The sequence below is a fragment of the Chlorocebus sabaeus genome, chromosome 8 (genome assembly GCF_047675955.1).
Source record: "Chlorocebus sabaeus isolate Y175 chromosome 8, mChlSab1.0.hap1, whole genome shotgun sequence".
Lineage (NCBI taxonomy): Eukaryota > Metazoa > Chordata > Mammalia > Primates > Cercopithecidae > Chlorocebus > Chlorocebus sabaeus.
In genome coordinates this window covers 115,114,842-115,259,020 of record NC_132911.1, presented here as the reverse complement: position 1 = coordinate 115,259,020, position 144,179 = coordinate 115,114,842, and positions in this window count along the sequence as shown.

Sequence of the window (144,179 nt, the reverse complement as noted above, 5' to 3'; positions counted from 1 at the left end):
CAGAAAATCCCAAGGAATGTGCTCAACTAAAGTTGTAGGACACATGTCAGCATAAAAAAATTATGTAAATTCATGCCACCAGTAATCATTTAGAAAATAATTTTTCAGTTAATTTATAACAATATCAACATTATTAATAAATAATTTTAATATAAATGTATTAATACATACATTTAAGAAAATTGTGTCACACTTTTTTGTAGGTTTCATAAGTAAAACCTATATAAATATATAAGTATACTACTCTTATGAATTTGAGGATTTATATTTGTTTGCACAGACTTATATGTAGTATTAACACAACACCCACGAAACCCAGAAACTGACAAACTAACTTTAAAGTGTTAAATTAAAAAAAAAAAAAATAGAACAAAGAACGAAGAAAACAATTTCCCAAAAGAAGAGTAATGTTGGAAGGCTTTCATAAGCCTGATTAAAGATTTATTCTGAAGACATATAATCCAGACACTGTAATATTGACCAAAATGTAGATATATAAATTACTCAACAATAGAGAGTCCAGGAATTAAATCTTCACACTTCAAGTTAAATGATTTTTGACAAAGATGCAAAATAAAGTCAACTAAGGAAAGGAAACACTTTTCCACAAATAGTCCTGAAACAACTGAATACCCATACTGTGTGGGAAGGGGAACTCACCAGTACATCAAATTATGCTCAAAAATTAAGTTTCAATAGTTTATAGCCTAAGTGTAAAAAGGAAATCTATAAAATTGTGAGAAATCCTGGGAAAAATTACTTAAGAACTTGATTAAGAGAAGATGCTAGAAAGCAAGTCAAAACCATGAGTTATAAAAGAAAAGCTTGATTAATTGGTATTTAACATTACCAAAAATTATTCTCCTCATACAACCCACTGCTCAAAGGCATAAGAGAGGACACGAACAAATGGGAAAACATTCCACTCTTGTGGATAGGAAGAATCAGTATTTTAAAAATGGCCATACTGCCCAAAGTAATTTATAGATTCAATGCTATTCCCATCAAACTACTATTGACTTTCTTCATAGAACCAGAAAAAAACTACTTTAAAATTCTTATAGAACCATAAAAGAGCCCATATAACCAAGACAATCATAAGCAAAAAGAACAAAGATGGAAGCATTGTACCACCTGACTTCAAAGTATACTACAATTCTACAGTAACTAAAACAGCATGGTACTGGTACCAAAACAGACACATAGACCAAGGGAACAGAATAGAGAAATCAGAAATAAGACCACGTGTCTACAGCCATGTGATCTTCAACAAATCTAACAAAAACAAGCAACGGGGAAAGGATTCCCTATTTAATAAGTGGTGCTGGGAAAACTGGCTAGTCATATGCAGAAAACTGAAACTGCACCCCTTCCTTACACCCTATATAAAAATTAACTCAAGATGGATTAAAGACTTAAATGTAAAACCCAAAACTATAAAAACCCTAAAAGAAAATCTGGGCAACACCACTCAAGACATAGGCATTGGTAAAGACTTTATGATGAAATCACCAAAAACAATGGCAGCAAATGCCACCATTGACAAATGGTATCTAATTAAACTAAAGAGCTTCTGCACAGCAAAAGAAACTATCATGAAAGTGAACTGGTAACCTACAGAATGAGAGAAAAAAATTGCAATTTACCCATCTGACAAAGGTCTAATATCCAGAATTTACAAGGAACTTAAACACATTTACAAGAGAAAAACAAAAAATGGGCAAAGGACATGAACAGACACTTCTCAAAAGAAGAAATATATGTAGCTAACAAACGTGAAAAAAAACTCAACATCACTGATTAGTAGAGAAATGCAAATCAAAACCACAATGAGATATCAACTGATGCCAGTCAGAATGGTGATTATTAAAAAGTCAGGAAAGAATAGATGCTGGTGGGGCTGTGGAGAAAAAGGAACACTTTTACACCATTGGAGGGAATTTAAAGTAGTTAAACCCATTGTGGAAGACAGTGTAGGGATTCCTCAAATATTCAGAATCAGAAATATCATTTGACCCAGTAATCCCATTATGGTGTATATACCCAAGGAAATATAAATCATTCTATTATAAAGATATATGCATGCATATGTTTATTTCAGTACTATTCACAATAGCAAAGACATGGAATCAACCCAAATGTCCATCGGCAATAGACTGGATAAAGAAAATGTAGTACATATGCACTATGGAATATTGTGCAGCCAAAAAAAAGAGCGAAATAATGTCCTTTGCAGGGACATGGATGAAGTTGGAAGCCATCATTTTCAGCAAACTAACACAGGAACAGAAAACCAAACACCAACATGTTCTCACTCATAATTGGGAGCTGAACAATAAGAACACATGGACAGAGGGAGGGGAACAACACACACCAGGGCCTGTCAGAGAGGCAATGGGAGGGAGAGCAGTTGGATAAATCACTAATGCATGCTGGGCTTAATACCTAGGTGATGGGTTGATAGGTGTAGCAAACCACCATGCTCCACATTTGCCTATGTAACAAACAGTTAATTTGGGGAAAAAAATGTATGTGTATATATATATGTGTATACATACACATATATATATATTTTACAATTGTGTGAGTTAATTCCTTATAACAAATAATATATTTGTGCAGAAATAAAGCAAATGAAAGACTTTACACCCCCTCCACATACATCACATTTATATGTGTGTGTGCATATATAGACACACACTTCCCCATATTTGTAAATTATACATACAATAAATTACTCTTGTTCAATTTATGTAAAGAAATCTTACAGCTTACAGCTGATGTGGTGTGTGTGTGTGTGTGTGTGTGTGTGTGTAGTCTCCCATTTGCTCTATTTCTCTGGAGAACCTAGACTGATGCATTGGCAGAGAAGAGCTCAGTGGACCACAAGAGGAATAAACTGCATAGAGATAGGAAGAATTTTCTGGGGCGTATAAATACATCTTTAACTTGAGTATGCTGTTAGGTTCACAGATTTATTCAATATCAAATGTCATTTGTATACTTTCAGTAGATAAAGTGTACTTATGCAAATTACTCACAATAAAGAAAATAAAAGTGACAACCAATGAATGATGTTCTGAACAGTGTTTCTATCATGCCAGCACTAAGGGATGGGCCAAGTCCCAGTCCTACACTAATCTATGCTATTAATTTATGTCAACCTCAGAAGAAGTAGAAGATAGCTGAGAGAAAAAAAAATAACCTCTTCCCTACTTAAGACAACATTACTGAAATTTAAAAATAAATAACTATTCTAGAATTTAAATGTATCCCTCTCTACCACAGTGGCACCGATACTGACAAATACAGAACAATATGCTTTGTTTGTTTGTTTGTTTGAGAAGGAATCTTGCTGTGTCACCCAATCTGGAGTGCAGTGGTACGATCTCAGCTCACTGCAACCTCAGCCTCCCAGGTTCAAGTGATTCTCCTACCACAGCCTCCCGACTAGCTGGGACTACAGTTGTGCGCCACTGTACTCAGATAATTATTGTATTTATAGTAGAGAAGGGGTTTCACCACGTTAGCCTGACAGGTCTTGAACTCGTTACCTCAGGTGATCCACCCACCTTGGCCTCCCAAAGTGCACAGATTACAGGTGTGAGCCACCGCGCCTGACCAAAACAATATGCTTTGATAATTACTGAATACTATAAGAAACCTACAGGAATTAGGGACTTAGCAAAGAATTCTCAGTTTTCTATTATCTACACAAATTGCTACTTTTTGTTTGATCCATTTTTTTTTGAGATTTCTTTCTCACAAAAAGGAGATCTAATCATTTCCCATTCCTTGAGTTCTTGGAGTCAGTGTGTCATAGAGCATACAGCATACATTTAATATTAAATAGTGGCATCCTTTTCATTGTACTAATTTTTCATAATCAATTCCAAAAAAGGAAAAATTGTAGCTTAAATTTTAATTTTGTTTTTTGTAGTTTTTAAAATTGTATAATTTTTATTTTTAATGACAATTGTATATATTTATAGGGTACAATGTGATGGTTTATTTATAGGGTATAATGTGATGGTTTGATGCATGTGTACATTGTGGAATGATACATCAGGATAATTAACATTTTCATCACCTTGCACCCTTAGTAGTTTTTGTGCTGAGAACACTTAAATTTTATTCTCTTGGCAATTTTAAAATATACAATACATTACTATGAGCTATAATCACTATGAGCACAATGGATCTCAAGATCTCTTTCCTCTTGCTAACAACCATCTCTTACAAGAAGGACAACCCCTCTTTACTTTGAGGAAGTAAGAAAATAGCACTCTTGGAACAGAAAATAGGACATGAGCCATTAGCAAGCACTAATGATCCTCAAGAAACATTGGATGTCCATTATTTAAAAACTATAATGTTGAATCCAAACTACTGATAACTCTCTTAGCATATGTGAATACTGGCTGGGCAGAATTTGACACAGAAACTCTATTTGAGGCTGTTGAACATTATTTTGTTGAACTTATCTCATATACCTGACATCAGTTGCTCAAAATCTTATGCCACTTTGATATCTGATATTCAGGTTAAATCTTGAATTTTTATATTTCATTCTCTTAAATCCTAAGATTTCACAGAATAAATTAAGGATAATGTTAATACTTTACAATAATGTTTTGTAAATAGTTCGAGAACACAAGTAAAATGAATGTATTTAAAAAGCATAGCTCAGGCTGGGCGTGGTGACTCACACCTATAATCCCAGCATTTTGGAAGGCCAAGGTGGGCAGACTGCTAGAACCCAGAAGTTCAACACCAACCTGGGCAATATGGCGAGAGCCTGTCTGTACTAAAAATACAAAAAAAAAAAAAAAAAAAAAAAAAAAAAAAAGCCAGGCATAGTGGTGCATGCCTGTGATCCCAGTTACTCGGGAGGCTGAAGTGGGAGTATTGCTGGAGCCTAGGGGGTGGCAGAGGCTATAGTGAGCAGAGATCATGCCACTGCACTCCAGACTGGGCAAAGCAAGGCCCTTTCAAAAAAAAAAAAAAAAAAAGAAAAAGATAAAAAAAGCATAGCTCAGCTATGAAAAGTCGAGGTGTAAGATTATCTTGCACGTTGATTATCTTATAAATCAATTTAGAGAAAATTTTTAAAAAGAAGGGGACTACTTTTGTGAATGTATAATTAAAATTCCATATATAAAAGCAATGAAAATAATAACACCTAGAAATTCTTTACTTTGCATGCCTACTTTACATATTAGCTTCTCTGAAACTACAGGAACTCATTTTATTCCTAGTATCTCTCGTAAAGCCTGATTCATAGTTCTGTAAGCATTTGTTGAAATAAGAGCAAAAAACAATCTTAGCAATTTTATGGACTGCCAGTTTTGAAAGAGGCATGAAGATTCTCATAATTTTTCACTCTCAAGGGAGAATATTCCAAGAAATCTCAATATATCTCTAGGACACTTGAATTATGTTGCTGGAATCTATCCATAATTACTAGAGTTGTTAGTGAATAAAGTAACAAACAGACCAAAAATATATATGACTCGGAGATAACTTAGTTGTCTGAATAATACCAAGAGAAATTTTGGCTTCTATTAACATATATGAGTTCATAAATATGTTTACTATTACAGTTACTGAAAATAAAATAAAATTTACAGTAAATGAATTATTATGCAAAATTGTTACAGTGTATTTCACAACACGTACTTGCAATGGATGGGCACAAATTCATTTATTGGATATCAGGTTTCTCAAGTGAACTGAATATGTAATAGCAATCAAGATAATTAGGGTTTGTAACATCTATAAATATACCAAGACATTCGTTTCATGTGATTTGAATTTCATGAATTAGACCATTGGTTTTAAGAAGTTCTTGCTTATTGCATTATCCATCTACTAAAATTTTCTGATATCTTAATGGATTCCTAATCACAACATTCATTAATCGACATTTTCTTCTTCTCACATATCAGTGTAGGTCCTCTATAGTCTAGCCCTTCTACTGATAACTAATACATACTCAAGAAGAAATATAGAGAAGAACTAGTGGAAAATTCAGAGTAGTAAACAAATGCAAGCATATTGTTGGAGGAATTAAAATTTGAAACTTTCCATTGTTTTTTGGCTTTTTCTTGATGGTGGACCAGGGCTTCAAGTCAGTAAAGTGTAGATGAATAAATCTGATTAAAACCTGCCATATTTCTGACCAGAGGAACGAGGAAAAGGAGTCTGTGCAGGTGAGTAAAGAGGAATCCCAGAGAGGAGAGAAGAGAGAAGGGGATTTCTTAGTTTTGTGTATGAGCCTTACTTAAATCTCTGGCAGACTGATGAATTATGAATACATAGAACAGACTCACAGTAGAACAATAAAGACTTAAGAAATTACACTGATATTTAAGCCTGTATCTACTGAAGATGAGAGAGCTTATAGTATAACCAAGTTAACTACTTGTTCAAAATGAAAATATTAACTTTATTTTTTCTGAGAAATGTAACTGAACCCAGAGTCCATACATTATAATATTCCAGTATCTGGGAAGCAATGCCATTTTACTCAGCATTTTATATTATCACTTACATCATGGAGGATAGTTTTAAATATACCCCTGCCATCTGACACAGTGTTTCCACCGTGTTCTGTCCAAGGGAAATGATAATATACATATACCTAAAGATCTTTTCTAAAAATATTCCAAAAACTGGACAAAAAACTATCAATTGATGAAGAGACAAAGATATTTTGGTATATCCATGTACAAGAATACTGTTTATCAATTAAAAAGCTACTGACGAACATAGCAGCATGATAAATCTGAGTGGCACCAAAGGCAGTAAAAAAAGATATACAAAAAGTCACACTGTACCAATTCCTTAATATAAAATGATGGAAAATGCTAATATATTGGTAGTGACAGAAAGTAGACTATCATCGGTTGCCTGGCAGTGTGAAGGGAATGATGGATTAAAAAGGAATAACAGGAAATTTCTGGCTGAAGGAAATATTCTGTGTATTGATTGCATATTCTCTTCCTAGGTGTATCCATCTGTCACATTTTGGAAATTTTACTCTTTCAATATGTTCAGCATTTTGCACATAAAGTATAACTACCAACAAAATGCTTAAAAAGACATTGCATGATTATTTTTAAATGTTATGTTGTCAATTTTCTGAATGTTCATCCTGAATGCTTTTAGCTATTACTTTCCATCATGTTGCATTTATTTTTTTTTCTATAATCCTTTTTTCCCCCAGCCAGATCATCTACAGATTTTTCATCTTAAGAAAACAGGTTCCCAAAGAGTCTGTTCCCTGAACTCTTCCCTTCTTTCTGTGGTGTTAACTATAATTTTCATGAAAATATTCTGCATGACTTGGTCTTTGCTGTCTTTTCTTCTAAAGCCATATTGCATTTCCAACTGGCTGATTAGGTGGTCTAGGTGAATTACCAATTGAATTTTAAATTTCAGTTTTCTGAAACAAACCAAGAAAACATTTTGTTTTTGCTGTCTTTTGAATGCTTTGTTTTCATCAATAGCAACAACCCACTCCCTATTTGCCAGTTTTAACTTTTTAGTTTCTTCCAAGACTTCTTTATTCAATGTCTGTTTTAATTGGTTTAAAATCAAATAACTTTTCTATACCATATTATGTTCTTAGAATATGATCTTTGCCATCAATTGTCACCACAACCACCATGAATTTTAATGATTTCTTGTTTTAATTAAAAATGATCTGCTCTAGGCAAGGCGAGGTGGCTCACGCCTATAATCCCAGCACTTTGGGATCCCAAGGCAGGCAGATCACCTGAGGTCGGGAGTTCGAGACCAGCCTGACCACATGGAGAAACCCTGTCTCTACTAAAAATACAAAAATTAGCCAGGTGTGGTAGTGCATGCCTGTAATCCCAGCTACTTGAGAGGCTGAGGCAGGAGAATCGCTTGAACCTGGGAGGCAGAGGTTGTGGTGAGCCAAGATTGGGTCATTGCACTCCAGCCTGGGCAACAAGAGCAAAACTCCATCTCAAATAATAGTAATAATAATAAAAGATCTTCTCTATTATAATTGCTATTCATTTAAATGCTTTTTAGTGATGGTTAATAATTCTCTATTCACTGTATGTAGGCCCACGTATATGCTCTTAAATATTAAAGTAATTTCAAAAAATATATTTATTCTTTATAAAAATAAAGAATAATTTGTAATTTGTCTGAGGTCACACAGAGAGAAAATGCAGGAGCCTATACCTGACCCCAGGCATTCTATTTTATTTTAATTGAGATTAAATTTAGATAACATAAAATTAATTATTCTAAAGTGTGCTTTAAAATAGATTTTAATGTATTCACAACATTGAGCTATCATCTCTTCTAATTTGAAAACTTTTTCATCATCCTTTAAGAGAATCTCGTATGTTTTAACTACTCCTCATTCTTCCCTTCTCTATGTAAAGTGGTAACCATGAATCTTCTTTCTGTCTGTAAGGATCTTCCTAATCTCGACATCCTGCACACAAGGAATCACAATATATGATATTTGTGTCTGGTTTCTTTCACTTAGCCTAATGTTTTCAGGTTTATCCCAGTTCTGGTAAGTGGCAACATTTAACTCCTTTTTATTACTATATAGTATTCTTCTGTGTGTATGTACCACAATTTGTTTATCCATTTAATTGTTGATAATTGTTTGGACTGTTTTCAACATTTGGCTATTGTTAATGTTGTTGCCATAAATATTTATTTACGTGTTTCTGTTTGGGCATATATTTTCATTTTAGAAAGTCTTTCCATTTTAATAGCTAATGATGGAACAAATTAGTTGAAAATGTATTAAACAGTCATTAAACAACCCACTATGGTTAGATCTTGGAAAAAATTACAGTTACCATGGTTTGTAACTAAGCAGAATTATTTTGACCTCTGATGTCAGTAAAGCTGAATATGAAATCAGAAGACTCTTAATTTAGAATAGAATCCTTGCTCTTTTCATTATATCCATTACTTAGGAAATTGTAACTTGGTTTCTTTAAGTATCTACAGTCTATTTCTTTTAAAAAGTATATGCACGCTGGGCATGGTGATTTGCACCTGTAATCCCAGCACTTTGGGAGGCCAAGGCAGGTGGAACATAAGGTCAGAATATTGAGACCAGCCTGACCAACATGGTGAAACCCCGTCTCTACTAAAAATACAAAAATTAGCTGGGTGTGGTGGCGTGTGCCTGTAATCTCAGCTTCTCAGGAGGCTGAGGCAGGATAATTGCTTGAACCCAGGAGGCAGGGGTTGCAGTGAGCCGAGATCACGCCACTGCACTCTGGCCTGGGTGACAGAGCAAGACTTCGTCTCAAAAAAAAAAGTATATGCAGAGTGCCTCCTATAACCAGGTGCTATGGTAGAAGTTACAGATTCTTCTCATAGAATTTGCCTTCCTAAGAAAATTTTAAAATATCAAATACGTAAAAGAATTGTTTAATGGATGTTTCTAAAAACTGCCATGGAAGCATAAGAGAAAATATGACTGAGTTTGCCTAGAGGAGTCAGGAAATTGTTCATGGAGACATTTTGCTGAGACATAAACAATAAATATGAATTTACTAAGTAGGTAATGAAATGAAGACTTTTTCTGGTAGAATGAATAACATAAAGGCCATCGGGCAAAAAACCAAAAAGTCTGCATGATGTTGCAGAACCTTCACAATTTAGACCCTTAGTTATACTTCAGCATTTAGAAACTGCTGATAGTTTCCAAAACAGTGTATTTTTGGTGTTTTTCTTGTTTTGCTTTGGGTTTCTTTTTCTTTTTCTTTTTCTTTTGCCTTATTGCCCTTATGTTATTCATTCTACCACAAATAGTCTTCATTTCATTGCTGACTTCGTAAATTCAAATTTATTGCTTATGTCTCAGCAAAATGTTATTTCCCCATGATTCTACATTATGGTGAGTTGCATAATTATTTCATTATATATTACAATGTAATAATAATAGAAATAAAGTGCATAATAAATGTAATGGGGACTGCTAGCATAGGTGACTATTTTAGGGGCCTTCTTAATAACACGAACAAAATAATTATTTATAAAACAAAATATTATTTATTTTTATGTGTAAAGAAGTCAAAAAGCTTCCTATATCAAAACCACAACTTAAAGTGTAGATCTAGTTAAAATGTCTGCAATAATAATTAATAGAATTTAGTAACCAATAAGGGAAATAATGAAAAGACTGACATTTAGAAATGAAATTTATATATAAAAATACCTCATAAAGAAGAAAAACAAATGAATGCCACAGATGTGAAAAGCAATTTGATTTCACCAATAATTTAAATAAATATCAGAATAGAAATCAGAAGCTTATAAATCTTTATATACAATGGCACCATTCATTATAACCATATAATAAACTTTGGAAAACATAAGCAACCAATGTTAAGAGAGTACTCACAGTATTTTCGTAAGGGAATATTATTCAGTAATACAGGAAATGCATAACAAGTTTTACTGACAGCAAAATATTTTCAAAATAGTTTTGAAAGGAAAAAATGAAACTATGGACAGCTTGGTTTCAAGTTCTGTATAGGTGGTGGGACTGTCAACTTTCTTTTGCGTGCTTAAATTTATTTCTAATTTATTTGTACAAGAATATGCATAGCTTTTACTATCAAAATATGTTGATATACTTTAAAGAGCAGATTAAAAACATGGGACATTTTATCTATATAGTAGAAAAGCATCAGGAGAAAAGAAGACACTAAAATAATTGAAGAAAACAAAACTCAGCAATAATTTCAAATATCATTATATCTTATAGGATGATGAGTTTTATGTGACCATTTTATTTGTCAAATGTAATGGACCTAGAATTCTATAGGGCTGATTGGGTCAAAAAGCAGGCTGCAATAGATTGAAGTGTTTAAAGAGTAAAGATATTAAATCTAGCGGCAGCAACTTTTTCTTATTCACTGATGAAGCCTCAGAGGTTAAAACAGGTCTAGAATAAAATAGGCCTAAAACAAACATTTGTCCAATTAATGAAATAATTGAACAAATAAATTAGCACATATTTAGAAATTTGCTTGGAAAAAAATTGCAAATGAGAGTAGCGTGAAGTTACTATAAAGTAAATTAAATATATTGTCTTAATTTGAATTCTCTGAAAAGCAGACTTTGACAAAAAGATTTATATATAGTTAGATTATTTGGGAGATATTCCCAGAAGACACGAAAAAAAAAAAAAAAAAAAAAGATGTGTGGAAAATGAAACAAAGAAAAATAAGTAGAGATATTTGATGGCCCCTCGATCTCCAATCTCTGTACTTTAGAGTTACATTTTATGTGATCATTTTCCTCGTATGTGTGAATGGTACTTTCAACTTGCTTCTGACCAACGGAATATGGCAAAGGCAGTGAGATGTTACACCATCATTATGTTATATGGTAATGGTGATGGGATATCCATCTGGGGATTATGTTATATTTTTAAAGGCTTCATCATGCTAGCAGACTCAAGCAAAAGAGTTTCTCTTTGTTGGTTTTGAAGAAGTGATCTGCCATGTTGACAGAGCCAAAAATAAACTTATGTAAGTAGCAAGAGAGAAGTAACAAATTCTGTACAAGGGATCCATGGTAAAATTAAAAGCAGATTTCTCATCAGAAACTATGTAATCCAGAAGGCAGAAGGGTTGTGTAAAGTGCTGAAATAAAAAATTGTATATAAATAAATACACAAAAACAAAAGAACCTGTCAAGAATTCTATATCTAGTAAGACTAATTTTAGGAAAGGAAGGCAAAATTTAGACAGTCCTAGATGAAAAAAGACTGAGAAAGTTTGTCCCTAATAGATTTGTTCTACAAGAAACACTAAAAAGAATCCTTAAGTTTGACATGGGAGGATTTTAGACAACAACTTAAATCTACATAAAGAAATAAAGCACTTTGGGAGGCCGAGGCAGGCAGATCACGAGGTCGGGAGATGGAGACCACGGTGAAACCTCGACTCTACTAAAAAAATACAAAAAAAAAAAAAAAAAAAAAAAAATTAGCCGAGCATGGTGCATGGTAGCAGGCACATGTAGTCTCAGCTACTCAGGAGGCTGAGGCAGGAGAATGGCATGAACCCGGGAGGCAGAGCTTGCAGTGAGTGGAGATCGCGCCACTGTACTCCAGCCTGGGCGACAGAGAGAGACTCTGGCTCAAAAACAGAAAAAAAAAAAAAAAAAAGAAAAAGAAAAAGAAAAAGAAATAAGATGGGCAAAAGTAACAGCATAGGCAAATAATAAAAGGCAGTGTTATTGTATTTTTGGTTTTTGTCTCCTGTTCTTTTCTTTCCCCTTGTGTTTGAAAACACACATCTATAAAACAATAGTTGTAAATCTATGATAGTGGGTACATAGTGTATAATGTAACTTGTGACAATAACAACACTCAACAAGTGATACACAAAATTAGAAAAAAAAACTATTTTAAAATGTATATTGAACCAAAAAGACTCTAAATAGCCAAGGCAATCCTAAGCAAAAGAAACAAAGCTGGAGGCATATTACCCAATTTCAAACTATACTACAAGGCCATGATAATCAAAACAGCATAGTACTGGTGAAAAACTGACCCACAGACCAATGGAACAGAATAGTGAGCCCAGAAATAATGCTGTACACCTACAATCATCTGATTGCTGATAAAGTTGAAAAAATAAACAAGCAATGGGGAAAGGACTCCCTATTCAATAAATGGTGCTGGAATAATTGGCTAGCAATATGCAGAAGATTGAAACTGGACCCCTTTCTTACACCATATACAAAAAAAACTCAAGATGAATTAAATAATTAAATGTAAAATCTAAAACTATAAAAACTCTGGAAGATAACCTAGGAAATACCATTCTGTACATAGGACTTGGCAAACATTTCGTGATGAAAATGCCAAAAGCAATTGCAATGAAATCAAGAATTGACAAATGAGACCTAATTAAATTACAGAGTTTTTGCACATCAAAAGAAACTCTCAAAAGAGTAAACAGATAACTTATAGATTGGGAGAAAATATTTGCAAACTATGCATTCAACAGAAATCTAACATCCAGCATCTATAAGAAACTTAAGCAAATTTATAAGCAAAAAACAAACAAATGCATTAAAAAGTGGGCAAAGCACAGTAACAGTCACTTTCCAAAGAAGACATACATGCAGCCAACATACGTATGGAAAAATGCTCAACGTCACTAATCATTAGAGAAATGCAAATCAAAACCCCAATGAGATACCATCTCACCAGTCAGCATGGCCATTATTTAAAAAGTCAAAAAACAAAAGGTACTGGTGAGGTTGTGGAGAAAAGGGAATGTTTATACTTTGCTTATGGGAATGTAAATTTGTTAAGTCATTGTGAAAAGCAATTTGGCAGTTTCTCAGAGAACTTAAAACAGAATTACTATTTTACTCAGCAATCCCATAATTAAGTATATACCCTAAGAAATATAAATTATTCTACCATAAAGTCATGTGCATGTGTATGTTCTTCCCAATACTGTCCCCAATAGTAAAGACATTGAATGAACCTAAATGCACATCAGTGGTAGACTAGATAAAGAAAATATGGTACATACACACCATGGAATATTATGCAGCCGTAAAGAAGAATGAGATCATATCCTTTGCAGCAACATGGATGGAACTGGAGGTCATTATCCTAAGTGAGTTAAAACAGGAACGGAAAACCAAATATTCCATATTCTTACTTATAAGTGGGAGCTAAACACTGGGTACATATGGACACAAAGAAGGGAACAAAAGACACCTGGGCCTATCTGAGGAGAGTGAGGTTCATAAAACTACCTATCAGAGACTATGCTTATTACCTGGGTGGTGAAATAATCTGTACACCAAACCCCTATGACATGCAATTTACCTATAAAACAAAATTGCACTCCAGAACCTAAACTAAAAGTTTTTTTGTTTTTTTTTTTTTAACATGATATATAACTGTATAGGGCACGATTTTGGTATTCTGTTAAAACAAATTTGTTATTAATTCAAGCTAGACTGTAATAAGTTTTGCATAGTAATTGTAATCTCCATGGTAACCACTAAAAAATTAACTAAAATACAAAGAAAATAGAAAATGAAATCAAAGTGGTATAAAAGGAAAAAAACTCAAAAGAAGGCAGTAATAATGTTATTAAGGAGTAAAAATTTATTATATATATAGGAAATAGTTAAAAAGCAAAGGTAAGACTTTTCCTATAAGAATATATTTTGAATTTAAACAGATTAATCTCTCCAAATTACAGACAAATACTAACAGAATGGATTTAATAAAATATGACAAAACTAAATGGTGTTTGGAAAATACTCACTTTAAAATAAAAAACACAAATAAGATGAAGCTGAAGGATGGAAAGAGATATTCTGTACAAATTGTAATCTGAAGAAAACTGAGGTAACTATACTAATAACAGAAAAAAAAAGCAAAAACAGACTTTAATTAAAAACCAACCACAAAAGAGAAAAAGGGAAATCATATATTGATAAATGGGTTAATTCATCAAGAATATACAACAATTTTAAACATATACACACTTGATAACAGAATTTTACAATATGCGAAGCAAACATTGGCAGAATTGAAGAGGAAAATAGTGCTACAAGAATAATTGCAGTCTTTAATACCTCATTTTTTAAATAATTGATAGAATATCAAGTCATAATATCAATATGAAAATTGAATGTTTTATAACCCTATAAACCAAGTAACCTAGAAGACATATGTTAAACATTCCACCCAAAAATAGCAGAATACACATTTTTGTAAAGTCCGCATCTAACATTCTCCAGGATAGAACACATGTTAAGACACAAAACAAGTCTCAGTACATTCACAAAATCTGAAATTATACAAAGTATTTTTTTAACCACAATATAATGAAATTAGCAATTGATAAAGAAGGAAAATGTAAAAAGTAACACACATGTGGAAATTAAGCAACATTCTTAAAACCTCGTGTGTGAAAGAGGAAACCACAAAGGCAACAAAAATATTTTGAGATGAGTGGCAACAAAACCAAAACACAGGCAGCCAAAACAGTGCTTATATGCAAATGCATAGCTCTAAAATGCCTTCATTACTCTCAAGTCAGTAACCTAACCTTGCATTTCAGGGAACTAGAAAAAGGAACAGCAAACTAAAACCAAGACTAGCAAAAAAGTTTAAAAATTAAAGATTAGAATAAAATAAACAAAATAGTGTTTGTGAAAATACAGCAATGAGTAAAAACATAAGCTAGTTCTTTGAGAAGATAAAGACTGACAAATTTTTAGCTAGACTAACACAAAAATGAGAAAAAATCTCAAATTACTAACATCAGAAAGCAAAGTGGGGACATTACTTCCAATATTATAGAAATATAAGAATTATAACAGATTACTCTGAACTATTGCACACCAATAAATTACAGAAACTATATATAATGTACAAATTTTTCAAAACACAGAAAATACTTAAACTGACTTAGGAAAATACAAAATCTAAACAGACTTATAACAAGCCAATACATCAAATCAGTAATCAAAACTTCACAATAAAGGAAAGTTTAGGACTGAAATTTGGCAATGGTACCAACATACCAACACCATTGCCCTGTGGGACAGACACAGTAGTCTCTTTAACAAACGGTGATGGAAAAATTTGATATCTTCATGAAAAAAAATTAAGTTAGACTTTTACCTCACACCAAATATAGAACAATTCAAAATCAATCAAAAACCTAAATATAAAAGCTAAAAGTATAAAACGGATAGAATAAAACATAGGGATACATCTTCATGACTTTAGATTTGGCAATTATTTCTTAACTATGACACACAAAGCACATTCAACAAAAACAAAGTACACCAGTTTGACATTTTTAAAATTTAATATGTTTGTGCATTAAAAAATACCATCAACAGAGTGATAAGACAAACTACCAGAGACAAAATATTTGTAAGTTATGTATCTGATAGGAATCTAGTCTCTGCATTATAAATCTTAATAGAAATTTGCCCAGAACTTTATCAAATACCAATGCTTACAAAGGTATTTGATCATATAATATCCACTTTCTTTTGCAGTTATACTTGGTAAAAGAAGGAAATAGATTATAGACATATATTTAAACCATTTCTTTAAACAACCAGTTAATTCTTTTTAATTCTTTGCACCATACGTTTATCTCATATGTGAAAATTGGTTCTATTATCTGAAACAACATCATCCTCTCTTCCTTCACTCACATTTGATATGCATGTGTGTTTTAGATATTCTCAGTCAATATTGTAAGCTCCCATAACATGGGCTATGCATTATTTGACACAGCCCTGGATTAGCCTGCCACATTGCCTGGCATGTAGCAATCAATTTATAGATGTTTGTGAAATGGCAGAGGAAAAAGGGAGTTTCATGAGAAATATTGCATAATCATGATTTATTATAAGTTTATAAAATTAAAACAGTGCTATATAGTGACCGGATGACAACACCTGAGCAATAGAAAATTAAACATAGCTTTTCTCTATAACTTATTTTACTTCAATGTAAATTAAAGGACATTTTTGGGCAGTAAGCAGCAGTTTCTTTTTAATTGAAAATTACGTAGAGATGATTATAGATCCACATGTAGTCAAAAGAAATAATATAGAAATACTCACTGTATCCTATACCTAATATTTCCTAAAGGTAACTTCTCACAAAACTATATTACAAGATCACACCAGGGTTAGACATTTCTACCATATACTTATCCTTTTCAGATTTCTCTAGTCTTATCTTTACTGGTTTGTATCTGGCTGTCTGTATTTAGTTCTATACAATTTTATCACATATGTAGGTTTGTGTCATCTACCATCAGTCAAATACAGAACAGTTTTATCACTTCAAGGATCTCTCCTGAAAAGTAACTACTTTTTTTTTTTTCTTTTTCTTTTCTTTCTTTTTTTTTTTTTTTTTTGAGACAGAGTCTAGCTCTGTTGCCCAGGCTGGATGGAGTGCAGTGGTGCGATCTCGGCTCACTGCAACTTCTGCCTCCCAGGTTCAAGCAATTCTCCTGCCTCAGCCTCCTGAGCAACTAGGACTACAGACGCCTGCCACTAAGCCTGGCTAATTTTTTGTATTTTTAGTAGAGATGGGGTTTCACTGTGTTAGACAGGATGGTCTCGATCTCCTGATGTCGTGATCTGTCACCCTCAGTCTCCCAATGTGCTGGGATTACAGGAGTGAGCCACCGCCCAGCCACTAACTACTTTTTAATTAGTGATTGCATGCTACTTTTTCAAACATATTAACTAAAGATGGATTCATCACAATAAGATGTATGAATAAGCCATTTTTACTTCTAATCACTTATTATATATTGAATTTTTTGCTGACATCAGGTATGTTAAAAAGAGATCACATTACTTAAGAAATTGTATTTTCATGCATGCGTGTGCACACACACACATTTACATAATCCTAAAGAGATCATCCTGCAAATTACTTTTTATTTTTTATAATAACTCCAGGATAAGGAATGCCATCAATATCTTGGGGAAAATGTTTGGATAACAAATACAATTGTGACACAAATTATGTACTACTTTCACTTTGATTCCCTAAGAAAATCCACTTAAAATGTGACAAAATAAAATTACCTCCTTTGCTCAGAAGCTGGGCTCATGTAATTTCAACATCAGTATCTTTCAGGCCCAGTGTTCCCAGCAATACCTTTCCATAGAATATAACACAATAAAAGCTAGGGGGAGGGCTGAGCTGCCATTCAATTTAAAACATACTGTAAGAGCAGGCTTCCATAATTATTACTCACATTCGACGTGAGACAAGATGCCAGTTCATAAAGTGATTAGGGAAATGAGATTAAAAAGAGCAGAAAGAGTAAATCTGTCAAATACATTCTTTTGTGGTTTGTTGCTCAATTTACCCTCCTAAAAAAAGACAACGTAGAATTGATTTTTTAACCATACACAGACAATTTTAAAGATAAAAAAAAGAAAACTAACAGCTGGAGGTTTCTAATAGAGCTGGCTAAAATTCTTAACCAATGTTATTTCAATAAATAAAGTTGCAAAGAGATGCCAGAATGCCATATGTTATGCTTTTTATTGTCAATTAATGATTTCCCAGCTATACTAATACAGAAGATAGATTTATTTGCTCACAATTAAAATAATATCTCAGATATTTGGATTTACATTAATTTCTATTATTAAAAAATTTCCTTTCTATACATTAGCTCAGAGGTAGCTAAATCATAGCCATGGTCATAGTTAAAGGAAGTTGAGAAATAAATGAAGAAGATTATGAAAAATTATCCACTTAGTAACAGCAGTAGACAGGTTTAGAAGTTCTCATAACAAAAATATAAAATTACTATTTTTTTTATAGATTCAGGTAGTAAATTTTTAGGTTTGTTCACATGGATATATTGCATAGTGGTGGAGTTTGGGTTTTTGGTGTATCCATCATCCAAATAGTGGACATTGTACCCATACGTAATTATTCAAACCTCTACCTCCTCTCACTTTTCTCCCTTTGGGAGTCACCAGTGTCTATTAATTCCCTCTGTGCGTCTATGTGTACCCATCATTTAGCTCCCACTTGTAAGTGAGAACATGCAGTGTTTAATTAAAAAGTCTGTCTACCACATAGTAAGTGCTTGAAAGAAGTATCCACATTTTTATTATAATGAATTATTTTATTATGCACTAACCAATCATTTTGGAATTTTCCATTAAAAAGTAGTTTATATAAATAATTTTCAGCAAACAGCTTCAATATCACCAATCTATTGATCTTCACAATTATCTAATACATAATAAAATCTATTGCTGGTATTGGTATGGGACCATCCTGATGTATGTTCTTAGTGATTGTTTTGGTTATACATCATTACTTAATAAACTAGTTCTCAAATGTAGTGGGCTCTGGTGGTTAATTGAGCTCAGTTGTGTGGTTTTTTCCTTTGGATTTTCATGAGGTTGTAATTACATGTCAGCTAGAGACACACTCATTTGAAGGCTTAAAAGGGCTAGCTATCCAGATGATTCACCAACATAGCTGATAATTGATGTTAGCTGAAGGCTGTGAGCTCAGCCACAGATGAAAACCGTTTTGCTTGGACTTTTTCAAGTACAATGGATGTAACAAGGAATGTCTTAGAGAGATTTGTATGAGAATGAACATATATGGACTGAACGGGGAAGAAAGGTTAGAATGGAGTTTTGATGAATATCAATATTTTTCAAATGGGCACAGAAAATTAGTCCAAGAAAAACATAGACGTAAGCTAGAGGCACAGAAAGAAAATAAGAACTTCATTCTGTCATGGAAGAAGAATTTGATCAAACAGCAATAAGAGGTCGGGGATATAAGAATTAAATTCTGTGTTTATCGTTTAACAACAGGCAGATTATTGCAGAATTTGGTGAAAGCAGAGGAATCATATTCACAAGAGTGAGGAATAATGGGAAAGTGTGGAAAAGTATTGATGACCTTAAAACAAAAGAAAAAGACAAGGTAGCAGTGGAAGTTGACATACACTAAATAATTCCATTCTTTTTGCTGCATTATAGTTTTTTTTCTTTAAGAAAGGAGTGGCATATCTGTAATAGTGATAAGAGGAAATCAATAAACATGTTGAAGACGCAAGAGACAAAAAGGAAAACCTATGATTTGAAGTATCTTAAAATCTTCATATTTTTCATATCATGCTGTGAAAACATTGCTATGATTAGTGACTTGTAATGTAAGGATGCTTTGTTTAGAAAGCACACATTATTGTTGAACTCTATACTTATTCTTGTTACAAAAATACATTTCCACTTTAATTTTATATAACTTGCTTATTTTAGGCTCAATTACAATTTTTCTTATTTTCATTTATAATTTCCTGACACACACATATATATATGTCCTAATCTAACTTACATTCACATTATCACATACTTTTTTCAGAAAAATTTTGTTAGATATAAAGATAACATTTGAGAAAAAGCCGAGGTCTTATGTTACACATTAAATTATATCAAGACAATGCACAGAACTAAATTATCTGAATGTTACTGTGTGTTACGAAATACCATTTAGGTTAACAAAGAAAGTGTGAAGAGTATAAGTAAATGTATTTTATGTCAAAGATAGAAACAAATTATAAATAATTTATAATAGTAAATAGCAGTAATTAGTTTATATGACCTCTCATTTTTAGAATACATATGAACATTAATCAAAGTGACAGTTTATTTTTTGTTTTTATTGTTGAAGTAGATGATGACTTTGGATACTTTCTGTTTATTAGTCTATGTATACTCATTAATATTTATACAAAACTTGGCTGTCTTTTATTAAATTTGGGCAATAGGTGCATTTCCATGAATAAAAAAGTAAATTATTTTGTGGATTGGGATATTTACTGCCAAACGAGAACATCAGAATCAATAAAATCCTAGTTGGATGTTTTACATAAACCTTTGTTTTATTTTTGAAGCTACTGTCATATTATACATACTTTGCCTATATTATTTGCCTAGATTGAAGGATTATGATCTCAGTGACCTTTATTTCAGGATGAGTTAACAAGATTGATTTAAAGATCTGTCACATGGGAGCTATAAAGTGTTTGTCAAAATGCAATCATGACTATGAATAATTTATTGATATAAACTTTTCACAGCAAAGCAGAGAGTTCACATTTTCTCATTTTAATAATACTTTGCTACAAGATAAGTAATTAGCTAACTATTAGGTAATCTTTCATAACATAGATAATTTACATTATTTTAATTGTCCCTAGAAAAATTGATACATTTTAAAAAGTAAAACAGCACTAAACTAAAACTAAAAATATCAGCTATAGTAATGGAATAAATGTAGTAATACATTTTAATTTGTTTAATTATATATATTCATGGGGTTCAAGTGCAATTTTGCTACATTGACACATCGCAGAGTGGTGAAGTGACATTTTTCAGGGCATCCATCACTGAAATAATGCACATTGTACCTGACAAGCAACTGCCATCATTCCACATTTCAGTACCTAAATTCTAATGCTACTACAAAATTACAAGACAAAAGACTGTACAAAGATAATTTTTTCAGATTTATATTTTTTATAAACATAATTTATTGATGTAAAAATTGGATCATGATATCTGATAGATAAATATACATGCAATCTACAAAATCTTATCTCAAAATAAATATACACACATGAATATATATGATGTACTCACAGATTTCTACGAAATCTTATTAATATGGGAAAAACTCTTGAGTGAAAGTATTTTATTTTTTTCTAAATGTCTTTCTTTCCTTATAATTTATTGTCATACCTTTTTAATCTTCGAATAATTTATGTTCATTTTGTTACTTTTTTCATTTTTTTCTTTCTCAAATAGTCACAAAGTTGTATTTTTTACCCCAAAAGCTTATAAATACTATCGCTCTCCTGAATTCTCTGATGGAATCACTTTGATGATATATTATGGCAATACATCATCTAGTTGCTATTGTACTACTATTGTGTTACTGTAATACATCAAAAAACACCATCATTCTGATGTTACAGTAATATAATGAATCATAAGAATAATTACAGTAGATCCATTGTAATAGCTCTTTTGAAGTAGTAGAGTTAAGTTAAAATATGGACAAAATTAAAATGGACTACATATGCTACCGGTTAAGTAATAATTTATACATTTATCTTCATATCACAATGAAATAGAATTTTCAGTGTGTTTAGTCATGTGTGTTGGGGTGACTGAGCTCTCATAAATTAACTACTGTAACTCTTCATTGACTTCATTCCTAATTTCTTAAAAAATGCCACACAACCAAAGGAAACATTGAAGCAAGATCCTGAAAGCTACCATTGTGCGAATTAAGTTACTCTAGACATTGCAAGATCTCTTCAAGCTTTGTATGCAGTTTTCCTGATAAATTGTCATTAACGTCAAATATTGTATCTGTTTGCAGATGACATGACTGTTTATTTAGAAAATCCCATCATCTCAGCCCCAAAACTCCTTAAGCTGATAAAGATCTCAGCAAAGTCTCAGGATACAAAATCAATGTGCAAAAATCACAAACATCCTATACACCAATAATAGACAAGCAGAGAGGCAAATCATGAATGAACTCCCATTCACAATTGCTACAAAGAAAATACAATACCTAGGAATACAACTTACAAGGGATGTGAAGGATCTCTTCAAGGAGAATTACAAACCACTACTCAAGGAAATAAGAAAGAACACAAACAAATGGAAAAACATTCCATGCTCATGGATAGGAAGAATCAATATCCTGAAAATGGCCATACTGCCCAAAGTAATTTATAGATTCAATGCTATGCCCATCAAGCTACCATTGGCTTTCTTCACTGAACTAGAAAAAAAACGACTTTAAATTTCATATGAAACCAAAAAAGAGCCTATATAGTCAAGACAATTATAAGCAAAAAGAATAAAGCTGGAGGCATCATGCTACCTGACTTCAAACTATACTACAAGGCTACAGTAACCAAAACAGCACGATGATTGTGGTACCAAAACAGATGTATAGACCGATGGAACAGAACAGAGGCCTGAAAAATAACACCACGTATCTAGAGCCATCTGATCTCCAACAAACCTGATAAAAAGAAGCAATGGGGAAAGGCTTCCCTATTTAATAAATGGTGCTGGGAAAACTGGCTAGCCATATGCAGAAAACTGAAACTGGACCCCTTCCTTACACCTTATAAAAAATTAACTCAAAATGGATTGAAGACTTAAACATAAAACTTAAAACTATAAAAATCCTAGAACAAAACCTAGGCAATATCATTCCAAACATAGGCATCTGCAAACTATTGTGGAAGACAGTGTGGTAATTTCTCAAGAGCAATCCCATTACTGGGTGTATACCCAAATGATTATAAATCATGTTGTTATAAAATACATGCACAGGTATGTTTATTGCAGCACTATTTAAAATAGCAAAGACTTGGAACCAACCCAAATGCCCATCAATGATAGACTAGATAAAGAAAATGTGACACATTTATACCATAGAATACTATGCAACCATAAAAAGAATGAGTTTATGTCCTTTGCAGGGACATGGATGAAGTTGGAAACTATCATCCTCAGTAAACTAACACAGGAACAGAAAATCAAACACCATATGTTTTCACTCACAAGTGAGAACTGAACAATGAGAACACATGGACACAGGGAGGGGAACATCACACACCAGGGCCAGTCAGGGGGTGCAGGGAAAGGGGAAGGAGAACATTAGGACAAATACCTAATGCATGCAGAACTTAAAACCTAGATGAAGGGCCAGGTGCAGTGGCCCACGCCTATAAATCCAGCACTTGGGGAGGCCAAGGTGGGAGGATTGCCTGAGGTCAGGAGGTTGAGACCAGCCTGGCCAATATGGTGAAACCCTGTCTCTACTAAAAATACAAAAATTAGCCAGGCATGTTGGCAGGTGCCTGTAATCTCAGCTACTGGGGAGGCTGAGGCAGGAGAATTGCTTGAACCTAGGAGGCGGAGTTACAGTGAGCTGAGATTGTGCCATTGCACTCCAGCCTGAGCAACAAGAGCTAGACTTCATCCCAAAACAAAAACAAAAGCAAAAACAAAACAACAAAACCTAGATGACGGGTTGACAGGTGCAGCAAACCACCGCAGCACATGCATGCATACCTATGTTACAAACCTGCACATTCTGCACATGTATCCCAGAACTTAAAAAAAAAAAAAAAATTCCTGAAGGGTCCATTTGCTGGCAGAGCATCCTCCATTCCCACATGTCCCATGTGGTCTCAGCTACTTTAATTGCCACTAAGTGCAATTTTGGCAATATGTTGAATTAACCTGGATGAGGAGAAGCTTAATAAAATGTGAGGGGTTTCTTTAAAAAAAAAATCAAGTATTTGTAGTTGTATATATAACTTCAGATTAAATATTCATTTACTTAGCTCTTTATTTGGATATTACCTAACAGAATATTATGAAGGATTAAGAGAAATTAAAAGCTAATACAGAGTGCCAAAATGTAAAATTTAAATGTAAAATGAATATTTTAATCCAGGCAGACAAATTGGACACATGCAACCGTGCTGTAATGGAGCAGAACAAAAAATGTCCAGTGATTGCATGCTATATTCATTTCTTTTATGTAACTGTTGGAAAACATTATGGCATTTTTCTAAGAATAACCTGAAAGTTTATGATAAGGAGAAGTAGAAGTAGGAATTTCATTGATATCAATGAATTATTTTCAAAGATTTCCCTTTGATAAAGTACATTTACATTCTTTTATTCTCTCACAGTAACTACATAAGTAAAAACAAATATCTAACCCTAGGAAAGAGACAAAAAAAGAATTGTACCAAAAGCTTTGGTAGTCATTGTACAGAGTTAAGCAAAGCAATTTTATGTAATTTAGCATCAGTATAATGAGAATGAAAAATATAGAGGGAAATAGTAAAAGAAACAGCAACATGGGTAAGCTGATTAACATTAACAGCCTTTCTCTCTGTTTCTGTGTGTGTGTGTGCATACACATACACATATGAGATATAAATATGTCAGTAAATATGCAGAAGGAGTAAAATATGTGTGTATATATAACTAATATTACATATATTATACTATTTAATGTAAACATTCTTATAAAACTGAGATGCCTAGAAATAATGGAATACATCTTCTTTGAAATTTGTATAATATATTCAACATGCTCAATGACATTTTCTTCTAAATGATGAATTATAGGAGTAGGTACTTGAATAAAACTAGAGTAGCAGATATTGTGAATGTTGAGAATGACCTTGAAATTAAATAGTAAAGCAGAGGTACTGTAAGTTTCAATGGCAATAGTAAAGGAGAGGTACTGTAAGTTGCAATAGCAAAGAAACTTCAGGCATGGAAAAATTAATGTACATTCAGATGTTAACTTTTATAAAATACACAATATTGAACATGGAAAATATTAATTTGTAGATCATATATAATAGAACTGAATTTATAATTTAAATGTAGACAATTATATCAGAAGAATAATGTGAGAGGAAATAATTTTTGTATGGTTGCACATATTTGCTGGAAAATATAAAAAAGTAATAATCAAATCATACCAGAAAAGATTTGGTAATGGAAAAAGAAAAGAAACAAAATACATGTATATTGTAGTGCCAAACTACATTCTATCCAACATATTGGCTAAGTATACTTCCTTATCTAACTGCAGATTATAAGATTTGAATGTCAAAAAAAAGCAAAATATTGACTGAGAAATTATAGTATTTCAATATACCTTGAGTATGTTGTGTAATACAATAAATTATCTGGTAATTCCCTAAATTATTTTAAAATAAATTTCTCTTTCATTTTGCACAGGAGCCTGTAAAAATCAATTGCTAATAAATTGTTTCAATTGATAGCTAATTATTAGCAATTGATATCTAATTATATGCTATATGTGCCTTACAACAATTATGTACAAAGCATTAGGTCAACATTATCTCAATTTTACACAAAAGCACTAAGGCTAACAAAAGCCAAATAATTAGGACAACGTCAAAATGGTGATGTTCAGAATTGAACAAGCAAATCCTGTGACCAGATGCAGTAATTTTCCAACATACAATGAATTAATGGAAATATTTTTCTAGATATAATTCTAAATTTGTAGACTATTTAATGATGCAAAGTCATAAGATCTTTAGGGAAAAAAATTACCATTTATCCCTCTTGTTTAGTAGTAAGAGAATAGCAAACAGGGCATAGTCAGATTCTATGGTTGGAGAGATAAAGTTAGACAGAAAAGTTAATTATTATATTAGATTAATGAATATGTAGAATATGCATTTTGATTTTTAGGTTGATAAGAAATCACCTATAAAAGTAAATAATCCTTTGCTGTCTGTTTAATGAGATCAGAAAATCCTCCCACAGCTGAAAATACATGATCCTGGAGACACAGGATACAAGACACACATTGTTTCTTTTTGATTTTTAACAATAGGGAAAATTAGATTCTAAAAGAATGCTTCCCTTGAGTCATTCCAACAGCATATTATAGGAACGTAATGCATAATATGGCTTTGCATGACTCAAATATTCAGTGTATCATGATACCAGGAGAAGCAGAGATGCTGGAACTTGCACCTTAAATAACAACCTAGAACTATGTTTCATTTTGTTATTACTCTGTTGGTGACAGCATCGAGAGAGACACTGAGAAGGAGCTGTAGTAATTGAATATGCCATTATACTGGGGCATTTACGTTTAGATTTATCGATGTAAGCTTACGTTGCGAACTTAGCCATATTGTTTTGGAGATAGCTAAAAAACAAGTGCAACTATACTATATCATATAACACAGTAGTTTGGAAGTTAAAAAAAAAAAAATCTATAAGACCCAGCATACTTTTGTACTTCTCTGGTAATGTTTGTAGGAATGGGAAATCTGAGTGAAGCAAAAATTATTCATATTCTCTGCAATTGAAGACATAATATACTGGATTGCTCTGCCAAAAAGAGGGACGGGAATATTAGTGTGAGTAATAATATACATTTGTGTATAGTGTGTTATTTGATGTGTTGACTTAAGTATGTAGCAAGACAACACAACACTGTAGCAAGAGAGGATTGGCAGTTGTGGATGGGAACTCCTCTGAAAGACAGGCAGAAGGAAGAAACCAACTGGGAAAAGGAAGGATAAGTCATTATTTGAATGGAACATGTTAGATACGAAGTTTTGTTTTAGTCCTAAATGTCATTCTTATTATTATATGTGGATCTAGGCACTAGATTAATGATATTGACAAAGTATGCTTTCAAATACCTCTTAGACATGAACACATACTACATAGAAACCTTACCTATGTAATTTGAATTGATGCCAATTTGTGCATTTCTGTCATAACCAGAGATGAGGCCAATTTTAGTTATTTTTACATTCAATATTAGTCATGTCTGTGCTGCGCCTCAGTTCAATACTGTGTTTAATGTGCTATTAAATGTTCTTTAATTTCCCGGAATTGTATGATTATATTGAAACCTCTACATAAATAGACTAATTTATATAGATAATAAAAATACCTAATCCTTTGAATAGGTAATGCCACCACAGCTGAACCATTTCTCAACTAAGAAAACTAATGTAAAAAAATAGGAGGGAAATTGGTTATTTATCATTTACAAGCATATTCCAAAAACTTAAAATAAGTAGAATTCAGTTAACACACTTTAAAAGATTAAAGGCAGGCTATTTCCATGAAAGATTATCTGCTTTACTAGGCTGAGCATTCAATAACAAATTAAGGGTTACAACTGAATTATAACTGAGAAATAAAATGAAAAGAGTACTATCTCCAGGTGGATAGTGAAAACTAAATTAAATTAATTATAACTGATATTTTTGGGAAAATACATTTCCTTGAGTAGAGTAAAAAGTAGTATATGAAAGCAAGAAGGGAATAAGAAAGAAATCCAATCAGATCACATTAGCAATTTTACATTAGGTTGCTACTTTTTCTTGGAAGTTCTATTGATGTCAGAGGCTACTATTATTAGTCTGTTATTGCTTGCCTGTTATTATGATGGATATGTTTAGTCATACTAAAAGAGTTTCTATCACATTAAGAAAGACAAATATTGCCAGGCGCAGCGGCTCATGCCTGTAATCCCAGCACTTTGGGAGGCCAAGGCAGGCAAATCACGAGGTTAGGAGATTGAGACTATCCTGGTCAATATGGTGAAAGCTCATCTCTACTAAAATACAAACAAAAATAATAATAATTAGCCTGGCATGGTGGCACGTGCCTGTAGTCCCTGCAACTCGGGAGGCTGAGGCAGGGGAATCGCTTGAACCTGGGAGGTGGAGGATGCAGTGAGCCAAGATCATGCCACTGCACTCCAGCCTGGCGTCCAACCAAGACTCCATCTTAAAAAAAATAAAAATAAAAAAATAAAAAAGACAAATATTAATGCTATATCAACTAGATTTTAAATATTAAATTATTTTCATAATGGTTAATAAGGTTATTTTTAAACTAATTCTTCTGAGCTAGAGTCAGATACTTCAAACTTTTTTTTCCCTCTATACACAGTCTGCTACTTTGAGGGTAATTTGAGGACTTTACTTATATTTTATTTCTTAGCAAAAGTACATGTGTTTATGATCATGAAAATAACTCCATCATGCACAATCAAGTATTTCCACCCCTCTCTAGGGTCAATAAATCACATTGGATCAAATAGTTTAACTAAACTCATGAATCAAGACCATGTGAAATATTAACGTGCTCTATTTTGACGTACTGAGTGATATATCTGTAACATACATGTGTGGAAATGTCTTATTTATTACAGAGAAATGTTAAGACAATGTTAAGATGTCTCAAATATTGTATAGAGATGTTGAAATATAAATAAATATATATTCTGTCTTTATAATAAAATATTTCAGCAATGAAAAGAAAATCAGCAGTATGGTTTCCTTGAGTCAACAGAACAGAGCCTTGAATTTACAATATTTGAAAGGCAAGTATTAGAAACCTTAATAATCAAATACTTACCTATTATCTTTTTCCTTATTTTTACATTCATTATATTGTACATGGAGTCGGTTTATTTCTATATTTAATTTTTACCTCTTCAGCTTTCCTATGCAATAAGCCAGTGTCATCACATATTTATCATTAAATATTTTAACTAATCCAGAATGCCATCAAAATTTCATAGCATATAATAAGTTCAATATTTGCTGAGGCACAGAATTCAGTTTTACATACTTAAAAATTGTCAAGGCAGTTTGTCATGTAATGATTGGATCTAGCGAACAACCCAACATGTGCACTGCAATCAGGCTCTGTTAGTCTGCTGCACTTCCAGAATCTCCAACAAGTCATAAAAATGTTTGCTTTAGAAATAACATTTTCCCGAAAGGAAATCAACTACTTGTTTGACTGAAGAAACCAATGATAAGATGAAGCACAGTGCAAATAACCTTCAGCTTATAAACTAAGAGTATAATATAAAAGGGTGAATATTATATTAGTAACTGCATGAATATATGATGTGAATAAATGACTGTGTACTTTCACAGAAAAAAAAAAGTGAAGAATTAGATAACTGTAACACTCAGTGCTCCTGCCAATGCATAGGTGCTTCACGATACAAAAATAGCATTTGAATGAGAATTAAGTTATCAAAAAGTAAACACAAGTGTGCTCAACTTGTGGAGAAACAATATTATCAGGAGATATATTTTTCTTAACAGAATCTTTCCATTGACTAACAAATCCTAGAAAAACTGAAATGGTCAATAATGTAAACTTCACAAGAAGCAAATATTGGTTTTAACAGTTTAAAAATATTATTCCCTGTGTAATTCTGCATGAATTGGAGAGAAAGTTGTCTATTTCATTGTAAAGTAGTTGTTCTCCAACTTAAGAAATATGTAGAAAAGATAGATTTTAGTCTAATCTTGAAATTGCCCTTATAAAACTACAAGCCCTGAGGGGAAAAGAAAAAAAAACAGAAATGTTTCAAGTTTAGGAAGAAAAGTGATTACCTCATTCACTGAGAGATATATTAGTTTTTTTTTATTGAAGTATGTTTATTCTATTCTTACAAATCATAAATTTAAAAGTCAAACATAACAAATTCTTTTTACATCTCAGCCCAATTAAATTCTACTTCTCAATGCAAGACTTGTATGACTGATTTTATATGTACTGGAAGTAGATAAATATGCTTCATAATAGGTGCTATGGGTTGAATGGTTATGTCAACTCAGAATTCATATGTTGAAACTTAACCACTAATGTGATGGTGTCAGGAGGTGGGGCTTTTGGCAGGTCAGTCCTCTCCTCCCAAAGAGTCTCATGAATGGGATTAGTGCCCTTGTAAAAGAGGTCCCAGAGACCTGTCTTGTTCATTCCACCATGTGAGGACACAGCAAATAGGTGCCAACTATGAGCTAACAAGAGGGCCTTCATCAGATACCAAATCTTCCATCGTCTTGATCTTGAACTTCCCAGCTTCCAGAACTGTGAGAAGTTAATTTCTGTTTATAAGCCACTCAACACATGGTATTTTGTTGTAGCTCCCCAAACAGACTAAGACAGTACATAACTTATTCAACCATTCACAAAAGCTGCCACTGTTAAAATGATTATTAAGTATGTATCACTTATTTTCATTAGTCCCATAGAGTTCCGTTCCACTGACTAAAAATATTAAGCTATTTTTGAATTTAAACAGAAAGTGCTTTAAAAATATAATGGCTGAAAATAATGTGAAGAAGCAGACTAAAAGGTTAGTATACAATCATCAAAAAATTAGTTTAGGCTGGGCGCGGTGGCTCACACTTGTAATCCCAGCACTTTGGTAGGCCAAGGTGGGCGGATCACAAGGTCAAGAGATGGAGACCGTCCTGACCAACACGGTGAAACCCCGTCTCTACTAAAAATACAAAAATTAGCTGAGCATGGTGGAGGGTGCCTGTAATCCCAGCTACTCAGGAGGCTGAGGCAGGAGAATCACTTGAACCTGGGAGGCGGAGGTTGCAGTGGGCTGAAATTGCACCACTGAACTCTAGCCTGGGCGACAATGCGAGACTCAGTCTCTCACACACACACACACACACACACACAAAGTTTACTTCCATGGAAACCTTGGTGAAATTCAGGTAAGCAGAATTTTTATGAATGTAGTGACAAGTAATAAAACCAATGATAAACATTGTATTAGCTGATATTGATTAGGTGTGTACTATATGCTATACACTGTAGACATTTAACATAAAGTAGTTCAATGAGTCTCACATCTATATGCATAAAATTTGTCATAAGTTGTCAAAACTTTTCAAAACTTTGGTGAATGGTGTATTTTCAATGAATTTTAATTAATTGTTTTATATTTATTCTAAGTTTGAATTAAATAAACAAACACTGGTCAAGTAGTACTTATGTATATAACGTTTATAACTTAAAAATTTTTGAATATGTTAAAGTTTATGTAAAAAAAATTATTTGCCTGAAAATTATATCCTTAATATTTTTCTATTTCTTTAGCTTTTTCTTTTTCTGTAAGTATCTAAAATCTCAAAAGATCCTGAGAATATTTTCTCGTTAATCTCTGAAACTTTATGATGACCTTATGACAAACATTTTAGCCCCCATTTCACAGATGGAGAAGCATACCTAGAGAAAGCTTCATTCATCTGTGTAAGTTGACGCATTATGTCAATTGCTAAGTACTTAGAAGAGTTTAGGGTGCTTGCCTTGTTGGTTACTGTATTACCTACTATATCATTTTCACAACATTGAGAGACAAGGTAACAAAATAAAATACCTTGTAATTACATGGCTTCAACCACACTGTGATCCTGTGGCTACTTCTCTCCAACATATTCTATGGCTCTTTCTAATATTGTTTTACTCCACACACTCTTAGAAGCAACAACAGGACAACAAAAACAACAGCAATAACAACAGAAGAAATGAAGGAAAGGAGGAAGGCATAAGAAAGAAATATTGCCTTAGTTATAGCCTTAGTTGGTATAATCTTTTTCTTGGGAGGAAAGAGTCTAAAACAGGAGATCAGGGACTTACAACATTATTATCTGCCTTAAGAAAGAGTAAAAAAAAATATTGAATAGGAATAATTCTATTCTGTTTGGTAATAAGACTGAGTGGATCATAGTGAATAAAATAAAGTACTTCTGCTTCTGTGCATCTTAAATGACCACAGAGAGATCCACATAAACAAACAAAAATATTATTTTTATAAATCTATACTACTTGAAAATGTAGCAAAGACAAATAAAATTATCTTCCAAGTTCCTAAAGCATTTCGTCCATCTCTGACAACAAAAGTAAAATTGAAACTTCCATTTCAATGTTGTCAAATAGGATCATTGCAAACATATTTTCTTATATATCTTTTCTTCTGAAAAATCCAAGACCAGTTTATAAAACTTGTCATAAAATCAAATACCGATCCATAATCTAACTGAAATCTCAAATAAAAGTCAATAATTTCATTATAAAATAACCTAAATTTATTCTACTTTGTAAAAACATTTATTCATGTCCTATTAAAAAGACTCATATTGCATAAAATTCTTCTGGGAATCAGGGTTACATGTTGGGTAACATATTTACATGTAAATTACTTGTTTGTGTTTAAGTCTTGTTTTCCACATCTTCTACATGAAATGGAAATAAGCATAACATGGATAGGGGACTATCAGATACCCTTCACTCGCTTTAGCACAGCTTCAGTGTTGGAGTGGAAAACAGTGAGCAAAGGGGATCAAGTAGTGTATTTATTCATTACTCTAGGGCCAGGGGAACACGAAAAAGGTGGAAATCAGCTTATATTACATAGTGGTCACCGTCAGTCTAAGCTCCAATTTCTTCACTACAGTCCAAGGCCCTGTAAATCTTTCGCACATTTTCACTTGTGTGTTTACCCTCACTATAAAGAAGAGGTGCGTGACATGGTCCTCATGTCCCATAAGTAAGATGAGAAATAGAAAACAGCTCTTAGATGTTAGTTACATGGATGCATGAACCAAAATCACCCAAGCCCAACTTACATAAGCTGACACCCAATCAACTCATAATTATCTAAGCTGTAAGGATAAATTTGGTACATTATTTAGAAAAATTAATTGAATCCTAGTCTTCCCTGTTCCACATCCCTTTGTAATGAGTTTGCAACTCCTTTTATCAAAAAGAATGTATTTTCTTATTCCTTAAATGTTTGCTTTGATCAATAGTGTGTGACGGAAGTAAATTGTGCCTGCTGACAGCTCAGAACACATTTGCTTATCCTCTGAAGTCCCTCCCACATTATGTGACAAAGGGTAGCCTGCTAAAGAACAAAAAATCACTGTTGTCCATAGACACTAAGGATGGCTAAATAGTAGAAAACCAACTGTATTGGCAATATCAGTTTGCCGGGAAGAAATAGTCTCTGGCATGGACAGAAGATGCTCTCTCTTCAAAGAGTGGAAGGACAAGTTGGGTTTTATGCCTCACAGGGCCAGTATAGCTCCAGAGAGTCTTACATATTCAGCAGGTTTGGGGGAAAAGCTACACATGTTAATGAAGGAAACTGACAGCATGCACAATAGGTAAATATATATGCAGCATACATTGCATGTTCACTTTGGGGTGAGGATTTAACATTAAAATTAGGTGAAATTTGGCTGTTTATATCAAAAGATGAACTATTGGAAACAAAGACAGTTTATGTACAGCCTCTATAAGCTCGCTGAAACTGGCTAAGGTCTGCAGTTACTTATTAGAAAATAATATTTGTAAGGCCATCTTCTGTCCAATTAGTGTCACAGTGGTCTGGGTTCAAAACAGAGTTAGAAGGGGTCTGATACTTTGCCTGACAGCTCCTGTTTTGAGGGAGTTAAAAAAGGGTGTGGTTTTTCTAGTAGGCATAGGAATTTAGAAATCTGCCTTGTCAGCTGGATCCTGGACTCACAAACTGTAGACAGCTTTTGTTTCCTTAACCTTGGGGGTTCCTCCTTACTTGATAAAAAGGTATCTGTTTTGGTCTCTCAAATTACATCATGTGGTTCTGAATATACTTCATTCTAACTGAAGCCTTGAAAAGTAGGAGAGCCCAACCAAGATCATGACATTCATGTATGAATTTAAATGTAGACACATGGGAAAGCCCAGATGATGCCAGAAGAAATACCAAGTAAAAAATATCCTAGATCTCTGACTTTCAAACTCATGACTTACGGTTATAAGACACCAAGTTTAGAAATGTTGGTTATGCTGTAATAGCTGTTTCATATAATAAATAATTACTTAAGTTGCCTAAGTTTTATGGAAGTTCATTTAGATCCAATGATAGCTAGTATCACATGTTTGTTAACAATCTGTTCATGAACTGTTGTTTTCTGTTGGGTATCTTATAGTATCACTGAGCATATGTGTGAACAAGTGAGGAGACAACTAATGACTCCAGAAGAATCTGAAGACTGTTTTGTACTTGCTTCTCTGTGGTTTCTTCCTCTATTAGTTTGCTCAAATTTAATTCACTGTGATTATCTGAAATTCTAACCTGTGTTTCTCCATCAAATTAGTAAGCTATGTGTAACGTAATACTAAATGTTGGTAAATATGCTGTGTGACTCCTTCATAATTGACTAGTGAGATTATAATTTGGCATTCTCTTTCTGGGAGTAAAATTGAAAATGTGAATAAAAAGGTAACTTTTATTCATATCTTATAAGCCGAAAATTTAATTTCTAGAACTTCACCCTCTGAAAATCATCAGAAGTATGGGTCAAGATTTATATAATAAGACTTCATAAAGGTGATATTTATGATGTTAAAAAGTGAGGGCAAATTAAATATCTAAATGAGAGGGAAATAGGAAAATTATGATACATCCCCCAATTGCAACAGTTTGCAAAGTAATGTGCATCTATTGCTTTAATTTAATCAATAAAACTTCCTTGATTTCCTTCTTGTGGACATACCATTATCTGTTTCTGGGATCTCCCTTTTTCCAGGAGAAGTTCTCATCTACTTAAATGGCTTTCCCTGTCCTTTTGTAGAGCAATGGAAATGGACTCATTGTGAACCAATAGATTCTCGATACATGTCGAACTGACATTAGTGGCAGGCAAAAGAGGAATAAGAAAACTCCTTTTTTTCTTTTTCTTTCTTTTTTTTTTTTTGGCAGAGGGTAGGTAAATTGTGTAAATAAAGATTTCAAAGCTTACTGAAACATGTCCTCTACTCAGGACCAGCGACAGGGTGCTGAGTGCCTAGGACAAAAGAGGGCTCACTGTTTAAATTTCCAGAGGGCAACAGGAGACTATCAAGCCGAATGCAGGATCCTTCTGAGCACAGAGGCCTGTACAACTAACTGCAAAGTACTCATGCATATGACACTAGCCCTGCTTCTGTCATTTTGAGATAAACTGTCAATGGAAAAATTTATAGTCAATTTACAGAAAGATGTAAATATTATTAGTGGTTTAGACAGTCTGGCTATAGATAGCCAAACTTCAGTTCTGCCTTTCCAAGAAAATTGAGCAAATTCATTTATTTTTACCTAGAGTAGTTACATTTCTGCAAATTGCAACCAAAAGAATCTGAGTATTACACATTATGTTTAGAAAGAGATTAAAACAACCTGGGGAATTGCTAATAATTTAATCTTCAGTAAAAAGAATAAGCAAACATATTCATTCAACAAATATTATTGAGTGTCTCTTATGTCTCTGACTCCGTTTTAGGCATTGAGGGTATAAAAACAAATGAATAAAATTCTAGCCCTTCATATTCTAATAGGGGAGCTTAGACAATGTGCAAAATGAATACATAAGTATGCAGTATGTTAGTTGATAATACATTTTCTGGAGAAGTATTAAATAAGAATAAGATATAAAAGGGGAGGTTGAGAATTGTTAGAATTTTGTATACCTTTTATATTTTATCCTTTTAGTTCATTCAAAAAGCATTTAATAAGTGTTTAAGTGGTGAGTTAATTATATATAGATACCGAAGCATAAAACAACAAGTATATTAAGTAAATTGAGAGTTTATTTTGACTCTCATAGTTACAATATTCAATATTTGAGGTAGACACTAGTGTATGTAAGTGTTTGTCTTACACAAAGAAATGCAGATTTTAATTGAAGAAAATGTCAAAAGCAAAAAGGGAAGACAATTTAGAAGTCAAGAGCTCAAATACTGAAAACTGTGGAACAAGAGCATTAGTTAAAAGTATGAACAAAATGAATTGAATAATTCAATAGTCAACCTAGCATTTAACATTTAAAATGACTTGGATAAAGATCCCAACTCTGCCACTTTTCACTATGTGGCTTTTGGAATATATTTATGTCTAAATATTGGTTAGTGGAATGGATGTTCTATCTAAAATTAAAATGTATGATTTAGAAAGATGGAGGATAGAAATAATGTATTTTATAGATACAGCAACCTGTCAATTTGATTAAGTCTCAGATTGATTCAGGCATGATTTTGTATCCCGGCTTCACTTTTTTTGAGTCAGTATAACTTTAAACTGACTACACGATTTCTTTAAAGATCCATCTCCTCATCGGTACAATAAAAACTAAAATAATACTTTCCACATAAAGTTGTTTGAAATAATTTTAACCTAAAAACTGTGTAAGACAATTTTTGTGTTACTGACACATAATAAACAGAATAAATATTATCAACTGCACCATTAATATTATTATCAGTCATTTATATTCCAGATTCTATGATCTCTATTTTATAAATGTCACTATGAAGTTTCCAAATAACCATGTAGGACATGTAATATATTTTTATTTTACAAATGAATACCCTGTAATAAAAAAAAAATTGGCTAAGGCCTAATTAGGAAGCAGTGGAACCAAAAATTTAATTTACTTATACAGCCACCCTTTTTCAAAATATTTTCTGCTGTACTATAAATATATCCAACGATTAGCTGAGATAGTCCTAATTTCAAAATGATTTCTAGTTTCCTCAAGGTTGCCTTAAAATTTCAGATTTTGCTTAGCCAGTGTTACTTTAAGAATACATTCATCATGTCCATAGTTCATGTACAAAATTGAGTTAAATACTGTGTATATGGGATTACTAATGTCCACGTTAGAGTAAATCTTGCATAGATGTACTATAATAAATATACTTTTCTATGAATTGTTGAGTTTATCTTTTTATAACATATATATGCAAATTATAATTATTTTCACATTCAAGCTGTGCACTCTAGATCACAATTAACCAATTTAACAGTTAGCTCTGTGACTCAGACTAATGCAATTTCTATTTATAATGCAGCAGCAGGAATAATAATTTTGAAACCCCCATAAAATAAATGCTTTCAGTGGCTATAAAACAAAAGTAAAAAAAAACAAAAAACAAAAAAACAAAAAACCAGCTCATTACAAAGTTCTGTTTGAACAACGCAATACCACATTTTTCTCAGCAAAATGTCCTTTAGGACTGAGTAATGCATGATAAACCTGAATTTTTATTTGGAGAAGTATCATCTAACAGACTGCTAAATGGCATCAATAATAATGTACTTCACAAAAACCACCTAATGTTTTAGCAAATCTTACTGCAACTTTTATTTCTAATAAAATGTTTCTCAAGTTTTTTAAAAATTTAAGCAAAGTTTAAAGGTCAATTAAAAATCTAATTTAATCTCTTTTGAATATACATGTAAATATCCCATTATTGTTAAACAACTATATTCCAAAAGACTTTTAAAATTATAAAACCTTGTAGCTTCAGAGCTTTCACTGTTTTATGTCTATATGCATTATTCTCACTGTGTACCATCAGTTCTTCAGAATGTTTTTCTACTGCTTTCTCTTTCATTCCCACTGCAACCACTTAATTTACTTCATTTACAGGTTACATAATAATCCCCACCCTGTCGCTAGTCTCTTCCTTTTTCAATCCATTATCTGTATTACTGCCAGTTTAAACTTCCTGATGTATTTATCTTTGTCACATCACTTCTCAATTTAAAACTTACACAGGCCAGGCACAGTGGCTTACGCCAGTAATCCCAGCAATTTGGGAGGCTGAGGTGGTTGGATTGCTTGAGATCAAGAGCTGGAGACCAGCCTGAAAAAACTTCCTCTACAAAAATTAACGTAGATTAGCCAGGTACAGTTGGCGTGCGCTAGTAGTCTCAGCTACTTGGGAGGCTGAGGTGGGAGAATTGGTTGAACCCAGGAGGTGGAGGTTGCAGTGAGCTGTGATCACGCCGCTGCTCTCCAGCCTGGGCCACAGAGGGCGAGCTGTCTAAAAAAAGAAAGAAAGAAAAAAAATAAAGAAAAACAACTTGCACACTACCTAAAAGACGAAGCTGGACATTTTGAACCTAGCATTTAAGCCCCAAATATCCTTTACCTACTTTGAATTACGTTAAAAAAAAAAAAGAAAGAAAAACCTAATGTGAGGAAAACTAACTCAGTAATGGTTTTCTTAAAGGCTTTGTTATTCCTAATCTTCACATTATTTTTATTGCTTTTACTACTTATCCAGGAAAATACCAAAACTGTTTTTTTTACCAGTCTCTACCAAGCACCTAACATCATGTGAGACACAATATGTCTTCAAAAATATTTTAGAATAGTAGAAAGTGTAGGAATAGTACTCTCAAGAAGAAACTCATCTTTCTATTAGTGAGAATCAAGTTGAAATCCATAATCCTGTGTGTTCCCAGTAAGACTCTTCTATCTTCTCCTATGTCAGTCCTCAGACTTTCTAACAATATCTGCCTTGAGGAGTGATATGGTTTCGCTATGTCCCCACCCAAATCTCACCTTGAATTGTAATTCCCATAATCCCCACATGTCATGGGAGGGACCTGGTGGAAGGTAATTTAATCATAGGAGTGGTTGCCCTCCTGCTGTTCTCGTGGTAGTGAGTTTTCCTGACATCTGATGGTTTTATAAAGGACTTTTTCCCTTTTTCCTTGGCACATCTTGTTGCTGTCATGTGAAAGATTTGTTTGCTTCCCTTTCCATTATGATGTAAGTTTCCAGAGGCCTCCCCAGCCATGTTGAACTGTGAGTCTATTAAACCTCTTTCTTTTATAAATTACACAGTCTTGGGTATGTCTTTATTAACGTAGTGACAACAGATTAATACAGTAAACTGATACTGGGAGTGGGGCACTGCTATTATAACACCTGAAAATGTGGAGGAACTTTGGTACTGTGTAACAAGTAGAGATTGGAACAGTTTAGAGGGCTCAGAAGAAGATAGAAACATGTGGGAAAGTTTGGAACTTCCTAGAGACTTGTTGAATGGCCTTGACCAAAATGCTTATAATGATATGGTCAATAAAGTCCAGGCTGAGGTGGTCATAGATGGAAATGAAGAACTTGTTGGGAATGTGAGCAAAGGTGAATATTGGTTATGCTTTAGCAAAGAGACTGGCAACATTTTTCTCCTGCCCTAGAGATCTGTGGAACTTTGAACTTGATAAATATGATTTAAGGTACCTGGTGGAAGAAATTTCTAAGCAGTAAAGGCTTCAAGAGGTAGCAGAGCATAAAATTTGAAAAATTTACACCTCAACCAAGCAATGGAAAAGTAAAACCCATTTTTTTCTGGGGAGAAATTCAAGCTGGCTGCAGACATTTGTATATGTAACAAGGAGCTGAATGTTAATCACCAAGACAATGGGGAAAATGTCTCCAGGGCATATCAGAGAACTTTGTGGCAGTCCCGCCCATTACAGGCCCAGAGGCCTAGGAGGGAAATGGTTTCATGGGCTGAGTCCCTTCTCATGTTGCTAATAAAGACATACATGAGAGACTGGGTAATTTAAAAAGAAAGAGGTTTAATTGCCTCTCAGTTCAGCATGGCTGAGGAGGCCTCAGTAAACATGCAATTATGACAGAAGGTGAAGTAACACATCCTTCCTCACATGGTGGCAATAAGGCAAAGTACTGAGCAAAACGGCGGAAAGACCCTTTTAAAACCATTAGATCTTGTGATATCTCACTCACTATCATGAGAACAGCATGAGGGTGACTGCTCCCATGATTAAATTACCTCCTACTAGGTCACTCCCAGGACACATGGGGATTATGGGAATTACAACTCAAAATGAGATTTGGGTGGGGACACAGCCAAACCATATCAAGGATCATCAGTTTTAATGTATGTTCTCCATTTATGTTCAATTATAAGAATCTCCCAGAACTTCCAAGCATATTCCACCCAACTCTAATCTTCATACTTTTTTTTTTTTTTTAACATTTACGTTTGTCACGGTGAGCCTTAAACTTTGCTACTTTGTGTTCAGAATTAAGATTTTAGTCCTCAATAAAGTCCTTATATCTCAAATCCTTCTACGAGTGTTGTTTACTTTCTTCCTCCAACCTAACAGTATCTACGCTAATGACATTAAGTGCTCCTTGTAGACTATTAACGTTGATTTTTTTCTGCCACAATATCCTTTCCACTAGTATAGAGCAGGCAATATGTTCTACCTGTCTTCATTGCTGCATCTATTCCAGGTTCCATTTCTCCTCCCTTAAATAACTCAGCTTATATCGTATATTACCAAATTGTATCATCTCATATGAATTTTATAGTCATGGGTCTCTCCTTAGAACACCCCTCCACATTTCACCACTCTAGTTATTAGAACACTGCCACTCTCTTCCATGTTATTTCTGTCATCATATGTTGTGATTCAATACCCATAAAAGAGAATCCTTTCAGAATCCAGCCTCTCAATTCCAGACCTCCTTTTCTCCAATGATTGTGTTTTCCACTTTACCTGAGGCCCCCTGCTTGTGGTCAGATACCCAAATTTGCTATTATCATATAGGTTAATGTTTCCGCAATCTTAGTTTCAAGCATCCTATTCTCTGATTGCTTTCAACTCTATCCAATTTTCTCTAATACCTCACCTTTAGAAAATATCAAACCTTAATATTTTTACCCACCATATTGTCCCTGACCCTAACCTCCACATTTTCTTACATTCCTCCATTTGAGTATGCAGCATGTATACATGGCAGTGATTAATGTGATAATTAATAATGTTTTAAAAGCAAAAAAGTAAAATTCAGATGCCAGAATGCAGTCAGCATTTTTATTAACTCTATCTCTGTTTCCCTCTCTCTTTTCTCTCTCTCTAACTGTATCTGTATAATACAAATATGAAAATGTGTATAACATACACATATGCATACATATGTATATAATTCCTAGCACAAAAATATATGCCCACATATCATACAAATAGTGAAAAAAGAATCTCAACAATATAACTGACAAAAGGTTGTCATTCTGAGTATAAAATTTATTCAAAATAATAAGAGAAAGCACAATATTTTATCTTGCAAGTACTACATCAAAATGATCAGAAGCATAGGTCTAGGGGTTAGATTTCATATTCTAGTCAAAATCTGACATTTGCTATACAATGTTACTTTAGAAAGCTGTTTAAAGTTTCTTACCCTCAATTACTTTTAAACTTTCTTAACTCAGTTTCTTTTTTTTTTTTTTTTTTTTTTTGAGACGGAGTCTCGCTCTGTCGCCCAGGCTGGAGTGCAGTGGCGCAATCTGGGCTCACTGCAAGCTCCGCCTCCTGGGTTCACGCCATTCTCCTGCCTCAGCCTCCCGAGTAGGTGGGACTACAGGCGCCCACCACTGCGCCCGGCTAATTTTTTCTATTTTTTAGTAGAGACGGGGTTTCACCGTGTTAGCCAGGATGGTCTCGATCTCCTGACCTTGTGATCCGCCCGCCTCGGCCTCCCAAAGTGCTGGGATTACAGGCGTGAGCCACCGCGCCCGGCCTCTTAACTCAGTTTCTAATGATAATTGTACTTACTTAATGGAAACTTTTAAGGCACTATGCCAAATGGATAGTGCATGGTAATGGTTAACCACTCATTAAATATTTCTTCTACCACTGCTAAAATAAAAAAGGGTTAGTATATTTTAGCAGACACTGGAAGCATTTTGCCCCTGCCCTAGAGGTTTGTGAAACTCTGAATTTGCTAAAGGTGATTTAGGCTACCTGGCAGAAGAAATCTCTAAGCGGCAAAACATTCTAGAGGTAACTTTGGTGCCCTTAAAGGCATTCAGTTTTATAAGGGAATCAGAGGATAAATGTTCAGAAAATTTGCAACCCTACAATATGATAGAAATGAAAATCCCATTTTTGGAGGAGAAATTCAAGCTGGTTGCAGAAATTTGAATAAGGGATAAGGAGCCAAATGTTACTCCCCAAGACAATGGGGAAAATGTCTCCAGGGCATGTTAGAGGTCTTTGCCCAGTGTCCCCATCACAGGCCTGGCGGCCTAGGAGGAAAAAATGCTTTTGTGGGCCAGGACCCGGGTTCCCATGCTGTGTGCAGCCTAGGGACTTGGTTCCCTGTGTCCCAGCTGCTCCAGACATGACTGAAAGGGGCCAAGTTAAAGCTCGGGCTGTGACTTCAGAGGGTGCAAGTTCCAAGTCTTGGCAACTTCCATATAGTGTTGAACCTGCAGGTGCACAGAGGTCAATAATTTAGATTTGGAAACCTCCAGTTAGATTTCAGAATATGTATGGAAATGCCTGGATATCTAGGCAGAAGTTTGCTGCCAGGATGGGGCTCCCATGGAGAACCTCTGCTAGGGCAGTGTGGAAGGGAAATGTGAGATTGGAGCCCCCACACAGAGTCCCTACTAGGGCACTGCCTAGTGGAGCTGTGAGAAGAGGACCACCATCCTCTAGACCCAGGAATGGTGGATCCACCAATAGCTTGCACTTGTGCCTGAAAAAGCTGTAGACACTTAACACCAGCCTGTGAAAGCAGTTGGGAGGGAGGCTCTACCCTGCAAAGCCAGAGGGGCAGAGCTGTCCAAGACCATGGGAACCCACCTCTTCCATCAGCATGACCTGGATGTGATACATGGAATCAAAAGACATCATTATGGAACTTTAAGATTTTACTGCCCTGCTGGGTTTTGGACTTGCATGGGGCCTGTAGCCCCTTCATTTTGGCCAATTTCTTCCATTTGGAATGGCTATATTTATCCAATGCCTGTACCCTCATTGTATCAAGGAAATAATTAACCTGCTTTTGGTTTTACAGACTCACAGGTAGAAGGGACTTGCCTTGTCGCAAACGAGATTTTGAACTGAGTTATTTGAGTTAATGTTGAAATGAGTTAAGACTTTGGTGAACTGTTGGGAAGGCCTGGTTGGTTTTGAAATTTGAGGACATGAGATTTGGGAGGGGTCAGGAGCCGAATGACATAGTTTGGCTGTGTCCCTACCCAAATATGATCTTGAATTTCCACGTGTCATGGGAGGGACCAATTGGGAGGTAATTGAATCATGGGGGAAAGTTCTTCCCCTGCTGTTCTCCTGGTAGTGAGTAAGTCTCATGAGATCTGATGATTTTAAAAAGGGGAATTTACCTGCACAAGCTCTCTTCTCTGTCTGCTGTCATGTGAGCCATGCCTTTCACATTTCACCATGATTGTGGGGCCCTCCCAGTCATGTAGGACTGTAAGTCTATTAAACCTCTTGCTTTTGTAAATTGCCCAGTCTCAGGTATGTCTTTATCAGCAACATGAAAACAAACTAATACAGGTGGAATAAGATTAGAGAAGAAGAAATATGTGACTATTGTTTGCAGATAATGATTGTGTGGCTAGAAATACTAAGGTCATCAATTATTAGAATAAGTGACTTTAGCAAGGTTGTTTAAATCAAAGTCAATATACAAAAGTCAATTGTACATTGTATACACTAGCAACAGCAAAATACACTTTAGAGAAATATAAATTAAAATTAAATGAGAAAGAATTAAATACCAGGATATTTAAAATTAAGAAGAATTTTAAAACCAATTGTTAGTGATGATTTAGAGCAAGTGGAATTCTCTCACAATTCTACTGAAAGTGCAAAATAGTATAATTGCTTTGAAATATTGGTGGACTTTACTTACTAAAGTTGAGTGTATGTATAACTCAGCAATTTCTTACCTGGAGCAGAAATGAATGCTTATATTCACTCCCAAAATTCAAAAATAATAATGGCCTTATTTGTGATACAGACAATTCAGAAACAACTGTTCATAATAGAACAGGTAAAAATATTGTGATACATTTGTACATAGAATTATTACAGAGCCATGGAATAGAAATAATTATTATATGCAACATGGATAAATATCACATAAAATTTTTATGGAAACAATTTATACATGAATTTTTAATTTGTAATTTCCATTATACTAAGCACAAATACAGGCTAATGTAACCTATAAGAAACATGATTCTTGTGGGATTTACTGTTTGGCAACCTTTTGATGCTAGAAATGTTCTATATCTTCATTGAAGTAGCAGCTGCATGTAGATATATACAAACGTAAAAACTTTCAACTGTGCACTTAATGTTTGTAAACTTTATTGTTCGTAAGTTATAACATAATAAAAATAATTAGTATTCCAGTAAAGCATTTGTGATATTTTCTTTATTTTATCCTTACACAGAAATATGTATTGGTCTGCACTCTCATTCTGGGCTAACATCCAGGGCAACAGAATGCTGTTACTATTTCACTATAGTATCATATTTCTTTTATCAGGGATATGAAGAAAAGTAGTTTTTTATCTAAACTAACAAATGAATATGACACATTTACCGGAAAAATCTCATTGGAATCATTGAACTTCAGCCAACTCCTAGGTACTTGAAGGTTTTCAATATAGAAGTGACTCTCTGGACTCCTCAGCTTTAGACCTCAAGGAAATGTCATTTTGACCCTCTCTGTTTCCAAAGATTTGATCATCCTGAAGCTTCTCCCAAGATCCTCCTAAAAGGAGACAAGAGAGTTATTTTGTAAATATCAAATTATGAATACAAACAGCTCATTTTGCTTCTATTTTTTTTTCAAAAAGTAGTGAAGGAATATATCTACATAATTTTTCTCTAACTCTGAAAAGGTCATTGTAGTTTTATTGCTCCCCAAAGATTTTAACTGAAATATATGACTGTTTAACTATATAAAATATATGCATACTATAAAAGAAAGAATATATATGATTTGTGTTACATGACTTTATTTTAGAAAGCATGAATACAATGTTAGTGAAAGATGAACACAGGTGATTAAAAAAACGCATGAAACTATTAATGTTCTTATTTGTCGGCTCAAAATGTGCCCTATATATCTTTACATTTTTTTCATTTGTATTTAAATTTTCTTAGTAATTTATCTCCTCTCCCATAGTTTTTGTTTGTTTGTTTGTTTGTTTTGCTTTTGTTTTTGCTTTATCAGACAGGGTCCCACTCTGTCACCCAGGCTGGAGTGCAGTGGTATAAACATGGTTCACTGTAGCCTCAACCTTGTTGGCTCAAAAGATCCTCCTGGCTTAGCCTCCCAAAGTGCTAGGATTATAGACGTGAGCCATTGTTCCCAGTGCCACATTTCTTAATAAACAAAATATTTATTTTTGTCATGATTTATCCTCAGTTGATGGTGTAGTCTATGTCTATGGCAAAGAACAATTGACTAGGACTCAAACGATTTATAACTTAACCTAATTATCACTGCACTATCACTCGCCAAAGAACTCACAGCCAACAATATGATATGGAATTCTACTAAAAGATATTCATAATATAATCTCTTACTATTGGGGAAGTAGAACTCTCAATGGTTAGAGATAGAAGATACCATAAGGAGAAAATATTCATTTGATTGAGAAAGAAATTGAGAATCCTATAGATTAAGTAGGTAAAAGAGAAAATAAACTAAAAATACTGGTGAGATTGTAGAATAAATATCGGCCTAAATTAAGATTAGTCTAAAATGTTTTCTTGGGGAAAAAGAGACTTAAGTGGAATCCTAAAAGCCACCAATAATAGATTTGTTTGTAATATTCAAGGAGAACATTTCAAGCAGCAGCAAAGTCATATACTATAATTGATGATTAAGGAGAAAATAAATTCACATTTATTTACTACTTCCTATAGGAGAAGTGTGATATGGGTTGGATATTTTATCTTCTCCAAATCCTACATTGAAATGTTACCTCCAGTGTTAGAGATGGACGTAATAAGAGGTGTTTGGGTCATGGAAGTAGATCTCTCATGAATGACTTCATGCTGTCCTCATGGTAATAAGTGAGTTCTTAATCTGTTGGTTTATGTGAGAGCTGGTTGTTTAAAGAAGCCTGACACCACCTTCTCTCTCTCTTGCTTCCTTTATTGTCATGTGATATGCCAGCTCTTCCTTTGACTTCACCATGCTTGTAAGCTAAAGCCAAGCAGATACTGGTACCATGCTTGTACAACCTCCAGAACCATAGAAAAAGTAAACCTCTTTTCTTCATAAATTACCCAGACTTCTTTAAAGAAATACAAATAAAAAGTCTAATAAAGACATTAAGTAAAGGGAGAAGAGTATTTTATATGAAAATTGGCAAAATTCTTTACTCATTGGAACAAAATATATAAGCCTCTAATATCAAGAGGTTTATATTGAATATATAGTATTACCTTCCTTGATGGAACGATTTATTTACTAATGAATTGACAGTATTTGTATCACTCACAGCACACGTGAATTACTTTTTTTTTTTTTGAAAGAATAACTCTTACCATATTATTTCCTTATTTTTATTTTTTAAAAATGCATTTAACTGAAAATTTGAATCCAAAATAGTAAAGCATCTAAATCAAATAAGTAATGCTTCAAGATGCAGTCAAAGCTTTCAGCACTTAAAAATTAACATAGTCCATAACTGAAAGCTGAGTTACATTTCAAGTAATAAGAATTCAATAGTAATTGTGATAAGTAATGATTGAGAGCCGTTTATGAACTCAGCTAGTCTATGTACTTAGCATCCATTACTTATTCTTCACAAGAATTATTTGAGGGAAGTACTTGTCACAGAAGTGTTTCCCAGGATATTAGCATGTAGGAAGTATCGTAGAAAGTGCTCTTGGGAAAACAACTTGCAAGAGGACAGAAAGGAAGCGGGATTGAAGAAGGAGAGATATTGAACTGGAGTGCTCAATATTTTCTGTAGGGAGCTTAATGATGTGATACCATTTCATAATTGTCTCCCTGGGGTGAGTAGTGGGACATACATAAGCCCACAGCACAGTGAAAAGTAATTGAAAGTCTCTGAAGGAGGCATGACCTTGAGTAAGAAAATTCTCTTTACACTCCCTACCCCAAAACAATTCAATAGCAGAAGGAAATTAAGGAGACAAGGCAGACACTGAGGTAATACAGGCTCTCTAACTTTTGAATATTTCCTGAGACTGTCACAAGATGTAGAGCCCAAACTGAGCACTGAATGAAAAAGGCAGCAAAACGGGTCTACTGAAATAACTGAAATTTGCAGAGCAGCATTCTGGAGAGGAGGGAGCTGTTCACAAGAGGGTCCCAGAAGTCCATGTGTGTATGGTGGGGTTCCCAGGGCTTATTTGGCTCAGAATTGAACAACACATGTGCAGGTAAGGTTCCTATTGACTTCTAAAAAAAAAAAGTGGGAAGAACTACTGAATTTCTCTGAGTGCTGAAATTCTGGCCTAACCAAAGTGGATAGACTTCATTAATTCCCAAGACACTCAGAGGAGACACCAGAGATACATCACCTTAGGAATTGGGATAATGTAAGAATATAGGAATGGTGATACTATAAACTATGCAGGCTCTATGCCTGCATAACAGATTTCATCTCTGGACCTACCCACCCAGGGTGACCCAAGTAGTCCCAGGCTTCTGACCAGATCCCTGTGCGAGGCCAGTCCTCACAGAATAAGGCTTCAGGCCATCCTGAAGGCCAGGATATTCCCAATAGCCCTGGGGTAAGTAGTGTGGCCTTTATAAAACCACAGGGATAAGTATATTTCTATATCACCTCCAGCACCTGGCTGGCCTCCACAGCCCCAGACTTCAAGATCACCCCAGCACTAGCCGAGCCCATGCAGACCTAGTCATCAAGCCAGAATCTGTGACACATCCTTTAGGCTAGCCGGCAAGTGGAGGTGACACCTGCAGCTAGCTGACACATACAAATACAAGTTCCAGGCCTGCACTATGCCAGGCTAGTTCCTACGGCCTTATAATCCATCAGTCCCAGAGTCCAGAACTATTCCAGTAAATCCCATTGCTGGACTGGTCCCATAGACCCAGGTTCCAGATGAGCAACCATGACCCCCAGACACAGGGCAGTCCTTGCAGACCCAGTCTCCAGGCCAGCAACTGCAAATTCAAGTGTTAGCTTGTACCCACAGCCCTGTGCTCCAGGTAATCCTCTGTGACTCTGAGTACCAGGCCAGTACCTGCAATCTCAGGCTCTAGACCAGCTCCTGTGAATACAAGTTTTATGTCTGCCTCAGCACTAAGCTTGCACCAGGCTGCAATCAATCCTTGTGGTTGCAGTCTCCAGAGGACACAGAGTCTAAGTATGCTCTAACGGAGACAAGGTCTGCGTTCACTAAGTAGACTCTGGTCCCAGGCTGGCCCTAATGGCTGAGTTGCTAGGATAAATCCTGCAAATTCAGGCTCCAGGCCTGCTCCCATGAATTCAGGCTCTGGGCCCACCCCAGTGCCAGCTCATCCTCTGTGGACTCAAGTTCATGCCCTACTCCAGCACCAGTTCAGACACTGTAGGCCCAGACATCAGTCTGTTCCTCCTCTCCCTGCAGAACACAGGTTTCAGTCCTGTAGTTGAAAACTCAGACTCCAACTGATATCAATCAATAGGCCCATGCAGGTGGATCCAGGTTCCAGCACAAGCCCTGAGGATCCAGGAGTCACCTGCTGTCTGTGGCACCAGGCCAACATGACAAACAGCTTCAGCAGCAAATCTTCCCTCAGACTACAACTGAGAGCCTGCCCAAAATCTGTGGATGAATTGAATGCTGAAAGGCTTTCTCAGACCACCCAGTTCACAGTATTGGAATAAGTCTCAAATTCAAATGCACAAACATCAACATAAAGCAATAAATAAATAAATAAAACAAAGACATAATTCAACTAAAATAACTCAATAATCTTTCAGTAGCTGATCTCCATAAAATGAAAATATATGAAATGATTGAGAAAAGTTCAAAATAATTGTTTTAAGGAAACTCAGCAAACTTCAAGAAACCGCTCTCCCCCCAAAAAAATAAAGTTAGGAAAATAATAAGTGACAAAATAAGAAATTTAACAGAGAATTCTCTAAATTTAAAGACACAAAGGTAATCTTAAAAGCAGCAAGGAGAATAGAAGCAAATAACATATAAGAGTGCTTCAGTAAGACTGGCAACAGATTTCTCAGCAGAAGTCATAAAAGCTGAGAGAGAGGATGATATCTGCAAAATACTGAAAGTAAAAATCCTAACAACCAAGAATATTGCACCCAGCAAATCTACCCTTCAAAAATGACAAACACAATACTTTAAAACATACAAACAAATCTAAGGGAGTTCATCACCAGGAGTCCTGTCTTATAAGAAATGCTAAAGGAAATTAAGTTGAGAGGAAAAGATGCTAATTAGTAACACAAAAACGTATGAAAGTACAACTCACTGGTAGAAATAAGTACATAGTCAAATTCATAATACTCTAGTACTGTAATGGTGGTATATAATGTACTTATATTATTAGTATATTAGTTAAATGGTAAAATTCTTCAAAATTACAATAGTTATAATTTGTAAAAGGATGAACAATATAAAAAATATGTAAATTGTGACATCAAAAATTTAAAATGAGAATGTGTAGAAAAGTGTAAAGTTGTTTTATGTGATTATAGTTAAGTTATCAGCTTAAAATAGTCTGTTATAAGATATTTTATAATAACCATAAGCACAAAACCTATAGTAGATATGCAAAATATAAGAAGGAATCAAGATGTACTGCTAGAGAGAAACACCTAATCACAAAGGAAAACAACAAGAAAAGGAAGAAAGAAACAAAGAACCTCCAAAACAACTAGAAAACAACAAAATGGCAGTAGTAAGTCCTTATCTATCAAGAATTACTTGGAATGTAAATGCATGAAATTATTCAACTAAAAGGCATAGAGTGGTAGAATGGATTAAAAAAATAAAACTCAACTATATGCTGCCTGTAAGAGATTTACTTCACCTTTAAGAATACATGTAGACTGAGAGTGAAGGAATAGAAAATGGTATTTCATGCAAATGAAAACCAAAAGAGAGCAGGATTACCTACATTGAAAGTAGGCTTCAAGCCAAAAACTATAAAACAAGAAGGACATTATACAGATACTCCTCAACTTATAGTGGGATTATGTTCTGATTATATCCATTGTAAGTCCATTTTCAATTTATGATATTTTCATCTTATGATGAGTTTATCCAGGTGTAATCTCATCATAAGTCAAGGGATTGTACTTAACGTCTATCACTTTCACAACATGATAAAATCAATAAACTGTAAGTCAAGTCTTTGTAAGTCGGGGACAATCCGAATGAAGATAAAGCTGTTGTATCCCAGAACTTAAAGCATGGAAAAAAAAAAGCCGTCAATTTAACAAGAAGGTATAACAATTTTCATATATATGCACCCAACATTAGAGCATCTAAATATATACAGCAAATATTAATAAATCAGAAGGGAGAAATAGACTGTAATGTAATAATAGTGAATTTTAGTACCTCACATTCAGCAATGTAATAGGAAAGTAATAGACAAGTAATAGGAAAACACTGAGCATAAATTACGCTTTAAACCAAGTGGACCTGAGAGGTATGTGCAGACCATACAATATCATCAGAAAATTCAGCTTCTCCAGTGTACAGGGAACATTTTCAAGGGTAGATCATCTGTTGGCTGACAAAATAAGTTGATAACTTTTAAAAGATTGAAATTATATCAAATATCTTTTCTGACTACAATTGTGTAAAATTAGAAATCAATAACAGGAAGAACTTTAAAAATTTTAAAGCATGTAGAAATTAAATAACATGCTCCTGAAAATACAATGAGTCAATTCGTAAATTAAAAGAAAAATTTAGAAATATCTAGATACAAATGAAAATGGAAACACATCATACAAAAATGTATAGAATACTGCAAAAGCAGTTCTGAAACAAAATATATAGCGAGTGACTGAGAAATTCCTAGAGGTATGCAACTGACCAAGACTAAATAAGGAAGGAATAGAAAATATGAGCAGACCAGAGATGATTAAGGAATTGAATCAGTAGTAAAAAGTAATAAAACGCTCAGGTTCTTATGGCTTCACCACTGAATTTGAACAAACATTTAAAGAATAACTATCAATCCTTCTCAAACTTTTAAAAAATTGAAGAGGAAGGAACAATTTCAAACTCATGTTGTAAGGCCAGCATTACTTTGATATCAAAGCCAGACTAGAACATTATGAGAAAAGAAAATCACAGACCAATATCGAGATGAACATATAGGCACAAATCCTCAACAAAATTCTAACAAACCGAATTCAACAGTTCATCAAAATGGTTATTCACCATGATAAAGCAGGATTTATCCCCAGAATAAGAGAGTAGTTTATCATACACAAATCTCTAAATGTGATACACCACATTAAAAAAAAAGGACAAAAACTATATTATCATCTCAATAAATGCAGAAAATTCAACATCCTTTTGTCGTAAAAACTCACAACAAATTCAGTATAGAAGGAATGTGCCTCAACACAATAAAGGCCTTATATGAAAAAAAAAAAAAAAAAAAAAAAAAAAGAAAGCCCACAGCTAACATGATAGTCCATGGCACAAATGGGAAGTTTTTCCTCCAGAATCAAGATGCCCATTCTTGCTGTTTCTATTCAATATAGTACTGGAAGTCCTAGCCACAACTATTAGAAAAGAGAAACAAAATAAAAAGCATTGAAATCAGAAAAAAGTTAAATTGTTTCTGTTTGCAGATGGCATAATATTATATGTAAAAAACCCTAAAACCATCATCAAAAAATAATAGAATTTATAAACCAATTCTGTAAATTTTAAAGAAACAAAATCCACATACAAAAATCACTAGTATATCTATACAATAACAACACACTATCTGAAGAAGTTATCAATAAAGCAATTCCATTTGCAATAGCAACAAAAATAGATGAAGAAATAAGTTTGACTAAGGAGATAAACAAATGTCCACTCTGAAAACTATAAAAATAATGAAAGAAATTGAAGAAGACAGAAATAAATAGATACCCTGTGATCATGGACTGAAATAATTAATATTATTAAAATGTCCACATTACCCAAATTGATCTACAAATTCAGTGCAATTTCTGTCAAAATTCAAATGACACATTTTACAAAAATAGAAACAAAAATTCTAAACTTCATGGGGAACCACAAAAGACAACAAATAATCAAAACAATCTTCAGCAAAAATAAGAGAGCTGAAATCATCAAATTATTTGACTTCAAAATACACTATAGTAACTAGAACAGCATATTATGGGTATAGAAACAGATACATAGACCAGTGCAACAGAATAGGGAACCTGAAAATAAATCCATGCATTTATGGTCAATTGATTTTCTACAAATGTGCCAAGAACATACAATGGAATAAGGACAGTCTCTTCAAAAATAGTTGGGAAAACTAAATATGCACATGCAGAAAATTAAATTAGACCCTTATCTCACACCAAATACAAAAGTCAACTATGCATGGTTTAAAGACTTAAATATAAGAGTTAAAACTATAATACTATGGAGAGAAACATATGGAAAACTCCATAATATTTGTCTGGACAATGATTTTTTTGGACATGACCTCAAAAGCATAGGCAATGAAAGAAAGAATAGACAAATGGGATTTCCTCAAACAAAAACCTTCTGCACAGCAAAGGAAATAATCAACAGAGTGAAGAAACAATTTACATATATTGCAAACTGGCATATCTAATAACGTATTAATAGCAAAGGAAGTAATTAACAGAGTGAACAGACAATCTACATGTATTTGCAAACCAAACATCTAATAAGTTGTTAATATCTAAAATATAAAAAGAACTCAACTCAATTAGAAAAAAAAAAAAGATTAAAAGTGGGGTAAAGGATCTGAAGAGACATTTCTCAAAGAATGACATAAAAGTGGCCAATTGGTATGTGAAAACATGCTGAAAATCACTAAATCACCAGATAAATGCTCATTAAAACCACAATGAAATACCACCTCACACTTGTTAGAATGGCTATTATGAAAAAGATGAATAACAACAAGTGTTGAAGAGGATGTGGAGACAAGGGAATTCTCCATAGTGATGGTGGGTATGTAAACTAATACAGCCATTATGGAAAACAGTATGACAGGTTCCCAAAATATTACAAATAGAACTACTATACAATGCAGAAATCCCAATAGTGGGTATATGTCCAAAGGAAACGAAATGAGTATGTCAAAGAGACATCTGCCTTCCCATGTTCATTGCAGCATTATTCACAATAGCCAACATATGGAATCAACCTAAATGTCTATCAATGGATGAATGATGGTATATATGCACAATAAAATACTATTCAGCTTTAAAAGTGAAGGAAATCCTGTTATGTGCAATGACACAGATGAACCTGGAGGACATTATATTAAGAGAAAGAAATAAAGCACAGAAAGACAAATAATATATGATATCATTTGTATGTGGAATCTAAAAAAATTGAATTCATAGAAGAGAGTGTAAAATGAGGGTTACAAGGGCTGGGGAGGGTGAGTTGGGGACAAGCTGGTTGAAGGACATACAATTTCAGTTAGATAGGAGTAAGTTCAATAGGCCTATTGAACATGGTGACTATAGCTAATAACTTTATTATATTCTTAAAAATTGCTAAGAGAGTAGATTTTCAGTGCTCTTACCACAAAAAGATAAATGTGTGAGGTAATGCATATATGTAAATGAACTCAACTTACCCATTTCATAATGTATACATATTTCAAAACATCATCTTGTATGTGAGAAATATATATTTTTGTCAACTAAAAATATGTAAATAAAAATGCCATAAAATAACTCAACATAAAATGCAGTACAACTATTTCATAAACCTTTAGGCAGTTTCTTATAACTTCTAACACAGAACTACTTCAAGACCTACAGTTCTACTCCTATGCATATGTCCAAGGTAATCGAATACATATATCAACACAATCTTACAAACAAGAATATTCAGAGCACATTTATTTATAAGAGCCTTAGAATCAAAACATCTGAATGTTAATAAACCAATTGTGATATCATTATATAATGGCTAGTACAAAGCAATAAATTAAAAGAATGAACTAAAAATATACACATCAACATAGGCGGGTTTTAGAGAAATATATTGAACAAAAGAAGTGAGGAACCAAAGAATGCTTAACTGTGTGATTTCATTTATATGAACTTGAGTGATGAACAGATGTAAAAAAAAATTATTTTTTCTAGGCTGGGAGGAAATTAGAAAGTAGCATGAGGAACATTCTGGTGTTACAGGAGTGGTGGCATATATATAACATTTTTAGGATAAATTTTCTTATCAAATTGTAGACGTTTTATTCTAATCGTTATTATTCAGTTTTGTTAAACTTTTCTCTGCCATAGGAGCTGTTTACACTTATTTTCCAACCTGAAATTTGTTTTCCTACTGCTTCACTGTTTCCTGCAGATAGAAATAATACATTTTTATTAAACCAAACCTGCTGATATTTCCTGTTACTTATAAACTATATAATATTTTATGTACACATTTGTTGTATAATACATTCTAAGTCTTCTCAAATTTTCTATTTAGATTTTTAATCTCTATAAATTTAAAAATGTTATTAAGTCACAATATGATGTTCATGATTTTTCTATTTACTAGTTTAGTGGCTTACTTTCTGGATTGCCATTCTGTAATGAGACTACCGTCCTTGTGTGCCATGATCAATATTGTATTGCCAGTACTATAGGTAGTCAATATTATTCTAAATGAAAAAAATAAAATGATAATTCATTCTGAGCTCATGTTGAATATCTTCATTAAATCTTAGAGAAAAATTACACATTTCCAAGTAACTATGAATCAAAACATTCAATAATGATGTCTTTATTTAGACAATGAATACATGTATAACTGCATACATTTTTCTCTACATCTAAGAACTAAGTTGAACATGACAGGCACAAGGAATTGTTTTTAGATGAGATATTTACCACGAGAAAATATTAACAGTCCCTTGTAATTTTCTAGTCCTAGATTTGTTGTTTTTCAATGGTGGAAACTTCCCGCTGTGGTTATTTGACTCCCTGCAGAGTTCCTGTGATAGTTATATTGTTGTATTCACTATGAAGAACAGGGAGACGCAGTTATGGAGAAACCATTTCCAAGTTAATCACTTTTTTTCAATAAAACAACAGTTGGGCTCTAAAGTACTGTAATGCAGTTTTAGAAAATTGAATTGTCAGAAATAAATTTTTAAGAATGATGCAGCATGTTTTTCCTTTAATATTACTCCAAAACTGCATTTTTAAAGATTCATGGTACTGAAGTTTAGAACCCAACATGAGGTAACCATCATTACCATGGTGTGATCCCAATGGCTGTGTGCTGTGAGCATTTGTTGATTAAACTCCATTAACATGCACTTAACCCAGCAGCACTGATGTTGGTTTATAAACATAAGAATCTTATATTACTAGAACTTAATTCTATTACATATTTATGTAAAACTTTACAAATAGGAGTCATCAAATGGAGATTTCTTTTCTTAATTATCTAAAACAAAATATGGGGAACCACTCCCATAATAAAGCAAGATTAAGAAAATATGCATGACAAAACTAGAAAATCTCTGTAGGTAATATGTGAATATAAATCATTTTTTTCTCTATCTTTATATTTTCTGTGAAATATTTTGGAAAAATGACAGAGCTCTGAAGGGTAGAATTAAAAGTTTGAGGAATCAGAAAGGACTAAAGTTAAGTATTTCATTAAATTAACTTTAGGCAAGATAAACCTGCACAGTATACCATCAACACTCATGTTTATAGCACAAGATAAAATGTTAAGACATAAACTTACTAAGAAATATGAAAAATATAATTGGAGCAAAAAACTTATTAGAATAAAATGTTGAATTCATACTTAAAGATATCAAACTATATTGAAAATATCCTTTATATTTGAAATAAATTATCAATTTCAAAAAAATCAATTATACTTGTTAATTTTGTTATCCCAATTAAATACTATTTTCAATATTGAAGTTACACAATTTGACTCTAAGTTTCATATGACAAATTTAATGTTACCAAAGAACCAGACAATACACAAAATAACAATCGAGATGATCCATACCACATTAAATAATTACAATTATAGTTATGACATACACATATTTATAAGATAACTTTAATAATAATACAATAGCAATAAAAATAACATCAAAAAATAATAATTTTAACAATAATAAAATAACACAATACGGTTTTTTTCTAACTAAAAACCGATATTTTCCAACAAAAATTTATGCATAGATGGAATTATGATACTTACTTCTGAGATCTAAATTATTTGACCAGAAAACCCAATAAAAGAAATACCTCAAAACACAAAACAAAATCTTTAAGTTAAACCAAGGGTATTCTAAACAGCAAATAAAAAATATATTAAGAAATGAATAAATATAATTACTAGACTAAGAGCTTTTATAATATTTAACAAAAAATTGCAAATTTTACATTGCCTGTGGTCTTGTGAATATTTTACCCATGCTCTAAAGTGGTACTTAATTTCTAATTAAACGCATCTAGATTCTAAATAGATAAAATTAATTTTAAAAGTATATATAAATAGTACTTGCAATGTATGCTGATCCCAAAGTAGCAGTGCATAGATAGATTTTACCTCTTTATATAGCACATAAATACAAAAGTTTCACTAAATACTCTCACCACTTGGGTATATTATCTTTTATTTCCTTTTTTTCTCTTCTATTTCATTTTCTTAACTTGATTATGATGCATTACATTCATTTCTAAATTCATTGGTAGATCACTGCTAATAACATGAAAAAACACTATAATACATCAAACAATAAATACTTTAAACATGTGCTGTGTGCAAAAATTTTGTTTAGTCTTCCATTTCAATTTCTTTAAATTATAAAGCAGAGATAAGCTGGAAAAAATGTTGAATGTAGAATAACTCTAAACTTCAATGAGGTTTGGGAAAAATATATATATAGAGAGAGAGAAAACTATATATAGAGAGAGAGAATTTTTTTTTTTTTTTTTTTTTTTTTTTTTTGAGGCAGAGTCTCACTCTGTTGCCCAGGCTGGAGTGCAGTGGCACTATCTGGGCTTACTGCAAGCTCCGCCTCCCAGGTTCACGCCATTCTCCTGCCTCAGCCTCCAGAGTAGCTGGGACTACAGGCGCCCGCCGCCACGCCCGGCTAATTTTTTGTATTTTTAGTAGAGACGGGTTTTCACCGTGGTAGCCAGGATGATGGATCTCCTGACCTCGTGATCCACCCGCCTCGGCCTCCCAAAGTGCTGGGATTACAGACCTGAGCCACCGCGCCCGGCCGAAAAACATATTCTTTAAAATCCACCAAACAGGAAAATTTTCAACAATCAGAAATAGCTGGGTGAAGAAAATGCTGCAACATCATAGAGGCAAAAACAAGCCTAATGTCTAGTCATCACTATGACTTTTTCCAAGCAACTGCATTGAGTACCCTGAAAAGATAATGTCAATGTCAGAAACGAAGAAAAACTGTGCAAATTACAGCCATAGCTTTGAACCAAATACTTCACCTGAAAATACTCTTGATCTCTTCATTATATCGTCATTTTCTCCCTACTTACACCACTCCTCTCCTTAACTTTCATAAAAATAAACTACATAGAAAAGAGTAAGTATCACAAATGAATTCTCAACATCCCAAGGGGAGGGGAGGAGTCTTGGGATGAGAAGGGGAGACCTTGGTTGATCTCAGAAAAGCAGGCATAGAGGTTGAAAATGGAGTAAAAATTCCAAGATATAAAAAAGTGTGATTACACTCAATAATATAATGCAGGTGAATGAGGAACAGTGTCAAAGAGGGCAGCAAATCTAATAACGTGTACTGAGGAGGTCTTTATGTTGCTCTAGCTTGTAACGAAAGGAAAAATGTATGTTTTGGAAATTTCTTTCACAGTAAAGTAACAGACCTAACGTTTAATATAGCTTGTGAAAAATGAACTACTTTTATTGCATAACAAGAGGTATGTTTAAAAAGAGAGGAGCTTTATTTAAAACTGAGAAGTTAACAAATTATTCATGAAAGAGATGCACACATAAAGCAGACTAATGATGGTGGTTGTTAGGAAGTTCCAGATGATAGAACACCACAGGTTGAGAGGCAGGGTGTGTCTGAGAGCATCATCACAGAGGAAGCAAGGGAAATTGTATGGAAAGCAGAATTCAACCGAACATATAACCAGAGGCATATGCATTTTGAGAAAATATATTGAAAAAAATAATGATAGGGAAGGTGATTTTATTCTAACCATCACTTGGAGAATAGCGTGAACTTGATGCTTCATAATACAATGTGTGATCTGGAAGAAAGTAGTCTAGTTTGAGATAATGCCCCTTTTACTACTTTTTCTTAAGGGATTGGAAGGTTGTGGTGAAGGTGAAAACTATAAGAATATGAGTCTAATGGTCCAGCAGGTGTGGTGGTGGCTTGAGGTAGAGAGGAAACAAGAATGGTAAACTTCATAACAACAAACATGGCCGGGGGGGGTGAATGAGGAAGAGGTCCTATTATTAGACTGGAGAAAGCCCAGGACATTAGATACCGTGGGAGGAATATTATATTAGAAGTGTAAGAAATCTTTAGAAAAGTCTTAGGAAAGCTTTAGTGAAAGCTTTGGTATCCAACTAGTCTAGGAAATAATTGAAAGTCTTTCAGAATATCTCAAACAATGAAAACCTCAACCAATCACATGCATAATTCCTTAGATTGTTACTTTTAAAATTATTGACAGAGTGAAACCAGAAACACATGGAGATAATTAAGTAATTCAGGAAAATAAAATTTATTTGGGCTGTTGATATTTTGACATATTTGATTAATTTTTTACAATTATAAATCTGTATACAGTCAGAAACACATTTTCTTTACATATTTACCTATTTTTCTCCCAGTTAATCTTCACTAGCATTTCATCCTGCATTTTTCTATTTGGAGCACCTGTCTCTGAAAATTCTAAGAACCAGTGCTTATATCATCCAAATAAGGTTAGTCCAGCATCAAAGATCAAGCTAATGATAGAGTCTAATTATTGGAATATTATGAAGACACTTCCTTGCTAATTGGTCCATGTTGATGCTAATTTATGTACCCTACTCGGATGTTCTGTTGTGGCCTGATTGTCATCTTATCACACATTCTATCTTTCTTGTGGAATCTGAGACATTTTCTACCTTTTCCTGAGAGCTGTTAGATAGAAGCACAATGGACTCTCTCCCTAAACTTCACCAATACTAGGAGCACCACTTGGAGTCTCAGTCTTTTATCCCTGAAAGTGCAGGGCTTCTTTTGCAAACTGATGAAGAATTCTATGTAACATGTGTTAAGCAGTGGAAGCCTTCGTTGAATCTCGTTATTTTTTATCAGATTTTCCTCCCCCCCGGACATGCTTGTCCCATGAAGATAACTGATGACTGCACAACTGTATATGAAACATGAAGAGGAAACTTTTATGTTTTCTGTATAACACAAACTCAGTTCAAAGTCAATCTAAGTATCTCATGTCATGTATTTTAAGCAATTACTTTACCAAACACATTTTTACTAAGTTAAAATTATAATATGCATGGTTTTGTTAACTGCTTATTTCTCTGCATTTGTTAATTGCTAATTGAAAGAAAAAATATTTTAAAATCACATTCATGTTAGCATATCACCTACAGTCTATGGATGTTTATTTTATTTTGCATTGGCAACAATGAGATTTTTTTGTCCATTTTTTAAAAATGTGCTAAATTAAAAACAAATTGTATTTCACTGTTTACAAGTAGAAAGTCACCATCAATCAAAGTGACTTTAAAAATAAACATAAAGTTAAAGAGCAAAAAGAGGCATAGAAATAAATGTCTACTGTTATTTCATGCTTTCTAGTTTCCGTGCTAATTGGTTTTGCTTTCAATAGAAGATTGTGCTTTTCTGACATCCCATGGTTATGATATATTATGATTTGTAAAAGCCAACAAAATTGTCTATTAATATTATGACTAATATATACTTTTCAGTGAAAATATGATAATGTGTGTATTTCTTTTAAAAAATCATCAAAAGCTTATTAGCCGATATATTTTGGTTCAAAATGAATTCTACCACAATCTCAACATATCGTAAACATCGCAGTTTATTATGATGGTGCAATACAATTCACAAGTACAAATTTCATTCAGATAGCGGATTAAAACTCTAATGCTGCAATTCCTAATCTATCATGTATTAATTTTTAAATTTATTCTAATGTGATTATTCCTGAAATGGATCTTACAAATTCACTAATATTTAATATCTATTTTAAAAGAACACTGAGAGCCAAAACTACCTACGTTTTCTCAGTAATTAATTTTGCAGTTATACATATTTCTTCTTTTTTTTAGACAGAGTCTCGCTCTCTGGCCAGACTGGAGTACGGTGGTGCGATCTCAGCTCACTGCAACCTCCATCTCCCGGGTTCAAGTGATTCTCCTGCCTCAGTCTCCTGAGTAACTGGGATTACAGGTACCCACCATCACACCCAGCTAATTTTTGTATATTTTGTGTTGGCTAGGCTGATCTCAAACTCCTGACCTCAGGTGATCCACCCACCTGGGCCTCTCAAAGTGCTGTGATTATAGGCGTGAGCCACCATGCCCGGCCTGGAAACTCTTTAATTAATTGTATTCACAGTTAGAATCCAGACTTATTGATGAATTGATACTTTCAACATTAAGTAATATTGCTCTTTATCTCTTGTCTTGTGGTCACTGTTGGATAATTTTTATTGCATGATGTACCATTTTTACATCATACCAGCAAAGCATCTATTTATCTTAGAATATTATATTTAAAATTTGTCTCTTTTAAAATTATTTTTAAGTTTTGTGGGTACATATTAGGTATATATATTTATGGGTTTCATGAAATACTTTGATACAGACATACAATGTGTAATAATCACTTCAAGGTAAGTGCGATATCCATTACCTCAAGCAGTTATACTCTGTTACAATCTAATTATACTCTTTTGCTTATTTAAAAATATGTAATTCAATTATTATTGACTATAGTCACCCTCTCCTTCTATCAAATACTACATCTCATTCATTCTTTCTATTTTTTGTACCTGTTAACCATCCCCAATTTCCTCCCCACATCAGCCCCCACACTACCCTTCCTAGGCTTTGGTAACCATCCTTCTCATCTTTGCCTCCATGATTTCAATCGTTTTAATTTTTAGCAGAGAAGATGCAAAGTTTGTCTTTCTGTGTCTGGCTTATTCCACTTAACATAACGACCTTCAGTTCCATCCATGTTGTTGCAAATGACAGCATCTCATTCTTTTTATGGCTGAAGTGTGCTCCACTGTACGTATGTACAACATTTTCCTTATGCATTGATCTGTTGGGAAAATCAATATTATTAAAATGTTCATACTACCCAAAGTTTGTTTCTTGTAGACAACATACAGTTGGGTGTTTCTTTTTTTAATATAGCATGAGAGTTTTGACAGTTTTAGCCTTTATCAGAGTAGTCAATTAATGTATTTTAAGCTCTTTATTTTGAGATAGTTACAGATTTACATGTGGTTGTAAAAACTAAAACAGAAAATTTCATCCATCGTTCCCCAAGTTTTCTCCAATGGTAACACCTTGCATAATTATATCGCAACCAGAAAATTGACATGAATAAGAGCCTTTGATCTTAATCGTATTTCACTGGTTTTTATTTGTGTGTGTGTGTGTGTGTGTGTGTTTGTATTTAGTTCTTCTATGGAAGTTCGTCACATGTGTAGAGTCATGTGACTACCACCATAGTCAAGATACAAAACAGTTCCATCACAAAGATCCCTCATGTGACCACTTTATAGTAACAGCCACCATCTTTCTTCCCTATAATACCTGGAAACCAATAATCTGTTCTTTGTCTATGTATTTTTGTAATTTCAGGAATTGTATACAAATGGAAACACACAGTATGTCACCATCCTGTGACTGAATTTTCATTTACACAGTATCTTTGAAATCCATCCAAGTTGTTGCATGTATCAAGACTTTGTCCCTTTTTATTGGTGAGTAGTATTCTGTGGTTTGGATGTTTCATTCTTTGATTTTTTAGTTTAAGTTTATTTTATTATCATTTACTTTATGTTCCGGGGAACATGTGCAGAATGTGCAAGTTTGTTACATAGGTAAACGTGTGCCATCATGGTTTGCTGCACCCTATTCTTTGTTTAATCTTTTGACCATCTAAGGGTATTTGATTTGTTTCCAGTTTGGGTCTATTATAAGTAAAGGATATACCTGTACATATTTTGTGTGAAAATAATTTTTTTTTTTTTTATCTCAAGGATAAATGTCCAGGAAACCAATTTTAAGGTCATATTTAGTTTTCCAAAATAACTGTACATTTTACTTTCCCACCAATAATATATGAGAGAACCAGCTTTTAATGACCATTTTGTATTATCACTGTTTTTAATTATTTGTTTATCTATTTACTTACTTATAATTGTTTGTGGGGATATTTTATTGTGATTTCACCTTCACCTTTCTCATAGTTTATGTCATTAAACATCTTTTCATGTGCTTGTTTGGCAGCTATATGTCCTCTTAGTGAAATGTCTATTCATATATTTCTCCCATTTTCTAAGTGGATAGTTTCCAGTATATTGTTAACTTTTGAGAGTTTTCTTAAGATCTGAATATACATCATTTGTCAGATGTGTGGATTGCCAATAATGTCTCCCAGTTATATAGCTTGTCTCTGCATCCTCTTCACAAGGTCTTCTGTGGAATTTATAATTTTGCTAGTCCAGTTTATCAATTTTACCTTTTTCTGGATGATAAATATTGTACCAATCCTAAATGCCAGTTGCCTCACCTTTTGCCCAAAAGGTTTCTACCCATTTTTTTTTCCTAAGTTTTACAGTTTTTAAAACGTTATGCTTTTGTTCATAATCTTTTTGGAGTTAAATTTTATAAGATGTGAGTTTCAGTTTGTGGTTTATATTTTTGCTTATATACATCCAAATGTTCCAGCACCATTTGCTGAACAGACTTTCTATCATCTATTTTATTTCTTTTGTATGTTTATGAAAAGTCAGTTGTGGGTCAGACACAGTGGCTCACACCTGTAATCCCAACACTTTGGGAAGCCAAGACAGAAATATTGCTTAAGGCCAGGAGTTCAAGACCAGCCCGGGCAACATAGAAAGACCGCATTTCTACAGAAAATTATTTTTAAAAATTAGCCTGGCATGGTTATGTGTGCCCATAGTCCTAACTACTCTGGAGGCTGAGGCAGGAGGACCATTTGAGCCCAGGAGTGAGGTTATACTGAGCTATGATCATGCCGTTCTACTCCAGGCTGGGTGACTTAGGAAGATTCTGTCTCTAAAACATTTTTTAATAATAAATAGCTAAGTTTTTAGTATATTTCTTGGGCCAATGGTTTGTTCTACTTATCTATGTGTTTATCCCTCTGCCAATACCACACTGCCTCGACTGCTGTCACTCTTTAGTAAGCGTGTTAAATCTTTTAAATTTCTTGAATAGGATAATTTCATCCACTTTATTTCATTTTTTTTCCTAAAATTGTTTACCTATTCCAAATCCTCTACTTTTTCATGAAATTTTTAAGAATAAGCTTATATAACATATGGGAAAAACACCCACCAAAATTTTAAACATTGCTAAGGTGTTTATGCAATAACATTAAAACTGTAGCTCAATTTGAAGACACTGGACATCTTTACTATATTGAGCATTCTCATCAATAAACATGGTGTATTTCTGCATGCATTTAGGTCTTCTTTTTAAAATGTTTATTTATAACTGACAATAATTGTACATATTTATGGGATATAATATGATGTTCCAATGCATACATATATAGTGTAATAACATCTAGGTAATTACCGTGTCTATCACTTTAAACATTTATCATTTCTTTGTAGTGAAAATATTCAAAACCATCTAGCTATCTTAAAACATACATTGTATTGCTATTTGCTACCATCACCCTACTTTGTAATAGAACACCAAAACTTATTCTTCCTGTCTAACTGTAACTTGGAACCCATTAACCCACCTCTCCTGCTCTCCTTGTCAATCCTCTGTGATTCCCAGCCTCTGATAACAACTATTCTGCTCACTACTTCTATGGAATCAACTTTTTTAGATTCTGCATATGATTGAGATTGAGTAGTGTTTTTCTTTCTGTGCCTGCCTTTTTCACTTAACCTAATGACCTCCAGGTTCCTTTATGTTCCCACAAATGACAGGATATCATATTTTATAGCTGAATAGTGTATGTGTATGTGTGTGTTTATACACACACACATATATTGCATTTTCTATGTCTATTCAACTGTAAATGAATTTTTAATTTCATTCCATAGCCTGGGTATTGTAAATAGCGCCCCAAGAAACATAGATGTGCAGGTTTCTCTTCGACATACTGATTTCATTTCCTGTAAACAAATACTCAATATTGTGATTGGTGAATATTTAGGGCTTCTTTATTTTATCAACAACTTGAAACTTTGAACATACAGGTCTTATACATATTTTATTCAGTGTATAATTTTAATTTTCTTTGAAGTGACTATTAAGGTTTCCTTAGAACTTTTTCTTTTATTTTTGGTTGGGGGGTTCATGTGAAGTTTGTTACACAGATAAACACGTGTCACAGGGGTTTGTTGTACACATTATTTCATCACCCACATATTAAACCTAATACCCAATAGTTATCTTTCTGCTCCTCTCCCGCCTCCCACCCTATCCCCTCAAGCAGAGCCAGTGTCTGTTGTTTCCTTCTTCGTGTTCATAAGTTTTTATCATTTAGCTCCCACTTGTTATTTAGTTCCCAAGTGAGAACATGTTCTTCAAAACAATTATTGAGACAGCCAGGTGAGGGGGGTCCCCGGAGAAACTCTAACCACCTGCCCACTGAGGTGGAGCCTCAGGAAGCGCACACCCTTTGCAGCGGGAAGGGGCCTGGCCCGTCCTTTTCCTGTGTGTGGAACCTGGGAATCCAAAGGCCTGGCGGGAAACAGTCTAGCGGAGGCACTCTTACCTTGCAAGACTCCCAGTTTCCCACTTTTATTCCCTTTCACCCAATAAAACGCTGCTTTACTCATCCTTTAAACCATCTGTGAGCCTACATTTTCATGAGCATGGGATGGACAAGAGCTCCATCTTTAGCTGAACTAAGCATAAGTCCTGCAACATTACCCTTTAAAGAACTTGAAAAATGAGACTTATTTATTAGATTTACCCACATATTATATGTATATATATCTTATCTTCAAATTTGTCCTTCCATCATAGATCATTATCTTTAAGCCTGAGAAATTTTCATTAACATTTTCCCCTTTAACATTTTTAAACTGCGAATTTTTTGTTGATTTCTCTTAACCTGTGTATATCTGAAAATGTCTTTATTTTCTCTTAATTTTTTTTTTTTACTTAAAAATTATTTTATTGAGGTTATTATTGTACATTTTACTTTAAAATATTTAAACCTTTGACCATTTTTATACTAAATATAGCTTTTGTCAATGTGAATATTATTTTGTGGCATTTATTGCTATCAAATCTAGTTTTCTTGGGTCAAATTTTTATATTTTGATGTTGTGATGAAAATTTTATTTTTTTGTCAATTTTCAGTTAGTAACAACTTACTATGGTCAGTTTTAGCCATAATTGGTTTTATTTTATCTCAGTTAGGTTTACCAAGTCTGCTTTTTCCTGGGTCAGATTTGACCAAAGGTGACATCATAGCATGATGTCAAGGTCTGAAATTTTATTTATTTATTTATTTATTTTTATTTTATTTATTTATTTATTTATTTATTTATTTATTTTTAAATTTATTTATTATTATTAAACTTCAAGTTGTAGGGTACATGTGCACAACGTGCAGGTTTGCTACATATGTATACTTGTGCCATGTTGGTGTGCTGCACCCATCAACTCGTCATTTACATCAGGTATAACTCCCAGTGCAATCCCTCCCCCCTCCCCCCTCCCCATGATAGGCCCCGGTGTGTGATGTTCCCCTTCCCGAGTCCAAGTGATCTCATTGTTCAGTTCCCGCCTATGAGTGAGAACATGCGGTGTTTGGTTTTCTGTTCTTGTGATAGTTTGCTGAGAATGATGGTTTCCAGCTGCATCCATGTCCCTACAAAGGACACAAACTCATCCTTTTTTATGGCTGCATAGTATTCCATGGTGTATATGTGCCACATTTTCTTAATCCAATCTGTCACTGATGGACATTTGGGTTGATTCCAAGTCTTTGCTATTGTGAATAGTGCTGCAATAAACATACGTGTGCATGTGTCTTTATAGCAGCATAATTTATAATCCTTTGGGTATATACCTAGTAATGGGATGGCTGGGTCATATGGTACATCTAGTTCTAGATCCTTGAGGAATCGCCATACTGTTTTCCATAATGGTTGAACTAGTTTACAGTCCCACCAACAGTGTAAAAGTGTTCCTATTTCTCCACATCCTCTCCAGCACCTGTTGTTTCCTGACTTTTGAATGATCGCCATTCTAACTGGTGTGAGATGGTATCTCATTGTGGTTTTGATTTGCATTTCTCTGATGGCCAGTGATGATGAGCATTTTTTCATGTGTCTGTTGGCTGTATGAATGTCTTCTTTTGAGAAATGTCTGTTCATATCCTTTGCCCACTTTTTGATGGGGTTGTTTGTTTTTTTCTTGTAAATTTGTTTGAGTTCTTTGTAGGTTCTGGATATTAGCCCTTTGTCAGATGAGTAGATTGCAAAAATTTTCTCCCATTCTGTAGGTTGCCTGTTCACTCTGATGGTAGTTTCTTTTGCTGTGCAGAAGCTCTTTAGTTTAATGAGATCCCATTTGTCAATTTTGGCTTTTGCTGCCGTTGCTTTTGGTGTTTTAGACATGAAGTCTTTGCCCATGCCTATGTCCTGAATGGTACTACCTAGGTTTTCCTCTAGGATTTTTATGGTATTAGGTCTAACATTTAAGTCTCTAATCCATCTTGAATTAATTTTCGTATAAGGAGTAAGGAAAGGATCCAGTTTCAGCTTTCTACTTATGGCTAGCCAATTTTCCCAGCACCATTTATTAAATAGGGAATCCTTTCCCCATTTCTTGTTTCTCTCAGGTTTGTCAAAGATCAGATGGCTGTAGATGTGTGGTATTATTTCTGAGGACTCTGTTCTGTTCCATTGGTCTATATCTCTGTTTTGGTACCAGTACCATGCTGTTTTGGTTACTGTAGCCTTGTAGTATAGTTTGAAGTCAGGTAGCGTCATGCCTCCAGCTTTGTTCTTTTGACTTAGGATTGTCTTGGAGATGCGGGCTCTTTTTTGGTTCCATATGAACTTTAAAGCAGTTTTTTCCAATTCTGTGAAGAAGCTCATTGGTAGCTTGATGGGGATGGCATTGAATCTATAAATTACCTTGGGCAGTATGGCCATTTTCACGATATTGATTCTTCCTATCCATGAGCATGGTATGTTCTTCCATTTGTTTGTGTCCTCTTTGATTTCACTGAGCAGTGGTTTGTAGTTCTCCTTGAAGAGGTCCTTTACATCCCTTGTAAGTTGGATTCCTAGGTATTTTATTCTGTTTGAAGCAATTGTGAATGGAAGTTCATTCCTGATTTGGCTCTCTGTTTGACTGTCACTGGTGTATAAGAATGCTTGTGATTTTTGCATATTAATTTTGTATCCTGAGACTTTGCTGAAGTTGCTTATCAGCTTAAGGAGATTTTGGGCTGAGACAATGGGGTTTTCTAAATATACAATCATGTCGTCTGCAAACAGGGACAATTTGACTTCTTCTTTTCCTAACTGAATCCCCTTGATTTCTTTCTCTTGCCTGATTGCCCTAGCCAGAACTTCCAACACTATGTTGAATAGGAGTGGTGAGAGAGGGCATCCCTGTCTTGTGCCAGTTTTCAAAGGGAATTTTTCCAGTTTTTGCCCATTCAGTATGATATTGGCTGTGGGTTTGTCATAAATAGCTCTTATGATTTTGAGGTACGTTCCATCAATACCGAATTTATTGAGCGTTTTTAGCATGAAGGGCTGTTGAATTTTGTCAAAAGCCTTTTCTGCATCTATTGAGATAAGGATGTGGTTCTTGTCTTTGGTTCTGTTTATATGCTGGATTATGTTTATTGATTTGCGAATGTTGAACCAGCCTTGCATCCCAGGGATGAAGCCCACTTGATCATGGTGGATAAGCTTTTTGATGTGCTGCTGAATCCGGTTTGCCAGTATTTTATTGAGGATTTTTGCATCGATGTTCATCAGGGATATTGGTCTAAAATTCTCTTTTTTTGTTGTGTCTCTGCCAGGCTTTGGTATCAGGATGATGTTGGCCTCATAAAATGAGTTAGGGAGGATTCCCTCTTTTTCTATTGATTGGAATAGTTTCAGAAGGAATAGTACCAGCTCCTCCTTGTACCTCTGGTAGAATTCAGCTGTGAATCCATCTGGTCCTGGACTTTTTTTGGTTGGTAGGCTATTAATTATTGCCTCAATTTCAGAGCCTACTATTGGTCTATTCAGGGATTCAACTTCTTCCTGGTTTAGTCTTGGAAGAGTGTAAGTGTCCAGGAAATTATCCATTTCTTCTAGATTTTCCAGTTTATTTGCGTAGAGGTGTTTATAGTATTCTCTGATGGTAGTTTGTATTTCTGTGGGGTCGGTGGTGATATCCCCTTTATCATTTTTAATTGTGTTGATTTGATTCTTCTCTCTTTTCTTCTTTATTAGTCTTGCTAGTGGTCTGTCAATTTTGTTGATCTTTTCAAAAAACCAACTCCTGGATTCATTGATTTTTTGGAGGGTTTTTTGTGTCTCTATCTCCTTCAGTTCTGCTCTGATCTTAGTTATTTCTTGCCTTCTGCTAGCTTTCGAATGTGTTTGCTCTTGCTTCTCTAGTTCTTTTAATTGCGATGTTAGAGTGTCAATTTTAGATCTTTCCTGCTTTCTCTTGTGGGCATTTAGCGCTATAAATTTCCCTCTACACACTGCTTTAAATGTGTCCCAGAGATTCTGGTATGTTGTATCTGTGTTCTCATTGGTTTCAAAGAACATCTTTATTTCTGCCTTCATTTCGTTATGTACCCAGTAGTCATTCAGGAGCAGGTTGTTCAGTTTCCATGTAGTTGAGCGGTTTTGATTGAGTTTCTTAGTCCTGAGTTCTAATTTGATTGCACTGTGGTCTGAGAGACAGTTTGTTATAATTTCTGTTCTTGTACATTTGCTGAGGAGTGCTTTACTTCCAATTACGTGGTCAATTTTGGAGGAAGTACGATGTGGTGCTGAGAAGAATGTATATTCTGTTGATTTGGGGTGGAGAGTTCTATAGATGTCTATTAGGTCTGCTTGCTGCAGAGATGAGTTCAATTCCTGGATATCCTTGTTAACTTTCTGTCTCGTTGATCTGTCTAATGTTGACAGTGGAGTGTTGAAGTCTCCCATTATTATTGTATGGGAGTCTAAGTCTCTTTGTAAGTCTCTAAGGACTTGCTTTATGAATCTGGGTGCTCCTGTATTGGGTGCATATATATTTAGGATAGTTAGCTCTTCCTGTTGAATTGATCCCTTTACCATTATGTAATGGCCTTCTTTGTCTTTTTTGATCTTTGATGGTTTAAAGTCTGTTTTATCAGAGACTAGTATTGCAACCCCCACTTTTTTTTGTTCTCCATTTGCTTGGTAAATCTTCCTCCATCCCTTTATTTTGAGCCTATGTATGTCTCTGCGTGTGAGATGGGTCTCCTGAATACAGCAGACTGATGGGTCTTGACTCTTTATCCAGTTTGCCAGTCTGTGTCTTTTAATTGGAGCATTTAGTCCATTTACATTTAAGGTTAAGATTGTTATGTGTGAACTTGATCCTGCCATTATGATATTAACTGGTTATTTTGCTCGTTAGTTGATGCAGTTTCTTCCTAGCCTTGATGGTCTTTACATTTTGGCATGTTTTTGCAATGGCTGGTACCGGTTGTTCCTTTCCATGTTTAGTGCTTCCTTCAGGGTCTCTTGTAAGGCAGGCCTAGTGGTGACAAAATCTCTAAGCATTTGCTTATCTGTAAAGGATTTTATTTCTCCTTCACTTATGAAACTTAGTTTGGCTGGATATAAAATTCTGGGTTGAAAATTCTTTTCTTTAAGAATGTTGAATATTGGCCCCCACTCTCTTCTGGCTTGAAGAGTTTCTGCCGAGAGATCTGCTGTTAGTCTGATGGGCTTCCCTTTGTGGGTAACCCGACCTTTCTCTCTGGCTGCCCTTAAGATTTTTTCCTTCATTTCAACTTTGGTGAATCTGGCAATTATGTGTCTTGGAGTTGCTCTTCTCGAGGAGTATCTTTGTGGCGTTCTCTGTATTTCCTGGATTTGAATGTTGGCCTGCCCTACTAGGTTGGGGAAGTTCTCCTGGATGATATCCTGAAGAGTGTTTTCCAACTTGGTTCCATTTTCCCCCTCACTTTCAGGTACCCCAATCAGACGTAGATTTGGTCTTTTTACATAATCCCATACTTCTTGCAGGCTTTGTTCATTTCTTTTTCTTCTTTTTTCTTTTGGTTTCTCTTCTCGCTTCATTTCATTCATTTGATCCTCAATCGCTGACATTCTTTCTTCCGGTTGATCGAGTCGGTTACTGAAGCTTGTGCATTTGTCCCGTATTTCTCGTGCCATGGTTTTTGTCTCTTTCATTTCGTTTGTGATCTTCTCTGCATTAATTACTCTAGCCATCAATTCTTCCACTTTTTTTTCAAGATTTTTAGTTTCTTTGCGCTGGGTACGTAATTCCTCCTTTAGCTCTGAGAAATTTGATGGACTGAAGCCTTCTTCTCTCATCTCGTCGAAGTCATTCTCTGTCCAGCTTTGATCCGTTGCTGGCGATGAGCTGCGCTCCTTTGCCGGGGGAGATGCGCTCTTATTTTTTGAATTTCCAGCTTTTCTGCCCTGCTTTTTCCCCATCTTTGTGGTTTTATCTGCCTCTGGTCTTTGATGATGGTGATGTACTGATGGGGTTTTGGTGTAGGTGTCCTTCCTGTTTGATAGCTTTCCTTCTAACAGTCAGGATCCTCAGCTGTAGGTTGTAGCTGTAGGAGATTGCTTGAGGTCCACTCCAGACCCTGTTTGCCTGGGTATCAGCAGCAGAGGCTGCAGAAGATAGAATATTTCTGAACAGCGAGTGTACCTGTCTGATTCTTGCTTTGGAAGCTTCCTCTCAGGGGTGTACTCCACCCTGTGAGGTGTGGGGTGTCAGACTGCCCCTAGTGGGGGATGTCTCCCAGTTAGGCTACTCAGGGGTCAGGGACCCACTTGAGCAGGGAGTCTGTCCCTTCTCAGATCTCAACCTCCGTGTTGGGAGATCCACTGCTCTCTTCAAAGCTGTCAGACAGAGTCGTTTGCGTCTGCAGAGCTGCTGCGTTTGTTATTGTTTACTGTGTCCTGTCCCCAGAGGTGGAGTCTACAGAGACAGGCAGGTTTCCTTGAGCTGCTGTGAGCTCTACCCAGTTCGAGCTTCCCAGCAGCTTTGTTTACCTACTTAAGCCTCAGCAATGGCGGGCGCCCCTCCCCCAGCCTCGCTGCTGCCTTGTCGGTAGATCACAGACTGCTGTGCTAGCAATGAGGGAGGCTCCGTGGGTGTGGGACCCTCCCGGCCAGGTGTGGGATATGATCTCCTGGTGTGCTGGTTTGCTTAAAGCGCAGTATTGGGGTGGGAGTTACCCGATTTTCCAGGTGTTGTGTGTCTCAGTTCCCCTGGCTAGGAAAAGGGATTCCCTTCCCCCTTGCGCTTTCCAGGTGAGGCAATGCCTCGCCCTGCTTCAGCTCTCGCTGGTCGGGCTGCAGCAGCTGACCAGCACCGTTCGTCTGGCACTCCCCAGTGAGATGAACCCAGTACCTCAGTTGAAAATGCAGAAATCACCAGTCTTCTGTGTCGCTCGCGCTGGGAGTTGGAGACTGGAGCTGTTCCTATTCGGCCATCTTGCTCTGCCCTAAGCTCTCTTAATTTTGAAAGGTATTTTAATAGCTAAACTATTTCAAAAAATACTTACTTACGGCCGGGCGCGGTGGCTCAAGCCTGTAATTCCAGCACTTTGGGAGGCCGAGATGGGCGGATCACGAGGTCAGGAGATCGAGACCATCCTGGCTAACACGGTGAAACCCCGTCTCTACTAAAAAATACAAAAAACTAGCCGGGCGAGGTGGCGGGCGCCTGTAGTCCCAGCTACTCGGGAGGCTGAGACAGGAGAATGGCGTAAATCCAGGAGGCGGAGCTTGCAGTGAGCTGAGATCCAGCCACTGCACTGCAGCCCGGGCGACAGAGCTAGACTCCGTCTCAAAAAAAAAAAAATACTTACCTTTTTCTCCTCCTCTTCCTCCTCTTGTGTCTTTTTTCACCACTTGAATGGTATTCATTCGAGCTTTTACTGCTTTTGAAAAAAATATGTGGTAATTTGTATGCTTGTTCCTGTATGTACAATGTTATTTTTTTCTCTCTGCATGTTGTTTTGGGGGGAATTCTTCTTTATATTTATTTTTGTCAATTTGACCATAATGTGCTCTAGAGTACTTACTTTGTGTTTATTCTGTTTGGGGTTCATTGAACTTCTTATATTTCTAAATTACTATTTTTCATAATATTTGGAAAGATTTATATCAGTATTTGTTTGTGGTTTGTGCCTCATTCTGATTTCGTTTTCCCTCCAGGACCATAATTACATCTAATTTTCATTAAATATTACTACATGCACCACCGAATATTTGGTTTTTGTTTTATATATTCCGTTTGTACCTCACAATGAAAACATAGAAGAGAACTAGGAAACATTAAACTAATTGTATCACTACCAAACCTGAAAATTAGTATAGGTCAACTAAAATAGTTAAAGATTACGCAAGTTCTATTTATAAAAACAAAAAATTGTAATTATGAAAAAAACAAAGAATCATAAAAATGAACTAAAAGTGGAATGTTGACCTCAAATAAGCCATGAAACAGTAAGTATAACATAAAATGATAAGAGAAAATTAAGATTAAACATATTTGTCTCCTTAAAAATGGCAACATTCAATATTAAAGGAAACATGGGTATGATAAAAGAGCTATAAGAAGATGAAGACATTGGTGCTGGCCTATGCCTGGGTATTTGAATCTGAGGTCTTGTCAGTATTTTTTAAGAAAGTGCAGATATACAAACTAAATTCAAGTGATTCTATCTTTTTCTCAACTGAAGATTAAGTAAATATTTCTTAGCATGACCGATGTTTGACTCTCAGCAATTTGATTAGAATATTTTACGTTATTTTTCCTACTTTACGGTTGAAAGCAAGAAATTATCTTTCAATCACTGGGCTCAGTTGGAAACATTTCCTAAGATATCTGATGTAAAAACGATCATTAAATTATTAAATACTATATCCACATTATGGAGTGGTTTTCAACAAAGTAAGTATCCATTCCACTTTTATTTTCGCTACTTACATAGATATGCATGATCTGAATAAAAGAAAAGATGATTCTACAAATATAGTCAGATATTAGAATGGATAATTAAGGAAAAATTCAGAATATTTAGCAATACAGATTTTTATAAATGGTAGAAAAAATCCAACTCAATTACGTACTTTTAACTACAGTACTTTTATATTTAGAAGTAATAGGATTGTAGTTTTGAAAAAGGGATTTTTTTAAGACTACAATTTTCTCTACTAAAGAATACTTTGCTGAACATTATTCACCAAGAATTTTGACTGATCTAATTACAGCTATAATAATTCAGTCATACTTCTCAAATAGTGCCCCTCATTAGCCTTTTAGGTAGTTTCCTTTGCAATATAGCAAGCCATGGCCAGGCCTGGGTTAAGGAAAATTGGATTCATTATGGCAGTGATGACAAATTATCTTCTGCAAGAATTGTTTAACACAATGGGTCAAAAGAGAAGAAACTAAACAAAAGAAAGGAGTAACATGAGAATGAATAAGGAATGAAATTGCATAATGAACAATGAAAGCAATAGAAGAACCGTTAAAAATGAAATAAAAATGTAATGCAAAACTGGAGCAAAATGAGCTTTTCTCGTCATTAAAGGTTATTACATTCTAATTTATTTTAGGCTTATATGTGGCAGATCTCATTCTTTAAGAATTCTCAAAGTATTTAGCCAAGGGAATGTATGCAAAATTACAGGAAACAGTTAGCTTTGAAATAAGGGATATTAGTCAATAATGAATCACTAATATTCTTTGGCAAAACTTGATAGCAGATAGTATAGGTTAAAAGTTCAGTCTGATCCAGTATTTGATTTGTTCAAAGTTGAATTTTAGTATGTATTACATAAATACTTTCCTATCTTCCCATGATACACTTTGCCAATATCAAAAACTGGAAAAGGATTTTAATAGATTTCATACATTTCTGAATTATTTATGCACTAATAATTATGTTAAATCTAGCTTAGGATAAAACTATCCCAGGCATCTTAACATGAAATAGAGTTGAACTTATATTTGGAGTCAATGCAAATTAATATTACAGTGTTAGGTAGAATTGTTCAAATGGTTAATTTAACACATTGTGTAGTGTCTTTAAGATGACTTGTAAAATGGTCATATCTAATACTGTTAATTATTACTGTTGCATACTCTAAATTATTTATCAAATCTTGTTTTATTATACTATTTTTCCATAAAAATGTAAGCTCACTGACAGAAGTTGGTGACATATTTGCATTCCATGTCATATTTTTTTAATAATAAACCTATAAGGCTAAAATATATGTTAATTGACTACATCTAATGCCAATTATATTTAATAATTTTTTGAGTAGTGCTTTTAAAAGCAATGGATGAGATTAAAAGCCTTCTAAAAAGTAAAATTTGTATTTCTAAAAGATGGACATTATTGTTGCTTCTATAAAATTAATATATATTCTCATTAAATATTCTTATTTCTCATAATTAACCCAAAAAATTTATATAAAAGTTGTGTAAACTTGATCTGTAATTTTTTATTATACTGATTAATGTATATACAGATAAATATGATAATAAGATTATTTATTTCAAAAATTCACATATTTTTTGAAGTCAGCTCAAAAACTGAGCGAAAATTGTTTTCACCTATTGGTTTCTTCCCGAGTGATCCAAATGTTTGTCTTCTCTATTTTATTTTATGTTTAGATTTTCTGTAGTTTGGAATTTTGGTGCTTAATGAGATTCATCAGTGCTTTTGGATTTTACACATTCAAGGTTATCCAGATTGTTCTTTTATTCATTTCCATCTGGTCAAGTGATTACAACCATTTCTCTCCAATGTAGACTCCATAAAAGTTGTTTCTCTCATTCTTAGGAGTCACTAATATAAACACATACATTTAAAAAAGAGTCTAAAGATCATTTGAAAGTCTAAGTAGTAATGTAATGTGGTAACTTGAAATCAATCAAATAATTCTCAATATGAAAAAGTAGGCTATGTTATTTTGCAGATTAGAAAACTTTGTAGTCATCACTTTTTTTTTAGGTTCTATTCAGACTGGCAGATAATTTGGTAGTTGGCCTACATATGTGCTATCTAGGGGAAGAAACAAGAATAATAATTCTGTAGGAAAAAGAATATAACCCTAGGAATTATCACTGGATTTGAAAGAAAGAATGAGCAAGGGGATCTTCCCACAATCAGTAGCCATTCACTCTCTTTGATGTAGTCTTCATTGTTGTTTCAATTACATTTAATTCTAACTCAAATCCTTAGGTACACTATGCTAGAAAATAAATTCCTTTTGCCCATTGCTTATCCTGCTGAAAAGAAACAATGTGTTGTAGTACACAAGAACTTCAGGTTTCCTACTTTCTTTTTAGTCCTAAGAGCTATACATGTTTGCCACTGGTTCCATTAATACAAAGTGCATTGCTTTGTGCAGATGGGCAGCAAATGTATTTGAAGCTCGGTATTCAGGATCTTTCCTAATGGCCTCCATTAACAGTGGGTTTAGCTTGCCAAATGCTAAGGATATGCACACACCTCCACAGCATTCAGTTTGCCTGTATAAGCTACCATCTTGGATCCTGTAATTCACTCTTAAGCATACTGCTAATGTCCACCCAATCTTATCTGTCTAATGACATTCTTATACTTAGGTGCCTTAAATCTGAGGGTCGCATATTTCTGTAAGACTCCCGATCTTTCAAAAGTGGTAACTGTGTGCTTGTGTATTCAAATTTTCAATTTTACTTATATTCTGGATGAAAATATAATACATTATTTGGGAAGTTATTTTCAAATTTATACACCCATTTGATAACATATACATTTGTATGTATATATATAAACACAAGCTTTTGAAGATGTATAGGTTATTAATGTACTTAACATTTAGAATTAAATATCATATGTTCTTGTGTTCAGGAGTTCTATAGTTGCACACTAGATCTCTAACAATAAATGATGTCTCAATTGGCAAAGTGAAGTGGAATTGTGAGCAATTATCTGTAAAATCTATTATACACACACACACACACACACACACACAACTACCATGAAAATTTTAGGTTAAAATAGTTTTCCCCCATGTAGTGGTATTTTCTGTATCTGTATAATTTTCATACCACCTACGTGAGACATATTCTGATAATTTTGGATTTTTTTGTTTTACATTGCCTCTGTAGACTGCAAAAACATCAATGCTTGCAGGAAATTTAGTATATAAATTCACCAGTAATCTGCTTCTATACAGAGCACACATTCTTTGACTGCTTATTAGCAATGGTATATAAACGTGTTTATTTTTGAGTGTTGATTCAGTTTGGGTTTTTAATAAAGTAGCTACCTAAATATGCTTAAAACAATCTTGTGACTTTGAGAAAATTACAGAAATAACGTATTCATTCGCTTTCAACACAGCCATTTATAATAAATATTGCCACGTATTTCCTCTTATATTTACTTTCACAAATGCCTAATTTACAATTAACTTGATAGAATATTTTTCCATGGTGATTGTGTATTTCTAAATCTTACATTTTTTACTTAATAATCTAATTACCAGCATTATTAAGTGGTTAATTATCAAATATTTATTTGTACCCAATCAAAATATAGTTAAAATCATTGAGTATGGGCAAGGTTTTTTCGAGTTGTTTTTTATGTCATATATATGTACATATGAATCCGTTAAATTATTCATTTTGACAAGCTTAATGAGTTTTCAGAAGTATAGGTTAAAGGTAAAGAACAGAATAAAATATGCAAAAAATGCTTCTAAAAGTAACAAAAATATACAGGAGTAATAACAATTTGATATTCATAATCTAATGATTCTGAATTAATTTATAAGTAGATATAATTTTCTACATATATATGACTTTTTACAAAATTGTGATTATCATATATGTAAAACATGTAAGTGATTTGCATTCTGATTTTAGCAAATACAAACATATTATAAGTTCTTTGTTTCTAAGGATATTTGATAATTATTAAATTAAAAATATATGAGAACATTTATTTACATATTACCATAAAATTTATTAAATTTTTATAATGCTACTGGAGTTTCAAAATTTTTGGATCAATTACTATGTCAAAAAGCATTAACATTATTTTGTTTCTTGCTAAGTACTATAAAGTAGACTTGATAAAAACAAAGCAAATAGCAATGAATAATTACACCAATTTTGTTAAATGTTTTAAAACATTTTGGGGCTTTTGATTGGAATTGTTTTCTACTATAATAAGAGAAGAATTTATTTTTTTTATTTTTTTTATTTTTTATTTTTTGAGACGGAGTCTCACTCTGTAGCCCAGGCTGGAGTGCAGTGGCGTGATCCCTGCTCACTGCAAGCTCCGCCTCCTGGGTTTTACGCCATTCTCCTGCCTCAGCCTCCCGAGTAGCTGGGACTACAGGCGCCTGCCACCTCGCCCGGCTAGTTTTTTTTTTTGTATTTTTTTAGTAGAGACGGGGTTTCACCGTGTTAGCCAGGATGGTCTCGATCTCCTGACCTCGTGATCCGCCCATCTCGGCCTCCCAAAGTGCTGGGATTACAGGCTTGAGCCACCGCGCCCGGCCAATAATTTATTTTATAAGAATGTTTAATTCTGTTTATTAGGTATCTTTCACATGTATCATAATATTTGTTATTAAATTAATAATTTTTTGGTTGACCATTTATATTTTTCCGTGGGATTGTAATTTATGCAATGCTATTTAATATTTATATTTGTTTAAACTTAATTTTATTAAGGAAATGTCAAATACCTGATACATGCAAATATAAATTTCTTAAATTAATTAGTAACTACATATTTCTTAAGACAACAAGACATATAATAGTTAATGATTTATTTTAAATCATGATTTACTTAATATTGAAATCAAAATTTCTCATTTCTTTTTCTAAAGGATGATTAATATATGAATGCACATCTTCTTAAATGTATACCTTAATAAACTTCTAAATTTGAGAACTTTAAGACTTTATATATTTTGTAGGATATACTTTTGATAGTCATATTGTTTGATTTGGTCTGCCATTCTAAATCATGCCTTTACATATATTGTAATATAAAGATTTCAGCAATGTATAATGTATACCTTTTATATTACGTTTCTATTATTCAATGCTCTTAGTATGGTATGGAAATGCCTCTACTATCGATACTATTTCACGATTTTCTGGCATCCACATATAACTACAGAACATAGAAAAATGGATTGGCATAAATGCTTTCAGTGTGAAGGTGAGAATTGTTAGTATCAAAAAAGAAAAACTGCAAAAGTGTCAAAAATACACCATCTTCACGCATGCACGTGTTCACACCTCTGTGTGTGTGTGTGTGTGAAATTGTCATTTTGTGAGTAAAATAATCTTTTGAGTATTGCCAATTTTATATGGTTGAACATAACATTACCCTCATATTTTGTTAGTTTCTACACAAAATAAATCAGAAATTTGATTATTATTAGCTAAGGGATGGAAAATGTCAATAAATACTAAAGAGAGAGGATAAGCTTAGAATCATGAGAAAAAAATGACATTCAGGCATACAGACTATGTGTTTCAACCATAAAACAAAACTAATTCAGACATGGATTTGCTCCTGCATAAAGACCTACCAAACACTTATACACTGTGGGCTGATGCTAGAAGGCCTGGTGGACCATGAGCTCAACTGAGAGCTATAAAGCAAGCCAGTCTCCAACTACTTCTAGGTGCCCCAACTCAGGAGGTGAGGAAGATGGGAGGGCCCTTATTGGACTCAGTTACAGAGGGTGGAAAAGGAGCTGCTGGCCTTCATGGGCACCCAGCTTGTTCACTTCTGCTGCCTGGCCTTGGACAGGGATCACATTCCTGCATATCTAGAACATGGAGCCAGTGCCACCACATTACCCCTCACAGAGAGCCCAGTGCATTTCATTATGAGCTCATACCATCTACCTCAAGACTGGTGCCTGCACTCACCAACTGGGGTATTTGTGGACAAGCCAGGCTGTACAACTCTGCCCCAGAGGTGTTCCACTCCCCCATTGAATAGAGAGCTCAGGGCACAGTGCATTCCACTGCTCAGCCCGTCAAGTGATATAACAGAGAGCACACTACAGTAAACAAAGATCAAGTACATGCTCATCTGTTTATGCCATAGCTGACTCTTACCCAACAGTATCATCAACTGGCCTGTAGGTCAAACTACACAGCCTAGTTTAAAACCTACTGATAGAAATGCATAGTACTATAGAAGCAAAGACAAAAGATCCTGCCCCAAATACTGTAAACTCACAACCACTAGGGAGGAGGAAGGAAAAAAAAAAAAAGAAAAAAGAAATACAAAAAATTTCATCCACATGAAAATAATTTAACATATTAGAAGTAGGAGTCTTTCCAGATGAGAAGGAAGCAATATAAGAATTCTGGTACTATGAAAAAATCAGAATAGTGTGACACCACCAAAGCATCCCACTAGCTCTCCAGGAATAAACTCTAACCAAAATGGAAACTCAGAAACGACAGATAAAGAATTGACAGCATGACTTTCAAGGAAATTCAACAAGGTCCAAAAGAAGTTTCAAAACCAATACAGATAAACTACTAAAGCAATCCAGGAAATGAAGAAAGAGATAAACATATTTTAAAAATTAATCAGAACTTTTGGAATTAAAGAACTCACTTAAGAAATCTTAAAATGCAATTGAAACATTTATTAATAAAGTAGATCAAGTAGAAGAAGAAAATTTCACATCTTGAAGACCAGTCTTTTGAACTAACCCAGAAAAATTTTTAAAAATACTTACAAAAAGAACAAAACCTTCAAGAAATATAGGATTAGGTAAAACAACCATATCTATAAATTATTGACATTCCCAAGAGAGAAGAAAAAAAATGAACTACCTAAAAAATTTGAGGGGATAATCCATGAAAATGTCCCTAATCTTGCTACAGATGTAGACATTCAGATACCAGAAATTCAGAGAACATGAGAACACCTGTGAGATACTATACAAGAATTCACATCACCAAGGCATATAGTTACCAGACTATTCATGATCAATTCTAAAGAAAACAATCTTAATGGCAGCTAAGGAAAAGAGTCAAATCATCTATAAAGGGAAACCTATTAGACTAACAGCAGACTACTCAGCAGAAACCAGACAAGCCAGACGAAACTGAGGGCCTATTTTTAACCTCCTTAAAGAAAGACAATGCCAACCAGGAATTTCATATCCTGTCAAAATAAGCTTCATAAATAAAAGAGAAATAATGTCTTTCCCAGGCAAGTAATCACCAAGAGAAATCTGTCACCACTAGATCAGTGCTACGAGAACTGTTCAAGGGACTTCTGAATATAGAAATAGAAGGACAATACCTGCCATCAGAAAGGGAGATGTAAGTACAAAGTTCATAGATTCTACAAAACAACTGCACAGCTAAAACTCCAGAACAACTAGATAACAGCACTATGTCAGGCACAAAATCTTAAACGTCAATATTAACCTTGCATATATTATAAATGGCCTATATATCCCGCTTAAAATACACGGAGTAGCAAATTGGATAAAAAACAAGACCCAACCATCTTTTATCAAAAAGAGGCCTACTTATTTGTTAAAGACACATTTAGACTTCAAGTAAAAGGGTGAAAAGGATATAGAAATGGAAAAGAAAAGCAAGTAGGAATAGCTGTTCTCTATCAGATAAAACAAACTTTTAACAAATGACAAAGAAGGGCATTATATAATGATAAAGGGTTAAATATAACAAGAAGATTTAACTATTCTAAATATATATGCACCCAACATGGAACATCCAGATTCATAAAATAACTACTACTATACTTCAGTAAACAGATTATAACAGTACATTAATAGTGAGGGACTTCAGAATCCCACTGATATCATTAGCAGAAACATAGAGACAGAAAATCAACAAAGAAATTCCAGATTTAAACAAGGCTATTAACCAAATGGACCTAATAGAAATCTATAGAACATTCTACCAACAAGTACAGACTATACATACTCTCATCTGCCAGTGGAACAGTCTCCAAAATCGACCATATGGTCAGTCATAAAGAGAGTCTCAATAAATTTTAAAAAATTGAAACCATATTAAGAATCTTTTTAGACAACAGTAGACTAAAATTAGAAAACAACATAAAAAGGACTCTTAAAACCACACAAGTACATAGACACTAAGCTACTTGCTCCTTAATGACTTTAGGATAAATAACTAAAGGGATCAATCAAAAACTCCTTTGAAACCAATAAAAGTAGACACTTGCTTCTGGAATACAAAGAAAAAAAAAGCAAAGCTAAGAGGAAAGTTCATAACATAAATGCCTACATTATAAAGACAGAAAGATCTTAAATGAACAACTTAATGTTGCACCTGAAGGAGCTAGAAATACAAAAACAAAACAAATTTAAAGGTAGAAGAAGAAAAGAAATAATGAAGACCAGAGCAGAAGTAAGTGAGATTGAGACAAAAAAAGATACAAAGTATCAATAAAATTTTAATAAAAAGTTCTTTGAAAGGAAAAGTACAATTTGTGACCACCAGCTAGACAAATTAAAAAAAGAGAGAGAAAATAACGCAATCAAGAATTGATAAAAAGTGACATCAGAATTGATACCAGAGAAATACAAAAGATCATCAGAGAGTACTGTGAACACTTCTATGCACACAAACTGGAAAAGCCAGAGAAAATGAATAAATTCCTGGAAACATTGAACCTCCCAAGACTGAACCAAGAATAAATGGAAACTCTCAATACACATGTCTAATGAAATCAAATAAGTAATTTTAAAAAAACAAAAAAAGCAAAATAAAACTCCCCACAAAAAAGTTCAGGACTAAAGGATTCACAGTTGAACTTTGCCAGAGTAGAAAGAAGAACTGGTACCAATCATCCTGAAGCTATTTCAAAAAAGCAAGGAGGAAGGATCCCTTTCTAATTCATACTACGAATTCAGTATTATCCTGATACCAAAGTCAGGCAAGGACACAACAACAACAAAAAAGAAACCACAGGCCAAATCTCTGATAAACGTACGTGCAAAAATCCTTAGCAAAATACTAGGATACTGAACGCAGCAATCTAACAAAAAGATAATTCACCACAATAAAGTGGGCTTTATTCCAGGGATGCAAGGATACTTCAACATATGCAAATCAATAAACATGATTCACCACATAAGCAGAGTTAAGATAAAAAACATCATCTTAATTAGTACAAGAAAAACATTAATATAATTCAACATCTCTCTATGATAAAAGTAATCAGCAGAATAAACATAAATGAAACATACCTCAAAATAATAAGGACCATGTGTGACAAATCCACAGCCAACATCATACTGAATGAGGAAATGTTGGAAACATTTTCCTTAAGATTTAGAACAAGACAAGGTTGTCCACTCTCAACACTCCTATTCAACATAGTACTGGAAGTCCTAGCCAGAGGTATCAGGCAAGAGAGATAAGAAAAAGCAAATCAGAAAAGAGAAAGTCAAGTAATATCTGTTCAACGATTACATAATTATATATCTAAAAAAACATAAAGACTTCTATAAAAGACGCCTAGATCCCATTAACAGCTTCAGTAAAGTCTCAGGATACAAAATCGATGTACAGAAATTGGTAGCATTTCCGAAACCAGTAGCATTCAAGCTGAGAACCGAATTAAGAACTCAGTTCCATTTACAATAGCCACACACACAAAACAATGAAATACCTAGGAATACATTTAATTCAGGAATTCAAAGATCTTTATAAAGAGAACTACAAAACGCTGATGAAAGCAATGATAGATGACCAAATAAATGGCAAAACATTCTGTGTTCATGGATTAGAAGAATCAATATCATTAAAATGACCATATTACCCAAAGCAACCTACAGGTTCAATGCAATTCTTGTCAATCTCTCAATGTCATTTTTTTTTTTTTACATAAGTAGAAAAAGCAATTCTAAAGTTCGTATGGAATCAAAATAGAAGAAGCCTGAATACACAAAGCACTCCTAAGCAAAAAGGACAAATCTGCATGCATCACATTGCCTGACTTCAAACTACATTACAAGGCTGTAGTAATTAAAATAACATGGTACTGGTACAAAAATAGACCAATAGATCAGATTACAGAATCCAAAGGTAAAGCTGCACACCTACAATCAACTGATCTTTGACAAAGTTGATATAAACAAACAAGAGGAAAAGGACACCCTAATCAAGAAATGGAGCTAGAAAAACTAACTAGCCATATGCAGAATAATAAAATTGGATCCCCATTTCTCAACATACACAAAAATTAACCCAAGATGAATTAAAGGCCTAAGCGTGAGACCTCAAACCATAAAAATTTTAGACGACAACCTAGGAAAAACTCTTTTGGACATTAGACTAAGCAAATAATTTATAATAAAGACCCCAAAAGAAAATACAACAAAACCATAAATAGACAACTAGGACTTAATCAAATTTAAAAAATTCTGCACAGCAAATAAACAATCAACAGAATAAACAAACAATCAACAGAAAGGGAGAAAATGTTTATAAATTATGCCTCTGACAAAGGATTAATATCTAAGATCTACAAAGAACTCAAAAAACTCAAAAGAAAAAAATAACACCATTAAAAACAGGGCAAATGACACAAACAGACATTTCTTAAAAGGAGAAATACAAGTGACCAACAAACAAAGAAAAAAATGTTCAATATCACCAATCATCAGAGAGGTGCAAATTAAAACCACAGTGAGATATCATCTTACATAACTCAGTGTGGCTTTTGTTAAAAAGTCAAAAAACAACAGATGTTGGCATGGATGTGAAGAAAAGGGAACACTTATATACTGTTGGTGGGAAATAGGAGATATCTCAAATAACTTAAAATAGAACTACCATTTGATCCAGCAATCCCACTACTGGATATCTACCCAAAGGAAAAGAAATCGTACATCAAAAAGACATCTACACTTGTATGTTTATCATAGTACTCTTTACAATAGTAAAGTCATGAAATCAACCTGTGCCCATCAACAGTTGATTGGATAAAGAAAATGTGGTACATATACACCAGGGATACTACTCAGCCATAAAAAAGATCAAAATCATGTCCTATATATAACATGGATTCAGCTGGAGGCCATTATCCTAAATGAACTAGTAAAAACAGAAGATCCAATATCATAGGTTCTCAATTATAAGTGGGAGATAAAGGGTACACATGAACATAAAGATAGGGAATTTAAACTCTGAGGACTAAAAATGGTGGAGGGTAGGCGAGGGGTGAGGATTGAAAAGTTACCTACTGGATACAATGGCCAATATTTTTGTGATGAGTATGCTAGAAACCTAAATCTTACCATCATGTATGCAATACCCATGTATCAGGCAACCACATGTACCCCCTAATATAAAAAAGAGAAATAAATAAATTCAGCTCAAATATGAATCTATCATAGATCAAGAAATGTGCTCGATGTAACATTGTGTGTATATTTGTGTCTGAGTTTGTATGATTGTGTTATGATATCAACAGTTGATTTATAAGAGGGAAAGAAGATTGCTGTATTCAAAAAAGAGAGTTTATAATCTAAGACAACTTACTGTATCTAACAAGAAATAAGTATTATCAATAAAAGTATAGAGAAAAGAATATCTAGATATAGAATACATATATATTTCCTTTACTTTTATATGTTTATATATTTAGGGGGTACAAGTGCAGATTTGTTACATGGATATATTGTGTAATGGTGAAGTCTGGGGTTTTAAAATAACCATCACTCATAGGATATACATTGTACCCATCAGGTAATTTCTCATCCCCAGTTCCTTCCTCTCTTCCCACTTTTCTGAGTCTCCAGTGTCTCTATTCCACTCTTCATACATTTCCTTTTCTGATTCCTTGTAATTCTAAAGGGAAGGAGGCTATAAATCATGCAGTCTTGATTTGTCATCAAAATGGTAAGAATTTCACCCTAACCAATCATTTAGAGTTCTTTTAAAGAATTTCTGTCCATATTCCTTAAACCCTATTGAAAAGAAAGATTTATATATAGTCTATCTATCTATCTGAAATGCAATTACGACACTTGTTTCAGAGTCTCCAAGACAAACACTGATTTTGGAGACTAGCTGGAAAGATTCACATGGAACAATGACTCAGCAGATAATTGAATTCATGGCTAATGTTTATTACAGTGAAAGAATACAAAGCAAACTAAGCCAAGAAAAAAGGTACAAAGGTGAATTCTAGAGGAAATCAGGTATATGCTCCCAAGAGTTCTCTTAATTTCACACAGTACATGCTATCAGGGAACTCGATTTGAGTTTTTTTCTTAGGAGCTCATAGTCATGTACAAAATGTTCAGTCTCTCAAAGCACAATCATTTTTGGCACAATGATATTCTCATTATTTATGAAAAGTTTTATATCAGTGTATGGAACGGCTTACCAGTCAAGTTTCCAGACAACAGTCGAGGAAAAAGCCTATGAGCAGGCCTTCTAAGGTTAGAAGGTCTAAGGACTCTCAGACCTGGTATGCTAACAGTTTTTTGCACTGCACTCATGTTTTTCAACAGTGAAAGATAATGCAAATTTAGCAAAGTGTGAATGTAAGGAATTAAGCATAATGAGTAATACAACATTGAATGTTAACACCTTTAATCATTTATAGTGTGAACACTAAAGTGATAATTATTAATCTTCTTCATAACGGATAATTATTAGAAGCCTCACAAAAACATTTTTTTTCCTTTATCGTTGTTTTCTTCCAGTTTTACTGAGGTGTAATTGACAAAGAATATACATTCAAGGTGTGCAACATGATGATTTGATATACACTTACACTGTGAAATGATTACATCAACCAACATAATTAACACATCCATCACCACATATATTTACCATTTTGTATGTGTTTCCGCATAGAGGAGATGTTAAATGTACACTCTGAGCAAATTTCAAGTAAACAATATAGCATTATTAACAACAATCACCATAATATCTAGTAGTCCCAGGACTTAATTATCCTGTAACAAAATCTGTACCTTTTGTTCAACACCTCCCCATTTGCTACCACCCCCATCCTCTGACCCTGGCAACCACCACACTACTGTGCTTTTATGGTTCCACTTTTTACATTCCACTTTTAAGTAAGATCATAAGGTATTTTTCTTTCATGCCCGGCTTTGCATAACGTCTTCAAGATGTATCCATGTTGCCACTAACAACAGGAGTTTTTTTTTTCATTTTTAATGCTAAATAGGATTCCATTATGTATATAAGCCACATTTTATTTCTTCATTCATCCAATAATGGACATTGAGATTGATTCCATGTATTGGCTGTTGTGAATAGTGCTGCAATGGACATGGGAGTGCAGCTATCTTTTGGACACACTAATTTCATTTCCTTCAGACATATAAACAGAAATGAAATTACTACAGCATGTAACAGTTCTGTTTTCATTTTTTTGAGGAACTTCCATACTACTGCTTTTCATAAGAGCTTTTTTTTTTTTTTTTTTTTTTTTTTTTGAGACGGAGTCTGGCTCTGTCGCCCAGGCTGGAGTGCAGTGGCCGGATCTCAGCTCACTGCAAGCTCCGCCTCCCGGGTTTACGCCATTCTCCTGCCTCAGCCTCCCGAGTAGCTGGGACTACAGGTGCCACCACCACGCCCGGCTAATTTTTTGTATTTTTAGTAGAGAGGGGGTTTCACCGTGTTAGCCAGGATGGTCTCGATCTCCTGACCTCGTGATCCGCCCGTCTCGGCCTCCCAAAGTGCTGGGATTACAGGCTTGAGCCACCGCGCCCGGCCAAGAGCTTATTACTTTTACGTCGAGTCCCCTTTCATTTATCTACCAAAGTTCATCCTCACCAACACTTATTATTTCTTGTCTTTTTGATTAAAAGCTATCCTAACAACTATAACATGATATCTCATTGTGGTTTTGATTTGCATTTTCCTTATGATTAGTTACTCTGGGAATCTTAAATACTTGTTGACCTTTGTCTTCTTTAGAAAAATGTCTATTCAGGTCCTTTGCCCATTTGTTAAAATTAGAGTGTCTTTGTTTGTTTTTTGCCATTGTGTTGTATGAATTTCATACATATTTTACATATGAAACCCTTATCAGATATATGATTTGCAAATATTTTCTTTCATTGTTGCCTTTTCATTCGTATTGTTTCTAACGCTATGCAGAGTTTTAGTTTGATGTAGTTTTGTTGGTCTATTTTTGCTTTTGTTGTGTGTGCTTTTGAAGTCAGATTAAAAAAAATCATTGCCAAAACCAATGTCAGACAGTATTTTCCCTGTTTTCTTGTAAGAGTTTTGTATTTTTTAGGTCTTACATTTAAATATTTAATATATTTTGAGTTAAATTTTTGAATATTGTAAGACACTAGTTCAATTTTATTTTTCTGCATGTGTATATATGGACTATTAATAGACTGAAAGTGGGCTTTATACAGTATTGAAACTTAACCTGGTTACATTTGAGAATGTAAAAATATTTTTAAAGGATGTCTAATGCCTTTCTAGCAATGGGGTCCAAATATCAGTATTTTTTTTAACCTTGCCAATTAATTATAATGTGCAACTGGTGTTGAGAAGTCTGACTGTAAAGAGATTAAGAAGATACTAACAACTGGTTTTCAGAATGCAAAATTTCTCGGCCGGGTATGTTGTCTCATGCCTGTAATCCCAGCACTTTGGGAGACCAAGGTGGGCAGATCACGAAATCAGGAGTTCGAGACCAGTCTGACCAACATGGTGAAACCCCATCTCTACTGAAAATACACACACACAAAATTAGCTGAGTGTGGTGGTGCGTGCCTGTAATCCCAGCTATTCAGGTGGCTGAGGCAGGGGAATTGCTTGAACCTGGGAGGCGGAGGTTGCAGTGAGACAAGATCGCCCCACTGTATATATATATATACTTTAAGTTCTGTGATAAATGTGCAGAATGTGTAGGTTTGTTACATAGGTATACAAGTGCCATGGTGGTTTGCTGCACCCATTAACCCATCATCTACATTAGGTATTTCTCCTAATGTTATCCCTCCCCTAGCCCCTCACCCCCTGACAGGTCCTGATTGTGTGATATTCCCCTCCCTGTGTCCATGTGTTCTCATTGTTCAACTCCCACTTATGATTGAGAACATGTGGTGTTTGGTTTTCTGTTCCTGTGTTAGTTTGCTGAGAATGATGGTTTCCAGCTTCATCCATGTCCCTAAAAAGGACATGAACTCATCCTTTTTTTATGGCTGCATAGTATCCCATAGTGTATACTTGCTACATTTTCTTTTTTCAGTCTATCATTGATGGGCATTTGGGTTGGTTCCCAGTCTTTGCTATTGTGAACAGTGCTGCAATAAACATACGTATGCGTATGTCTTTATAGTAGAAAAATTTATAATCCTTTGGGTATATACCTACTAATGGGATTGTTGGGTCAAATGGTATTTCTGGTTCTAGATCCTGGAGGAATTGCCACACTGTCTTCAACAATGGTTGAACTAATTTACACTCCCATCAACAGTGTAAATGCATTCCTATATCTCCACATCCTCTCCAGCATCTGTTGTTTCCTGACATTTTAGCGATCTCCATTCTAACTGGTGTGAGATGGTATCTCATTGTGGTTTTGATTTGCATTTCTCTAATGATCAGTGATGATGAGCTTCTTTTCATATTTCTTTTTTGGCTGCATAAATGTCTTCTTTTGAGAAGTGTTTGTTCATATCCTTTGCCCACTTTTTGATTTTTTTTTCTTGTAAATTTGTTTAAGTTCTTTGTAGATTCTGGATATTAGCCGTATGTCAGATAGATAGATTGCAAAAATTTTCTTCCATTCTGTAGGTTGCCTGTTCACTCTGATGATAGTTTCTTTTGCTGTGCAGAAGCTCTTTAGTTTAATTAGATACCATTTGTCAATTCTGGCTTTTGTTGTCATTGCTTTTGATGTTTTAGTCATGAAGTCTTCGCTCATGCCTATGTCCTGAATGTTATTGCCTAGGTTTTCTTCTAGGGTTTTTATCAATCCATCTTGAGTTAATTTTGGTATAAGGTACACGGAAGGGGTCCAGTTTCAGTTTTCTGCATATGGCTAGCCAGTTTCCCTAACACCATTTATTAAATAGGGAATCCTTTCCCCATTGCTTGTTTTTGTCAGGTTTGTCAAAGATCGGATAGTTTTTCAGAGGTATCAGTGGAGATATATTCCAAGAAGTATATTTGCACCATAAGAATACTATATATATTAAGGAAATTAAAACTTTATGATCAAACACATTTGCAAATTGGTGGAAAACGTAATTTTTCCAATCTCAGTAATTAAACAAACTGTGTCATCATTATTATTTTCATGAATCCAATTATATTAGTAAGTGCTTATTGATTATCTACATTGTTCAGGTATTAGATGAGGTATTTGTGATACTGACATTAAAAAGACAACAGTTCCTATTCTTAAGCTTCTTATAAGGCTGTTGGGTTTCCTAGTTGGGTCATTGGTGTCCCTATTAAGCCACATACATCATCAAGACTCTACCTTCTTTCTTTTTTGTACTTTTTCATGCAAATTTGTAATACAATTTTCATTTAACTTTCCTTCCAAAATGGTGTTATTTTCAATTAAAATCTCATAAAGTCTTTATTTGAATTGGATCACAGGAAAAGGAATACTCATTTTAATCTGTAGGTGTCAACCATCAGTCCTGAAAAATGGAATCCTAAATGGTATTCAGCAGATTTGATGATGTGATCACTGATTAAATTTTGCAGGTGATCATTCTGATTTTGACAAATTTTATGATTTAGTTAAATGGAAAGCTGTGAGGTCAAGATTAATATTCAATGTAATCAGTTTCGTAATTGGAGTTTTAAAAATTGTATTTAAAAACACTTCTACTTCTTTTTTTTGTTTCTCATTCTTTCTCTTTCACCTTCAATCACTTGGTAATTCTCCAAATCAGCTTAAAGGAAATCAAAGAAAAGTAAACATTATATTAATCATCATCTCTTTTTTTCTCATTTGACTTCATCATTATCACTCTACAACCTGGAAAAAGAAAGGAAATTTCCAAACCTAAATCTTAACATTTCCACATTTTATACTCTTAAATATATATTAAAATGGAAAGGGGCTAGCTGGATATTTTATTAAGAAATAAGTTGTAACACACTATAAATCAAGCTTATTTAAATATGTGTCTTTATAGGAACCACTTCCCACTTTCCCTGTTAACATCATTTTTAGTGTTCTCTATTTCTTTTGGAAAATCAGATTTGTAAATATTTTTGACAAGTATGTTACTCTCTATAACTCAATAACCACCTTGGCTCATTTTTAATGTATCTATCCCTTTCTTTTTCTTTCTTTTATTAACTTTTATATATTTTATGATTTTCATTCTCTCGTCAATAACTGAAGTATCTTAGGTAGAAATACTGACATCATTTTTAAAACTAATCCACATATTTATGTCATAGTATCATTAAATATTATTTGACCATATTATAACATATAATATCTTTGAGACCTAGTATGGATACCATATCATGTGCTGCTTAAAATCCAAGGTGTTTTGCATATAATTACAAATATTTTATTAGTCCCTATAACTTGTCAGAAGTGCAGTATGATGAAATGTAAACAACAGAATTGGAGATTTTTAAAATCTTATTTTTATGTCATCCTTTTTCTTTATTTACAATTAAATTCATACTTGAGCATAGGAAATTTCTTATCTGTGAATTTGAGATACTCTCAAGCCTAAAACATCAAAAATGTGTGTATACACATATTTTCATTTTCACATACATTTTTCCATTGTTTTTATGTTGTAAATTCTAACAAATATTTCAATCTCATTACTTACTCCATTCCAGACTGTGTTCCAGTCAACTAAATGTCCATGTCACCCACCACACGTCATTTATTGAGTTAATGTGTGAAAAAACTATAAAAATTGTAAAGATGTACTTCAAAGTATTTTTGCTGTCACAATGGGTATGTTTTTGTTTTTGTGCATGAAACATGGCAGATATTTTTTTCCTGCTCTTTAGAAATCATGGTTTCTCAGTTTGAATGCCTCTCTATTCAAAACTCACCTCACCAAAATAATTATATATGTAGCTTTAATTTATATTCATATGTACATGTATATATAAATACATAAAAGACTTGACTTTGCTAAAAATACAAGGAAAAATGCCAATAATGAAAGGGAATACAAATTACCAGAATTTGAAACATTTTTACTGAAAGCTTGATGCATTTGCAAGTGTCATGGGACAAGTAAGTAAATCTGGTCAATCATAATAACCATGTGGCTTTATTAGTTTCATTTAATGCATATAATCACATTACTAAAAACCTCATGAAGTACATAAGAAAACTCATAAGCATTTGTTTTAGTACTAGTGGAAAACATAGGAATTTTAGAAAGTCTTGGTATATATCTCTTGCAAATGCCAGACTTACTACTCTGTTGAAACCTAAACTCATAATCAAGTGAATTAATTTATATTCTTAAATATTTTATTATACATGCTACTTTTATACAGAATTATAACATATGCCCAATTGACATTAAATCCCATAGTATTTTTTTCTTATTTACATAACCATGGTTACTGAGTATGTCTAATAAGTATTGATTGCATAATTTACTACTTATATAAACCACTGTGTTTCTAATGGAGAGATTATATGTGATGTACGCAGAAGAAAATCAAAGATATCAATTGATATTATATAAGGATGATTACTGAACAAAACATTTCAAATCAATTTCCAAACCGCTGAATTTACAATGTCAAAACAGATTCAGAATATTATGAAACTTATAAATCTTTCATTACAGAGATATGTACTAGCAGTTTTATTTTTATATTATTTAAGTAATTACGGTTATTTTTGCCCTAAAACATTTTTAAAAAGTATCTTCTCAGTTAAATGTAGAATTGTTGTTTTAGGGATCTAATCATTCATTCCATAAATACACTTTGTATCTGTATAGTATTCTAAATGCTGTATTCCAATATGTAAATAAATAAATAAACTAAAGTTTTTAAAAACTAATATTTTTGAAATATTTTTGTTCTTTCATAATGTTTTCCTTTAGCTAGCATCTTGGGTATATTTTTAGAAAGATATGGTCTAGAATTCTTTGGAAGCTACTTTAAATTAAAGTCACATTATTTCCATGGTGTTAAATTCTACTGTTTGGAAAGTACATTTACTGTGTATTTTTTAAACTAATGAGCTGTAAGGAGCTACAGTGAATAATTCATATAACTGAAATATTTCAATTATGACCAAAAAAAATCATATGATCTTAAAGAGTTAATGAAGCCCCAATAATCCTGGTCATTGTAGACACTGGCCTAGAGTTAATATTCATTACAGATAACTTCTTTGATCTAATCTACTTTGCATTATTTCCTAGCTAAATTTGCCTATATGACTTTACTGACTTCTACTTAATGTTTATAGAGAGCTTTGAAGTTGGAAAGTGCTATAGCAGAATCCATTCTTACTAATTATCACATATAATGAGAATTCAGCAACATAGATTAAACCTCACTTTGCGAATGACATTTTTTAGTGTAGCCAATGTGAATGCGGCTTCATTTTAAGCCTTGCATACTTGTCTATTTAGCAGTAATTAATTTGATATTCTTTGATATTTTCAAAGTTAAAAATTATTTTTTCATTTCTTAAAGTACCATTTTATCATAGAAAAGGCATTTATAACTTACAGATGTTCTAATCATTCCAATTAAAAATTAACCAGACATGACAATGTCTGAGAGTATAGACAATTTTTTTCTATATAAACATTTTGTTTTCCTGAACTTAAGTAATTTTACAGGTTTCTATTTCACTGTAGTACAGAGAATGCTTGACAAAGATGGCTAGTCCCAAAAGTTGCCTTGGGTTTGCACCACTTCAGACAAATCTGCATTTACTTAATTCCCAGGCGACCTAAGATTATCCAGTCTAAAAAGTTATTTACATACATGATAGAGATGAAGAGTTGCTTCTCCAGCAAAGCCTTAGGCAATCGAGTAACTATAATGAATTTCCTTGTCTTCTAGTTTTAACGAATTAATCAAATTCCTGCCTGTTTACTTATTTTCCTCCCTATGTATTGACTCCATTTGGTAGGAATGTCCTTTTGGTACTTGTCTATTTGTCTGACTTCTGATGCACTTCATGTGGCATGACTGAGTCTACCGCTCTGCTTTTTCTGTTTTTCGTTTTCTGTTTTTGAGCTTTTCTAATCTCTCTGTGCCTAACTTCTACCCCTCAGTCAGATAAGAATAATTCATTCTGCTTCATAGTTTCCATCATACCCACTACTGACCGTCATCCACAATAATGCTGATGATAGTTCAGTTTTCCAAATTAGGCATTTTGGTTCACTTAACTAACTATGTTAACTGCATAAGCTTTTTCCCCCTGAAACTACATTTTGATGGATGATAGCTTAGAAGTCAATGAAAAAGAGAGTTTAATTATTCAATTTATAGCACATTATTTTTTTTAATACCACTTCCAGCATATTGCTAACTTACTGAAAATCAACCTATACCTTTCCACTTCTTAAAGGATGGCAGTCTGCTGTATCAGCCAGAGCAATCAAGGTCCTCCATAATTTGACCAGTCCATCTTAACTCATATTATTTGAGAGTAGATAGTGCTCTGTTTCCTTAGTGAGAATGTGAATTTCAAACTCGGCATGTGTGCTACTTCCATTTTCCTCATTAGAAAAGGTTTTCTTCTTTATTACATTTCCAATTGTTGTTTCCTTTAATGTCCAACTTTGATTTCATTAAGACTTTTTGAATAATTAAAAACTTTGATTATTTACATTGTTTAACACAAAAATAGTTTTTGAAGTTTTGGTTGTCTTATGTGTTTATCATTTTACATCATTTTAAAAACACTGTAACCTATTTGAAAAACAGGAGCACAGTGTAGCATTCTTAAAAGGCCAAATCAGTCTTAAGTAGGTTCTCAATTCATATGATTTATTACTTTATTGAGACATGGCTATGTTATATATTTGAACTCACAGGAACTATTGCTTAAAATATTAATATTATTACAGAATTTCTTCTTTAGTTAAAAACCCTTCAGTTATGTGTTTTACTTTAGAGATATTCTTTGTTGTGTAACCAAATTTGTATATTTGTTATTGCTTAAAAGGTATGATTTTAAGAAATTGATAATAGAGGACTAGGTTATGTATTTAGAAATAGGCAGAAGGATTGCTAATTTATAACATATAATATGGAAGACCTTGGAAAAATTTAAATGTGATTGCATAAAACCAAAATTATCACTGTGTACTTTCGTCCTCAAACCAGTCCCTAAGGATCATGATGGTTCATTGTTTTCTGTTTCTTTTAGAAAAACCTATACAGATATAAGAACACATTTTGCATATGCCATATGGATAGCTGTTGGCACGTACATGTAGGTATATATATAGATATATTTGACATATAAATGTATATACATATATATACTTGTACTTTATCATTCACCTACATCTATGTCTACCTATCTATATATGAGACAGTGAGAGAAAATAATACATTTTGTGCTATTCATATTTATTTTTTAATTTGCTTTTCTCAAAGAAATGATATAGTTCTACAAGAGTAAATATATTTTAACTTATATTAATAGCATCTGGAGAGTATTTCATAACATTTGTATAATATAGTTATGCAATTAAATGCTATGTTTTTAAAAGCTACAAAAAATCCTCCTTTAATTATGATCTCCACCAATATTTATTATGTGATTTTTTCAACATAGAAGGAAAAGATTACTTAATCAAGAGGAACACATTAATCAAAACTTGAACTGACTTCATTTCTTAGTGTTCCTTATGTTTCTACAACAGAGAGGTGACATGCTCTTTCCTCTACCTGGAATGCTTTTTTCCATATCCATCTGGTACTTCCTACACATTTCCTAAACTTCCGCTTAATGCCAGTATGTCAAGGAAAGTCTCACTGGCCCTAAACCAAAGGATTTTACTGTATCTTATCACTTCAGTGCTTGACATTTAAAAATCTGATGACAATTATAATTACAAATTATTTGTGTATTTTTTGAATAATGTCTGTCTGCTTTTACCAGACTAAATTTCATGAGGTTGTCAGCTATGGTTGGCACTGTCTGTGGTAAACAATAGGCCCTCAAAAAGTATCTGACAGTTAATAGAAAATATCTGACAGTTAATTAACAAGATCTTGAAAAATCACAAGCTTTAGCATCATCAGCCAGTGCAACCTAGAAGTAGCTGCTTTGTATAAAGCCCAACACTATGCTAAGCACTTCACAGGATGTATCCTCTTAATCTTTACTACAACTTTTAGGTAGCTTTTACTATTAGAGTTTTACATAAGGAACCTCAGATCTAGTGTATATTGATTGCAAGTTCTAACCAGAATTATAAGAAAAATTTAAAGTAAAATTAGTTTTCTCTGAACTTTTATATTGAGGGCAAGTGTTCAATCACAAGAGTGATATAGAACAGACACCGATTTTTGTCGTTCAGTGACTGTGTTCCTGTCACAAGTTCAGCTCTGTGCCAACCTACCCTCTTTATTATATCTTCCGTTAATTGACATATCATTTTGCTTTTTTCCAAGTCTTAAAAATCTGCCTGGAGCTTTCAACTTGACTACACTGCAATATATATAACTTATTTGCAAATTTATAATTTCCAAAAAGAAGTAGTATATTGAATTCTGTATAACAATGCAATTAATGTTATCTATATTATATTCCTGCTTTCACTATTTTAAATTGTAGTTGAATATTTTTTCTTTTTATAATTATTAACAGAATTATTGAGATATAATTAATATACCATATATGAATATTTGTGTATAAATTTACAAATCTATATTATATATGTGTATATATAGTTTTACTACCATCAATATAATTTCTTGTTAGTACATTCACCCCAAAAAAGAAACCCCTTACCCATTTCTTACTCATGAGTAGTCACTTCCCCAAACCCCTTTTTGTCAGCTCCACAGAAACCATGAAATTACTCTTTGTCTCTACATATATTTATCCATTCTGTGCACTTCACATAAATGAATAATACAATACTGGTTACTTTGTAATTGGTTTATTTCATTTACCATAATGTTTCAAGTATTATCCATGTTGTACCATGTATCAGTACTTCGTTTTATAGGCACATATTCTATTGCATAAAAGTAACACTTTTTATTTATGTTATTATTCTTCAGTTGATGGACATTTTGGTTGTTTCTGGTTTGGACTGTTATGAATAACAAATATTTTATGAATATTCATATATAAGATTTTGCACACATATGTATGTGCAGACATATATATTTATTTCTCTTAGATATACAGTAGGAGTGGGATGGCTTGGTCATGTGTTATGTATATGTTTAATATTTTAAGTGATCATTAAACTGTTTCTAAAGCAGCTGTATTACATTCCCACCAGCAAACTATAGTATGAGAAATGAAATATAAATTCTCCACATTGTTGTCAACACCTGTTATTATCTATCTTTTTTGTTATAGACATGTAGCAGATATGAAGTAGTATCATTTCATGGTTTTAATTTGTATTTCCCTAATGACTACTGATATAGTGAAACTTATTGTATTTTTATTGAGCATTTGTACATTTTTGGAATAAATATTTAAATCTGTTGCCCAATTTAATGGAGTTATATATATTTTTCTTTTTTTCTTTAATTTTACTTTAATTTCTGGGACAGGTGTCACTTATTCTAAAATCGACCATATAATTGGAAGTAAAATACTCTTTTGCAAATGCAAAAGAATGGAAATCATACCAAACAGTCTCTCAGACCACAGTGCAGTCGAACTCAGAATTAAGGAACTCACTCAAAACTGCACAACTACATGGAAACTGAACAACCTGCTCCTGAGTGACTACTGGGTAAATAAATAATAAAATTAAGGCAGAAATCAAGAAGTTCTTTGAAACCAACGAGAACCAAGAGCCAATGTACCAGAATCTCTGGGCCACAGCTAAAGCAGTGTTAAGAGGAAAATGTATAGCACTAAATGCCCACATCAGAAAGTTGGAAAGATCTCAAGTCAACAACCTAACATCACTACTAAAACAGCTAGAGAAGCAAGAGCAAACAAATCCAAAAGCTAGCGGAAGACAGGAAATAACTAAGATGAGAGAAGAACTGAAGGAGATAGAGACACCAAAAACCCTTTAAAAAAATCAGTGAATCCCAGAGATGGTGTTTTGAAAAATCTAATAAAATAAATAGACCACTATCTGGACAAATAAAGAAGAAAAGAGAGAAGAATCAAATAGACACAATAAAAAATGATAAAGGAGTTGCCACCGCTGACCCCACAGAAAGAAATACAGACTACCATCAGAGAATACTACACAAATAAACTAGAAAATCTAGAAGAAATTGATACATTCCTGGACACATACACATTCCCAAGACTAAATCAGGAATAAGTTGAATCCTTGAATAGATCAATTACAAGTTCTAAAGTTGAGGAAGTAATGAACAGCCCACCAACCAAAAAAAAGCCCAGGACCAGACAAATTCACAGCCGAATTCTGCCAGAGATACAAGGAGGAACTGATACCATTCCTTCTGAAATTATTCCAAATAAATGAAAAGGAGGGACTCCTTCCTAATTTTTTTTTATGTGGCCAGTATCATCCTGATGCCCAAATCTGGGAGAGACAGAACAAAAAAGAACACTTCAGGTCAATATCCCTAATGAACATCGATGCGAAAATCCTCAATAAAATACTGGCAAACCGAATCCAGCAGCACATCAAAAAGCTTACCTACCATGATCAAATCAAATCGATTTCATCTCTGAGATGCAAGCGTGGTTTAACATATTGAAATCAATAATCATAATCTATCACATAAGCAGAACCAGTGACAAAAACCACATGATCGTCTCAATAATTGCAGAAAAGGTCTTTGATAAAATTTATGTGAAAAACTCTCAATAAACGAGGTATTCATGGAACATATCTCAAAATAATAAGAGCTGTTTATAACAAACCCACAGACAATCATACTGAATAGGCAAAAGCTGGAAATATCCCCTTTGAAAACTGGCACAAGACAAGGATGCCCTCGATCACCACTCTTATTCAACATAGTATTGGAAGTTCTGGCCAGGGCAATCAGGCAAGAGGAAGAAATAAAGCATATTTAAACAAGAAGAGAAGATGTGAAACTGTCACTGTTTGCAGATGATATGATTGTGTATTTACAAAACCCCATCATCTCAGCCCGAAAACTCCTTAATCTGATAAGCAACTTCAGCAAAATGTCAGGATACAAAATCAATGTGCAAAAATTACAAGTATTCCTATACACCAACAATGGACAAGCAGAGAGCCAAATCATGAATGAGTTAATTGTTTTTATTATTGAATTGCAACAATTATTTATTGATACTGGGAACAAATTCAATATCAAACACATGAGTCACAAATATTTTCTCATTCTACATGTTGTCTTTTTTACTTTTTTTCTTTCTTTCTTTTTTTTTTTTTTTTTTTTTTTTTTTTTGTTTGAGACAAGGTCTTCCTTCTGTTGCTAAGGCTGGAGTGCAGAGGTGCGGTACAATCATAGCTCGCTGCAGCCTCGACCTCCTGGGCTCATGAAATCCTTCTACTTTAGCCTCCCAAGTAGCTGGGACTCCAGGCCTACAGGCATGTATCACTATGCCTAGCTAATTTCATTTGTATCTGTGTGTTTGTGGCAACAATATTTTGCTGTGTTGCCTTGGCAGGTCCTGAATTACTGGTTTCGAGGGATCCTCCCCCCTCGACCTCCCAGATTGCTGGGACTACAGGTATGAGTCACCGCACCCAGACTCACTTTCTTAATTGTATTGTTTGGATTACATTGGTGCAAAAGTAACTGTCACTTTTGCCAAGGTAATGACAAAAACCACAATCATTTGCTTGCACCAACCTAATAGTACCAAGTGTATGTTTGTATGTGTCTGTCTTGTACCTAAGAAAGTATTGCCTAATCTAAGGTCATGGATATGTACTGCTATGTTTTCTTCAAAAGGTTTTAGTTTTACTTTTTAAACTTATTTTAAAACATTCAATTCATAATTTTCATCATGTACAACTAAAAATTTGTTTATGTTTTCTCATCTATCTATCCATGAATGAGAATGATTACCTAGTTCCTTGAAGCTGCAAGTGCAGAGTGTAATTCTGTTACATTTTAGAGGTAACTATAAAAACATCAATTCAACCTAATCAATGTTGTCAAATGGAAACATTTGTTGTATTTATTTCCTTGTCTTTCTTTTTCTTTTCCTTTCTTTTTTTTTTTTTTTTTTTTTTTTTTTTTTTTGAGATGAAGTCTCACTCTGGTGCCCAGGCTGGAGTGCAGTGGCTCCATCTCTACTCACTGCAACCTCCACCTCCCAGGTTCAAGCAATTCTCCTGCCTCAGCCTCCTTCCCAAGTACCTGGGATTACAGGCGCCTGTCACCACACTCAGATAATTTTTGTATTTTTAGTAGAGATGGGGTTTCAGCATGTTGGCCAGGCTGGTCTCCGACTCCTGACCTCAGGTGATTCGCCCACCTCGGCCTTCCAAAGTGCTGGGATTACAGCCCTGAGCCACTGCGCCAGGCAAGTTTGTTGTATTTCTATATGGTTAACCATATGTTTAACCTCCAAGATTTCTAAATGTGAACTTCAGTCTCAATAATTTTTATTTTATTTAATTTTTATTTGTATTTATTATTTTGCATTTGGGCATCCTTAAAATTGACAAACTGACTATTTAATCTTTCCTCTAATTTGCTCATAGTAATGACCTATCAGCCATTTATTAACATAGAAATTGTGGCTCTATATTCTTCTATAATGAATTCATTTTCCTTTGTTATATATTACAGTGAGCACACTGTTAAAATAATGCTGTTCTGGAAACATTTAGAACCTTCAAGAAAAGTAACATTATACTATTTAATATAACTTCTGTTTTTAAATATAACTTATGTAAGTTACGGTTTTAGTCACGTAAATCTCATTCCAAGTGGATTTTGATAGAGTGATGTAAACTAAAGATTAATCTGCACCATTATAGCATTCAGTCAACATATTGAATTAAGAGGAAGCTTTAAATTTTGCCTTTCTGTGTCTATCAGTGCCAGTGAGTACATGGTCCTAAGTGCTCTGTTTCATCCACATTTTCAATCCTATGTTAGGTTTCTTACTGCCAAAGAAGATCTAATGAGCCATTTATAATTTATCTTTTTATAGATTTCAAAGAGCCCTGTTAGAATTTTAAATATGCGGGAGAGTGTGAATAGAAGTCTCAGGGAAAATTTATTAAGATACACGATATTTTAAAAAGGTTAAGCAACATATACTTACTTAGAGAGATATTTTAAATTTTAATTAGTGCATGTAAAGTGCCTTCATCATACAAATGTAGTTGGTAGTAATATTGACAAAGTAATAAGCAGTTAAACTCATGTACCTACAAATATTATAAATGTCCCAACAATGATAAAATTAATCAATACATGCCATTTATAAGGAAATCTAAAATTGTATAGAAGGTTAATTTAAAGTGCTTGCATGAGTCAGAATACTGCGCAGAAATAATGTGATTTTAAAGAAATTCTGTCAACTGTATCACAATATATTGCCTAACATTTTCAAGTATCAAAGAAGCCCAATTTAAAATGGATAATGTAGAAATATAGTGAATATCCTATGAACATATATCAAGTGTTTATTATAAAAATGTGGTGTGCAGAGGGCGAGAGTAAGTCTAAGCATAATCCTAACTCTCCCAAATATTTTAACAGATTCAGACAGGCAGAAAAGTGCTAAGTTAACTCCAGAACGACTACAATATATTATTAAAAACATAAACAAATAATTGTGATATAAGAGGACGGAAGTGTTAGTGTAAGTTGTTTCTTTAAGGAAGTGTCCATTGTTTCTCACTTACACCCATTAGGACAGCTAGTCTATTTTTTAAAAGAAGAAGAGATAGCAAGTGCTGATGGGGATGTGGAGAAATTGGAACCTTTGTGCATTGCTGGTGGGGGCAGATGTAAAATGTGCAGCTGGTGTGGAAAACAGTGTGATCATTTCTTAAAAGAATTATAGAGTTACCCTATGATCTAAATTTTCCACTTTTAGGTAAATACTTAAAATTGAAAACAGAAACTAACAGTGATTTGTACGTCAATATTTCATGGCAGCATTGCTCACAATAGCCGAAATGTGGAAATAACCCAAGTGTCAATTAACAGATGAATGGATAAACAAAATGTGCTACATTTGCTCAATAGAATATTACTCAGCCTTAAAAGGGAATCAGATTCTTATATATGCTACTGCAGATATGAACCTTGACAACATACGTTAAGTGATATGCTAGATGCAAAAAGGATAAATAATATGTGATTTCATTTATCTGAGGTACCCAGAACAATTTCATTCATAGAGACAGAAAGTATAATAGTGGCTACATGGGGATGGGAGAAGAGATAACAGAGTTATTGTCTAATGGGTACAGAGTTTCGTTGTGGATGAAAAAAAAAAAGATAGTGTTGATGGTGATTGCACAAGAATGTCAATACACTTAATGCCACTGAATTGTACTCTTAAAAATGGTTAAAATAGGCCGGGCGCAGTGGCTCACGCCTGTGATCCCAGCACTTTGGGAGGCTGAGGCGGGTGGATCACGAGTTCAGGAGATCGAGATCAGCCTAACCAACACGGTGAAACCCCATCTCTACTAAAAATACACAAATTATCTGGGCGTGGTGGCGCATGCCTATAATCCCAGCTACCCTGGAGCCTGAGGCAGGAGAACTGCTTGAACCCGGGAGGCGGAGCTTGTAGTGGGCAGAGATGGAGCCACTGCACGCCATGGCTCCTGGGCGACAGAGCAAGACTCGGTCTCAAAAATTAAAAAAATAAAAAAATATTAAAATGGCAAATTCCATGTTATGTATATTTAAACAAAATGAAAATAGTTTTACAAAAAGAAAATAAGGATCAATGCAGGATATCTGATTTCTGATAGTGTGGAATTTGAGCTAGCACTGAAGAAGAGAAGAATGGAAAAAAGAATAATGCTAGGAAAGAAAACAGCTGAGCAAAAGTGCAGATTTATTAACTTGAACAACAATAACATTGTCACTGTGGCTAGAGCATTAGCTCTATCTATGGATGTTAACTGAACTCAGGAAGAAATGTGGGAGGTCAGAAATGGATAATAATGAATGTTAATCTAAGGCTTTGGGCATTAGGTATATCGTGCTAAAGAGTGAGTGGTAATTTTGTAGATACTATCCCTGCAAAAATCTTAGTAAAGGCAGAATCAGCTGACAAGAGAAAAGTATACAGGATATATATAATATCTGAACCCATGACTGCCTGTGTGTGTGTATGTGTTTAAGGAAACTTACAGAATTAAGACATTATTAATTGCTCAGATACATGGGAGCAATGACAGAGGAAATTTGAGACTGAATCCTGGGATAAATCCTGCAAAGAATTACCAATAGGTTTAAAAGTGCTGCTCCTTAGTACTAATTAACCAACTGAATTAAATTCAAATACATTTATTCTATGCACTACCTATAACATAAAATGCACTCTATATGAATATAAATATTTAAGTATATAATAGTGAACAAGACAATTCGATTCACTTTGTTCACTGAGCATATGCTTGTGCAATCTCCAAAGGGAGATATCTACCTTAGAGTGTGTATAGTAATCTATTAGCATGTAAAAAGTATATTGGAACACTTGCTTATATTGATTTTCTTTCTTTATAATTCATATTTTCCTGAATGAGTTAGATAAATAATATATTAAGAGTCATATGTATTTGTGAACAAATGTACATGTTATGAGGTTATATACTGAAGCCAAGTATGTCAATAAAAATTTTGCAGACACCTGTCTTACCAGTTTCTCTAAAACGTACTAAGCTTTATTCTTGAGACAGAGGTCAAAAGTAGATAAATATAGGGAGAATTAAAAAGGTACAGCATTTTTTTTTCCTTGTAGTCTTCTTCCAAGACTGAACAAATGCATATATTTTACAAAAGAAAAATATTTTCTACCCTAAGAATATGAAGGACAATGTTTTAAAATCTTTTAGAATTTCATGTCATAGGATATATCCTCTTCTGTAGTACACGAGTTTATATATTATATATAAAAATAAATATTAAATATCAATATCAATATGAATAATATATAACAAACAATATATATTTAACTTTTTAACTTCAATATATATTATATATACTTATATATATTTTTAAGTTAAAAAGTTAAATATTTTAAATTAAAAATATATGCAAAGTGAGAGAGAGCATAGTTATCCTCAAGAAATGCATTTTTTTTTAGAAAATATGAATGTATTTGGTATTTATTGAATTGGTAAAAAAGTAGATGATAAGCATATTAACATTTGTTGTGCTAAAATTAAACATGCAGTTTTAACAAGCAACATTTGAAAGAATTCTTGAATATTTTATCTCTATATTCACAGGCTTTATTTTTTCACTCAATGCAAATTTCCATTTACTGTAAAAATCTAGTGCATAAACTTCTTAAACAATGGGAAAAACATAATTATAAACTACAAAAATGTACTATATTTTAAATTTGAAAAATATTTAAATGACTATGTTATCTCAAAAGGGTAATCTGAGAAAATCTTATGAGTAGGCTTCAACTCTCTTTAATAACTTTAACTTAAATTACGATATCCTCAGCACCACAATTTAGATATTCTCCATTTGACTCTGGATACACCCATACCTAGCTGAAAATGGGCCTCTCTTCATACCTATCAAATTCAGCTCTTTAGTCTCCATCAAAACATCTTACTGCTATGTTCCATTCACTTAGTGGCTACTAGTGGATGTTTGTAGGTGATGGGTAATTAATAATTAATCTATTTAGAGGTGATTTTTTATTTAAATATATATATTCTTGCAAATTAAATACTTTTATTATACAAAGCACCAAATCTCAATCATTACTCAATTTCCAAAAATTACAATTTGTAAACATTTTACTCAGCCTTTTTTAGGAAATGCAACCAATTCTTCTCAAATCACAAACCTGAGAAAGCTATCTTCTAAATCACTGCATTTCTATACATTTTGGAGAATCAGGCCTCAGGACTCAGATGATTTTTTTTTTCCACATTTAACATTGTATGTCACTGTATCACTTTCAAGTGTTTTTCTAGTTTAATGACCTTCTCTAATTTAATCTAAGACATAGTTTCATTTTAATATATGATGCTATAAAAATAAGGCTTAACTTTAAAATTTCAGATTATGTTAGTGAGATTCTGAACAGATTTTATAGAAACCACTTATTTGGCTTTCTAAGTAAAGTATGAATTTGCCAGGTTCTAGGTTTTTATTTGTTAATTCTTTTTTTTTGTTTTGTTTTTTGAGACGGAGTCTCGCTCTGTCACCCAGGCTGGAGTGCATTAATTCTAAGCAGTTTCTACTTATTGGTCTTATTTAGGTAAATGTTAAATGGGCTTCCTGAAAAGGAATAAGAATAGAAAATTGATACAAAGAGACGCGTTACCAATAAAATACGAAGAACAAAAAAGTATGGTTAATAGTTTAATTTTACTTATCTGCTTTCAAAACAAACTCTCCCAAATGTTACATATATATATATATATAAAAAATTGAAAAATTGCAAGTTAAAATTATTCATATTCATTTTAAATACACATTCTGGCTTTTTTAAACTTTTATTTTAGGTTCGGGGTACATGTGAAGGTTTGCTATATATGTAATCTTGTGTCATGAAGGTTTGTTGTACAGATTATTTCATCACCCAAATATATTTTGGTGACTATATATGTGTGTATGTGTGTTTATGTGTGTGTGCATGTGTGTATTGATGGCTGATGTGATACTTCAGTTCTTGTTTTCTTAATTTAAAAGAATTTAAACGAGAGACACACTGTAAAGGAGATGCAGCATGGAGTATTTCATTGTGAAAGAAAAATAATATTTTGAAAGTGAAGTAAGTGCAGAATAGACAGCATGCCCCGAGAGAGAGATTTCAGGGCAGGCTGCTTGTAAGGGTGAGACGGCAAAGACCGGCACTAGGGAGAGTCCCTTTGTGGGAGTCTTACATGATTGTTCATAAGGAGGTGGAAAGTGTTGTTGCTAGTAAGCATGTTCTAGGTGGTCCTCTGGGCGCACATGTACAGTAGCCGTACATGCTTGTTCACACATAGCATGTTTCATTAGCAACTTAAATCTCCACCCAGGGGTGGGTTTTTTACTATTAAGATGAGCAAAGCGTCAGTTTGAGGACAGGTAAAATCAAAGTGCTCCTGCCCTGTAGAGGGGAAAGTCCCTACTGAAGATAGCTTTGCTTGAATAAGCTCAATTAAAATGTGAATGTTGAGGCTTATTGTGTTGACGGTAAGGTCACCACGGTGGTTGTGTCCCAAGAAAATGGTCACTTCTTTGACTACCTATCCTGCTCCAGTTTTCCCCTAAGAGATCTTAGGAACTATGATCCTATGGGAAGTTGAGAGGTTAGGTAATGTCGTCTGAAGCTGCCTCCTACTGAGTGGGGCACCGACCCTGCCCACCCTAGGCCCCAAAGTCTCTTCCTGCCTGATCTAATGGAGTAGAAACCATGTTGTCTATGGGACTGGTGGGTAACTTGCTGGCAGCCAGAGGTTGAAAGCCCTTGCAAAACCATCATGGAGAAGTGGAGTTGCAGTAAGCAAGAGCAAAAAATAAGTGAACATTTTAAACAAAGTTGGACCAAAAGTTAAAGCTAAAAGTATGGTAATGACTGACACCACTAAAGGGAACAAGGCAGACAATAACCATTCCTTCCAAGTTCCCTTAGACTTTCCGAAAGATTCAATTTTGTCTGCATAGGTAATCATATTTTTGACATTTTCTTGGACAAAACCAGACTGATTGATAGAAAAACAGCATTCTTCTTTTAGATACAAAGTGGTCCTCCTTGCCTGGCTCTGAGAAAACCTAAGGCTCTTTGGTTCTGTAGGACTACAGTGGCCAGGGAGTCTAGCAGTTGTTTGAAGTCCAGTGAGGCCCTTAGCCACTTTTTGAAGGGCCACTATGGTCTTCTGAGACCGTTTTATTTCTGTAAGGTACTGATGCTCTGCGTCCCATGGCTGACTGGGTTAGTCCCAGAGGAGAAGATAGTACTTACTGCAAAGGAATAAAAGGTCCTGTTCAGAGGTAGATCTTGTGATATTGGTACATGGGGAAAGGAAGAGATGTTTTAATCCATGTGAAAGTTAAATAAGGAGAAATGTAGGCAATGGAGCACCACCCCTTGCATAGTAGAGGAAGTTGTAGATATGCCAAACGTCTCACAAACCCCCAAAATTCCAAGTGATAGTGAAATTTGTGCTGCAAAAGTATTTTGCATTAAGATAGTAAAAGTAATAGAAGTTTGGTGGCCGTGGGTGTATCAGAGGGTAGTAGAGTTGGGTGGTGGTGTCCATAAGTATTTTTTTTTAAATCAGATCCCCCTTTTAGGGTCTTTTCATAAGCTGTATAGATGATTCACTGATAAATGTTTGGTTACACTGACTGTCTCTTAGAGTTTTTCTATAAAAGTAGTGGAACTGGCATTGTTGTTATAAAAACAGAAGGGGAATTCCTGCAGGTAAAAGGTAAGGTAAGAAAGCAATTTTCCCTTTGGCAGAGTGGAGCTATTATGAATAGTTAAAAGTGGAAAGTTGAACTGACCATAGCCATTTCAAGAAAGTCTCTTTGTATTGCTTGTTTAGTCAGATATTCCCATATTATGGGCCAATGGGTTTGTACCAAGAGGTGTATAGAAGTTTTGGCCCAGTTTTCTTGAGGCACAGGTTTGGTATATTCTCAACTTTCAGTAGTCATGCAAAGCCAGGAAGTCTAAATTAATTTTAATAAGCTAGCCTTGGTTTTCTGTGCCTGCCTGTCCTGTTTTAAGCCCTATTTCTTTTAAACATCACATTTCTTATTGGTTGCTGTCTATCTTTGTTCTTTATCCTAGGTTATTTTGTTATCAATAAAATTGTACATGTCTGATTGAGTTGTTGTAGCTTCTAGTTTCATGAGCTAAAAGTCCAGTGCCTCTCTCTTTCCCTTTCTTGCTGCATCCATTTATTGCTTCAGCCATTTCCTCCTCCTGTTCACTTCTCACTTCTCTATTTTTTCGTTTCTCATTTCCTTTTTCTTTCTCTCCCTGTCTTTTTCTCTTCCTCCCTAATCCAAAACTGTATCATCCAGTATCCTATTGAGAACTATGTTTTACAAAGAAAATGATATGTTATACAAAGCTGTCGATGATGAGTAGGGAAAAATAAATGCTGCAATTAGATGATAAAGGAGAAAGGGAGGGAAATATAACCCTTAGTCTTTCATAATTAAAATCTTCATAGATCTAAGTGAACTCACTGGAATTCAGACTCAAGTATTTGTAATAGCTGAAGTCATGTTATTTTAGTATAAGACTGGAAAGCAACTCATTTTTGTTGCTGTTATTCTTTTTGTTTGTTTGCTTTTTCTTAGAATCAGCAGACTTGTGAAACACTGTGACATAACATCCCCTCATGCACTGACTGCAGAGGAAGCAAAAAAAAAAAAAAAAAAGAAGTCTCATGCTTTCTATCCAAAGGTCCCTACTGAAATGTAACATCAGGTTTGGTTTCACTAATTTTCCATTTTTCAATTGTTTTTCTTATGTTGGAAAGAAAAATCTCAAAATAATTTGATAGGGAATTTAGCAAACATAAAATTAAGTCATGATCCATGCCGTATGCAAATTGCTGTCGTTTCCTGAGAGATTATGGCACTTTCTAGTTATGTAACAATGTATGTTCTATCTTGAAATAGCTTTAAGACTTGGCTGAGTTTCCAACAAAGGCTCAATTACATATGAGATTTAACAAAGGCAATGAAGAGATTCAATGCCCTAGGCTTTCAGAGAAAAAAAATAAAAATAGAAACACACATACTCATGGAATTATTCTAATAGTTACTTCGTATTACTAGGAGAGTCAGTTGAATATACCTTTTCACATATGGATCAGCAAAATATTGATTTGAACTAAGTATCTTAACCTCATTTAAACTTCTGCGGACTGCAGTAAGTGAAGTGAAGCACTGTTCTACCCATTTGAGCAGATTTTCAAGTTCTCTAACACTACAATACTTCCAACTAACAAGTTGGCAATAGCCCAAGGTTTGTTTTGAAACTTTAATTCTTTAAATAAAATGTTTACTTTCACCTACATATAACTAATAATTTACTTCTCTGGATCTAAATTACTTGGATTTTGTATTTATATTTTTGTTGCTATAATTGATTAGTCTGTTCAATAGACACATGTAGTTCAATATATTTGTACATTTTATGGCATCGTAGGTATACTGAGAATATACTAGGTGCTTTTATTTTTCAAGTAAATCAATATACTTAACATGCACAAAATATTAGTTTCCATGTATACTATTTAAAGTGAAAATAAGGTTAATATTTTGAGAAAGTAAGATACATAATGAATTGTTTCTCAGTGAGGGAGTGAATAATGGAGGAAAGAAAAAATAAATGAAAGCAGTGAAAATGCTCCTTTTTATTAAAACTGACAGAAACAAACACTTAATTGAAATAAACGAACAAGCATCATTTATTCAGTTGTATGACAAATATCCATGGCAAGCTACTATGTACCATGCCAGTAAGGAATAAAACATATTTGTCTTTATGTGTTCTATTCTAGTTGTATAGCCAGAAAATAAACATTTACTTTATATTTATAAGAATCCCATTTATAAGATATTCTTGAAAAGACAAAACTATAGTGATGGAGAACAGATCAGTAATTGTCAGGGTATAGAGTTGATGCAGTGTGGTTGATTATATGTGGCTAAATGTGTGCTAAAATTTATAGAAATTCACATCCAAAATCAAAGTCAATTTTACTACATATTAAAATAAACCCAAAACAGGTAACCTTTAGACTAAATTAAATAAACTGACATAATATAATGTTTTCTGGAACGCGTGGACCATTCATTCACTGACAGTGGACTACATTTATTCAACAAAGCTTGTAAAACTCCTTGGCATATCTACTACATATGCATACCTTATAATCCAACAATTTCTATTTTATAAATATACCCAACAAAAAAGGCATATGTAAGTCACTAAAAATCATGTAATGTATTTTGAGTAGCATTCTTCCTAATTGATTTTTTTGTATAATATATTCCAGGACAATAAGAATCTCAAGGTAACTTTTAAAAGTTAACTAAGAATTTTAATTTAATTTAAAATTCTGAAGCATTTTCAATACCATTTTGGTATTTTAAAATGTACAGTATAGAACAAAATGTTTATGATTTTTAAAATGTGGGATTTTAAGGATAAAATAAAATATATTAAAATGTAGTAAGTAAAACCACAACCTTCCTAAATATAATTTGGAAATAAGAGTAGCAACTTAAGATGCATTGTTTAAGAAAAATGTATTTTTTAAACAATGGATTTCTGATTTTGATCTACCTATCTAGGGAAACAATGAAAAATACCATATCTCAATGTTGAAATAAAACTTACTCTTTATCTCATAAAAATATACTTCTTTCTATTACCAAAATTATTATTTTTAGTGACTACAAGTAAAATCTCTGTTGCATTTCTTGAATCGTCTTTATCTTCTCCCTTCATAAGCCATATATTTCAGTAAACCTAATAGCCTACCATACCTAGAAAGATGCCACATATATGTTGTGTCAAATAAATACTAGTTGAATGAATGTATTGGTGGTCATTTAAAATAACAACTTACATTCTAATATCATCATTATAAGAAAGTGTGATGTCTTTGAATGTACACGGTACTACATTGTAACTTCAAAGAGATAAAATTATTGTCCGCTTTGTAAGTAGTCCATAAAAATCACTGCCTAATAAAAAAGTGAAGGGCAGTATCTTCTAAGGAAACTTTATTCCTAAATATTATAAGAAAGAAGAAAGAGATGTATTATCTACTTGAGATATGAATAATGTATGTTAGCATGAGCTAATGTGAAAATTTAAAAGTTGTAATGTGTTATGAACAGAATGTTTGTGTCCTCCCAAAATTCATAGGTTGAAATTCTACCCCTTAACAAGATGGTAACAGGTGGGGAATGTAGGTGATAATTAAGTCATGAAAGCATAGCCCTCATGAACAGGATTATTACCTTGATAAAAGGGACCACAGGAGCTCTCTTGTCCTCTTTCCTCCATTTGAAGTTATGAGGAGGTCTGCAGTCTGTGACCTCGACAATGCTGGTTGGCACCCTGATCTCAGACATCCAGATTCTAGAACTGCAAGAAATAAATGTTTGTTGTTCAAGCCACCTAGTCTAAGGTACTATGTTATAGCAGCTGGGACTGAGACATGAAGTTATTCAGATCTATTGTAAATTTATTTGTGTTTTATTTTCTAAATACAATATCAAACCATTACTAATATATTTGTATCTAAAGAGCAATATATAATTAAAAAGAATCACACAATTACTTTTGTCAACCTTGATCATTTTTGATGCTAAGGACAACTCAGGAAGCGTTACAATTTAATCTTATTCCATATATAATAGAGAATCATGTGTATTTTAAAAGAAGTTTCTTTTTCTTATTCTCTAAAGATTGAATTTTATTCCAAGCCATATGTTTTTATTATGTTAGTATTCATCACTGAAACATTTCAGTAGAACATTCAATAAAGTACTTGTCATATTGGTGAGGGGAGCTTTTATTTTCTGGTTCTATTTTTCTATGTGGGTGAGTTTTTCTAAGTGGTACTGTTGGTATCTTTCGCGTTCCACAGTTATTTCTCACCATTAAGGGAGGATTGGCTTAACTGAGAGTGTGGTTATAAGGAGACACTGATTACACTTAGCTCAGCCCTACCTTCCTTCATTCCCTTTATTTCTGCCAACTTGCACAAAGGATCTATTCTCATTCTTTCTTGGTCATTTATTAGATTTAGTAGGACAGATTTCCATCACAGAGCCTTTGCATTCTATTAATTTCTGTGTTTAGATGGATCTAATTATTCAGGAGTATAATATAAATAAGCAATTATCTGATTAAATCTATAGCCATATATTCAAACCTAGATTTTGTCAGTATATAATCATTTTATTTGTTTATTTTTACAAATTTAAATAGCTTTTTGTGTATAAGTGGTTTTTTGTTACATAGATGAATTATATAGTGGTGAATGCTTTGATTTTAGTGCACCCATCACCGAAATAGTACATATTGCACCCAATAGATAGTTCTCCGTTCCTCATCTCCTCCCACCCTCCACCTTCTGAGTCTCTAAAGTCTATTATATCATTCACTATCTGTGTCTTTACATAATCATAGCTTAGCTTCCACTTATAAGTGAGAACATACAGTTTTTGCATTTCCACTCCTGTATTACTTCACTTAGAATAATGGCCTCCAGCTCCATCCATGTTGCTGCTGACATTATTTTGTTCCTTTCAATGGCTCAGTAGTATTTCATGGTGTATATTTGTCATATTTTCCTTATCTGCTCATTGTTTCACAGGCACTTAGGTTAGTTTCATATCTTTGCAATTATGAATTGTGCTGCTATAAACATATGTGTGCAAGTATCCTTTCATATAATTACTTCTTTTTTTATGGGGTTTTAGATACCCCGTAGTGGGATTGTTGGATCAAATGGTAGTTCTACTTTTAGTTCTTTAAGGAATCTCCATGCTCTTTCTCATAGAGGTTGTACTAATTTTCATTGCCATCTGCAGTGTATAAGTGTTCCCTTTTCCCCATATCCACACCAATATCTATTGGTTTGTGACTTTTTAATAATAAAATTGTCATTCTTGCAAGAGTAAGGTAATATCTCATTGTGGTTTAGTTTGCATCTCCTTGATGATTAGTGATGTTGAGTATTTTTTCATATGTTTTCAGGCCATAAATCTTCTTTTGAGAAATGTCTATTAATGTCCTTTGCATACTTTCTAATAAGAGAATTTGTTTTTTTTTTTTTTTTAATTGGTGATTTGTTCCAGTTCCTTATAGATTCTGGATACTAGTCCTTTTTCATTTGCATAGTTTGCAGATGTTTTCTCCCATTCCATGGGTTGTCTATATTTCTTTTGCTGTGCAGAAGCTTTTTAGTTTAATTAGGTCTCATTTATTTATTTTTATTTTGTTGCATTTGCTTTTGGGGTCTTAGTTTTGAATTCTGTGCCTAGGCTGATGTCTAGAAGAGTTTTTCCAATATTGTCCTCTAGAATTTTTATGTTTCAGGTCTTAGATTTATGTCTTTAATATATCTAGAGTTGATTTGATTTTTTATATGGTGAGAAATAGAGATCCAGTTTCATTCTGCTACATGTGGCTTGACAGTTTCCCCAGCACCATTTATTAAATAGGGTGTGGATTCCACAATTCATGTTGCTGTATGCTTTGTCAAAGAACAGTTGGCTGCACATATTTGGCTTTATTACTAGGTTCTCTGTAATCTTCCCTTGAATTATGTGCCAACTTTTATACCAGTACCATGTTGTTTTGGCAACTATAACCTTATAGTATAATTTGAAGTCTGGTAATGTGATGCCCAGATTTGTTCTTTTTGCTTAGGTGTTCTTTGGCTATTCAGACTCTTTTTGGTTTCGTATGAATTTTAGGATTGTTTTTACTAATTCTCTGACAAATGATGTTGGTATTTGGATGGAAATTGCATTGAATTTTTATGTTTCTTTGGGCAGTATGGTCATGAGTGTTTCCATTTGTGTCTGCCATGATTTATTTCAGCACTGTTTTGTAGTTCTCCTTGTAGAGATCTATCACTTCCTTAGTTAAGTATATGTCTAGGTGCTTTTGTTGTTGGGGTGTGTGTGTGTGTGTGTGTGTGTGGTTTTATTTATAGCTGTTGTAAAGAGATTGAGTTCTTGATTTGATTCTCAGCTTGGTCGTCGATGCTGTATAGCAATTCTACTGATTTGTGTACATTGATTTTGTAACCCAAGTCTTTACTGAATTCATTATCAGATCTAGGAGTTTTTTGGATGAGTCTTTAGGATTTTCTAGGTATTCAATCATATTATTTGTATACAGTGATAGTTTGACTTCCTCTTTTCCAGTTTGGATTCCATCCTCATGATCTAATTATCTCCTAAAGACTTAGCCTCCTAATACCATCACATTTAGGGTTAAGATTTCGACATATGAATTTTGGTGGAACTCATTCAAGTCCATAAGAAGCCCTTATAGAATGTCACAGAGTTTAAGCAGGTAGAATAAAAATAATTTTTAATAATTATACACTGACACCCAGGGACTCCCACTCCTAGGGAAAGGGAGAGCACACCACATCAAGGGAACATCCTGTGGGACAAAATAATTTGGATGGCAGGCCTTGAGCTCCAGATCCTTCTGCTGGTGGAAAGCTTCCTTCAGCAGTGGCTGTACTCCAGTCTAGAATGCAGAGCAAGATTCTGACTCAAAAAAACAAAAAGAAAAGGCTTCCAGGGTAGTTGCCAATGCAAGGCCCTGGGTTATTCAAATATAGTTTTTCCAGGAATAGTTTTAACACAATAACTAATAATACTATATCAGGATAAGCCTGTCCTTTCTTATTTGCTTGCTTGGCTTTTTGATAGACACAGTGAACACTTATGGATAAAGATCTTGAAGAGACTTAAATACTTTCCAGATATACTATATAAGCCATAATCCTTGAACTAGGTGTTCAGCATGCTTCAGGATTAAAATTAGTGCAGTTTGTTTGTTTGTTTTTAATGAAAGAGATGGTTTTGTCCTTTAATACTTTCGTAATAATTTTTTTTTATTTTTTAACTCATGTTAAAATATTATTTAAGTTTGGATATTATTTAATCAATAATTTTTAACTTACCTCAAGGGCATAAAGGCATCTAAAGTCCCTTTGTACTTTAATATTTGATCCATAATTAATTTCTCCCTACCAGTGCTAATGGTAGATATTGAAATTGAGGACATCTCCTCATGGTTGGGATTTTATTTTTGTAGCATCTGTATTTTATCATTGAGTCTCATTGTAAAACCTTGTATAGTATGTGTCATGAACATTTGGATTTTTTTTGAGGTTCAGAGTAGCATTCAAATCAATTTTACCACTTTATGACTATTTTTAAAATATACCATTCTGTGAAGAATAACATAACCTTCCCTTCAGTGATCTTCAGATCATCAGCAAATGATTGGGGCACATGACATCACAAACAGAATGACTTAATTTTAATCTTTCTTTTGAGCCATCATGCGCACAGAAAGTTCAAATATTTGCTAATTTTGTGTGTGTGTGTGTGTGTGTGTGTATGTTCTCTGTGTACTTGTAGAATGTATTGCTGTAAAAATATGCATTGCTCTCTCATCAGGCTTTTAGTTTATGGAACACTCCATAGCAGGTTCTTCTCTACAGTACATCTCCATCGTGTAAGATTATACCACTGTTCCCCAGCCTAAGCCAAGTGATTGGCTTTAGACATATAATTCTCAACCTGGGACCACTTCATCCCCCAGGGAACATATGGTAATGTTGCAGACATTTTTGTTTGTTACAACTGTGGGGCTGTTACTGGCATCTAGTGGGTAAAAAACAAAGATGCTGCTAAATAATAATGCAATAATGCACAAGATAGCTCTTCCAACCCCACCACAAATAATTATCTGGTCTCCAAAGTTAGTAATATTGTGTCTGAGAGTGCTTTTAATAATGAAATGTGTGTCATGTGATATGAACCATTTCTGAGTAGAAATCTTAAGATTCATAGTGTGATTCTGCCATTATTTTTTTTTCTCTATCATGAGATGGGTGTAGGGGCTCCGATATGACTGCCTCTATAACCTAGACCCAAAATTGAAGAAGACATGGAGCAGTGTTCTAGCCAAACCACAATAGACGTATAATATGATCAAGAAATAAAGACATGTAATATGATCTAGAAATAAACCTTTCTTGTTGTAAGCTACTAAAATATAAAGGTCTTTTGTTACTGTAGCATAATGTACTTAACATAAGCTGATTGATAAATTACTTAGTGAATTTCAGTAATAAGATTAACATGTTTATGTCCATGAGGATGACCCCTGAATCTGACTCTTAATTGGCTCTGAATTCAGTTGATAAAGAAGGATTTTATTTATTGCTTTGCATAAAAATTAAAATATATGCTAAGATAAGGTTGCTAATTCAAGGAAATGTAAACATTTCTATTTGAAGGGTTTTTAATCTCCAAATGATGCCAGACATTTTTAAATATGCTAAAAATCACCTTCTTTTGAAAGGTTAAAGCATGTCAATGACCAGCCTGAGCAAATTATCTTAAATGTAATGTAGTTTTAAATATGGTCTTGTCCAGATAATTTGTAATTTGTTAAACAGTTCATGGATGCTGGTTCTCAAAAGACTTGGGAAAGTGAAGATTTGAAAATCATTTTATGTGGGGTCCTAGTAGACAGTAACAACAATTTTGGGAGTGACTGGTAAGTTCAGTTTAGTGGTAAAATGGCTATAATAAATTTATAGAAGCAGTAAATTCCTGCTCTGTAGTCAATGATTCTCCCAATAAGGTAGTCAAAAAATCTTGAACATTTATAGCCAAGTGTGAGAAGATAGTGCCAGCCTCTCTTAGTTTAAAGATAGTCTGCTACTCTTTCTGTGCTCATACTTTTCTTACAAAGTGTCAAAATATGTGGTGAATAGATACACACAAATAGACAAAGCACATGTGTTTGTGTTATAGTGTGCGTGCTTTCCGTCAGTCTTCAATTCCTTTTTGAAGGGAGTTTTGCCTTATGAATGTCTAATTAAGAGTATTTGGCACATAAAAAGGCTACGTAAAGATTGAATTAATGAATACTTAAAAATGAATAGATATTTTAATTTATGCTTATTTTCACAAAATAATCTAACAAAAATTTTATGAAAATTAGATATTTAGAACCAGTCTAATGTTTCAGTTTATACAAAGCTTTTTTTTTCAAGAAATAAAAATGAAGTGTTTCATTGTAATCCTGTTTTCAAGACTGGAATTTATCTTCATTTTCAAAAGACTAAGAGTGGATGGCTTGTGGCTACTAAATTTCTCAAAATAGACTTCAAGACATGTCTGAGTGTAGAGAAGGTGAGCAGATATTGGAAAATGCAGTTGTCCTACATCAAACATCTCCAAAATTCAAAAAGCTTGGGCTTGTAACCCATCTTGTCCTCATAAAAAAGCTATACCATGCTGATATTCAAAGTTTTGGACATGGTGTTTTGCCATATTACAATTGTGATATACCTGTTTGAGGCTGTGAGTTAGATCCTTTGGTTTCAGTTGAAGGACCTTATCTACAGCATATTTTTGTATTCTAATATAAGAGAATTGGATGTTACTCTAATAAAATTCAAAGGAAATAATTCTTTATAGATGCTTAAACTTCATAAAAAATTTAGGAAAGGTAGAGTGGCTTTGGACCTCAAATTTCTTTACATTCAGCATAACATTATTTTAGCTTACAGTCTTGTATAACCCAGAGAGAATTTAATTGTCCAAAACCTTGTTATCTAAATGAAAGTCTGTGGCCTGGACACACACACTGTCCCTCTGCTGGTATTATCTTATTCTGGGTCTTAAATTGCTGTTTTCTGAGGAAAGAAATGTGTCTCCTGACGTCATTAAAAAAATATAGACCCTGCTTTTTGATGCTCATTAATTTTGTATAATATGATTTTCTTCAGCCATCCAATTTATCTGTGTGAAGCAGTTAAGTTTAACTTTAGTTTAGTTGCAAGCCTAAATATTTTATTACTAACTGCATTAAGTTAGTTGCATTTTATTTGTGATTTGAGTTTAAAGTAGGTAAAATATACATAATTATGAGTTGTAAGTCTGTCTTTTCATTAAGAATGGTATTCTTCTTGGCTATTATTGTACTCTAGATCACTATTTTGTCCAACATTTTCTAAATATGTAAAAAATCTTTAGGTTATTTGATTTAGCTTTAAAAAATAATTTTGAACAATCTTCATGTAGATTGAAGAACTTCATTTACTAATTTTATTATGTAAAATATTTCAAAAATGTTTTAAAAATTAAATATTTACTTCCAAATCTTGAAATGAATTCTATGAAGTGGTATTTAATTTTAAAATACATATTTTCAGACAAAACTTTTATCAGTTAGAATATTTAAAAATATACACAAATTACTCTTGAATCAATTAAAATAAACATCATAATCTCCTCTTCTGAAGTGTTTCTATGTAGCTGTTATTAATATTTAGACACATACATGCATACCATCTAAACATTTTGTGAACATGAGTGAAATATATTAAAAAGTTACAGTTCAGAAGATAAATGAAAGAACAAGATATAAAACAAACCATTTTTTTTTTTTACAAAGGCATTAATTTATTAAAAGATGCATTAGTTAGAATGTTAAGATTAACCAAATCCTCAGAACAAAAATTGGATCCAGTGCCACAAAAGCCTGCCCACCATCTCAGGAGAAAGGCTGTCTCAAATAGTTATCTGGCAGGATCTCATGCTATCCAAATGGAATATGAACTTCATTTCATCAACTCAGGTGAGGAAAATAATCCCCAGATGTTGCAATGAGCTCACACATTTCTGTCATCACTTTATTGTTGTATTATTGTTATTTGTGTATTAGTTTTCTTTTCTGCAATTGACTTAGCTCATCTCTGGGTCAGTTGGCTTCTCTATTTTAGTGTCATAGTCAACACCTGCGAGAGCAATCATAGGTATTTTTCTTATAACCAATGGCTCTCAGGAAAATATATACAGTGCAGCATGTTTACTAAGGCATGGATATTTGTCTTATGCAACGTTGTGGGCAATCTAGTCGAAGCTACCTTGGCTCCTGATTGTGTGTGCCCAAGAAGTGGGCTTTCTTTCTTTTCCCACATAGCTCTAGGTCAAAAGATGAATGAGCTTTTGGCATTCTCTGAACTCCGAGAAATGTTCTTCTTTTGTAGTTTTATAGGAATTTCAAGTTATTTAGTCTTTCAATAAGGGTTTTGAAATCCAGGGTGAATAATTATTGTATAACATACATGAGACATATTCTGTCTTGTATATGTTCATTTGATACAGTATCTGCTATGAGTCAGGCATTATGATGATTACAGAAGATAAAAAGAAAACAGGACGCCTGCCTTCCAAGATTTCACGACCAAAAAAGTCAAATAATTTAATAAGCACTTTCAATACTTTTTTTCTTTTCCTCTTCTTTTTTTTTTTTTTTTGAGACAGAGTCTCGCTATGTCACCCAGGCTGGAGTGCAGTGGCACGACCTCAGGTCACTGCAACTTCTGCCTCCCGGGTTCAAGAAATTTTCCTGTCTCAGCCTCCCGAGTAGCTGGGACTGCAGGCGCACGCCACCATGGCCAGCTAATTTTTTTGTATTTTAGTAGATATAGGGTTTCACCATGTTGCCCAGGCTGGTCGCAAACTCCTGAGCTCAGGCAATCTGACTGCCTCAGCCTCCCAAAGTGCTGGGATTACAGGAACGAGCCACCGTGCTTGGCCAATTTCAGCAATTTCTAAAGCAAGGTAAACTATTAATTAATTCAATTATTTGGCATAGATATAGGTTTTTAAATATTGTATACATATGTAAATCAACTAAAATTAGAATCTTAGCAGACAAAGGCGACTGGAGTTTCAATCTCAATCACATTTTTCCATGCCTTTCTATGTACAATGTCAGTCAAAGGAGATGATAGACAGGGGAGGTCTGACTGGTTATGGGACTATTTTGGCTCCAGATGAGATACCCGTTATGTTAGCTCCCATGGTGCTCCCTTGTCCACAGGATGTGCTGCTACAGGCCATGCTAGGAGCAGAGTCAATTGGACATGTTTGTAAGGGCCCATGGCCTAGGGTGAGATTCACTCACCCTGGGAGGTGCTAGGCCTGAGATTCATTCTCCCTATGTGTGCCTCAGTCACTTTCTCATTGGTGTTGCTGCTTCCCAAGGGGGATTTCCCCCACGCCTCTCTCCCTTCATTCTACAAGAATCCCAGTTTTTAAAAAGATAGGTTTTAGAAAAACAGAACAAATTACCAAGAAGAAAAGTACATTCGACCAGCTTTATCTTTAGGGAAGAATCCTAAGCCGTTCTGGGGCGACTTAGAACAGAAAGGCCTGCCTCTTCATGGAAATGGAGGTGGGGAAAGAGATAATTTGAAAATAAAACAAGATTTCATGTATCACATTTTTAAACACATCTAATAAATGTAAGCCAAAGATTTTAATGTCATGCCAAATACTATGATTGAAAAATCGCTAGCCAACAGGCGAGTAGAAGATAACTGTAACTCCCAACCATGAAAAAATCAGGGAACAGGTGTCTTATCTGGAGCCGGAAATCAGGGAAAGATTAAAGTTTTCTAAAGTTTTTGAAGGAAAGGACTCCAAAGGGATTTTAGACATAGCTGAGTCTTAAAGACAATGTCAGGAGACTGGAAGTGATGGAGTTTATTCTAATCAGAAAACACCGGTACTACGAATGTAAGTTCTGATCTACTTAAGGAATCACACACAAATTAGAACACATTGTACAGTACGTGGAGAGTAGTAGAGAGAAGAACCAAGATATAGTGGCCAGATCATAAATGTCCTTGTCTGCCCTAGAGATTTTATTTTTATAACAGACAATAAACTACTCATGCACTGTTTCTTTCTGAATCCTTTATTTTTATTTACTGCTTTAATTATTACACTTGCTTTTAAGTGCTCATATACCTAAGCTAAAATTGTGAAATCTTTAAGTAAAGAGAACATGTCTTATAACTATTTCCTATGCATATTAATACGTCATTTAAATAGTATTTTGCAGTAGTTTGATAACATTTGACTTTTGTTATTTATATTATGCCTTTTGCCATAGTAAAGAGTATATTTGCTTGTTTCACTTAAGCTCTAATTTTTGTTTTTGAGTCAATTTTACTAATAAGTAAGTAATAAACAAGCCAAATTTTACTTGTTGAGATCATGTCAAATTTTAATTTTGTTTCCCAACGTTCTATTTATCTAACCTATTATTTTGCTTACAATTAAATCAATAACTGCATTAAAGATAAACATAATACATATTAATTTTCCTTTGGAAAACTGATAACTTTTTATCACAGAACTAATTTTTAGAAAGCATTATGATTCTTTTTAGTAGAGATGTTTTTAAAAGTAAAATAAAAAAAGAAAAGAAAAAAAGGTACTTTCCCTGACTAGGTACATGCTGAATCAATTTTAATTTTGGAAATAATAATTTAGCATTTGCTTATCAAAGTCATACTCACTCCAGATGTTTGTTGGTTTTTTTGTATGCAAATTAACATAATAATATCTTTATATTTAAATAGGAAATAGACAAAATCATCTGCTTATTTCGCATAGCAGAAAATAATGAACTTGTTTATGAAAGTAGACTACACTGAAAAACAAAGGAAAAAATTACTATCTTATGTGATATTTTGTTATTTTTTGTGGTGTACAGATTTGGTCTATGGAAACTGTAGAGATGTTTATTTTCTTCAATATACAAATTTCTCCGTTTTTTGTGTGTGCATGTGTGCATGTAGTTAATTTAAATTAATGATTAATAAGAAAGATATTAATCATTTATTAATATATCTATTTTTTCCTTTTTCTATTACTTCTCTCTCCACCTTTTATCTGGGTTCAGGTTGGGGCTAAAAACGTGAGAAAGGACATGGGCCTCTCCTGAATGCATAACCCCACTACAACTGCCAGAATTTCTACTATCACCAACTACACAAGCTTCAGAATCAAGAAGCAGAGACTAAGTACCATAGTCATTTCATAATCATGCAGGTTGATTTTTGTAATTTTTCTAAAATGGATGTTTTGTACTATCTCTCTCTGTCTCAATGTAATTTGGTTCTGAATCAAAATCTTGAAAGGATGAATCTAAATTATGTCCCCAAACTTGCAAGATAGTCTTGGAATTGTAGTTCTTAAGTGAGTTACCTCTGTATGCTATAAGAGGTCTACAGTAGCTTTCAACAGATTATTCATAAAGATATTTAAGTCAAGTCTGTAAATGAAATCAGACCTGTCACACATTGTTCTTAGATACTTTTTCTAACTAACCTACCATTCTGGTCAACTCTGCTGGCCAAATTAAGGTTAAATTCTGTTTTTTATGCATGTGACTGGACCCTTAGAAAATACACATGGGGAAAAAAGGTTAAGTAGTGAAAAAACGTAGTAAAATGTGAAACCATCTAGATTTTCAAAGCACTTTAAACATATTTGTCCCAAACCCACACAATTTGTACACAAACATTCCTCTTGAGCACGTCTTCTTTGACTGCTTTGGTAATATGGTCGCTAAATTGTTTAATTTATTTTATCTCTTAAATGATACTGGAAATTGTATAAAGCTGTGATCCCTAAACTTTTTGGCACCAAGGACCTGTTTGTGGAAGACAGTTTTTCCACAGAAGGCAAGGAGGGACGGTTTTGGGATGATTCAAATGCATTACATTTATTGTGTACTTTATATCTATTATTATTATATTGTAAAATATAAAGAAATAATTATATAACTCATGGTAATGTTGAATCAGTGGGAGCCCTGAGATTATTTTTTGTTGTTGTTGTTGTGTTGTTGTTGTTGTTGTTGTTTGTTTTGTAGCTAGTTGGTCCCATCTGGGATGATGGGAGCCAGTGACCCCGAAGTGTATTGCTTATGTTCAGTTTACTCTGCAATCTCATTTTGGTTGCTGTCACTGCAGGAAAGTCTGCTTCGCAAAGATAGGATGTTGGAAATGGAAGCATGTTTTTCAGTGCTTTTATGGCCATCTCAAGATATTCTACCTTGCCTTTAATCCAGAACGTATGGAGATTTGATGTCTTCTCAAACATACTTTTAAGGGCACCATCTTTTGTGATCTCAAGCAGTTGATTCTCTTCTGGCACGGGGTGAGTCAACTCACCTGGCTTATTCACAAATGGGTCATGGATCCATTCCTTCCCAGTTCAGGGAAGTAGTGTCGTTGGGAAGTAATGCCCAAACTCTTATGAAAGCTGAGATAGGTGATCATGCACCAGCTAGGAGGAAGAAAGCCCTGGCTCATTCTCTTTCAAAATCTCTGCTAGTGCTTGAAACATCAGAAATCCCAGTGTTCACTTGCCCTCACAATTCCAGTTTGGCATTGAATGCAGCCATTTTATCTGGTGGCTCGAACACAGCTAACAGTCTCCTCTGAAGTGATAGATTGAGTTCATTGAGCCAGTTAAATGTGTCATACAAATAAGCAAGTTTGCAACCCATTTTGGGTCACTGAAATGTGCTGTTAGTGGTAACTGTTCTTCCAAAGGAAATCTCTGGAGCGACTCTCACATCCCAAAAACTCTGGTCAGTGATCTACCTTTAGAAGGCCATATCACTTACATGTTGAAGACGTGTGTGCTCTGCATCTATCTCCTCACAGAGCTGTGCTGTGAACAGACATGAGTTAAGGGCATGTACTTTCATGTGGTTGGTAATTTTAATCATATCCTGCAAACCATCGTTAAGTTCAGGTAACATTTTTGGGCTAGCCAGTATTTCTTTATGGATGACACCATGTGTAGACTCATATTTAGATGCAACCTCTTTGACTCCAATAGTGAAACCAGAAAGCCATGCAGTCATGGCAGCCACTCTGTGCATGCATATACTGACACAAAATGACTAATTCGGTTTTCCAGATATGTAATCATTTAAAGACTTGAATAGTTCTGCAGTTGTGTTGTTAGTTGGCAACAAAAGTGTACATAACACAGCCTCATGAACATCCTCCTGAAAAATATACAAAAACAAGCATTGTTGCCTTCTTGTCAACATCAGTAGACTCGTCAACCTGGATAGCGTACCACAGTGACTCATTAATCCTATCTAACAATTGTGCCTATATATCCTCTGCTAGTTCATCAGTTTGTCTAGTTATAATGCTAGCCAAAAGAGAAACATGTACCACCTTTTGAACTGCAGCCTCTCCTAAAAGTTCACAACAAATGTCCTTAGCAGCAAGCAGGATTAGCTCTTTGCAACGGTAAAGAGCTTCTTAGCTTTAGCAGTACAGTTAGCCCCTAAAAATGATGCTCTCAGTACAGACACATTTGATGAAGTGGTGGCCTTTATTGCTTCTGTTCTTCATGTTCACAACATTTTTTTTGTCTTTTGAAAAACTCCTAAGGCTTGTCTTTTGATACAGGGTTCTTGGTTTCCGTGTGATGAAGCAGTTTTGACAGTTTAATGGTTTCATTAAATAGCTGGTCATCACATATACAAAGCAAGTTTACAGAATATGAATCACCTTTTGCAATGAATCCACAATTTAAGTAGGACTCTTGGTATTTTCTTTTAAATTCAGCTGTATTTTTGTTGTCAGTGGTAGAGTTTTCTGCTGTCTCATCATTGCATCTTTTCCTCTTTTCAAAGAAACTCCAGTAACATTTACTTTTTACTCATTTTGGCTAGGGTTAGCTTGTGGGCTTACCCAAACTGTGGCTGAGACAAGTGCACAGTAAAGAGGCATGAACAGAAGAGGTAAATAAAATAATGGGCAGCCCATGCATGGACTAGAATAAGTGTCAGATTCTGACTTAAAGCCTGCCACCAGATGCAGCTGTACAATTGAAGTACATCAATTCACATGCCACTATAAAGTCAGCCACCAGATGCAGCTTAATTGTCACTTGCCACTCACTGATAGGGTTTTGATATGAATCTGCAAGCATTTGATTTGTATGTTCTCTGTGCAGTCAAACATCTCTGCTAATGTTAATCTGTATTTGTAGTCTCTCCCCAGTGCTAGCATTACCTCCTCAACTCCACTTCACATCATCAGGCATTAGATTTTCATAAAGAGTGTGCAACCTAGGTCCCTCACATGTACAGTCCACAATAGGATTCGCAGGCCTATGAGAATCTAATGCCACAGCTGATCTGATAGGAGGCCGAGCTCAGATGGTAATGGTTGTCATGGGGTGTGGCTTTAAATACAGAGGAAGCTTTGTTTGTGTGCTGGCTACTTGCCTTCTTCTGTGTGACCCGGTTCCTAACAGGCTACGAAACAGTACTGATCTGTGGCCTAGGGGTTGGGCACCCCTGAAATACAGTATTTGACAAACTTACTGACTTAATAAAATGAGCTAAATAGACAGTCTTCTACCTTGTTTAATGCATAAATATTTTCCAAGTATAAAAGAATGTGACAAAATGCCAATTATTTAAATAGACAAGTAAAGGATAGCAAGTAGTTTGACAATGCCATGAATCTAATTTTTCTTCAAATGATTTCTAATCACAGACAATCCATTAAAATAGAAAGATAACAAAATTTAGAAACATATCTATGTCTTGCTCTGCACATACAAAGAACATCTGTCCATAGACCAGACAATTTAGCACTTTGACTCAGTTGTGAATTTTCATTCACTCTAAGGCCAGTCTTTACAAAATGTAAATAACAAAGTACATAAAGAAACGCAAATGTAGTATTAAACTATTAGTTATTAAAGAGAAAAGATACATGATCTATTACCAAACAACATTATGTAGATGACATTCAGAGTCTGCAGAGAACTGGTCCCTCTAGATGTTCAGCATATCCATAGCTTGTCAGAAGTCATGGATACTTTCATATAGACTCTGGTACCATCTCTTGAAGCTCACTTCTTTTTGAGAAAAGAAACTCTAACACTGAATTCTGTTTTTCAGTTTTCTCCCCTAAAGCCATCTCTTTTCTATAACCATGACAGGGTCCTGCTGTTTCTCCTCAGCCTATACGTGAAGTTGTCAATTATTCTGCTCCAACATATTACAATCTTTGAAACTCTGGGTCAGGAATTTAAGATGAGAAAGAGCAACTATTTGTTGGAGCTCTCACAGCCACTGTCAAATGTTTCTCTGTTCCTGTTTTTCTGAATTGAACTCCATGAATAGGTGTTGTTCAGCTTTACTTTCTTGGATATGTGTTGAACCCCATGAGGGGAATAAATTAGGGGGAAATAAAGCATAGTTTCAGGAGAAAAAAAATTGAGCACTGTGTCATTTATAGCAATCAAATTAGGAAGTGTATAATAAAGCATCCATTTCTGGTTCTTGAGAGTTTGCCTCTTGTTATGGTTAATTTTATTTGTCAACTTGACTGGGTCAGAGTTTCCAGATATTTGGTCAAGCACTAGTCTAGATAGTTTTGTGTTTTATGAAATGAGTTACCATTTAGATGGGTAGACTTTGAATAAAATAGCTTACCTTCCATAGGTAGTCTCATCTGATCAGTTGACAGCCTAGGAAAAAAATGGACCTCCCTGAAAGAAAAGGGATTTCTTCCAGCTGATTACCTTTGAAATGCATCTCCTTTCTGGGTCTCCATCCTACTAGACTACTGTACAGATATTGGACTTGCCAAGCATCCACAATCACATAAGCCAATTTCTTAAAATCAATCTCTCTCTCTTTCTCTTATGTGTGTATATATGTGAGACAGAGAGACTGATTGATTTTGAGAGATTGATTGATGTATATGTAGATACACTTCAGATGTATATACATTTTTGGAATTTCCTAAGTAATAACAGTGCCTTTGTTATTGATGATAGGGTCCTCATTATACTAATTAGGTGTTTATGATGAAACCCTAGATAGTTTATACTAATCATATGACTTCAGGACATGTGCCAATCATGCCACAAAGACCAATCACATAATTAGAGAGCTCAGGCTTCGAGCCACCTGATATTAGCCTGACCTCTAGCTGAAGACTGCATCATATGGGCAATGGTTCAATCAATAGTGCCTATAATATACAACCTAATAATAACTCCGAACACCTATGACCTCAGTTGAGGTTCCACAGCTAGTTATTAGCATCAGGAGAAAATTGTTTCCTGAAGATGCTGCAAGTTCCATGCCTGGAATCCTTCCATGTTTTGCCTTATGCATCTCTCTCTCTCTCTTTTTTTAGTTGGTTCTCCTTTTTATCTTTTAGCCATAGCACAATTGCAATAGTGAATAAAGTACTTGGAGTGAGTTATGTGTAACTTTCTAGCAAATTATAGAACCTTACCACGACTGTAGGAACCCTCATATTTGTAGTCAGTGGTTTGAAGTCAGAGTTATCTTGGGACCACTGAACTTGCTGATGATGTCTAAAGTGAGGGCAGTTTTGCAGAAAACTGTTCCATTAACTTTGATTTTGGCAAACTCATTGCAGGAAGAGCTATGCCGCACTTAATTTTAAAGTAAAACATGTTCTTATTTGAATTTCTGAATTATAAAGATTGCATTATGCTTCAGGCTTCAGGGGTTTATGCCCAGGGATATGAGTTGAATAAAAATCTCTGAAACTCCTGACTGTAGCACGTCTATAGAATGATTTTTCTTCAGCTTTCACTTTAACTTGAAAACCTGTCTCCTTCTCTATATATCCTAGCTATCTGACCTTGCCTAAATCATTTAACTTATTGAATGATCAATTTTTTTAGCGGTAAAATGAAAACATAACATTTACTTCATTTAATTACTATGATGATAAAATTAGATGATGTATGTAAAGTTAATGGATTATTTGGCCCATAATAATCTCCTGATCACTGTTACAAATTCTGAACATCAATGTTTAATGATAAATAATGTTATAACATGCAATTAAATAGTAAGGTCATACTAATAAAGTATTTTTTTAAGAAAATCTACATAAGAATGAAGAAACACTATTTAAAGTTAAAGAAAATAAAGGAAGTTAAATAATATGAATCTTCAAAGATATGCAGCTATGTCTAATTAACTAATACATTTAATTTGCAAAAATGATCTTGGTCAATGGATGATAATATGTTCCACTCTTTTGGACAATACAAGAATAAACAGTCTCCAAATTGCCACCCACGCTTACTTTTATTTTCTCTACATGTTCATTGTTCATCAACGTTGCCCCTGGCAGCAGAATAATTTTTAAATATGTTAACACCTTCTATCTAATTTAAATTGAATCAGACCAACTGGAAGCTTTTTTATCTCCTTACAAAGACTTTGCATGTCTTTCCTCATTTTGATTTTTTTTGTTTATTTTGTAATTTACTAACATGAGAAAAATGAATTTTTTGTTTTCTCACATTCTCGAGGATTATAGGTTTTAATGGTTCTGAATACACTAGTTATGCTTGACAGTGGAGAAAGTATTTGAAGACAAAATACTTGGTGGTGTTCAACATTATTTATTTGTATGTATCGTCTACAAAAATGATAAGGGAATGATAGAAAGAATTTCTTCATCTTTTTAATTCATTATAGTTTCCCTAGTGACTATGAACATATATTATTTCCTAATTAAAAATACAAAGCAAATTTAAAGTGAAAAAACAAAAGCAGTTTATACACCAGAGTGCCTATATTCTGTTCTCTCTTCTACTTTGAAAAATTACTTGGGCATCCTAAGCGTTTGTTGTATTATTTGTCAAAGTGGGGCAATAATACTATATACATACTATGATAACCTTGGAAGAAGAAACCGAAACAAAAATCAAAATCCAAAAAGTATAAAAGGGACCAGTCGTGGTGGTTCACATCTGTAAGCCCAGCACTTTGGAAGGCCAACGCGGGCAAATCACTTGAGCTCAAGAGTTTGAGACCAGCCTGGACAACATGGTGAAACCCCATCTCTACAAAAAATACAAAAATTAGCCAAGTGTTGTGACACGTACCTGTGGTCCCAGCTACTTGGAGGCTGAGGTGGGAGGATCATCTGAAACCAGGAGGCGGAGGTTGCAGTGAGCCAAGATAGTGGCATTGCAGTCCAATCTGGGTGACAGCAACATCCTGTGTCCAAAAAAGTATAAAGGGTCAAATTGTAAAAATTGTCCCTCCCACCCCGTTCCCAGCCTCTCAGTTCTTTTTCCCTATCCTTCCAGAGATGTTTTATGTAAATGCAATCAAATATACACATGCATACTAATGTTATCCTCCTTGTTAACACGAATTTTAGTTTTCTTTATTATTTCTTTTAATAGAGGTGGGGTTTTGCTATGTTAGCTAGGTTGGTCTTGAACTCCTGGCCTCAAGCAATCCTCCTGCCTTGGCCTCCCAAAATGCTAGGTCCATGAGCATGAGCCACCAGACCTGGACAAATTTTAAGCTTTTTTACACATTATTCTGCATCTTGACTTTTTACATATACCAATTGATTTTGAAGATTGTTTCATGTAAGTGCATAAAGAGCTTCCTGTGTTTTGTTATAGCTGCATAGTATTCAGATTATTGATGTACCCCCCCTTTTTAAGTAGAGATAGGATCTTTCTATGTTTCCCCGGCTGGTTTCAAACTCCTGGCTTCCAGTGATCCACCTGTCTTGGCCTCCCAAAGTGCTGGGATAATAAGCTGAGTCACCACACACAGCCCCATAATTTATTCAATCCCCTATTGATGGATATTAAGTCTGTGATACAGTTTGCATGTTTGACTCCTCCAAACCCATGTTAAAATATGATTCCCAATGTTGGAGGTGGGCCGTGGTGGTAGGTAATTTGATCATGGGGACAAATCCCTTGTGAATGGCTTAGCACCATCCGTTTGTTGATAAGTGAGTTCTTGCTTAGTAAGTTCATTGAAGGCCTGGTTGTTTGAAAGCCTGGGACCCTCCTCCCAGCACCTCACTTTCTTTTTCCTATTCTCGCATGTGACATGCTGGATCCCTGTCACCTTCAGCCATGATTGTAAGTTTCCTGAGGCCTCACCTGAAACATATGCCAGTACCACGTTTCCTTTTAAGCCTAAAGAAGTGTGAGCCCATTAAACCTCTTTAAAAATAAAAACAAGAAACCCTATAGCATATACATCCAAAATACTAGTAATAGATTATTATATGACAGGTGCTAACTGATCCAGATCTCTAATCTCCAGATTAGATCAATCAGATTCTCTCATTAAGGTATTTGGAGTTAGTACTGAATACATGTACCACTTAAATAATAGGGTCACTTGTAATAAAAATTACTGATTCAAGGCCATACCAGTGACATTGCAAGTCCAAACTGTCCATAGGAACCAAGATTAAAGGCAGAAAGTCTATCACAAAAAAAAAAAAAAAAAAAAGAACATGTCTTAATAAGAAAGAGGAAAAAATTACACCTTTTGGCCTTAAAAAGAGGTAAAACAGTTAACTCAATTTTTGAAATGTTGTGGTTTTGGTTGTTTTGTAGTATAAAAAAGTATCGTTGTCTACTACGGTTTGAATGTTTGTCTCCTCCAAAACTCATGTTGAAATTTAATTGCCATTGTGACAATATTAGGAGGTGGACTTTTAAGAGGTGTTAAAGTCATGAAGGCTAGGCCCTCATAATGGACTAATGCCTTTATTATAATAGTGGGCTTGTTATCCCAGGAGTGGGTTTCACTCTTTTTTCTAGCTCCGTCTAGCCTACTTTTTGCCCTTCCACAGCGTAACGATTTCCACCATGCTATGATGCAGCAAGAAGGCCCTTGCTAAATGCCAGCACTTTGATATTGGACTTCCCAACCTCCAGAACTGTGAACCAATAAAACTTTTTATTGAAAATTACCCAGTCTATGATATTCTGTTATACCACAAAATTAAGACATTATCCTTTTCTCTTATTTCAGTTCCATTTGTTTGATACTCCTTGTATTTCCATTATACTGGTAGCTGAAGTGAAAATGAAAAACATTGACTGTAATATAAATATGAAATAATACTATTTAAGTAAATTGTATGTTACTCTAAATGCATTTTTTCTCCTCACTCCAGTTGATACTATATGCAGTTAGTCCCTCATGTCGATGGGTTCTACATCTGAAGTTTAAACCAACCTCAAATCAAAAATATTTTTAAAAATAAACAATGCAACAAAAATACAATTAAATATAAGATAGCAATGATTTTCATAGGATTTAGATTGTATTAGATGTTATAAGTAATCTTGAGATGATTTAAAGTATATGGGAGGCTGTGAGTAAGTTATATGCAAATAGCACACCATTTTATATGAGAGATTTGAGCATGCTTGGATTTCAGTATTAGTGAGCAGTCCTGAAACCAGTGCCCCATGAACACCCAGGGCTGACAAGACAAACTTCCTTGATGTTCTGCATATCCAAGGTTTATGGAATCCCATCCAGATCAAACTTCTTGCATATATGACTTTCTATACATAATATAAATTTGGGCATAGAAGAAAAATGGGCAATTTTGACACTTTCATGTGATATATAGTTGATTTCTCAAATTATTGTAAAACTTTCATCATCATATAAAAAAACTAAATGTAGAGTATAAATGTTGAGCATTTCTGTAAGTGATATTACTCATATTACTCAACCAAGTAACATACATTCAAAGTAAAATTTGTGAATGAAAATGTGAGCAATTCAAGGTGAAAGCCTGAGTAAAAACATTAAAAATGTGTCTAAAATTGCATTGAACCTGCAAATTTAATAAGATTTTCTTTAATAACTTTGAATAAACTCTGTTATCTTTATATATTTTACTTATATACATATGTATTCATTTTTAAGTAAATATTAAAAGTCAATAAAATATTCTGAATAAATACTTAAGGAGAGAAGATATATGGACAAAATACTTCATAACCAGTGTATCAGAAAATTAATAAGCACAATTTTCTATAAGAAATTTAAAAAGAAACGAATCAATCAAGTTCCAGTCAAAGGTGAAAAATTTACATCATGCCGATTTTATCATCACTCAATATTGACCAGAGACCACTCTGGTCTTTATAGACCACTCAATATTGCTCAGAGACCAAAATCGTAGATATTCTCAGAAAGAATATACATTTGTATTAGTAGCAAGAATGCCATGATGCACTACAAGCTGTGATCTCATATCCAGAAATCCAGTGTAAAGCATTTAGCTCAATATTTTTATTCTAGTTAAAAAATTTCATTGTTTTCACTTCTATCAATTTGATAAATTCGTTTATCATTAATCACATATTATTCTTAAAAACTCATACTGAAATATTCATAAAAATTTAGTTTTATGAAACAATATGATAAATATATTAAGGCAAATACAATTTTTTAAATAATTTTGTAATGTCAAATTATATTTATGAATTAGTTGACCAATTTTAGAATAATCTTAATTTGGTAATTTCAACAGATAACAAGAAACATATACATAACTTCAATTTTGAACATTCTTACTGGTTAAAGTGGAAATGTCAAAATTACAGAAATAGGCATATTAAAACAAAAATAACTGCTCTGTGTATTTCAAAAACAAACCTTTGAAATTCAGTGTCAAAGACGTAAAACAAATCTTGTTAGGTTTTAAGTGAATTTAAATATTGGACGGCCTAAATATAAACAATCTTAAGATAATATGACTATTTTATTTTTGTTTGAAGTTTGTCTTTAAAAATACAGGTTTCTAAAATTTGAAATATCTACAGGAAATTACTAAACAAAAGTAATCAACAGGCATAACATAATCCTGACATCCAGTGGCCATTCAGGCTTATTGCAGAGGGAATTTTTTTTTAGATTATTCAAAGCAGTGTTGGTAAAATGTTTGTAATGGTTATTTAATTTTGTGTTATTTATATGAGGAGCACTTTCCTTACTGATCACAATACAAGTAACAAATGCGAAGCTACAAACTTCAAGCTATTAGTAGTATGTTTTTTCTTTAATAACTCCTAGAATTATTAACAATCTCCCCGAGTAACAAAGAACAAAGAATGTAAAATATTTAAACTTTTCATATTTCACTTCAGTATCTACATCTGTATAATTGCTGACATTTAACTTTTGATAAGCAATCTGATGGATAGGTTTTGATTTTCAGTTTGCTTTTATAGACTGTTCTTTATATGCTCCTTTGAATACATTTCCATTTGTAGCTGAAACACAGCATGTTTCAGCCAGGATAGGCACGGTTATGCAGTTATAAATATCAACACACATTTATATCTTATTCAAATTACTTGTCCATTGCTGGTTAGCAGAGAAACTGTGCTCACTGGAGTTACTCATGGATCCAGGCAGTTAGAGTAACTGGCATAATTAAATTGCTATTTCTTGGAGAGAAAGAAAGAGAGAGAAAGTGAGAGAATCTTAAAGAGTACCATATGACGATCAAATGCTACAGTTCACAAATAGGCACAAGACTGCATTGGCAAAACCAGCCACCCAGCATCACCTAACAGAACGGCCCAGGAAGTAATTTCTACCATGTGTCTAGTCGGGGAGGAAACAGTTGTCATCAGCACCCATGAAATTAACACTCCTTTGTCTTTGTCTCTTTGTCTTCTTTTACTAGAACTTCTTCAACATTCTTACAAAAGTTTCAGGGCCTAATGTTTTAATCCAAACTTTAAATCACATTTATGCTGATGATTTTCAAGTTGATGTTTTTTAGTGTATAATTTCTTCCACACTCCAGGTCATACAGCTACCATTTTATTTACCATTAGCACTAGATGCTATCAAACCTCTAAAACTCAAAGTGGTTATAATAGATAATATGGTAACACTCTAAATTTTTTTTTTTCTTTTGAAGTTTCCTATATTTTAAAAGGAATGGGCCATTTGGTTAAACTTGCCAAAAACCTAGTCACTATCCTTGAAAATCCTAGGCTATCATTGTCGTAGGAGGCATGCTTTTTTCACCCTAATGATATTTCCCTGTTCATAGTAAGGGGTTCAGGACTAGGTTCATAAAACAAGCTAAATTAAACAATTCAGATCCCACAGGTAATGTTAGAATAACCATCATTAATAACTCTTGCTGGGTTTTAACCTATGATACTAAAAACAGAATTTACAAAGATCAAACTTTCACACAGTTAAGAAAATAAGTAAACGCATTGAGGTAAAGAAAGTCAAGTCAACAGATATATTGAATCCAAATCATGTGTCTGTTTAAATAGTTAATATGGCTGGAGTTGAATATATAACTGTACTCCTGGTTTTCATTTGTATGACTCAATAACTTTATCTTATTTAAGACAATTTTTTCAGGTTTCCTGTCACTCACACCCAAACAAGTTTTTAATAAAATATTTTATCCTTACATACACACAGACACATCTACTAATAGTAGTACTAGAATATTTAAATAACTTATATAATGTAGTGCTATATACTGCATAAATTTAGTACTATCGCAAAATAGTACATGTATGTTGAAATATTTACAAACTTTTTATAAAGTATATATGTAGGCTGTATATAAACACATGTGTATATATATATGTATGTATTTTTCACAATAGTTGAGATCTTTCAAATTAATGCAAAAAGCCTGAATATTTATTAAATATCTGCAGAATTTGTAACATAAAACAAATTATGAGTACATATATTATTGAGGGCTTTAATTTTGAGTCTGTGGCTCTAACTTACATGTTATAAATTAGGTTTAGGTACACAGTGACCCTTATCTGTATTTTTTTCTAACACTTAGAATGTTTTTAAAGTTACATATATTTTAAGTATATACTCATTTTAATTTAACTGTGCATGCTACTACTATTTTCTTATACATGTGATTTGAGGCAGATCTCTGGTTTAAGCTGCCTAGCAGACAACCATTTTTTCATCCCTTGGGTAAACCAAAACTACAAGGAAACCATGTTCAAATTTCTGAACTGAAGGAGAAGATTTTCTTATATATTCTTGTTTATCAATGTTTCTTTCTCAACCCCATTCATATCATATTGGTAATTGGGTTGCTGAAAAAGAATTGAACTAAGAACACTTTAACATGTTACACTGGAAAAAGGTTTCATAAGAATTTATTCAAATATTGGTTAAGATGTTCATCATTTAACCAGGCTTTAGGAACTGTGTTCCTCTCCTGCATGTGATGTTTTGACATCCCAGGTAAAATAAAAACCCACAGCTCATACAAGTCAGATAAATTTTGTCTGTTTGATTTTTGAAGTTACCGAAGAGCCTCAAATTCCTGGTACCTGTAACAATATCTTTCTATCTTAGTTCAATGTTTCTAAAATTGTGCTCCACAGGCTATGGGTCTCTGACTCGGATTCTCTGTGTGTTCAGGTATCTGTATTTTAAGAAACATATCCAGTGATACATACATGCCCCCAAATTCAAAGTCTAATGCTTCAACCCAGGAACTCAAAAATTGCAAAAGGAAAAAAAAGATCTACTTCCTTACCACAATTAAGGTTAACCATATTATTCCTTGAAATTTGGGAATGCTGAGAAATAAATTTTATTTCTGTGTCTCTTATTATTTGTTTATACCATAAGCGAAATTGCAACAAACTACAACTGGCACTGATAACATGAAAGAACGCGAAAAATTAATAAATTAACTTGAGTAGGATATTCTACCTTACATTTACAAGAAAGTGAATAAGGGAAAAACTAGAGAAGGACTTAAAGGACAGAATATAGTTAAGACTATTGGAAGTGCTGACAACCAAAGAAAGAACCTTTTTTATCCAGGTGAAAATCACATGAATAAATAACTTTGGGAGAAATTTTGCCTACGGAATTTCCTGGTATGGTTTTCTTGAGATTTTTAGCAAAACAAAATTTTGTCTAATTAGCCAGTTCATATGAACTAGTAGACTAATGTGATCTAATCACTTGTTCAAAATGCCTATTGTAAAATTGATTACCTCTAGGAGTTAAGCTAGAGGCCTTGTATCAATTAGTAATTGTAATTGAAGCTGAATGTAATTAATTATATAATTTTGGGATGTTAATGGTAAATCCCATTCTAATTACATGATGAAACTGAATCATTATGAAGAATTTACTCAGGTATGAGTAAAACCTCTGAAGGGATTTGTTGGACATTTTTATTAAGAACAACAATAAAAGTATTTTCACCTTGTAGGATACATGTTAGACTGCAGGCAATTATTAATTATAATGCATAATATCTGTGCCTCTCTTCTCATTTCACACACTCTTCTGTTTCCTAAATCTTCATAAATATTGTTGTCGGATTCAGTAAAATGAAATTCTTTCACTGTCATTCTATAATGAGTTTCTAGAAAGTTTTTAAATTTTAGTTCATATAGACTTTAAAAAAGTATGTACTACATGGACTAGGTTGGGTAAAGATGACACATGATACATATATATATATATATATATATTCACCAAATACATAACAGCTATAAAACACCTTATCCATAATTGATATTATAATTTCAAAAAGGAAACCCCACTATGGGTGGGAAATATTTTTTTCATGATGAGCTCCAAGCATTTATTGACAATTGATTAAATTAAGCAAATAAAATGAAAATTATTTGCCAATTCATCGGTAGCTTATTAGCTACTGATATAAAAGAAGAATTTTCCATTGATTTTTGTATTCTCAATGCCCAGTACAATGGACCCTATATTAATTTTCCAGGAAGATATGAAGAGAGCTGGGGATCCATTTCTCTATCATATGTCTTCTGTGTACTCATAACAGAACTGATAATCACTGAAAGGACAAAACCTTTGCATGAACACAACAGCTTCAAATATAGATTTAACACATATCTCTTGCCCAGTCTTCATTGAACTTCTGCAACTGTTCCTTTTAATTTATATCCTTCACTTTCCCATTTAAAAGTGCTAGATCTTTGGGTAAAAACACAGTTGATCTGAAATAATGGTGACTATTTGAATTTTTATTCTTGCTTGATGCATTTGTTTTTTTTTTTTTTCCTTTCAAAATAATAAAATAGCTGAAACCCTCAATCATGGATTCATTATACATAGAAATTACTATCTTTCATATTTCAAATTGCTTTAAGATAAAAACAAAAATTAAATGTGACAGGTGACAGTTTTAATTTTGTGACTAGTTAAGGATTACTTCAATTTCGAGGTTTTATTGTGTCTTTAGTAGAATATATTTTGAAGTGCATTAGTTACAGTATAATTTTATAACATCTTACTAATATAAAAAACAAGCTATTTTAGAATAAAAATAGGCTTTGATTCATTATCTGTGTCTCCGTTGTCTGAGTCTTGTAAATGAATATTACTTATTTATAAAAGGTTTTAATTTCATATTGTCTGTGACTGCTGTATGCCAACAAGGTAATGAAAAGGTTATAACTGAGATAAGTTTGCTGACTATGAAAACAGATGCCCTTCCTTCTTAATTTTTTTACTATGCTTTAAATTTCTTCATTTTATAATCTCACATAATCTTGTGTAGTATTATGTGTTTATTTGTGTTTTTCCCTCATTAGAATATAAGCTTTAAGAAAGAGGCTATTTTCTCTGCTGTATCCATAATGGGAAATATAATAAATGTTCCATAAATATTTATTTAATAAATATGTACTTAAACCTGAAAAATACAATTTTAATTTAAAACTAATTTAATTGTATTGCAGTTTTTTGGTGATATGTAAGAAATCAATATAAGATTATACAAAATGTCTACTTTTAGAATTAGACTAAGTTCAATTAGATAGTGGTATTTATTAAGTAAAATTACCTAGTTTCTTGTATAAAACAAGAGATAAAATTCAACTTTAAGATTAAAATATTGATGTCAAATTTAAATACCAATGGAGGCCAAGCTTATCATTTTCTCCTTAAATGTTTTGAAATATATATAGACAATCATTTTTATTTTCCATTTCCTACACTCAAAATATATGTAAAATAAAGTAGATATTATGTTTTGCATGTAATGAGACAAACCCAATCCAACATGCAAAAAGAATTTCTTTAAAATGTATTATCTTAGTAGGTAATATTCGATGTAGCTAACATTACTAGGAGGTTGTTTTATAGTTAACAGCTCCATTTAAGCAGTGGAGTTTGGATGTTCAGCAACGTGGTCCAAGGTTTATTTTCACCTTGGGTTAATAGGATTGTTTTTAAGGAGTAGTGTTAACATGGCCTTTTCTTGTTTTGTTATTACCTTGTGTTTCTTGCTCAATACTATTTTCATATCTCTGGTTAAAAGCTCCTGGGAGAAAAGCTTTAACACTAGGAAGTTACGTTTTCCCCTAGGTTGCTCTACCACTGCTTGCTTAGGAATTGCTATATATTATGGGACAGGAAAAGGAAGAAAAACAGATAATAGTTGAGGCTTTCTATTTATTAATCCCAACTGAAGTGAGTAATATTTTCTGAGTGCATCTTGTTGTAGCAACCAAAACTAAGGCTATCAAGTGACAAAGCTTATTTCAAGTGGAAAGGAAAGTCAGATGAAGTTTTCAAAAATAAAATGATATTATGATCTTTCTTTGTTGTGTCTATTTCTACACAATGCCAAGAGATTAGTTGAAATAACTGAATTCTGCTCAACAGTTTTGTTGACATTTACAGATACTGTGGTAGGAAGAAAAATAGCCCATAAGAGGTGCCCATGGTCTAATTCCTGGAAACTGTGACTGTTATGTTTTGCTGTAGGAGGGAATTAAAGTTGCAAATATAATTAAGGTTAGCAATCAGCTGACCTTGAGATCTGAAGAGTATTCTGAGTTATCTGGGATTTAATGTAATCACTAGAGTAATAATAAATGGATAAATGGAAGAAGGTCACAGGAGAGTCAGTCACAGTATGTGAATTGAGAAATTACCATGTTTTGCCTTTTTTTTTTTTTTTTTTTCCTTGAGATGGAGTTTCGCTCGTTGCCCAGGCTGGAGTGCAATGAGGTGATCTCGGCTCACTGAAACCTCTGCCTCCTGAGTTCAAGCGATTTTCTGCCTCAGCCTCCTGAGTTTGCTGGGATTACAGGCGCCTGCCACCACACCCAGCTAATTTTTTCATATTTTTAATAGAGATGGGGTTTCAACTGTTGGCCAGGTTGGTCTCAAACTCCTGACCTCAGGTGATCCACCCGCCTGGGCCCCCCAAAGTATTGGGATTACAGGCATGAGCCACCACACCTATCCCCATTCTCTGCTTTAAAGTTGGAAGAGGGATATGAGCCAAGGAATGAGAGCAATCTATAGAAGCCAAAATTGGCAAACAAACAAACGACAACAAAAAAAACAATGAAAATTCTTTAGAGACTACAGAAAAGAATGCATCCCTACCAACTTTTGACCTTTTGGTCTTTAAAAGTGTATGGTGATAAATATGTGCCATTCCAAGTAACTAAGTTTATGGTAATTTATATCATAATAGGGATATTACAAATCCAGTATAGCAATAGGAAACTCACAGATATACTTGGTTGAATTAGCAGATTTTCCTGTGCCAAAGTAAACAGCAGTCAAAAACATGGAGCTGTAATACTTTGAGGTAACAGCCAATGTTTCTTCAAATAAGACTATGTAAACAAATTTCAAAAAAAATTGCAAAATAGGCCGGGTGCGGTGGCTCAAGCCTGTAATCCCAGCACTTTGGGAGGCCGAGACGGGCGGATCACGAGGTCAGGAGATCGAGACCAACCTGGCTAACACAGTGAAACCCCGTCTCTACTAAAAAATACAAAAAAAATAGCCGGGTGAGGTGGCGGACGCCTGTAGTCCCAGCTACTCGGGAGGCTGAGGCAGGAGAATGGCGAAAACCCGGGAGGCGGAGCTTGCAGTGAGCTGAGATCCAGCCACTGCACTCCATCCTGGGCGACAGAGCGAGCCTTCGTCTCAAAAAAAAAAAAAAAAAAAAAAAAAAATTGCAAAATAAAATCCCGGATGCTAAGGCTAGGTGAAAAGTTTCTGGAGTTGACACCAAAAGCATTATCCATGAAAGACATGAGAAATTGAACCTCATCAAAATATTTTTAATTGCTTTTTTGAAAGACTTACTAAATGGATAAACAGACAAGCTATAGAATAGGAGAAAATATTTGCAAATCACATATCCAACAAAGGACTAGTATTTAGAATATAAAAAGAACACTCACAGCTTGATAGAAAACAATTCAAATTAAAAAATGAATGTATGCTATCATAAAACAATTCATCCCAGTATATAAGCATAATAAAATTTAAAATTACTATTTTATCACATTTGAAAGCTGGGGCTATGTATTGATCCATGATTCTTGGTTTACCATATTTTTACTTTCAGAAACCTAAAATAAAACTACTACTTCTGTATTCTTTGCAGAAAAAAACACTTTTATTAATTTGAACACATCTGTAATCGTGCTAAAATTTGAAGATTTTGTGGGCCTAAACTGCTCACAAAATGGAATGCTAAACAAGGTTTCTTTTAAACTGGATTCATATCAAAGACATCCTTCTGTGTTCCTAGAGAGGTAGAGTAGTATATACTTTCTCTTCTCCTAGAAGTAATCAGGTTCCTTTCACCTTTCAATCTTTCTCCTTTCCAAGACAGTAACAATCCGCTTAGTTTCCCTTTAGTTCCAATATTCTTCCAGATTTCCACTCCTCTGTGATAATTTCTGTTTAAAAACTTTATTAAAAAAGAGCCTCTGATTTAAAATGAACTAAATAAAAGGAAAAGAAAGTAAAGAAAGCTAGCAAATGCCTCCCTGTGTTGACCCAAGCTATTCATGTCCTAATTCCCAGAACCTGTGAATATGTTACTGTGTCTAGTAAAAGGGACTTTGCAGATGGGATTAAATTAAGAATATTAAGTTAAAGAAATTATCCTGAATTATCGATATGGTCCTAATGTAATCGCTAGGGTCTTTATAAGAGGGAAAGAAGGATATTTTATAGAAGAAGAGTGTCAGTACAATGTAGTAAGAAACTAAAACTCAACCAGTGATTGTAACTTGGAAGATAAACAAAGTGGCCAGGGGCCAAGAAATCCAGGTGAACTCTAGACATTTAAAAATATTTGCAAGCTATGCATCAGACAAAGGTCTAATATAACCAGATCTATAAGGAACTTAATCTATTCAACAAGAAAAAAAAGAAACAACCCCCTTAAAAAGAAGGCAAAGTACATGAACAAAGAATTCTCAAAAGAAGATATCTAAGCAGTCAACAACCATACGAAAAATGCTCACCATCACTATTCATCAGAGAATTGCAAATCAAAACCACAATGAGATACCATCTCACACCAGGCAGAATGTTGAGAAATTACCTGAGTTGGTGAAGCTGTGAACAGGGAACACTTACAAACTCTTGGTGGTAATGTAAATCAGTTCAGCCACAGTGGGAAGCAATTTGGAGATTTCTCAAAGAACTTAAAATAAAACTACCAGTCCACTCAGCAATCCCATTACAGAGTATATACCCAAAGGTATTAATCCTACAGAAATTATTTCAAAACTTGAGGAACTGGGACTCCTCTCTAATTCATTCTATAAGGCCAGAATTATTCTGATACCAAAACACGGCAGAGACATAATGAAAAAAGAAAGCTTCAGGCCAATATCCCTGATGAACATAGACACAAAAATGCTCAACTAAATGCTAACAAATTGAAACCAGCAAGTGTATTCAAAAGCTAATTCACAATGATCAAGTAGACTTTATTCTGAAAATGCAAGGTTGGCTCAACATACACAAATCAACAAATGTGATTAATCACATAAACAGAACTAAAAAGGAAACCACATGATCATCTCAATAGATGCAGAAAATGTTTTCAATAAAATTCAATGTTGTTTCATGTTAAAAACCCTCAACAAACTAGGCATTGAATGATTATACTTCAAAATAATGAGCCTCTATGACAAACTCACAGCTAACATCGTACTAAATAGACAAAAGCTGGAAGCATTCCCCTTGAGAAACAGAACAAGTCAAAGATGCCCATCCTCATCACTCCTATTCAGCATAGTACTGGAAGTCCTAGCCAGAGAAATCAAGCAAGAGAAAGAGACAAAAGTAAAAGACACGCAAATAGAAAGGGAGGGAGTCAAACTATCTCACTTCTCAGGTTATATCATTCTATACTTAGAAAACACCATAGTCTCTGCCAAAAAGGCTTCTAGAGCTGAGAAGCAACTTCAGTAAAGTTTTGGGATCAAAATCGATGGGCACAATTCAGTAGAATCCTTTCCTCCCCCTCCCCTCCCCTCCCTCTCCCCTCCCCTCCCCTCCCTTCTCTTCCCTTCCCCTCCCCTCCCTTCCCCTTCCTTTCCTTTTATTTCCTTTTGATGGAGTTTCACTCTTATTGCCCAGGCTGGAGGGCAATGGCGCAATCTCAGCTCACCACAACCTCTACCTGGGATTACAGTCACCGCACCCGGCCTAATTCAGTAGCTTTTTTATTCGAAAGTACCATCCAAGCTGACAGCAAAATCAAGAATGCAATCCCATTCTCAACAGCCACAAAAAGAATAAAATACTTAGGAATACAAGTCACCAAGCAGGTAAAGGAGGTCTACAATGAGAAATACAAAACCCTTTGAAAATAAATCAGAGATTACACAAACAAATGGAAAAAACATTTCATGCTCATGCATAGGAAGAATCGGTATTGTTAAAATGGTCATACTGCTCAAAGTAATTTACAGGTGCAATGTTGTTTCTATCAAGCTACCAACATCATTTTTTTTTACAGAATTAAATAAAACTATCCTAAAATCTATATGGAAACAAAAAAGAAGACTGAATAGCTGAAGAAATGCAAAGCAAAAATAACAAAGCTGTAGGCACCACATTACCTAATTCAAACTATACTACAAGGCTACAGTAACCCAAAGAGCCTGGTACTGGGGAAAAAAAAAAAAAAAAAAAAAGACCAATGGAACCAGTTAAAGAACCCAGAAATAAAGCCACACCACACACCCACAACTATCTGATTGTTGACAAAGTCAACAATAACAAGCACTGAGGAAAGGACCCCCTATTCAATAAATGGTGCTAGAATATCTGGCTAGCCATATGCAGAAGATTGAAACTTGACCCTTTCCTTTCACCATATACAAAAGTCAACTCAAGATGTATTAAGGACTTAAATGTAAGTCCTAAAACTGTAAAACTTCTAGAGGAAAACCTAGGAAATACCCTTCTCAACTTTGGCCCTGGCAAAAAATTCTTGGTTAAGTCCCCAAAAGCAATTGCAACAAAAACAAAAATTGACCAATGGGACCTAATTAAAGGGCTTCTCCACAGGAAAAGAAACTATTAACAAAGTACCAAACAACCTACAGAATGGGAGAAAATATTTGCAAGCTATGTATCTGACAAAGGTGTAATGTCTAAAATTTGTAAGGGACTTAAACAAATCAGTAAACAAAAACCACATAACTCCATTAAAAATGGGCAAAGGGGCCGGGCATGGTGGCTCACGCCTGTTATCCCAGCATTTTGGGAGGCCGAGGTGGGTGGATCACGAGGTCAGGAATTCGAGACCATCCTGGCTAAAACGGTGAAACCCCATCTCTACCGAAAATACAAAAAAAAAAAAAAATTAACCGGGAGTGGTGGTGGGCCCCTGTAGTGCCAGCTACTCGGGAGGCTGAGGCAGGAGAATGGCGTGAACCCGGAAGGCGGAGCTTGCAGTGAGCCGAGATCACGCCACTGCACTCCAGCCTGAGCAACAGAGGGAGACTCCATCTCAAAAAAAAAAAAAAAAAAAAAAAAAAAAAAAAAAAGGGCAAATGATATGAACAAACACTTCTCAAGAAAACATTCATGGGGTCAACAAGAATATGAAAAAATAATCAATATCACTAATTGTTAAATGCAAATTGAAACTACAATGAGATACCATCTCACACCAGTCAGAATGACTATTATTAAAACATCAAAAACCTCAGATGTTAGTGAGGTCGTAGAGGAAAAGGAACACTTATATACTGCTGGTGGGATGTGAGTTAGTTCAGGCACAGTGGAGAGCAGTTTGGAGATTTCCCAAGTAACTTAAACTAGGACTACTATTTGAACCAGGAAACTCATTACTGATATAAACCAAAAGGAAAATATTAATAAATTGCCCTACCAAAAGGACACAAGCACTCATACATTTGAGAGACCGGACTAGCTGGAATTTCCTAGGCGGACTAAGAATCCCTAAGCCTAGCTGGGAAGGTGACCACATCCACCTTTAAACTCCAGGCTTGCAACTTAGCCCACACCCGACCAATCAGAGAGCTCACTAAAACGCTAATTAGGCAAAACAGGAGGTAAAGAAATAGCCAATCATCTATTGCCTGAGAGCACAGTGGGAGGGACAAGGATCAGGATATAAACCCAGGCATTTGAGCCATCAAAATCAACCCCCTTTGGGTCCCCTTCCCTTAGTGGGAGCTCTGTCATCATTCTATTTCTATTAGCAACTACACTCTTCTGGTCCATGTTTTGTTACAGCTCCAGCTAAGCTTTTGCCCGCTGTCCACCACTGCTGTTTGCCGCCATGGCAGACTCACCACTGACTTCCATCCCTCCAGATCCAGCAGGGTGTCCGCGCTGCTCCTGATCCAGGGAAGTGCCCACTGCCACTCCTGATCGGGCTAAAGGCTTGCCATTGTTCCCATTGTTCCTGCATGGCTAAGTGCCTGGGTTCATCCTAATCCAGCTGAACACTAGTCACTGGGTTCCACGGTTCTCTTCCATGACCCACTGGCTTCTAATAGAGCTATAACACTCATCCCATGGCCCAAGATTCCATTCCTTGGAATCCATGAGGCCAAGAACCCCAGGTCAGAGAACACGAGGCTTGCCACCATCTTGGAAGTGGCCCACCACCATTTTGGAAGTGGCCAGCCACCATCTTGGGAGCTCTAGGAGCAAGGACCCTCTGGTAATACATTCAGTGCTGCACTGTTCACAGTAGCAAGTACATGCTCATCAACAGTGGACTGAATAAAGAAAATGTGGTACATATACATGATGGAATACTAC